Genomic DNA, 144179 nt, shown 5'->3' on the forward strand with positions numbered 1-144179 from the left:
ATCGACAGCTCTTTCTCTGTCAGGCTGCAGCGTTGATAGGATTTGAAGGACAACACTAAGAAGATAAGAGTTTTTACCTCATTAAGACTGTAAGTAAATTAGCACCATTGCAATGACCTGCTGCTGCTGCAACAAGCCAAACATCAAAAGTCAACTATGTTTTAAATTTAATTTCTGAGCAATCCAGATTGTAATTTATTACAAATTACCTGTTTTCCCAGAAAAAGCCTAGTCTGAAAGTTTATTATAAATACACATCATTAAAGAGTGTGGGCTGCATAAAAATACAGATTTTGAGTGTATGCTTTCCAAGAAATATTATCTAGCCCATAGAAAATATGATATTCTTAAACTAAGTGTAAACATGACAAAACTTGTGGTGCCCTGTAGCTCACCTGTTAGAGCAGGTGCCTCATGTACAAAGGCTATGTCCTTGCTGCAGTGGTTCGATTCCACCCCTGGTTCTTTGCTGCATGTCATCCTCTCTCTCTCCTCCCTTTCTCTCTTGTGCTGTCCTATCAAATAAAGGCGAAAAAGCCAAAAATCCCTCAAGTTTTGCTAGTGAGTTAAAACATCTGCACTTCAACTTACAATCATCACCATATTAGGAAAAAGAAGTAGAGAAAAACCTCCGCTGATTTTTAACACTTTTCAATTAGATCTTGAGGTGTAGGTGTGCTTTAAAATAAAGATTTGTTGGTTTTTCTAACACTGACCATTTTTAGATCTTCTGTATACCACAGTCACTTCATGGAGCGATTGCCCAGGTGTGCAGTAGAAAGTAAGGGAAGGTTTGAACCTCACTCTCAGGGATGCAGGATCATGGAGAAGCAGTCCAAATGTGTGTAATATTAACCCCATTTGTACGATTTATCACATTGAAACTACAAAAGAACATCAAACTCTAGAGACTGTGTTTTCAACAAAAATAACTTTCTGTTTCAGTTTGTTGTATTTGGTGGATCTACAGGATCTGGATTGGAGGAACAAAGATAAATATCTATTGAGAATATTACTGGTGGCTTGTAAGAAATCAATAACGAAGAAATGGCTGAAGAGGGAGGCACCTAGTGTAGATGAATGGATTGATACAGTGTACAGCATCTTTGTAATGGAAAGAATCACTTTTAATTTAAGAACACAAAAAGAGGCATTTATTGATAATTGGCAAAAATGGTGTGCATTTGTCTCTACCATAAGACCAGATTTCAAGTAATTTCAATCTGTACTATCAGAATACTTATAAGTACTCTTTACTTTATTTTTATTTCTTTTTTCTTGATTTCTCAACTGGAGGTATTTACCAGTCCCCCTATGTACGCTTATACTTTTTCCCTGATACTTCTATACTCATTTATAGGTCTTCATGTTGATTGTTTGACTGTTTGTCTGTTTACATGTAAAATTAAAAACCAATAAAAAGTAAATGACAAAAAAAGAAACTACAAAAGAAAGACTTCCTGTCAAACATCATGGATACAGCTAAGATGAGGCGATGACAGCAAACTTTTCGCAAATCTCTGGAATTTTAATAATCCACTGTAGCACATCTCTTTAAATACATTAACCCTTAAAACTCTGGAGCCACATCACTTTTCTTGTGCTGCATTAAAGTGTCTTCACAGATATTTAACCCTTTGAACTCTGAGCTAATTGGTACGAATTCTTTCAGAAACATGAGAAAAATGCAATGAGCAAACTGCAACAAATTTACAGAGTTGAAAATTATTTTTTTAAAGCAATGTAAAAATGTCCAAAATCTGTATTTAGAATTATCATAATTATATATGTTTAAATTTATTTTACAGAATTATTATTCTTTTGTAAGCAATTCTTTCAGGCTATTTCTTTGTTTTTCAATTTTTAATTTATTTTTGCAAATGTTTGGGTCTTTCCTTCTTAAGTTTTTTAATGCCCTCCTCTCATGTTTTTGAAAGAAATCAAGCTAACTTCCTCAGGTGTCAAAGAGTTCATGAAAAAAAGCAACAACTATGAAACCACAAGGAACATTTTTTTCCAGGCAGGTACTGAGTCATGCTGCATTCTTTAAATTTGGTTCGATTAAATCTGCTTTTAATTTCTCAAATTGTTGTGGATCCAGTGATGAAAAATGCAAACTTACTCAAAGCAAAATGTGGGGTTAGTCACTCAAATACAGGAAAAATAGAATTGTTGTGTAAAGGGAACAACTGCACTTCTTGTGCAGTTGTTCCCTTTACACAACAATTCTATTTTTGCCTTCTTGGCAGAAAGAGAACGCTCTACAACATTCAGTGTTTGTATGTATTTACACTCTGTGTCCGTGAACTTGAAACAATGTAAAACTGCTCAATTGTTCCTCCCATAACTGAAAAACTCAATTTTATCCCCCACTCTTAAGTGAGAACAGTCTGAGCGTGTCCCATGTGGGTGTGATCTTGGGCTCCACCTCATTTCTTGACGGCGACGTCTGTCTTCTGTCCTCTCCTCGGGCCCTGCCTATTTGACCACAGTCACAACATGCTTCTCCTTCTCAGACACCACAGGAACAGTTCCTGGCTTGCTGTGTTTGCGGACATTCCTCTCCCTGGAAAACAAAAAGAAAGAGGAAGAGCCGTGAAAAACTCAATCTGCTGGTTAGAATATTCAGGAAAGGATGGAGAGAGAGATGAGCAAACAGAGGACAGGAGGGGGACTGTTGACCTAACACCTACGTCACTGACTACACTAATGCACCCTGAAAATAATGCATAAAGCATGGATAGTAAATCATTCACAGTCCAAACACATGTCTGACGTGTCACAATACCGCAAGTAATTAGGAAAAAAAAGAGACTCAGACTGAGCAATGAATCACGGGGCGGTAGGGCAAACTGGGACAATCAATCCACCATACGAGCTGTAAATGAGTATGTAAGGTCTATGGGACCATGTCATAGGGGGGGCAGTCCTATCAGTGAGATTTTCCATCAGGGTTGGTGTGACTGCATAGGTCAGAACTACTCTGGCAGCAGCCCAAGTCACCATCACCTCTACACTGACGCAGGGGATGTCATGCCATTCCTATAGATAAATTAGCAAGCTTAATTTCTATCCCAAAAGGAAAAATAAAGAACACATACTTCCTTCTGCGAGCCTCTTTCATAATCCTCAGCTCCTTGGTCTGGTGGTAGATGCTCTTGGGTAGATGTCGGTGATGAGCGATGCGTCTGATCTGCGGATGGTGCTGGAACTTCTCCTTCAGCTTCTGATTGTAGTTGGCGGCCTGCCTCTGTCTTGGGGCCAGCTGCATGACACAAGGGATGAGGAGTTGGTCAGATAAAAGCGAAGAAATACAGAGAGAAGTCCGAAGGGGAAAGACCAGAGTGGAATTCACAGTACAAGTGCCAATCTTCCTGTACAATCCCATTTGAGTTTCATTCTTTATTATTGAAAATATTCGCATCATAATCACATTTTTAGTGCTCAAAATTAGCCTATTTTAATATTGACTATGTACCTATACGATGTATACACAGACTTACCGCTATTCAATGCAAATCCCATTATCAGCATGTGGTCGTTTTACATTCTGTCTACTAGGAGGCTATCCAACACTACCAATAAACACTTAGAATTACCAACAGGCGATAGCTTTTTTGCCAAATAATAACTAATCTTATGCAAACAATGAATAACGTTGACTTGTTAACTTTCATATAAATGTCCAATTTTTCAGTCAATTCATTTTTCAATCTCACATCGCTTCTAACATGGCGAGGACTGGTAATCTCCCAAGGTGCATTACTTTCTGCCATTCCTGATATTGTAACGTCAGATGTTAATGTGAGCACATTAAACCTGAGATTGCTTGAAAACTTGAAGTGACTAAAACATTCTACATCACATACAGTTCGGCCAAGGCGAGAAGGAGGGATTAGCAAACTTTTACCAACACATTTATTAAAAACTCAAAAACAAGAAAATCATATAGTAATTTTAGCATTCAAATAGGATTCATTTAATGACATCTAGATATATATTTGACTCCCAAAATTTGTTCAAACAGCCCCAGTTCTCTGTGAAAATTTAAATCCTGTAAACTAATAAACAAAATTGAGTCACTGACCCTGGAAACAGCAGGCAACAAAATCATTTCAACCACGGATCTAAGTTATTTGGTAGCTGTTCTGTAGCTTTTGATCATATGACATGACCTTCATCAACATGATGGAATTGTAGAAATGTAATTTTTTCCTGAGCACTTTAATTACTTTTCATCAATGTTGGCTTAAAAGCTAAAATTGAAAGTTCATTTTGACCTCTTCCTTGACAACTGGGCAACTCCATCTGCTGATGAAACTCACAAGGTGTGATCGGAAATTGGAAAACAGCCACCACAAAGACCTTGAGATGACATTATTTTGTCATCTACTTGGTTGAGTTTAGGAAACTTCAATCACTAAAAGACAACATGGCTGCTGGTACTTAATGTCATGCCAAATGATACTCCTCCAAATCAGTCACATGCTTTGATAAAAAGACAGAAAAGCAGTGTTACTTTGTGCAATTCTATTTTAAAAGGACAGTAAGAAGAAAAATATTTATATAGAGAGCCGCAGATGGCTGGAAGATGCAGACAGTCTGGTCTATCTGTCTGTTCTGCAGTTAAGTTCAGTTTTACAGCAGAGCAGTCTCAGCCAAGACTATTTTACCCGACATGTCAAAATCCAACCCCAATAATATCAAAACAATCTAAAAACAGCTTACAATCGATTTTTGCAGCAGTCATGAGGGAAGCTGAACAATAAAACTGCTCAAACTCCACATGAAATAAAAACTAATCCGGAGAAGTTCCGCTGAATTGTAAAAAATGCCTGAAAATACCAAATTCAGGTTAAAAATTAAGTTTAATCTGCCCGTCTTAAACACTGCAGGTAGGGAGATTTTCATTTTGGATGATGATTTAAGTTAACATAAGTCCTGTTTTTTTGGTGAGATCAGTCTCTTTCTGCTGGAGATCAGAGCTGGATACAGAGGACGACCCTTGCTAACTCTGCATTTCTTAAACTCCCCCTGGAGATGAGTCACAGGCCTTGTTACAGGCATTTCACTTGTGATGTTGTATTTAGACCTATAGCGAGAACGTGAATTATGTCATCTATCACATCTTGGGTTCCCTTGGCGAGAGAAGATTTATCTGAGGTGACGATGAGCATTTCCAGTAGATGATCAGGAGTTTTGTGTTTGATGCTGACCGCAGGCTGTCATTTGCATTCAGCTCAGGTGTTTTGTTAATTACTGACACTTAGGATATGCTGTCTTACATCATAAAATGTTGGCCAGTACAGTAAGCAGTAACTTCAGCTTGACAACGTGCTCATTCAAAACGGAATCAATGTCTGTTAAAAAGTGAAGACACCAGCTCAACAACATCCCTCCCTCTCCGTCTGTCTCGTAAAAACCGCCGGCTACTCGGACTCCTCTTGGCTCAGGCTGCCCTCCTCCAAGGCTTTTATTCTAATTAAAAGCAATGATTTGTCTCAGATTCAATTTGTTGGAGAAGAGCTGTTAGATGCTGATCCTGTTGGACTAAACTTGTTCCCCCTGGATACACACATGGTCAGCTTGCTGAACACCATTTGTATGATCTCAAGTTCATGGACATGAGACAGCAGAGGATGATGCTTCACATGGATTTTGCTAAGATAGAGAGGCTAATGTGATCTTTACTTCTTTAGCAGACCATCACAGAAACATGGGACTCAATGGGTTTGAAAATACAGCAAAGGCATTACTTCTGGAGGTGCTCTTGTAACTCGTACAATGCACCATGGTGACAAAAAGCTGCTGAAGAATGAGTGTAACAAAGAGACAGCTATCAGACAGCGGCTGAAAGGAGAGACTGTGTGAAAACTGCTGAAATGGTATTGCTGAGACGGAACAGCTGAAATACTTTGTCATCTTTTCAATACAAAGGTTGACTCGGCTATAGCAAGGTGTAATAAGTAACTGTAATCCAACTGATACTCTGCTAGACAGAGAAAACCTAAGATGTGCACAGCCCACTGCAGCGGTGTCAAAAACTCCTACTCCTGTTAAAAAATACCAAAAACAACAACCAACATGTTCTAAAAGCAGTTCAGATGTGGATGAAAAATAAAAAATGAATAAACTGCATCCAAAAACAGCAGAAATGACCAGGCCACTTAACTGCTGATAAAGCAGATTTGACAGGCTGCAGGCAGTGATGTGGGATTTAACTTTTTCACCTTATGTGCATGTGTACCTTTTTTTAAACCATTCTGTGTTCCCCTCTAAAAACTGAGGAATAAGAAATTTTTGTGGGTCCATGAACACAACACGGGTGAAACTGGAGTCTCCCGTCTTCAGTAATAGCGATTTCAGGCAGTTTCTAGCTTAACAAAAAGGTTCTTATGGGGCACCCAGAGAGCCAACGCCCGATGTACAGAGCCTTCTTTCTCGCTGCAGCGGCCGCAGGTTCAATTCCAAACTCGGCCTTTTGCTGCATGTCATCATGTCATCATCTCTCTCTCTCTCTCTCTCTCTCTCTCTCTCTCTCTCTCTTTCTATCTAATAAAGGCAAAAAGCCCAAATGATCTTTATGTTTAACAAAAGGTCTACCTCTGTAGGATCCTTTCCAAAATGTTGCCAAACATTTAAAACAACAATCTGAGCCTGTGAGTGGCAAAACAAGTACTTGTAGTGGATGTAAATTGACGGTGGATAATTGCCCCGAGTGGTTGCACTGCAGCCTGTTTTGTGGCTGCCGGTCGGCTGCAGCCCTCTCACTCAATACTGAACCAATTTTAAAAACTGTTGATCCCATTAGTCACTTGGACACAAAAACCTGGGAAAAAGGGGAAAGGGGGCCCAGGTTGAAAAATATTAAAGCTACCATTTAAGATGCCCTGACTTTTCTTTTCTTGGACCCCATCCACACAGGAGACGTTCCGTTCCGGCTGCATTCCATTTGCCTGGCTTACACACGACCGGGAAAAAGATACACTCCTATCTTGAATCAATACAGCTGTCTACATCGGCTGTGTAATGGCTCGAGTTTCACTCACACGAAAGTGTCTTTTTAGGCTTCAGGTCTGTTTCCTATGTTTTACACATGTAACTACACTGACGGGATATTGGGTTCTGACACGTGGCTGAACACACCGCAGTACTGCGGCTGAGCACTGACGGAGGATTGAAACAACTGCACTGCTTTGACTACGTGGCTTGTGTAGACAGATTATTACCCTCTCTGATCCAGAACTATCCTTTAATTATGCTAAATGATCTCTTTTATCAGACCGTTAATACCTCAATAAAGTTCAAGAGTGGCACCTCTTTAAGTCATCAATGGAGCAGACAGGTCAAACGGTAACACATCACATCAATGTCAATCAATCCTGACTTTTTAAATCGATTCAGTTGGCTTTCGAACCTTAGATAAATAGATAGTGATGAATTTAGATTTCTTCAGCTGAGCAAATACATTTTACCTGATTGAAAACAAATAGAAACTAATTGATTCAACTTGTTTTAGGTGTAATTCACACTGGAGTCAAAGGTTACCGAGTGCAAAGTTATGAGGAGAAAAGAAAAAAAATCAGTGATGTGCAGCAGCTGATAGAGAAGTCCTGATCCTGACAGACAAATCCTCGATTCAGCATTTCGTGATAATTAAAGACCCCTTCAGTACAACTTGATTGTTAATGCTTCATTATGTTCAGAGTGGCCCGCTTTAAGTGATTGGCCGATTTAAACTGCTGATAGGAGCAGCCCTTGTCTGATCTCTTTAAGTGCAAAGCTTGCGAATAAATCTTCTCTTACACAGTGACAGTAAAACAAGTGCCAAAAGCGGGCCAATTTTCCACTTGGAAGCTGCATTAAGAGAATAAGCAAAAGTGAATCCGATTAGGAATGAAAGATGGCTGTTGGAGATGGCACATGAGATGGCACTGATCTTTATTATTCAGCCATAACTGGGATTTGGGGCACTGGAACACTTCCCAGCATTTTACAGGAGCTTTATTTGACAGTTGAACATTAACATTAAGGCCACAATTTCTGCTAACACAGCCTATATTATCTGAAAACGATACATGTGATATTCACTAAACAAGAGATTAAAAGTCAATAGAGATCAGTCTGGAAAAAGTCTTTTAGCTGAATCTTTTGTTGGTAATTTGTCCCAGAACTGCACAAGCTTTTGAGTTTTTTTGGACTTCCCCCTGCCACACAAGCGACTGTGCCAATTGGTACATTGTACTTATTGAGAGTGATTCTACCCTAAGTCAGCATCCATCAGGGCTTTTGGCAACAGCAGTGCCTTTGCTCCTGGCATAGTCACCCACTCTTAGCCTGCTGAGGTGGGCCCGGGGCCACGGCTGTGTCGAAGAATGCAGCTAACTCATAAAACAAGATCAGGCAATACACCAGAGGCAGATACAGTATGCAGTGTGTCTGACAGCTGAGGAAAATACAGCTGTTGATTGGTACACGGACCTCAGCTTACTGCTCACAAAGAAGTAGCCAATAAGCAGCAAATTGCTTTAAATATAAAATGAATTGATGTTGAGAATATAAGCGAGAGCAGTAAAGGTAGAGAGAGTAAGCAAAGGCAGGACTCACCACTCCTAGTTTCTCAGCTGCGTTGGCTTTCCACAGTCGGATGTTCATTTCATCAGAACCACTTAGGATGTATTTGCTGTCTGCCGACCATTTTATGCAGATGACATGCTGCATACGCTTAGTGTGATAGACTTCCCTGAATTATAAAAAAGAAAAAGAAAGATCAAATAAATAGGGAAGAGAAACAACCAAAACATGTACTCATACAGAATCAAGCGTTGCGGCCAACACATGGAGACGTCTTCTCCATGTTTGGTTTCTGCGAGCATCACTGTGCAGATTGAGTTTTGAGTGATAATACAATTGGTTACGGAAGATTTGTAAGCATATAGGCTTTATCAACTGTTACTGGATTTATGAACTGTATTGTTTTAATGACAGGATGCATTGATTTAATCAATTTATTGTAATGTAGAATGTACAGGCACACACAAGGTTGTTCCACTGCTTTGCATTTCCTCTTGTACAATGAGGTTTTCATTTTTGGAAATTCTAAACAGATTGTGCTTTTTTCTCTCACAGTTCTATGTAGTTTTTACCTGATGGAGGATCGTGGAGCTGCACACAGTGAAGAAAAAACTATACCAGACGTATAAAATGAATGTTGCCTAAACAGGTAAGCGCGGCCTCCGTGAGCAGTGCAGCAGCTTCAGCTGGTTGTAATGGATGCACTGAGCACAACGCGACAGACGAGGCATGCGGCGCTTCAACAATGTATCATTCTAAAATTGACCCATATATGTGTTTTCAGGTCAGACACCCCATCAACAGGACTGCATCAGTATTAAGTTGTTTTTTTAAACAGCACAAATCACTGTTGCAAAATTTTAATAACGTGACAACAGTCGAAATCCCTGCTTTTTCAGGGTTATTAGGGTCAAGGTTAAAAATAAACAGGTAGCTAAGGTTGGGAAATGCTGACAGTCATAGTTAAAAGAAACCAATGTTGACTGTCAGTAGGAAACAGAAAAGTTTCCATCCATCTGTTTTGTAGTTCTATATCACACTACTTCCTCTTTTGCTCTCATAGGAAAAGAGTCATTAAAGACGTTGAAAAGATGTTTTGACTCGTCATAGCATGAAAAGCACAGGTGCAACTAACAAAAAATAACGATGGCTCAGCTTCATTAAGTGTCCTAGTGAACCTTTTCAGTGAGCCAGATGCAAAAGAGCAGGGACTTGGGACTGGCAAATATGAATGGGATACATGATTGATTGAGACCATCACTTAAGTTATTAGTAGAACCTTTGCTTTGCTCTTCAAACAAACTTAAACAAACTCATCTGTTTATGTAGCATTACAACTTGCTCATGTGGTGATCCTGTTGGGCCACGTGCTCCTCTAAATGGAACACAACTGTGGATATTTACAGCTGTATAACACACACACACACACACACACACACACGGAATACTTAGTCTGTTTACTCTGGTGTAGCTTATTCAGAGGAACAGAAGTGTTACCTAGTTATAGACAATTAAAACATTTCCGTAAACATACAATAAAATGACAATGGTGTCTTTTTAAACTGGTGTTAAGGGTCACACTAACCTGCTATGGCCACCATCTTTGGGGAAGATGCGGATGGTTTTGTCAAAACTGGCAGAGACAAACTCCTTCCCAGTTGGTGAATAGTCAACATCCAGCACTGCAGAGACATGGTCCATGTGTACTGTGACTGGCCGGTCCAGGTACCTCATGTCATATGTGTAGAGGCTGATGAGCCAAGGACACAAAATTAGCCCTACTCATAAGTTTTAGTGGAACACAAAACTGTAAAACAAATACAGTACCATGCAATAATCTGCTTTAAAAATCCATCAGTGGCACAGAGCTTCACATTTGCTGAGGATATTAAGAATTACAGGGGTTTTTTTTGTTTTACTGTCCTGTCTATGAGGACATGAGAAAGTTGATGACATTTTTTTTTTAGTAAAATGACATCCATTTATACTGATTTCTTTTGGCTGAGTGACTATGAAAAATTTGAGCTGTGCTTCAGGAAAGGAACCTATTTTGTAGCAGAATATATTTGCTCAGCTCAGGAGATAAGCCAGAATATTTTGTTGAAGACCAAACTGTAAAATAACCTGCAATTTCTTTAATGAAACCAAATGTTTTACCACTGGAAACTTTTGGGATCATGGAAACCCACAAGGATTTGCATTTTATGTGCATGACAAAAAAATAAAGAAAATCAATCAATCAATAAACCATGTTCATGTAAGATCCCTTAAGTACTTACTCTTGAGAATGTAAACAAAAGATCTCATTTAGTGCCATCATTGACAGAATAATCACGTGAATCACTTTGTAACAACCTTTAACATCCTCTACTTACTTGTAGTCTTCATTTGAACATGTGAAGTAATAGGCCTCCATAGGGTTCCAGCATAATGTGTTGCTCCTCATTGTCATAATAACCTGGAAATGACAATGAAAATGTATAGATATAAATAATGTGTCACTGTGGAGAAAGAAATGGGGAGAGGGAAAGATAAATTCCCATACAAACAAGTGTTGTCACAACACTGGAATTTCTTACTTTAATACAATACCTTGAAGAAAAGCAATATTCCACACCCACAATTGACATGAAATTACATTTTTTATTATTAAAAGAAAAATAACACATGGCTATAATGCAACAACAACATTTTTCTTTTCTTGGTTAGTAGCAGAGAACTGCTGACTAGAAAGCATTACTAGTATGAGAAAAAAGGAAAGCGCAGCTGGAACTGCTGAAATAATACTACAAAAATGAGTACTGAAACAGTTTTGAATATTCAGAACCTTTATGTAGCAATATATCAATACTTTTGATAACACTAGCACCAAATGAATGGTAGACGCTACCTTTTTAAGTGGTGCTGATTCTCTCATGTCATACAGTACTATACTTCTGTCAGAGGCACAGCTTGCAAGAAGTTCAGTCTGTGGAAAGAAAATAAACAATTCACTTTAATGAGGGGCAGACTGAAATGAGTCTGACAATAACTAGTTTGAGGGGAGTTTGGACATGGACAAACTGGTAAATGCTCCTCACTCTGACAGAATGAGGTCCACCTGAGAACTGTGGCTACATTGTGTCTTACCTCCACAGGGTTGAAGCGAACAGCACTGAAGCTGTCTACACCCCAAGTGAAGGAGCGGATTGGGCTGCTTCTCTGCTCGTCCCAGATGTCCACCTGCTGGCCACATGTTGCAAACACAGCCTCCTTCTGGTGATGATCTAATCCAGTGAAGACTGTCTGTTAAAAAATAAAAATCAAAACATGATATTTCACTGACTCTTTGATGTCACGATCACCTCAACAGCAGATTTTTTTCCCTATGATAATAATCCTACAGCTAATCCACACTGATCATACCTTTCCCAAAATAGTGTTGAGTGGCTCCTCTTCCTCCCCGTAACCTGGCGCCTCCATTTTCCATTGCTTGATTGTTTTGTCGTCACCAACCTGTTACAGTCAGCATGTCAAGATATAATACAGAGGCTGTATTAGAGATCAACTCGTAAAAAATATAAATAATTCTGAAAATTTTTCACAGATGTTGAAGGGCAGCAGTCACCGTAAAGAAGGATGTTCCACAATGGCGGACAACCATTCCACGGACAAAACCTTCATGTGCTTGAAGCGTGCGGACACATTCGTGTTTGGTCAGATTCCACACTTTCACCTAATGATAAAATAAACCAATGTTGAGAATGAATGCATTACACTTATAGCATTGTTGTACAGTGTCACTAGCTGAGGTGATGTATTTGGACTTGCCTCTCCATCGCAGGAGCCAGAGAGCAGGGTGGAGAGGCTCTTGGTGTGCTTGGCCAAGCAGTTCACCCCATCTCTGTGTCCATCAAGGGAGCTCAGGAAAGGTTTGGCAAACACCCTCTCAAGCTTGGTGGCATTCAGAGCCCGGGTGTATTCTCTACATACCTCGAATGGATGGAGTGCAGGATCATAGTTTCTAGGGACTGACAGAGGAGAGGGGTCACTACTTAAAGAGTCACTTAACTCCCAAACCACTTTTTTCAATTGACAAACAATATATATAAGTATTTAGGAGTGTTGTTGTTTGATTCAGGTCCACCTCTTGACATTTGAGTGAAAGTATTACATTTTTACATATTTTGTATAATTATGCATAGTGTCTCCCTCCAAAGGTTGAGACCGGGTTATTGCAGATGGTAACCTGGTGACTGGTTATTGGCTGATCCTGGTAGCAGGAGCCTGCCGAGCCCACTGTCACTGCCCTCTCGCCAACCCACTACTTTTTGTGTGGGGGGTGGCAGAAGGGTGCTGTAGATCCAGAGGCATCACAATTGGATGAATGGGCTTGTCTTAGCACCCTCCCAGCCCTGCCCATTTTTGTGACTTTTTTCCACATACCAGGGAGGAGGCACTCAAACCAAAAGTGGGGAGTTAAGTTACTCTCTATTGAGCTACAACGACATTTTGCTCTCATATGATGATATTCATTTTTAAAACATGTAAACAATTCACAGCAGTGGCAGCACCAAATTACAATAGAGCCACGTGGAGTAAAAACACAGTTCACTGCATCAGCACAGCATTATGTGTATCCCATTTTACAGAAGTAACTTCAGTTAAAAAAATCCAGATGAATAATTATCACTGGATAAAACTTAAATGTTATCATGGCCATGTTGCTCTGTGGCAATTCATTCACACATTCCATTTACTTTTTATTTGTTTTATGTCTCATACGATGGACCTACACACAGGCTTTAGGCTAATTCACAATTTCCATCCACTGACATTAAATACATCTTAATGTTGTGGCTGTTAGCTGTTACGGGCACGTATTTGAAATGCCACCCATTAGTTTTTTTATATCGTCGTTTTTAAAAAGGATAATTTCTCCAAATGTAATGAAAATGTCTTATTTAGCACCAATGTTCTGCCTTGTAACTAACATAGTTTGGCTGGCCTTATATAAATAACGTGTGGCTGATGTTTACTGAAAAAAAAACTAGCAACGCTGCTAGCAAATCCACTTTAGCCTATCCGGGTTTCAACGTTTTTCACTTACCCCGCTGAATATCTAGTTTGGTCTCCCGGACATAATTATCCGGGTTCCTCGAGAGAACTTTAACTTTCATTTGGTATAAGACTGAAAATGGAACCGCACTTAAAATTGGCGTTAGGTTTAAGTTAAACAAGAAAAATATTAGCAAGCACCGGCCATGTGTTGATGAAGAAGTAAATCGTATGATTGCGTTGCATTGTGGGATGCCCAGTCCTCCTGGTTGCGTCACTGACGGATTTAAAGAAACAGCTATCAAGATGAAAAATTTAGCAGAGAAAGACCGGAAATACAATGATTTGTTCTTCAACTGTACTGTCAGTGTTTGCTTTTTCCCAGTATATTGATTTTGAATTTTCCCTTTCTCATGAAAATATATTGTTTGGCTTTATAAGTTACCCTTCTATCAAAACAAATGAATCAAACACCAAACAATTCTAATTATTAAAAAAACTGAACCTTGAGCAACTTCTCATGAGCTGTTTTAAGATTTCTGCTTTTGTTCAAATCTCCTGGCATCATCTCTTAGCTGTGCTCCAAATAAATAAATATTTATTCTTTTTTAAAACCATCCAGCTTCAGTTATCTTGAAGGGACATTGAATTCCAGTCCATAATATCAGCATAATAACTAAATAATATACATAAATGTCACTCAAAAACCCCCGTTGTGAAATGGACTAAAATAAAATGTCTCTACTTGACAGAGGAATAGAAATGTAATAATAATAATAATAACAACAACAACAACAACAACAACAAAAAAGCCCATTGATAGGCCTAAGTTCTTTTTTTAAATTCTTCTTTTAATGGCTTATGCGATTTTGTTATCTCAACATCTCATTTATTTATTTATCTTGGCTATATTTAATACTGTTAAACAATAACTGGGTAGTTATGGGTTATTATTCCATGTGAGTATTTAATGTTAATTTCAGTATGGAGTAACAGAAAATATTCTTCATTGGAAGTGTGCTTTTTAACTCTATATAAAAGAATGTGTGTGTGTGTGTGTGTGTGCCATGGATCTGATGTGCGCGCGTGGAAATTTGATGACGCCACGATTCAATGTCATATGGCATATTCTAACTTATGCTCCATAGGAATGTCAACACGTTCTCGACTCACACACCACAGAAAGTTTTTAGCCAGTTTAACTACTCTTCTTCACTGCATGAACATCCTTTTTTTGCAAAGAAAACTTCAGATATCCACCCTGCACAAAGACAAATATTGTTAGCTAACGGAAACGACCGAGGAGTAAGGTAGGTAGCTAGCCTTACTCGAATAGCTAGCTCTGTCACCATGTGCAAAGGTGACAAGTTAAACCACATGTTGTCAAGATTGAGATGCATTTAGCTCTCCAAAAAGGAAGCTAACATTATTAAAATATTATTCATTTCTTCCGGTCTGTTAGCTGTCTATAACAGTATTCCTCAACTCAAAGAATTGTTGAAAAAAGTGAAGAAGCTCATTTTATTGGGATGTTGGTTGATGCTTTATTGCAGCAAGCAACACCAATGCTTTAAAAATGCATCATTTCCAAACATATGTGTTGAATCAGCTGCGTAAAATTGCAAAGTCAGTAGAAATTCTAGCTGTCAGACATACGTAGTTAAGTTAAATGTGTAGTATTTTTCTCTGACATGTGGTGAAGTAGAAGTAGCAAAAATGTAGAAAAAAAAAATTGTATGTGTACTTTTATAACAGGAGCTTTCCCTTGAGCTGCAATGTGATTTGATGCTTCTCTTAGTAATATATTAGTAGTATACAAAAATAATATGCAAATATAATATACAAAAATGCTGCTTCTTCTTGTCTTAACTTAACATTTTAACTTTTAACTAAGAATCTACTTTGCCCCTTGTGCTTTTGTCACTGATTTTACTCCCTGTAAAAGTGTCTAAAAGCTAAAGCGTTGTATCATTGTGTATTACAGGAAGCGTCGGACAAGTGCTGCTCTTCTGAGCAAGTTCAGAGGACAGCGCACAAAACCTGTGTGCCAACAACATGGATCTGAATGAAGACGTATTTCATGTTGTGGAGAGGATGGAGTACAGAGACATACTTTTCACTCTCCAGGAAGTTGTTGTTGATTTGCTGAACCAACACAACCCTGCATCTCCATCTCCTCCTCCTTCTCCTGTCATCACCTACCCTCAGCCAGATGATAATCTGAGCGGACGATACAATGGGTGCATCCTCCTGGGAGCTGCTCCACACAGCTGTGAGCTGCAAAGTCCTTCAGTGGCTGATCCAGGACGGAGCCTGCTTGATTTGATAAATGAATACAATCTCACAGCTCCATCTCCATCTCCACCTTCATCTCTACTTCCATATCCATCCCCACCTACTTCTCCTGTTGTCACCCACTGTCAACCGGTTGAAAATCTGAGCGGAGAATATGATGGGCACATCCCCCTGGGAGCTGCTCCACACAGCTCTGAGCAGCCAAGTGTGTTCATGGCTGCTCCAGGACCGAGCGTCGGACAGGCTCCTCCTATGGTCATCTACCCAGGAACACAAAATGTTGTGGAGCCAGGTCACCTGCACAGCCAGGCATGTGCTTATAGCCAGGGACAGGTAAGATACTAGGTAAAGGCTAGGAATGGGTAAATACCTGCATCAAAAAGATACTTATCAGTTAGTGCTAAACTGATTATCCCATCAATCAATTTGTTGATTGATAGAAAGTTAATCAGTAAGTATTTTGATTATTGCTAAATTGCATTATTGCAGCCAATACTCCCACAATTCAGTGGTTCCAGCTTTCTTTTCAAATACAGTTAATTAATACCATAAATTGAGAAAATACTCAACAGATACATCAATAATGAAATGATCATTAGTTGCAGCCCCACTGTTAATGGTTGATGCTGTAGAGCAACAGAAGGACAGAAAAGGTTTCATTTAAATCTAAGTCTACTGTGTTATCCCATGTGTTGCTGATGTAACGAGTTATACAACAGCTATGCGTAAGGCTCTGCATATAAGTGAGCTTGATAATTGCCAATTAGTCATAATTCAGAAGTAATAATTCAATAGTGTTCAGCGTAGTGAAGCTGTTAAGTGCATTTATGTTGAGTGACATGACATGCTATCAGCCACCAGTTTCCCTGCTGCTCCTCTACAGACAGTAAGAGCCTCGTTTGTCACACACACTCTGAGCCATTTTTTTAATATTTTGTTGTAGACACACAGTTTAGTAGCATGGCTGTGGGAGAAACATATCAATTACTAAACAAACGCATATATTGTCCTGCAGTGCGAGTTCAGAAGTCCAAATGAAAAAATACTCATTTCAGAATTATTTAGAAGAACAAGCTGTTTAGCTCAGATGCATTTATTTGTTATGATAAATAATCAATATATTTACTGTCAGAGTTGCAGTTGCCAGACTGAAACTAAAGTTACCCTTATAATTCAACTGAACTGTGGGTTAATCAGATCAGTAAACCAGCAAGATTGAACAGATTTTCATTAAGCAATGTGACTGAATGGGAAACACGTTTCAATGCCCAAAACAAAACGGAATAATCTGAAATCTAAAAGCTTTTTTCTTAAAAATAATCAACAATTTTTAGCAGTTCAGAGTTAGACATAAAATTGAATTTTAACCAGCCTGAGATAGTTTTTTATATACACATCATTTGCCTATTTACAGCCTTACAGAGCTGCTAGCATGACTACCTCTTTGAGTGTCACTGCAGCTCATTCAGTTACCTGCTCTCTGTGTTTGTCTCTCCAGTTAAACAATCTGTCAGCGGTGAGGGTCCCTAATGGCATGAGCCAGAACCAAACTCCTATTGGACAATTGTAAGTAACACACACATAAATGCAAACAAACACACACAAGTGTATACAGCCATTGAGCTCCTGTTTGTATCCTAAAACAAACTCTATTGTTTAAAGTATTTTTGGCTCTCTCTATGTAGGAATGGTCAGGCGCTGTACAATCTTCCAGAGGATGTTCTCCCTCCTACTCACTCAGCTGCTCCTCAGCCCGCATTCTCCAACTCAAAGTAAGTAAACTGACTAGCCTTGATCAAAATACACTTTTCTTTTTGTGACTTGAGTTATCATGGACACTATAGCAAAGTGAGGTGTATAATGGTCCATTTCTTATGGTCCTTATTTGGTCAGGCACAAAGAGACCTTGAGGTCAGAGGTCTAGGGATGGTCAAGCCTGGGAGTGTGTAGAATACTGGAGCCAGGTTAAAAATAACTTGGAATGAGGCTCCCTCCAAAAAAGGATATATTTGTGGGGTCTTGTGATTGATTACAGCAGGTGAAGAGTTGTTATACTGAAGAATGTATTGATGCCTGAACCTAAATAAGAGACTTGCATGAGCTATAAGGGAGAGAGATTTGTATTGGTCCTGAATCCTCTCACAGGCAGACCATGGTGCCTGGTGGATGCTGAACTTCGTTGTAATAAACTTATTCTTATGCAACCAAGTTGGTATCAGCGGAGGTTTCTTCATCATCTACACATCATTGCTATTTAATAAACAACGAAAGTTTTGGCGTCACGAACAGGATATGTTGTGTCCTGCAGCATCGCCTACAGCTTCACCGCACTTGCTCCCGTGTCAAGTCGACAGATTAGGTGAGTATTTCCTCAAAAATTAACACGCTGGTTTGTTCGTTGAGGCTGTGGTACTTTTGCTGATGGGGCACACTGAAAAGAATCCTTTGTGCTGGAGTGCTATGATGTGTTGATGTTGGAGTGACTTTCCGTGTCTAAATTTAGTTTTTGCATCATAAGTGCGGGCGAACAGGTACAAATAGAAGAAATAAAAGACAAAAGAAATACAGTAAAGTAATATTAAAGAGAAATGTGGAAAAGGAAAAAGAGAATAGAAATAAAAATCAAGTAATAGAGAAGAAAAACAAACGAGAGAAAAAGCAAATTAAAATTAAAGTAAAAAGTGTAGAATAAGTTGAACTATTACGTTTGTGAGCTAAATAACCATGCAAGATTAATGAAGTCAGGGCCCACGACTCTTAACGATAAGACGTGTAAATTAGAGACATAATAATATTTAAAGATATTTGAGTTAGTTTTAACTAAAACTAAAAACCAAAATTTAAACTTAAACTTAAAATTAGGAGATGGCGGGAGAGTAATATGATTAACTATAATAGATTTGTGCCTGTTAGTAATTGTAGTTTAGGAAAAACCTTTGGGAAAAGATGTATGTTAGTTGCTGTGGATAGATTTTCATGATGGCCTGAGGCTTGTCCAACCAAGCGAATGGATGCTCAGTCGGTTGCCAAGTTTTTGTGTCGTGAGGTCATAAGCAGGTGGGGACTTCCTGATCGGATATCCTCAGATAATGGTAAAGAGTTCATGGATAAAACGGTGAGGTTGATTCTGCAAAAATTAGGAATTAAACAGCGTTTAGGAGCCGTTTACCATCCACAAAGTCAAGGGATTTGCAAAAAAATGAATGGTATTTTGAAAAGCCGTATTGTTAAAATTTGTCAACACACGGGTTTGAATTGGGTGGCAGCACTTCCGTTAGCATTAATGGTGTGTCGCTCGAGTGAGCTCCGTGACTTGCGTATGACCCCTCATGAGTTGGCCACAGGGAGACGGATGCCAACCCCTTGTTTGCGTACAAGTGGAAAAGGGCCAAGTTTGGCTCTTTTGGAAGATGAAATGCGAGCATATGTAACATATATGGCAACTCTTCATAAAAGGATATCCACATATGTTTCCGACAGGCAGAGATGAGAAGAGGTGTAGGAGAACTTTGGTGAGCAAAACAGGAACACAGTGCACCAGACAAGGTGTTTGTAAAGGTATTTAGAAGAAAGCGGTATAACGAACGCCGTGAAGGACCATTTGAAGTTGTTCGCAGTACTGGAACTGCGGTCCAGATTAAACGGTCACCGACTTGGTATCACTTGTCACGCTGTGTAAAAGTACCGAGGAGAGACAGAGGAGGCTGCCCATAGTGTGGATAATATTGATGAGGTTACACATGCTTTTGACAATGCCGCAGGAAACAAGTCAGATGATGGACAGGGAGAGCAATTTAATAGCATCGACTTTCAACATGTTCCAGCAACAGCAGGATCCACCTCAGTTGACTGTGAATCGGAGATCACAGAGGGCCGCTGTGATGTCACTCCAGGACAATCTGAAACCACAGGTAGACAAAGGAGCCCAAGACCAGTCCGGAAAAGAGTTAAGCCTAAACGTTACCAAGAGTAAAGTTGAAGTAGTTTTAGGAGAATCAATTCAGCTCCCGTCTAAGTGTGGAAAAAGGAATTTTGATGGTAAAAACCCACCTCAGTGGAAAAATAGTCGCAGTGAAGATGTTGCGTTAACAGGACCTGAAGTTGATATTGTACCCATTAATAGAAGGAAGTATGTGTTGTATAATGATTTGTGGTGGTTAAGAGTTTGGGGAGACTGTTCACTTTTCTTGCGTAATGTTACATTAGAGGATCTGGGAGAATATACGTGTACTTATTTAGAACCAGAGTTTAAAATTGTTCCATCTGAAAAAGAAAAATATATAACGCGTAGGGTGGTCCTTACAATAAAAAACTTAAGGGCTACTGAAGTTTTTACGGATGCTGAAAATGTACAAGAATCATTTCTTACAAGTGTTACGTTAGAAGAGGATAATGTACAGACTACTATAGATCTGGTAATAACTGATGGTGCTAATATGTTGACTGTAGTTACAGCTTTGGAGGAGATGACTGCTAATGCTGTGACATGGACAACATCTACTTTTGATATTTTGGCTATTACTGACGGGGAAGAGATGTCAAGGACCACTACTATCAGTGGAGTAATAGATGAAATATTGGTGTTTGAAAACTTTACAGGAATACAATCGGCAGTATTGGAATCTGCAGAATTTAAACAGGAAGCAATAATAGAGGCTGATGTGGTTAGTACTGAGGATATTGACGGTAGGAAACTAACTGTGGAAATGGATGATGACGATTTATTTGTAATGGCTCAGCGGATCATTTTGGAGGTTAATGATGTTTTAAATCTTGACGAGGAAGAACCATATCATGCGCTAAAAAAAAAGAGAAGCACAGTGGAAGGCGTGTGGATTCGATTCCTCGGCATTACAAATCACAGACCCATGGGCGAGTAGGAATTTGTGGTTCCAGCAGCTGACACACTCTGTAAGATCGGTAAGGAAGTTGAAATGTCCATGTGTGGTGAAAATTCCACCGCCTGGCACGTGGTCGTCAATTTTGGAAGCCAGGCAATGATGCACGTGACTCATGACTTGTATTATTCTGTTTACTTTACTTTGTATTTCTAAAACTCTCCTGTTTATTTCTTCTCTGTTACCACAGCAAGAGAAAGCGTGACAACCAGGAGGATGATCGGTCGTATGTAAAGAAGCCGCCAAACGCCTTCATGGTGTTTAGAAAGGAGCAGAGGCCAAATGTTGTGGCCGAATTGGGCATCACAGGAAGTGCAGTGGTGAATAGTATCCTGGGAAAGAGGGTGTGTTTGTTTGCTCCGTGAGACATTCAGTGTTCCACAACCATCATGACAGTTTAATTGAGCTCACATAAGTGTACAACAAAACAATTAAACTCTAAATCTTCAAATCTTGACAGTCATTATTTGATGATTTTCATTACATGTCACATGAACACATCTAAATTTAAACTGAGGATTTCCAGCACGTTATGTCCCAAATGCACTGGCTGTGAGAGCCTGCTCTCATTAAAGTGGATCTGTGTACATAGTTATTCATTTGAGATGTTTTGTTGTTTGTCTACAGTGGAACACACTGTCAAGTGAGCAGAAGGCCATATATTATGAAGAGGCAGAGAGAGAGAGGAAGCTCCATGCACAGCTATATCCTGACTGGACACCCACCGACAATTACGTATGTACACTCTGCCAACACGCAAGTCATATTAGTTAAAATCACTACACTAGAGTTTATGAAACACTGCCACTGAAAAGAGTTTTTATCAACTGATGTCAGATAGAAAGTCGAAAGTGTCTGTTTTTCTGTAGGGCAGAAAGAGAAAGAGAGACAGGAGCAAGGCCGTCATAAGCAAGCCCGCCAGACAGTTTGAAAGTAAGACAATGTTTCTATGGTTCAAAGGTTGTTTTCATATGAAATGGGATAAAAACTTACAGATGTGTGACCACAAGGGATCATGTTGGACTCTTTTAGATCACAGATTCTCAAAATACATAAAATTAGAAGCAGCATCTTTTACCATGTTTTTAAAAGTCCCAGTGCACTGATCACAGTTTTTGTTAATTCATGTTGCAGCATTTGCATCTGCCGAAGAGTTCACCCAGCAAGGCAAGAGGCTGCGTGTGGCCCCAGTGTACACAGGTGTGACAGAGCCTGTTCACACACAGACAGCTGTCCTGCAGCCTTCTACTTGGCAAACAGATGTCATGGAGGCTCCTCACATACAGACTGACTGGACATGACATCCTACCATGCCTCTTCATCCACAGGTGTATGACCACCACTGGCAAGGCTCTGCAATAGCAGCACCTGCAGCAATGGTCACTGCACCCACTGACACAAACCACTTATCTGGGGCTGGAAGACTCAATTTACTGATGGTGGGGCTTCATGAACCCCTTTCCAACACAGCAGTGCCTGAGCCCTTGCCTCAGTTTCACCCACTGTATCAGTCTGAGTCACTGTACAGTCCAGACACAGACACAAGTACTATGAATTTGTCTGATCTTTCTGATCCGTCACAGCCAAAGCCTGAGCCACAGCCTCAAGCTCAGCATCAGATTCAGGCTCAGCCTCAGTCCCCGTCCAGTCCAGACGCATACATATGTACTGTAGATTTCTCTGATCTACTTGATCAGCCACAGCCTCAGGCTCAGCCCCACGTTCAGGCTCAGCCTCACACACTGTTTCAGCATCAGCCTCAGTCCCCCTACAATCTAGACAGATTCTTGTGTGATGTAGATTTGCCTGATGTACTTGATTTGCCATAGCTCCCGCCTCTGCATCTGCATCCCCAGGCTCAGTCCCTGCCACAGCTTCACATGCTGCTTCATCCTCGGTCTCTGTCCAATCCAGACACATACACTTGCAATGTAGATTTCTTTGATAACCTTGATATATTCTGTTCAAAACGTTTGCAGACAACAAAGGGGGAGTAGGGGAACCCTCTGTTGCTCTCCTTGAGCTTTCTTCCTCTTATTCCCTGTGAAAGGGGGTGGAAGTGTTTATTATCTTTGTATTGTATTGTGTTGTATTGCGCTGTATTGTATTGCATTGTATTGTGCTGTATTGTATTGCATTATAAATAAAATATTGAAATAAATTCAATTGAAAAGAAAATTCCTAAAATTATTAAAATTATTATTTAAAATGTAAATTTAAATGTAAAGTAAGCAAAAGAAGAGCTGTACATAAAAACCTGATAAAAATTAATTCCGTCTCTAGTACAACAAAATAGGAGAATTAAATGTGGATTCTTAAACACCAGAATGCTAACATCTAAAACCTTGTTAGTAAATGATTTAATTTTTGGTAATCATATTAATTTATTTTGTCTGAAACCTAGCTGTGTCATAATTATTATGCTAAGACTAAATGAATCCACTCCCCCCAGTTTTACTAATGTCACATTCTTTGAGGCAGCAACCAAGGAGGGTGAATTTTTGCCATTTTTGACTTGAGATTAATAATCAACCCTAACCCTAAACAAACTTAGAATTTATTTGAAAACCTTTTTTCTTAAGCCTTTCACACCCAAGCTGGAAGACTTTACAGCCACCTTTATTCTTTACACACATTCATGTTCCTTTATTTTTTGTCACTAACGTTTCTTCTTCCCTGGAGCTTCTGTGCTTTCTCGTCTTAGAGGTTCCCATGGGCTTGCACCTGGATCATGGTATGTGGTTGTATCTGCTGCTGTCGTCCTACCTGAAGCATACTACTGCAATTATTATGAGTCATACTACTATTTACATTCTACTATTTTTACGCACACATTATTATTTTTAATACATAAACTATCATATATTACAATATTCATTCAATATAGTCTACTGTATACTGCTATTATCATGAGTCATATTTCTACTATTGGTATACACATTATTTGTAATGCATATATTAACATATGCATTTAATATACTCGACCATATAGTTCTATGAATTATTAATCATATTCCTATGATTATTGTTATTGTTGTTGTTGCTGTGCATCTCTCTCTCTCTCCCTCTCTCTGTATTTTGTCATATGGATTGTCTATACTGTAATCTTGTTATGTTGGTCTGTTCTGTACACATGGCATCTACTGACCATCTGTCCGTCCTGGAAGAGGGATTCCTCCCCAGTTGCCCTTCCATTAAAGGATTTCCTGGGGGGAGTTTTTCCTTATCTGCAGTGAGAATCATAGGAGGGTGTGGTATGTTGTAAAGCGCCTCTGAGGTAAATTGTGATTTATGATATTGAGCTATAAAAATAAAAAATAATTGAACTGAATTGACTTGAGTTTAACTGTTTGTTTTATGATGGTCCATCCACCTTTTGTTCACCTTTCACCTGTAGATGCCAACAGCCAAGACCACAGCTTGAGAATTTCTGCCTTAACACAGCTGACATAATAAAATACACTTATTTAATATTATTTTTGAATGTGTTGTGTAGATCAAGTGCAAAAAAATGTCTTTTGGCACACTTTAGGTTTAGTTAGTTGCCTTTTTTTAACAGCAGAAAGATTTTTTCTCTAATTTATATTAAACAGACTTAATAATGTATTATCAGTTCAGTGAAGCTTGGTAACAAATACGAGTCCTCAGCTCTAGCCTTTAAAAATAGAATAAAAGTTCTCAGTTGAGATTTTCACCCACATGGAGTAACATTTAGCTAAAGTGTAAAGATTTAATCTCTAATTTGCTTGTTATATGTTAACATGGCACAGCATAAAAGAGGACCCACTCGGTATGTAGATATAAACAACTCCTATTTTCAGGTCATTATAAAGACATGAAAATATAGTTATGGATATTATATACCACTTCTGCCAATAAATTAAGTGCCTCTACATCCTGCACAGTGGACCTTTTAAAGCATGTGGAAAAAAATGTTTTTACCAGGACAATCTTTAAGTGCCTTTATTACCTAAAAATGAATAAATATTTAATAAATCCATAATACGAGTGAAAAAAGTTTTGGCAGGTGATTTTTTTCAATAAAATTTTACCAACCACTAGTAAAATTAAAAGTAAAAGTATTCAGATTTTATTTCAGGTGTTTTTACTTTCTTTATTTACTCTAAATACTAGGTACATGTTGTTTGTTGGCCAGGTATGCACCTGTACTGTCAATTTTGTGTGTGTGTGTGTGTGTGGGACATTTGTACACCAGTACAACTTTTGTGTTGTACTGGGTAAAAATAAAATAAAATAAACTTAAAACAAACAAACAATGAGCCCAGTATACTGCAGAGGCACCTGGCTGCAGCATGGCGTACTTCATAGATACAATGCTTTTATTTTGAAAGTTCGGGCCGGAAGCGGTGCTCTTCATCATGGCGGTTTGACGTTTACTTAGAGTACTAGCCAGCAAGGTCGAGCAGTAGCACTGCCACTTGACATTTTGGATAACGTTACCTCAGCCATGGCATGCCACCGCATGTCAAAAGCGTGGTTCAGCTGCTAACGTGCGGTGAATATGCGGAAGGTTCATGGAGTCAGCACCGTCCGCACAGCAGCGTCAGCGGGGCTAATGAGCCGTCTACAGAGTGCTACAGAGTAACGTTTTAGCCTTACCTTACGGAGAGCTTAGCTAGCAGACAGGAGCCGACCAGTTTATTCACGGTGTAAACATGAGTTCCGCTCCAAACCACGGTCCCGTTAGCGTGACAGACACGGTGTCCAGCAAACCCGCTTCTGCTGTCTCTTTAGTTGGACATGTCCAGCAAGTATTCAGCCATGTGAAGATAGAAAACCTTGTCGCTGGTCTTAGTGGGGGGGTGGTGTCAACACTGGCGCTTCACCCTCTGGATCTGGTCAAAATCAGGTTTGCAGGTACAGTATGCTGACTTCTGTTTTTGTAAAAGGAATTGAAATGACAACGGTGCTATGCTGCCACAGCTTGATTTCCTTTTAGATATTGTTTATGTTTCATTTTAAATTTGAATGACATGGCTTAACAAAAGTTTTTTTTTTTGTCGTTTCAATGTAGTAAGTGATGGATTGGAGTTAAGACCTAAGTACAGGGGCATATTTCACTGTATGAAGAGCGTCTGGCAGCAGGAGGGACTCAGAGGACTCTACCAAGGAGTGACACCCAACCTCTGGGGTGCGGGAGCATCTTGGGGTCTCTACTTCTTTTTGTACGTTGGCTATAAACTGGTTCATCATGTCCGCATTATGTCATTTCTCATGAATCGCTCTGATCTTTAAAATGATCTGTAACACATCTTCTCCCCTTACAGCTACAATGCAATCAAAGGGTACACAAAGGAGGGCCGTCAAACTGAACTGAGTGCCACAGAGCACCTGGTGTCTGCAGCCAAAGCAGGTTAGTCCTATGTGTGTGTGTTAACACTGTCGTCCTGAAGACACACTCTCACAATCAGCACACAGTCAACAACTCCAGCCAGATGATACTGCTCTGAGCTGACCATAGCTGACAGGAGGCAGGAACAAATTAGTACACAGCCCTGCTGTTCAGTTTCTCATGGGGTCACATGGATCTGCTTCCTGTTGGCCAAATTGAGTTAGGGGCTGCAAATTAAACTTCTCAATAGAAGATCTAACAGACCTGCCTTAAACTGCATGAAAATAATTTAATTTTCTCAGACACTCAGTCATATTTTTATCAGGAATACCTGACGAGGGCAGGATAGGAGCCACTTTTGCCTCAAAAACAGCCTGAACTATTTGATGCATTATTCAGCAGTATGCAAGAATAGTTTAATGAGGTGCTCTGTTAGGAAATGTCTCTGCAGTGGATGACACTGGAGTAAGCTATATCACTGTTTGTGCATGTCCTAAAATGTCTTAAATTGGGGGGTTTTTTTTGTTTGTTTTTTTTAAATAAATGTTAATCTAAACTTGCATTTATGAGGTTTTAACTGCCACATTTTACCAAATATAATTTAACTTTTAATTTCTCTTTACCAGAATTAGTCATATTATGTGAAATTCCACATTTCCGATGTTACAAATCTTTACTTAACCTAATACTGTCGTTTTACTTTGTACTTGCACTTGGCAAAATGTATGTAAACCTAAATCAGTTTAATAACCATATTCTTACAAAAACCCTACCTCTGCACAAGAATACATACAAGCTCCATTTCTCAGTTTTTTTTAGTGGGATCATCACCAAAACTTCTGATAAATCATTATTTTGTTCATATTAAACAATATGCATACTTGTGGCCTTCCTATTGGCTTGAATTGCTTTTGTCTTCTGTTTCATGGATTGGATGTTTGGCACCCTTAACCACAGCTGAACGTATTGTTTATCATCCCATACTCTGTGAACTTTAGTCACTGTGTTCTGCAAAAACAGCAGGGTAATTTTGTCTGGCAGAAACCACCACATCATAATCAGCTTTACTTAAAATCATGCCTCTCTCGCTTTTGTTGAGAACCACTCGTTCCCATCTTGCAGGGCTCCGGTTTTCAGTTGCAGGCACATACAGTAAAACAATGCACTGTTTAAAGAGCTGGCTGTGTGTTTAAACAATTGTGTATTTAACCACTAATTGTTCTTCAGCCTGTTCTTCAAATGTTGTCAGCCTCATTCTAACAGCACCCACTTGTCCTCACCTAGGCATCCTGACGCTCACCCTAACCAACCCAATCTGGGTGACCAAGACCCGGCTGGTGCTCCAGTACAATGCTGACCCAACCAGTAAACAGTACAAGGGGATGGTAGATGCTCTGGTCAAGATCTATCGCCATGAGGGCGTGCCAGGACTATACAAGGTGAAACATCAGTGAATTTTTGTATTTTTATGTAAAACAGCAAAACACAAGACAATTATTTAACCTACCGACAGGTCTGCTGTTTGTAGAGGAATTATCAGACACAGAAAAAGTTGTTCTTTATCCTACTAGGCTGAAATCAAGTGTGGTATTGGTTCATTAATCACCACTAGAGGGCATCAATAGCCTATATTAGCTGGAGTGGATAACTTGTAAGCCATTAATAATGGTAACAGCCAGAAATTGTGCTCAATGTAAGTTCTGTGAGCTTGGCAGGATAATTGCTACCACATAACAAAGTGAAAATATGACAGAAAGCTCTTTTAGATAGGCAGGGAGCTACAGACATAATGCAGAAGGTTTTAAAGCATACTGTGGGTATGTTTGTGTCATGAAAGACATGTACTTGTCACAGGGTTATGTTCCTGGTCTTTTTGGCACATCCCACGGAGCGCTGCAGTTCATGGCCTATGAAGAGCTCAAGAGAGACTACAACAAATACAAGAAAGTGCCTTCAGATTCGAAGCTGGTGAGTCATTAACCCCACGAGCCACAAACTGTCTGGAAACATGCTCAGTGTTTAATAAAAGGCAGCAATGAAGCCTGTAGCTTTGAAGTTTAATAAGAGTTAGCCCACAGTGGGTAACTAGCAGTTGAAGAAGTGACTCATCAGTTTTCCAACTCTGCCCTGCTAACTTCTCTCTCCATGTGTTTATCTGTGTAAACAGAGTGCGTTGGAATACATCACAATGGCAGCTTTATCCAAAATATTTGCTGTGGCCACAACATACCCATATCAGGTGGTTCGAGCTCGCCTGCAAGACCAGCATAATAGATACAATGGAGTAATTGATGTCATCAGACGGACGTGGAGGTATGATACTGATCCACTCACAAAGGGGCCGCACATGCATTCCTACTCTCTAAATTTGGCTGATAAGTAATGCTTTTTTTTCTCTCTCTGCAGGAACGAAGGCGCCATCGGTTTCTACAAAGGCATCGTCCCCAATTTGATTCGTGTGACTCCTGCCTGCTGCATCACCTTTGTAGTTTATGAGAATGTGTCTCGCTACCTTATGGGAAAAAATGAATGAGGTTTGGTGTCGACAGCTGCAAAGACTCTGAGCTCACACTGACACTACCACACAGAGAGAAATGCATCAGACTGAAGCCAGCTCTCGGCCTAGCATACATGTGAATGTGCTGTGAAAAGCATTCATTTGCACTGAAAATGAATGAAAAAGTTGCCAAACTGAGCAATAGTTGAAAGACTTTGACTTTTGGGGGAAAGTACGTCTTACGAGCCAAAGGACATGCTGCTGTGATGTTAGTCTTTTTTTTACAATGCATAAGTTGACATTTTTATCAATGGAGTTTGATAAATATTTCATCATAGTTCTGTTTACATTTATTGTTTTCTGGCACCGGAAAGGGATACTGGATGAAACATGAAAAGCTGATTATTAACAGCATATTTGAGATCTTCTCAGGGTCCCGGTTGCACATGTGTGTAATATTAGTTTGTCTATTTTAAATTATTCTTTTCTGTAAACAGACAATAGCAGTGGAAATGATTTTTTTGTTTCAAACACACCAGTACATTTATCCCACATTTCATTAGTTTGCTGGCAGCAAATTGTATCTGCATTGCATACTATTTTATTATAAAATTCATCTGTGCTTTTTCTGCATTGTCATGTTTGATACTTTAATTACATTAAATGTATGAATTTGTGGCTACATTAAATTAAGCACAGGGTATTTTCAGCTCCCAAACATGAGCAGTAAAAAAGGTTGAGTTCACTTCTTTAAAAAAAGATGACTTTATTAACAGCAACAATGAACAGAAACATGTCACATGAGTACAGTTTAAATATTGTCAATGTCTGTTAAATGGTTACTGTGTATACTAACAGCACCCATAAGCAGAAAAGCTACAGTACAAAGTTGATTTCTGGTATACAAAATCACACAGTACAGTTGTTTATAGGCCTGTCAACTGCTATAGCATTTAAACAAAATAAAAATAAGAAAAACACACATTCAAGTTACCATCAGTGATGCAGTGATGCCTCCGCAAACTGTACCTGATTATTTTGGAGGGCCAGATAACATACTGTCATACTACCATGACTGGTCCCTCCATTTCATGTAACTTTTCTAATTTTTATTTGGGCAGTTCCTCAATGATAATCCTGGATACTGAATTCCACCCTGTAGATGCGTCACCTCTGGGATAGTCAGCACAGGTCCCCACCCACACAGCCACATCCACCAACCCTGCTTTGATACCCTCACACAGCCCTTCAACTGGGGAGGAAAAAAGAAGAGAAAGCAAATGAATTTCAGGGAACACCCAAACTGTCTCCGGATTTTTAATTGTTTGGTTTTCCAGTACAGTGATAAATTCTCCAAATTGGAGGAGTGTAACTTTATTGTTCGGATTGTTTTCAAGGCTTTCCAGCATCCACAGCAACTAAATAACCACTTAATGGAGCAGTGTGAAGGATATATTGGCATTCAGTGGCAAGGTTGCAGATTGCAACAAATCGTACGATTGCCTTTGGGTGATGTAAAAACGTAAAAGGCCCTCTCAATTTTTTGCATTGTTCACTCTGGCTTAACAGATGTATAATAACTAGAATCACAGGGGATTTTTTCACTGGAATACTGCAAATGGCCATATAAATTGGAAGCAAGGCTGAGCTGCTTTCCTAAGGGAGAATTAGTGTTTCTTAGGATAGTGACGGAATGGCCTACCTTACTCTGCTCGTGATTGACTTACGTCATATGACATTTTTACCCCAACACTAACCAATCCTTTAAATGTCTAAACCCTGAACAATCCAACCAATGAAGGCAAAAAGTAGTAGCCAATCACAGGTTGAGTAGGGCGGGTCATTCCTTCACTGTCCTTGTATGCACAAATTTGCTTCCTGGGGACCTTAGTGCAGTACGGGGAACTCTGTGGAAGAGGGCCTGCTCTCTCTGTAGATATGAAGGGTTCACAGTTCTTAGTTTCAAAGGATTGTACACCAAGGAAAGCATAGCTGTAAATAGCTCACCTGTTTTGGAAATAAACATATATGGTGTTTTGCAGAGAGTTCGTCAAGAACATCAATACCACTCTCGTATCTGTCGTATATAACTCTCAGCAAACAAATAAATATGCGTATTTCCCAAAATGTTGCTCTGTTGCTTGTGTTTTATTGGTTAAGGTTAATTGCGCAACAAAGCCTATGTCTTAGTCATACCTGAGGATGTTCTGTGGATGTTGATGGTCGAGTTGAGCTCAGGACTTCCTTGGTCTAAGTAGATGATGGACTCGATGGGCAGGGGTCCTGTGCACTCTGCTCCATTAAAGGTGAAGTACCACCTCTGGCAGCACGCGTTTTTACACTTGAGTCTGAGGGAACCACTGAAGAGGACTCTGAGGGCGCTGTCTGAACGCATCTTGGTGAATGTACAGTCCTGCAACACAGTGCATAGAGAAAATTTGACACATTTATGCATTGCAGTGTACCATTTGTGAATTTGTGAAAAGATTCAAACGCACAGCCACAATATTTAGGAATACTCACAGCTACTTTACCCAGATCAATCCCATAATTCAGAGAGTTCCAGGCACACTGCTTGTAGTTGGGCCTCCACGGCTCCTCGAAGATCTCATTGACGCACTCTCCTTTCTCACCTTTGAGTCCATCACGGCCAGGGATACCCGGCGTTCCCGGGATGCCGTTGGTTCCAGGGTTACCCTCTCTGCCAGGGGTGCCTGCTGGCCCCTGCATGCAACTGCCATACTGGAAAAACAAGGAAAAGAGGAAGTTGACTATGAAAAGAAGCCCTGCAACAACATCAGCAGAGCCTATTGTTATCTAACTTCCTGTTTCGGATTTTCTTTTTTCTCCCTGGAGGATAAGTCCCTGTTTGGACTGCATGCACTGCAGACACCTAAATGCAGCCATTCATCCAACCATCACACTCAAGGAGCCAGATTATACCTCATTTACCAGTCATATAAACAAATACACCGCCATAGGGCTGCAATAAGTGTAAAAACAGATGGGATCCAAACCAAGGCAAAGCAATAGAACCTGCAACCACGAGGCCATGAAGCAAGTGAGTGACAGATTGTGTGTTAATGAGGAACTGAAGGCTTGGAGACAGCTGAAATTAGAAGGTGTTTGGCGGCACATCTATCAGCATGATTCATTGTCCAGCTGAATCTCCTGCTATGTTTAAACAGATGCCGCATCTTACTCAAGCTGACTCAAACACACACAGAGACACACAGAGACAGGGGAGCTTGCCAAAACTACCCTACCACATACAGAGATAGACACAATGAAGATCCAAATAGCTCTGCATAAAATGTTCTTCAAAGCGACCTTATGACCAGCAGATTATAGTGTGTAGGTTAGCTGTTAAGGCTTTTTTTAGTTAGAGTTGGGTTTTAATTTTGGTTATGTGATTTGTAAGTGTCATAGTCATTTCTTCAGTCAGGACAGACATAAATGGACACGTAGAAGTGTGTCCTTGCCCTTGAGCAAACACCAAAGGGATTTTGGTCTGGGCTTTTGTTGGGTCATTGCTGCCCTTTTGCTCAGCGTGCAGCTGTGGAGCAGTTTTAGGGGCAGATGGCCAAAAGGCATAACAGCGAAAAAAAAAAAAAAGTCCCAAGCAGGAGAGGAGAACAAAGAGCTTTGCTTTTACTCCACTTTCAACATCTTGTCTCAACTCAAGTCCCTGGGGTGAAGTAGAAATTTCAGATGACCTGAATCTGGAAAATTCTTAAATATGGGGAGAAATACAGTATGTCAGCTGCTGTGAAGCAGATGAGTCTGTTATAGCCATTAAGTGGCTAGCAGAAGTAACCTGGAGATGTGAGGTCTGACATCATCTTTATGGCAAACTGGGAAGTCTGTGATGAAACCAGTAGATTGTGGTTTGGTATGCACGTGCTGTCATAGATCTGGAATTTGTCCTCAAGGAGAAGGGGGCTCCTTGGTTAATGGGGTGGCAAAATGTAGAAATACAGAGTCTGTTTGGTTGATATTCAGCGAGGAAATGTCTAGGTATTTTATTGAGGGTTGGAGTTTTGGAGACATTTCAAAGCAGACTAATGAATGGAACCTCTGTCCACTTTGCTACACAGCTGACTTTAATATTAGCCTCCAGTCTGCTGTAGTGGTGCTGCCTGCCTGCAGGAATTACACTCCAGCTCTTCTGAATATTAGTAGCACAGAGCCCATTACTGGAACTGAAGCATAAAGGCTGCATTTGCCCCCAAAGTGCTGAGGAATCAGAAGTATTTCATGCATTAGTCAACACGGAAACAAGGACTGAAGCTCTCCTGGAGCATGCACAACGAAAAATGCTTGGCTTTAAGACTTTTTAAATTCACAGGATCTTGGGAGGATGCAATAAGGAATTTTATTATTACCAAATAAGCAGATCTTCCTTCTCCAGAGTGTCTAGTGCAGTTGGGCTTTTCTGCATCATTTCCAGAGCACTAAATACAGATGGTAACATAAAATGCTATTCAGTATCCCTCCACTGTGGTCTCATTTGTGGTCTATGACTTTGGAGGATAATGAAGAGTAGTTCTGCAGTTCTTAAAGTGGGGTATGCAGACTTGTGGGAGTCCCTGAGGGTCGTCCACAGAGTCCCAGCATAAATAAACACCAGTTTCACTTTCATTTGACTCCCCAGAGATTGAGGATAGAAATGTGTGTCCTCTCTGTTCCTTCCCACTCTACCTACAGCATGGAGAGTTATGTAATTCTAGACAAAGACAGCCTAAGATTGGTGTTGATGTGCACTGGGTGCTTTGGACTGGACTCAGATATATCAAAATACACATATCAGCCTAAAAATATCAGTCAAAATTTTACCCAAAAGCAAACTTTATCACTTCATATAAATTGCTAAGTAAGACAGATAGATAACAAAGAGAAACAGACAGTATGAGCCAAACCCCTACTTCCTGTTAGAGTTTTTTTTTTTTTTTTGTCCATTCAGTCTGCTGGACAGCAGCCAGGTCTGGAATAATAGAGAACCAGCTGACCACACAAAAAGCTATAAAAAAGCAGCTAAAACATGCTAGGAACAGGTAATTTTGGAGACCATAATGCCAAAGTGGTGACCACAATAATTGCACTGTAAGCATACATGTGGATCATATGGATTAATCAGCATTTAATTTTTTATTATTATTATTCTTTTTTTTAATCTTTTGGGGATACCAGTTGTTTAAACAGACTTCTGGCATGCCAAAAGAAAAAGCAGTCCCAGGATGAGTTTTGGACAGGATGAACAGAACATGCAAAGAGCCCCATCAATGTTAATAGATGCATTAAAAATACAACAAAATGCGCGGAATACAACAAAGTCATTTGAGTATAATCAGTATCATTTCATGAACCCATTTTTAAATGATTTTCACCATGGGGAACGACAAAATCTGTCCAAAATGCATAAATCTCGCCACTTAATCTACTTGTGATCGTGGCGGCCGCGTGGTTATTTGAACTAATCTCTCTTACCTTGTCAGCGTCAGGATCCTTTCGGTATCCTCTATTTCTCACCTTTTCCACGCCATACAGCGGCAAAGCCAAGCAGACAAGCAGCAGCAAGCGGGAGATGAGAGGAGACATCATGCAAGAGACAGCGGACCAACTGTGCGCGCTCTCTGAGAGACTTGAAGCGACAGTTTGACTCCAACTCCAGACAGTTTTTAGGAGGGCAGGACAAGGAGGAAGGAGCCAGTCAACTTGCAGAAACATTTTCTAAGGAAAAGAAAACCTCAAGAGAATCCCTTTTATATTCACGTGGGGCTGTTTAAGTGTGCCAGTGTACAAAATAATGGCTTTATGTTGTCACATTTTGTTCTTTTTGTTCTTTTTGGCAGCGCAGGACCTAGCATATTCGGCGTCCTGGGCAAGCTTCCCCCGAGCCCCCCCCCCCATTTTAATTTTTAATTTTTACTGATTGTTACTGGCTCTGGATGGCTTTTGCCTTTTCATTTTTTGCTGTAATGCTCTCCATACACACTCCTCCCCACCATTTCCTCGATGTTTGATCTTAAAACTTGCAACTCTTATTTTAATATATGTGTTTTTATATTTTTGGGTTTTATCTGTTGTTTTTCTACTTGCTGTTTTTAATCACCTTTTACATGCTTCTTTTATAATGTTTTAAATGTGTTTCTTTTCCCTCTGTTGTTGTATTTCAATGTTCTGTGTGAAGCACCTTGAATTGCCTTGTTGCTGAAATGTGCTATACAAATAAACTTGCCTTGCCTTGCCTTGCCTAAAAAAAAAAAAGATTTTTCTCATTGTTTTGGTTGGGGAGGCAATTTTTTACTTTCTTCACTTCCATTTCTCTTCTCGTCGCCTGAGCTGAACCACCAATCAGAGTGATTTCATTCACCAAGGGGCTCCGCACTGTCAATTCAACATAATGAATCGGTGGGAAAAAAGCACAAGCACCGAGGACCTATGGTGGCCTGACACCAACATTGACCATCGGCTGACTGTCGGCTTGGTCCGTCAAGGCCATTAAAGTATAAATAAATGGCAGTTAATGACTCACACAAATACTTTTTTTCAATTTTATTTTATTAAAATGAAATTGGATTGATACAAAATTCAGCTGACAGGATAGGCTACATTATAAAAAACAAAATACCAATAATAATTAAATGGCTCACAAAAACTGTGTAGAGCATTTCTTAGACTATACTAAGTCTAGGTACATGGTAAGCAAGACCCCCATCCACATGCCACAATGAGAATATACAGAAATGGACTGACAAGATTTCCCTTTTCATTAGTGTTGTTGAATTGTCTTGTGACGCACAAATATTAAAAGGCAAAAACCTCAAGGGAAAAATCAATCCCTTACACAGCAAAAGAGGCATTTCAGCATCACAGATTTTCAAATAAATCACGCAAGTGGTTCTGGAAGTACTTGAAGGAGAAATATATGGTCTGTGACCATAGGTTATAAATAATCCCCTAACTAAGCCCAAATTCTTTTTTTAGTCGTGACTTTTCATACTTAATTATTAGTGGTTTGTGCTTCTAATGACAAATAGTGCAAAACCTGTTTAATTGTTTTCCTCAATTTGATTCAAATCATATGAATTCCCACCCAGGCCAAGAACACAGGTACACCACACATGCAAAACATCTGGATTTTCTTTGATGTCCTTTGAAGATCAGGAACTACTCAAAGAAAGGCACATTATTGTAAAAAAACTATAAAGCTATACTTTATCCAAATTCACAGGGCACCTCTTTGAAGACACATCTGCACAATAAGTGTTTGTACAATGGAAACATAAGAACACAAAACGAGTGAAAGTAAAGTTTTTGAAATAAAAACTTGAAAATCACAAATTCTTTGTCTAAAAATAAACTATATCAAGTTTATGCATGTGCCTTTTTTCAAAGGCGCAATAAAAAAAGCACACTGTGTATTGTAAGATAAGGCTTGAGACAAATCATCTTTCTGGGAGGAAAAATACCACATTCAAAAAACTTTTAACCGCAGGAAGACTTTGTTTAAGTTAAATGTTTGGCAATATCATGACCTCTCTTGACATATCTCTCAGTGTAGTGACTAGTCCAGTGAAAGACTTCATAAAATATTTACATAAATATTGCATTTGTTTGCTAGTATGCATTCTATACCACTGAGCTACCAATCTACGAAACAGTAGACCTAAAGTTTCTAAGGCATGCTATAACATTAAATGACCATTGGCTGCTGTATTGGTGGATCAAAGCTGTGCTGCTGCAACATTCAGGTACATAGCATATGGCCAAAAGTTCAGTAAAGCTGAAAGACACAGTCTTCACCCACACTAAACGATCCACCGCCTTTAAACTGTCTGATTAAACCCACAGATTCTGGTCCAAACATACCACATTTGATTTGGTAAGTTACATTTTTGTTTGCAATGAACAATCACTGACTACAATGTAAAAAAAAAATACAATCATAATCTGATGTCCACGCTTATATGATGTGTGATACAAATGGGTAAGATACTTCAAACAGTATCAAGTGCGACTGCTGTCCATCCTTGAATCTGCTCAGAAACATTTGGAGGGAGGTCAGATGTCTCAGCAGGTGCTGTCCTTTGTGTCCTTGCTCTCCTCAGGCACCTGGTGCACCAGCTTGTGGGTGGAGTCCTGGATGTTGCTGCTGTGTGATAGGTTTAAAGCTGGATGCTGCGGCCCACTGGGGACATGCCTGGTGTCTGACAGCTCGCTCCTCGGCGTCATCCTAATAGCATCCAGGACATAAGGGAGATTATCAGTGGTCATTACTAGTACAGATATAGCTGCATATGATGAGAAAACATAAGAGGAATAAGCTGTCTAAACAGTTCAAATGTAACAGAAATGTCTATTATATCAACACTTGGAATACTGAAATGAGTTGAAATGCTACGTCAGTGCTTTTCAGAAACAAAGACACAACATTTAACACTTTTGGCAACGGTGTTTCACATCTGTCTCACTTACCTGCCATCTGGGACTCTGTGCATGCTCTCTGATCGGCTGCTGATCTTACAGGAGCTCCCCCCTTTGCTACGTCTTTCCCCCACTTCTCTCTCCCTCTCTCTCTCCCCCCTCCTGGAGCTTCGGCTGGAGGTGCCTCTGTCCAGGTGCTCCCTGGCTGACGCCTCAGACAGAGAGCCGTGCACATGGGGCTCATGATTTCCCAGCGCAGAGGTTCCTTGATGGGTTGTGGTGGCAGCGCTGGAGGCATTAGTGGGTACCACACCAGTGCTCGTGCCCATGGACTTAGAGATGACCTTGAGCTTGTGGGAACTTGGCTTGTAGTGCTTCTTCTTGTGCTGGACGCGGCTGTTGTGCTTGAGGAAGAACTCGCAGGACTCCTGGAGCACCCGGCGGCTCTCACTGATGGGACTGTGGGTCAGAGAGCATGAATGTTTAGTGAAACTACATATTTATTTCTCACGGAGACTGAATTTGAACATGTTTGATGAGAAACATGGTCTTACTCTCTCTTGCGGGTCCTGTTGAAGAAGTACGCCCACTCGGAGCAGGTTTTCTTACTGCTCACCCAGAACACTGCAGATATTCCAACCACCAACGTCATTAAGTATTTTACCAGAAAAAGGGAGAGGTCTGGGCGGTCGTGCTCTGTTGTCTGGAACAAAGAGACATACATAAAACCATAATAGAATCCTTGTGATTTGTGGGCGTAAAATAAAAAAAACAATTTCTGACTCAAGACAAAATCGAGCTTTTGAACTTTTAGGCCTGAGAACTGAGCTTGTATGTTTTCCTTAAAAGTATGCTTTGTACATGTTTTCTGAAAAAAGAAAATCCTCTCTCCTGCTCATTGTCAAACTGTGCGATATAACACAAAAGCTGAGAGAAGGCAGAAATCTCTACCTAATCTCTAAACAAACATCCAGCAACTAACACCAAAACAATCGAGACTGATATATAGCATTAAAAGTAAGAGGAAGAACATGTATTTTTGATTTGGGGATGAACTGTCCCTTTAAATGTTTTTTAACCACTGACTGCGATCTCACTTTTTAATTTAAATATTTGGCTTTTCTAGTAATTTGCGCACACACCACACACTAACATTATCCTTGTGCTCCCTTTTAGTTAACCATAATAAACCCCAGACCTTCGGTCAACAGCATCAAACAAAAAGTGGAAAAAAACTGACATGACAGTCAGCTGGAATGCCTTTTCAGGTGTGTCCTTGTGCCTGAACTTGTTCAGAGCAATCACACATTGTAACATTTAAATAAGCCATAGCTACCTTGTAGGAGCAGGGGATGCTGTACTCTTGACAGCGGTCGTTGATCCAGGTATTCTCCCAGGTGTTGCGGTGGCTCAGCTCGTAGGTGTAGCAGGCTAACAGGGTGACCAGCGGGACCAGGTAGAGGCAGCTGAACACGCCGATGCGGATCATGAACTTCTTCAGCTTCTCTTGGTTGCGCTCGTCGTGCTGGATGACCTGCCGGACGTGGTTGAGAGAAACGATGCCCGCCAGGATGAGGAAGAGGCCGATTATGACGCCCACACACAGAGGAGCCAGGACAAAGTAGCGCAGAGCGTCCAGGTCGTACAGCCCCACAAAGCAAACTCCGCTGATGTTGTCCCCTTCGACCTTGTTTAGGGCCAGCAGCATGACAGTTAGGGCCCCCGGGATCCCCCAGGCAGCAGAGTGGAACCACACCTAAACACAAAGGACAGGTGGATCAAAATTTTCAACAATTTGTGTTATGACATTTACATTTCTTTGCTGTGCTCTCTTGCTATTTGCTACTAACACATGACCGTAAATTCTTTAAAAAAAAAAAACAAAAACAAAAAAAAAACATACTGCTTTTTTTTCTATGGCCTCACAGCTCCACTTGGGTCCAGCTGCCAGGAACCAGGTGATGGTGAGTATGACCCACCAGACGATACCAGCGATGGAGAAGAAATAGAGCAGCATAAAAAGCAGAGTGCAGCCTTTACTCTGAGAGCCCAGCACCACGGTATCCACACCAGAGGGATGAGCTGCTTTGGTACAGGCTGCGTTGTTCCCCAGCAGGAAACCGATGAAGTATATGAGCGAAACAAAGCTGTAACACACTGCATAGAAAATTATGGGACGCTCTGGGTAGCGAAAACGTTTGACGTCGATGAGGAAAGTGAGGAAGGTAAAGAGTGTTGCGCCCAAGCAGATGATGGAGCACACGCCGATGAAGTTCTTTGCAAAGTCAATGTCGTGGGGTTTGAAGTACATGTTGGAGCAAGGCGGAGCACAGTCCTGGGCGCCCAGGAACGATGATCCATGGCCCGGTTTGGTTTTAAGCTGCAGCGGGCACCAGAAGCCAAGGTCCCTCTTAGCTGGTGAGGAGCTCATTGGGGTGGTTGCAGGAAGTTCCGACCTATCAACAAGGCTACATGGGTCCAATCTAGTTGAAAAAAAAAAACCCCAAATCATTTACTGGTCTGAACTAGAACCACTGGTGTTGCTGTTTGACTGTTGAGTTTGTTTTCTTACTTGTCACACTGTAGCTCAGGAGGCCAGGTGATACCAAAGATTCGGATATTCTCCTCGCAGCCCGACAGAACAGCCTCGCACTCCTCTCTGCACGGACGGATCACCGTGTTCTCCTCGGTGCATGGTGGGATAAATGCTTGGCACAAGAAGTGATGGACGATTGGAGAACAGTTGAGTTTTGTCAGGGGCATGAACGGCTGAAGATGGAAAAGACAAGTTGAAAAAAACTGAAAAAACTGAAGTTTTTATGTGAAAATAAATTTGCCAAGTGTGTTCTCAGCAAGTACAAATACACACTGTGAGTTTGAGCACCTCCATCACACACAAAAAAGCTTACACACTTTAAAAATCTTTTGAGAGAAATGTGATCATTTAAGGTGGACAGTGGTCATCTGTAATATAACAAAAATGTCTCTGAAGATGAAAGCCACAGCTGGAAAACAGGCAAAAAAAGCATTTTGACCTTTCCCCACTGATGACTATTTTCATTATAAAAATATGTGTATCTTCTGTACTACACTGAACCAAAAGGCACAACAGGCCACAAAATTTAAAAGCTCTCCTGTGCTATTAAACTTTATAGAAAATATATAGAATATTAGAAAATAAAACTTGCATGTCCGTTTATTAGGAGTGTTTCAATTAGTTCCACCACGGCTTCATTTAAACATTCAAAGCACTCTCGACCTTGCCTCATTTTAAAGGGTCTTAAACTGAAATATTTAGGAACCACTGCTCTACATACAAGTATTAACTTCATTTTGTTGATCTGTAGTGATCTACAGCATCACACAAAGGGGCCCATTCACTGGCTGGGACCCATATTCTTCCGTTTCAACATGCTGGTCAAGAGCTTGAGGACGGAGAGTTGGGGGGGTGTGGTATAGGTGGCAGGAAATGACTGCCCAGACGTTTGGAAATACACAACGACGGGCCAGGAGGGCTGGAATGCAAAGAGCTGTTGATAGGTTAGGCTGCTGCTGAGCCACAGTATTAGTGCGTCTGCAGCACAAAATGTGTGGATTTCTGAGTGTCGTGCACGGCTTACACTGAAGACTTCACTCCCCTTACACAAGTCCAGATCATGTCCATGCTGATGTTTCTAAATCCCTGGATTTTGAGTAAGTGTGTACTGTTTTATTGCATCTAACACCCAGAATACTTTGTTCACTCACCTCGTGGACGTCTTAAGAGTAGTCTGGACTCTTTGTTTGAGCCTCATCAACCATTATCAGACCGAAATGCACAGACAGACTTCCGTCAGTCTATAATGCTAATATTTGTACACAAAACACACACATACACTCCAACACAGCCCACTATTCAATGTTTCCTCTGCTCTTTTTTCCCTGAAATCCAGCCTGGCAGTAGGCCCATGTCTCTGGGGTCTAGGTTCACCCTCTCTGACAGTAGGCGTCCTTGTTTCTCTCCTGTGGAGATCCTGGACTCCTTCTCAATGAGCTCCCCATTGCAAAACAATCTGACCTTTATTTTCTGTATGGCAGAGTTACTGTTAAAACTGCCCTCGTTTCAGAAACCTTCAACCAGGATCAGCAGTACAAGTCGAGCTGATTTGCTCTTAAAGGCAAAATCCTCTGAAGAGAATTTCGTAGCAAAGTACTTCAAGGATTAAATGATTCTGAAAAAAAGAAAAAGGCCCAGAAAATCACTTTTCAAACTTTCCCTCGAACTTTTAAGACCCTCAGTGTTCACTGTCCGTTACAGTACGTCAATTAGTCTTTCCATTCTCTTTGTATTCTCAGACTTGAAACTTTTCTATTTCAAAAGCTGGCAAACGCTGGTGGAATCTGGGACCAAGGGCGGAAAAAGGTTAACCCTCCTCCGGAAAATCCTACTGATAGGCTGGACTGAGCCCATACCGAGCAGAAGTCTGCTTGATTACAGCGTCAGGGCTTTGTGATAAATCACCGCGTGCTTTCAAAGAGAGCTATGTTTAGTATGTAATGTTGAATGTAGGCCAAAGAGTGTAAGCCTGTCACCTGGGAGACAGTAGCGCAGAGGTAAGACTGTGTGCGGGGGGGAAGTGAGTGAGTGATTAACAGAGAGAGAATACTCATTGTGGTATGCAGGATAGGCTTTGTGTGAGACTGGGTGTGTCCATCCCCCTTCCTCCAGAAATCAAAGGCCCCTCACAACAAAGTCGATGAAGTTGCCCGTGGCCAAGGTTGCTGTGAAATAAGAAGCCCATACCTTTGCCAGATGCAACACAAAGGAGTCCTTCAACAGATCAGTGTTCACACTCAACACTCTGACACCAAATGTGTGTAACCAAACCCTGTCCTTCAGGAATGCCAGGACACTGGATGACACTATACAAAAACTGAGTCCACTGCTGAGGAGACACACAAGACGACTCAGGGTCTAAAGTCATGTTAGAAAAACACGGCCAGTGACTGAAGTTGATATTTAGACTGCCCCCACATTTTGTCTTAGAAAATACTAATTATAATGGCACTGCTGTTAGTATGTTTATCTATGAATTCAAAAGAGGTTAAAATCCACGTCTCTGGAAACCTTGTCTGAAGTTCAAGTCTCTGGGCGGGTGTTCCCTGAGGCGAACTGTGACTGACATTTGAGTGCCGGTTTTGCTGGGAAATGGCTGTCAACTTTCATGCTGCACTACTGACTGAAGCAAGGCATAGCCCTTCAAAGGCTACATATGATTATTCCACTCGCAATGTGGAAACTTGAAAGCTGGGCTGACTAGCTTTATGACTAGCAAGCTTGGCTAAATAGTGTTTCTTTTTCATATATGTTATTTCCACACCTGTGTCACTGGCAGCTCCTCCTAGTGGTTTCCCACAAAACTAAATATTACTATGACAAACCTACACCATATTGCAACTTTCTTGATTTGTAAAACTATATTTTGAATGGACAACTTGATATATGTATTTCATGACTCAATTCAAACAGCACCAAAACATTATTTGTCTGTCTGCGTAGACTACTGAACATTTTTTCCCCCAAAATAAGGTCCCATGAAGGACAACGGGACTTTGCTGCTCTATACAGAGCAGGTTGTTGAGTTAGTTTGTTGTATCTATTTCAGTGATCCACTTGAATAGACTAAAAATGAACACACTCATACCCATGTGGTAAAAATATTTTACAAAAAGTAAAATACCTGGTAATGTGCAATTCTGCATTGCACAAATTCAACTGAAACTTTTGCTGTAAACAGTGTCTCTTCAGACAAATGATGTCTTCACTTCAGGGATAATCCTTCTCGTTATATTGTGAGACGACTTCAACTGCAGGGAAAAGTGTTCTTAATGACTCTCTGACCTAAATGTATGTAAGCCCTTCACTGTAACTACTCCCATGTACAGCAGGCTGTTACCATAAATACTGCTTTTCTTCTTTCTTAACCTACTTGTCTTAATATCCAGTTCCAGTGAGAAAACACATTTTCCACAGAAATCCCCAACTACACTTCAATGTTTCTATGATGTATAGTTTTTTTAAACCCATTATTTATGACAACTGACAGTTCAGCGTGCCGACTCATAGTTATCATGTTCACAACAATGCAATTTTAACAGTTTATTTACTCGATATTGCTCTATAATAACCAGGCATGATTTGTAGATAAACTGTGGCTGGTAAATTGTGTGCGCCTGTTGATGACCATTACAAAGTGGTAATTATGGTTCAATCAATATGCGCCTCTGAAGGCTGACGGACACTGACATTTATAGACTGGAGACACTAACAGCACCAATAATTGCACTAATCATAGCAATTATTTTCAGATGATATTCATTGCCATTAAATGTGACCTGAATAACAATGTTATTTACAAGCAGAGGAAGCTTCTTTTGCACCACAGGTCAATATAATTACAACTTTCTCTAGAAACCAAGGCTGATGAGATTGTTTAAGGTGGGTCTGCAGCTGTGAAAGCCCTTAACACAAACTTTCCCCCTTGAACCACTTAAATGTTGGAAAAAGAAACTTCTTCCAAGCTGTGCGACAGAATACATATCATATAACTATATGTATCTATATATATATATACATACACATGACACGACATACTGGGTTTTTAAGAAAAATCAAAACCAAACAATACATAAAATATGTGTAAATTATAAATGTAACTGCATATTTGGGGAAGAATAAAAACATAAATTGTATTGGCAAAGAGTATGACTGACTGACTAATACCCAACAAGGCCAATATAGCGCATCAACAAACCAGACTCACCTCCATATTACTGGCTGCGATATCTTGGTCGTAGTGCTCCATCATGTTGGGAAAGAAGGTCATGTTGTAGGGCACCTCCGAGCACCGATGCACTTTGATGGGCTCGCAGGTAAACAGGCTGTGGGCACTGCAGCTTCCCACCCATACCAGAGCCAGGCACGCCCACAGTGGTCCTGGCATCGGCATTGCGACAGCTGACTGGGATGGAGTGTGAGTGTGTTTTTTGTGTGTAAACTAGAACAGGTTTCGTCTTGGCACAGTGGGAGAATATCTTGGCCCAACAGTTGAATTCCAATGGCTCACACTGTCATCCACATTTCGCTTTTCCTGGGGTCATCTCAGTGGAGCTGATGGGCGTAGCAGCAGGTAAAACTCTCCCATCATTGGTCAGCATGTGCCTTTGGGTCACAGATAGGAATCCCACATCCCTGAAAATCAGAAAATCAAGTTGTTTTTTTTTTTTTATTGAAATAGGTTCAAACTTCCAGCTACACAGCAACTAAAACTTATATCTCTAGAGCCTCTCTAGAAGATCTGTCTTCAGGAACCTCAGCTGAAAAGATTCTTTGGAAGTGGTTGTTACTGTATTATTGAGTTGCAGAGCAGAGACGGACTGAAGCCCTTTAATCAAAGCAGTCTGTCATACAACCTCTTATTGTGCGAACATCCAAAGAGTTAAATTAAGCATGAAATTTAAATAAGCATTTTTCTGGGCACCACTACAGCTCCCTTGATGTCCTCTGGCTCCAGTTTGGGGCAGTTTTATCAGTCGGATGGAATTAAGTGAACAAAAATCCAGTCAATCCCCATGTTCACTTTAAGTGCATACATTTACACTGGGTGGGGAATGCTGTGGATCTAGGCTAATTCAGTAGAATGAGTCTCAGCTTGTTGAAGCACATTAAACTTCACATTAAAGTGTCACTGTTTCACAGATACACACGTGAATGATAAAATAGGAATCTTGAAAGCCTGACAAAAAAAGAATGCTGTTCAAGTGAATACAAGAGCAAAGTATCAGCAGGTTTAGGATCTCATGGGGATCCATGTTAGACTAATTTAGGATATTCGTTTAGGCTATATCCTGTGTACTTACAGGTGTGCACGTGTGTTATAACAAGTAGGTGGTATTTGAAATTTGGTTTAATATGAAGACGTGGTCTTTCAATAATAAAGAGATATGTTGTTTATGTGTGTGCTTAAATTCCTGATTGTTATCATATGCTGATATTATCACTGGCGGTTGGAGTTTATCTAATAAAACCACACCACTGTTTATATGTTATATTACTAATCTTCAACAATGTTCATAGTGCAGATTACAAGTTAGGCCTGCAGGTTAACATTCCCAAATAATATTGGGATCAGGCGAAATCGTTGTGGTTGGTTATTAGCATAAACTTTTCGGTTAGCATATTAGCAATGATTAAAGAGACAATAAAAGTTAGCAAAGCAAACATTTGTCACGTTCCACTATCAACGACACTACAGTGTACCAACCACACACGTGCGGGTTAGTAAACAGCATAAATAAGTTAATATCACCTCTTTGGGACTTAGCATGTGCCAGACGCTAAGTCATTTAAATCAGTCTATCGCGTGTAGGAAAGCCGTTTTCCCGTAAATTAGACGCCAGAGGCGGCGAGAGAGTACAGTAAACATCCCTGCCGCTGTCGCTGCCACGGGACGGGGGCCGAAACCAACTTCGGAACAAGAAAGTTCAAAAAGAATGAGGGTAAAACACGAAAAACAAGCACTTACCCCCAACTGCCCAGGAGTTGGTGTAACAGCTGACTACACAGATGCTAGTTGGAGCATTTCTGTGGGGGATTTTAGTAACGTGTTCCCAGCGACAGGCTCCAGCAGAGTCCCTCCGTCTTTTCTTGTCCGGCTGCTGTGAAGTGAAGCTGCCTTCAAGTGCGGTAGGAAAACACTAATTCTGAAACAAAATAAACATTAAACGAGATATATTGGGTTAAAAACGCGTATATTACCTACGGGTACCTGTCTGGAAGTAATTTGCATTTTGGAAAGTTAATTAAAGGTTAAGATTAAACGCTCATGTTAAAATTGAGATGAAATAACGACAGCATTTGAACGCCGCATGTGTGCAGATGGCTTCAGATAAATGATGGGACTTTGCAAGATCAAACATAAGGGAAAGTACAAAGAAACTTAAATTTGTTCAAATAAAACAAGTCACAGTCGTTTAATATCAGATTTTCGACAGAAAGGTCAACGTTTTTTTATTATCAAACTTGCATTAACTTTTTAATTTAGCTTTGTGCAATCCATATCAACAGGAGGTGCTGCAGCTTTATTACTAAGTAATGAAACAGTAATTTGGTAAAGATGTTGTAGTTTTCACAAATACCGCTAGATGGAAGTCACAGATTTATCAACTAGGACTACAGCCCAGTGATATATCAAAACAGTATTCAGCTAAGGGACTGTTCGTTATTTACAAGGAGGGAAGGGATGGTGCAAAATGGGGATGGCACTTTCACTATTTGTTAAGCACTGGGGAGGAAATTTGACACAGGTTTTGACATTTTTGATTTGACACAGGGGAGGGACATTCAACTTAAAAAGGTTTATAATAAATATCCTCAGACCACCAAAAACCCCAAGTGGATATGAAAATTATGTTGTCTTTAAAAAACCTTCAAAATCACACAGTTTGGGGTATCATAGCTGGAAATGATAAAATATGGTTGAGGAGAGGGTCGTGCATTTTTCCCCAGAGAAACATTTGTAATATTTGTATTTGTATATCTCTCTCTCTCTCTAGAGAGAGAGAGAGAGAGATTTGTGTGTGTGCGTATTTATTTATTAGTTGACTTTTTTTGGTGGGCGGGGCTTAGCTGGAGGCAAAAAAAAAAGAAAAGAAAAAAATCTCAACTGAGGTGAACTAGCACTAGCTAGTAAGTTTTGCTTTCTAAGGCGGAAATCCAATTTAACCTTAAGAGGAGCGTTTTATTTGAAACTTTGACAGGAAACTCGGAAATTCCACCTTCCCATTTAAATTAAAATGCACTATACGGTTTTGGTTTAGGTTTTGGAGGAAACCACCATTAGTCAATAACATGCTAAGCTAGCATTAGCTAATAAGTGTTGCTGGTTTGTTTTCAACAACGGAGGAAGATGTTATGAGCCTCTCTGATATGTTCTGTTCTGGCCAGCCTCATATCAGGTAAGGTAAAAAGTATTTACTATGTACCAAAATAATTATGTTCCCTTAACCAGAAATTGGGGCGGTGTTAAGGGGAATATTGTATTTTTCCGAAATGATAACTTTCTGCACATTAGCTTACGTTAGCTTCATTAGCAAAACAAAATGGAGGAAACGGTTAAAGTAAGCCACCTGCTCCATTCTGACACTCCTGTGTAGTCAAAACACACACACACACACACACACACACACACACACACACACGCACACACCCCAGCCACCCCCTCTACTTTGACAAGTCCTTACTGATATACCCATGGGATTTTTCAAGATACACGTTATATGCAATACAGATTACCATTCAAATGTCTCTATTTAAGTAAACAGAGAACATAAAACCCCCAAAATGCATAATAATATTTCAACTGAGTAACCGATAACACTAACGCTGTAAGTCATTATATGCTTTGTTTTCTTACATTATACAGTCATTAGTGGAGCAGCATGATGTGAAATTACAGAGACATTAATAAGACTATCCCTCATTTGCTCTCCACCCCCTGGAAATCCTGTGAGGACCCCTGGTGTCCCTACAAGTGCCTTTCATGCTGTCTGTATGTCAACATGAAGGCATTCACACTATATGTCTTGTCCCAATTATCCACGTGGGGGCGCTGTATCCTCTCTGTGTCCACATTCATGTGACCGCCGTGAAGAGGCGGGGTTATAATGTAACAATTTAGGTGCTACAGTGTAACCAATAAAGTGTCCGCGATATCTGAGCGCATCTGCTCGCCGCTGTGCCCTTCTTTCCCCTCGCCACCGACGTGCAAGAGACCCACCTCGGACATTAAATGACATTTGTAACGGAGGCGCCGCCAGAGGAGACCGGACTGAAGCACAACACATTCATATGAGGTGCGTAAGCTTGTTTGGCATATTAAGACAAGAGGGATCCGAATACAGTAAATTACAGCCAACCGCAAGGAGCTCTGTATAGAAATTGTGTGAGTGCGCCATGTGATGGATGCAACAGGATTATTGTGCTCGTACGGAGGAGGGTTTGCTCTCCTTCCCCATTAGTTTGTGGACCGAGGCGCTGGCCTGTTGCTAGGAGACCTTTTGACAGCTGGGAGCTTTTTGGAAAGTGACAGTTAATGCATTAATGGTGTCTGCTTCTCTGGCAACCCAAACCTTTCCTCTTTCTTCTCCTCTCAGCCCAGCTCCTTGCGCGCTAATTGCCTCTTGTGCCTAAAAAGACAACATTTACCATTGTGGTAGTTTCCAGTCAGGAGATTACAGTGTTTCGCAGGGAACAATGGCCTACTTGTTGTGATTATCACATCCTAAATATATCCTCCCTCCGGATATGTTTAATCTTCTCTGAGGCCAAAATTATGTCATTTAGTTATTATGTATCATGAAGAAATGTCCAAGATATGCTGCTGAATATATTTCCATGTGCAATCAATACTTTATCAGCTGCCTATATTGAGGACATTCATGGAGACAAAGATAGAGATAGAATATTAGTCTTAATTTTCTGTTATGGTGTGGCTTTCAATTTGAATTTCAAGTACATTGGCTTAAATTTTTTATTCTCCACTAAAAAACACACCTTCAAAAACTTACTTTAAGCTGTGAAATGTGTGCAGCATGTTTTTTGGGGCTGTACTCAGGACGGTAAGCTCCTTCTCTCCCTCATCAGTCAGTAGCTGCTGCCTGTGGCCATGCATCTGAAGGTCACTCATGAACGGATCGATAACTAGATCTTGCTGGGGGACTACACTCAAAAGCAGCCAGTTATGTGCTCAGCCCTGCACACTTAAGGCAAACCACATACATTAACAGGCTTCCTCATTTTTTTATATGAGGCCATATCAAGGGATCCGGGGCGACTTATTGTACAGTGAGTGAGTAGTATTCCAATCAGAGTATCCAAAGCAGCTTGGATTTCCGTGCTGACCTCTGTTTCCCTCTTGTGCTGCCGGCTATAATCTCGCAGGAGACTGTGGGATATCAGATTCAGGTGTGTAGCACATTATGTCAAGGTTGTAGCTACACCAGAGGGACTTGGTGTAATTTGGACTCCCAGCTTGTTTTGAGAAGTGCTGAGCTTGTTTATTCCCTTCTCTGAAGTCAAGCTGCCTGTGGCTGTCACAGCCACCGCGTTGCACATGAAAAGGCCTTAAATGAACAGCCATAAGAATTGTCAAAGTCAAGGCCGGTGCAGCTGAGGGAAGGGACAAGTCAGCATTAGGCTTGACGCACTGGTTGCGTCCCTTCACACATCGCACAGTAGCTTGTCACAGTGCGGCAGGGATGAGTGGATGGATTGAGTAAAGCTGACGTGCTGTTCTGTCCTATCAGGCTGATGTATGTTCCCAGTGAGGAGACTTCAGTCCTCAGGAGCCACATAGCACCTCCCCTCCACCTCCGCCATCATCTCCTCTTCCTTTGTCAAGGGGCATGCCTTCTGAACCCAGCCTCAGGTAAGTGGCCTGCTCCGTCCATACATACTGTATGCATGTTGGAGGCTTATGGCACAAACAGAAACATTACTTAAGCAGCAGTTAGTGTATGTTCTGAAATGTACTATTTCAGCAAATGTGCTTATCAGCAGTATTCTTTATTCTAACCTGAGGAGGATCTATGTGAGGTCAATACACTGTTCAGAAAAGGTGTTCCCAGTGTGCACACCCCACTGGCTTTCTGTTTGGATGTAATGGAGGCTAGACAAGGGTAAGCCCACATTTAAGAGAAGATTGTATGTGCTATATTTTTGTCAAAAAAATCCCATGAGAAGACCAAAAACAACAATGTGTTAATCCTTTTGTCAGTATTGTCAATGCAGCCTGTCTGAAGCTGACATCCTCAAGCCCGTTATTTCCCACTGTTTGTACTTCCTACTGGTGTAAATCTTTAAAAATGGGTCACAAATATACACTTTCAGTTTTTAGAAAAGTGCTACAGAACTACTGAAAAGAGCTGGGCATTGTAGTTTGAAGCAAACTTTACTTGAACAAAACCATATTTTATGTTTGTTGTATATAATCTTTCGCTGTGTGGATAAGGTGGTGCACGCATGCATGAATATTTACAGCAGCAGTGTGGTGTATGTGGCAATGACTCAAAATAAACGAAAGTGCCCATGCTCATCTTGTTGAAGAAACATATTACCTAGTACCACAGTGTGGCTAACTGATGTGTGACTGGCTGCCAGAAGTGTCGTCAAGGTGGGACATTTGTTTGGCCCCCTAGCAAAAATAATTGGAGGCCAACATTATTATTTCAGAGATTGTTGCACCCTCAGGTTTTAAGATAATTTGAGATAATTAGGAATATCTTGTGAAACTAGCCAATGTAAGGCATCCATTGGTGCCAAACATGTCGACATAGCTTATTGGGAAGGGGGCTAAATAACGTGTCCACATTAGGGTAAATATTTGCAAGGAAAAAACTGGCAAAGCTTTTTCCCCATAACTGTTTGGTCCTTACAATAAATGCACTTCTTGGGGTTAAAGCTGTAATATATATTTATGGATGAGGACAACCAGCCTATTCCCAGCTTTAAATTCTTCCTGACTTTTGCCTTGTTCAATAGAATCTTCCTTTCATTTTTCTTAAGCCCCCATGTGCATGATTTTAGACATCTCTGACTTTGGTGTCAATATTTAACTAAAAGCCTGCGATACCAACTGGGTGCATGGAGTTTGAAAGAGGCGGACAGGAGAGCCTATTAAGAAGATGCTATTAGTTGCATTAAGATGCTCATTCTTATAAAAGAGATCTGCCCCTTGTGAACCAACCAATTTAATCAAAGTGCATCTAAATCACTGGAGTGTCCTTTAAAATGTGCATGATATATCGTAGTCTACAGTTTTAAACTAATGAAAGTTATATGATATTTCCATATTTTTTATTATTATCAAGGGCATCAAAGGCTTTCATCCCTCTTCAAATCCCCCATACAGCTTCTCTCTTGGAGTTGCTAAATCCTGTAATTTCCCTTCCCTCTCATCCAGCACAGCAATTTTGTCCTTTTCTCCCTTGGCTCTTCCCTCCGGCAGAGTCCACCGACCAAACAAACAGCCTGACTCATCATTCATCCTACCTCTGGCCCACAGCACGCACACGCACATGCACCCGCCCACCCATTATTTCCCCTGTCTTACACCCCATCACCATGAAGGTGACAGAGCCAGCCTCCTGGCAGACAGCAGCATTTAGAGTGATGGCTGCAACTGTAAGTGGACAGAGATGGATTTGGATGGACAGGGTGGCGTGCTGCTGACGGATGGTAAAAGCTGAGAGGGACTGAGGATGGGTTGGAAAACGGGGTATATTTGCTGCTACATGAATCCACAGTCAGTCAGTCAGTCAGTGTATTTCTTCTCATCTACCATTAAGAATCTGACTTAACTGTGAGACACATAAAACTGGGCAGATATTGTCTTTGTAAATAGGGTCATAACCGAAATGCCACTCATCCTAAAGAATGTTGTGTGATTAGTAAAGTGTCACTTGGCTAAATGGAATTAAATTTCATTTAGGCCTCAATTCATTCTTGATGCAATTCCAAACATGAAAAAAGATATTCAAATTATTGACATTTATTTTAGTCATACATCTTGTGAAAAGATTAACCTTCTCCCAACTCCTGTTTTCCCCATGGGATGCTAGCACACTGTACAACTTTCACAGACTGCCAGTGCTCGAAAAAACATCAATGTGAACATGTATCCACAGATTAGACTCACTTTTTTGCTCATGGCTGTCATTTTCAGACTGTTCTGTCATAAAAGATATTAGAGTTACAATGAACTGAGGACTATAGAAATGAAATGTTAACAGACTCTGATAGGCTGTAGAGGCCCTACGGAGCTTTGAGCTAAATGGAAACGCTAACATGACAACTAATGACAATGCTAATAATGCCATTTAGCAGATGTTTACAATGTTCACCATCTTATGTTATTCTGTGAGCTTGCTAACATGTGCTATTTAGCAAATATTTGCCAAATTTCATGGCAGTTCATCAGATAATTGTTGAGATAACCAAATTTAGAGAGCCAAAGTGATTGAAAGATTGACCAACATTGTCATCTCTAAAATGTTGCGTTCTCCTGCTTTACTGTCAAAGCAGTTCAGCTGTTGAAAAGGAATCCTTGAAAAGGGGTTAATGTCCAAATTCATTGCAAGTGTGTAATTAGCAAAAATGTTTTTTTAACTCTCAGAAAGGGATGTGTGTTAAAGGGTTAAATTATAGTAGTTGAAGTAGCAGTTGTCACAGTACCAGCAGGAGTGATACAAGAATAGAAGAAGTAGATTTTTGTGGTATTGTAATATTATCACTGTCATTAAAAAAACAAGAGATCTGTCTCATCTACAAGTCAAACTGCAGTTTAACATATCTTATGTAAATGTGTGTGTGTAGCAGTAGGGAGATGCTGACAGGACAGAGGCTCTGTCAGTCAAAGTCCCACCAGGACTCGGTCCTCTCTGCCCTCAACCAGCAGAGGAAGGATGGCTTGCTGTGTGACGTCACCCTGGTCGCCGGTGAGCAGAAGTTCCACGCACACAAAGCCGTCCTGGCAGCGTGCAGCGATTACTTCAGGGTGAGTCCAAGACATTACCTTAAAAAATGTATCTGTGTTTTACAAATGAATGTTTGTAGGAAAACAGGAAGGTAATGTGGGTTCACGATTCAACACACAGGGGCACATTGTCATGAGAGGCAAACTAGGCAAATGTTTTTTCCCAAAAAATGGGAAAAGGGGCCCTGGATGGCAAGATATTGGCAGATTTTGCAAAGACAGCTGTTGACTTGGCTTGCAGCGGTAGTCAGTGTTGCTGGTGTAACATGGTGTTCTGGTATTCTACCATTACAGTTCCTACCTACCATCCCAAAAGTCAATTTGCTCTTTGTTATCAATACTTAGTTGAGCATGACAGCCTCTGCTAAACCACATGTTTCACTATAAGGATTTGATCTTATAACATTTCAAATGTCTAGAAGAGCCACATGAATAAACAATTTTATCCCCATTAAAACAAGAAGTGAAGCTGTTCAGCTGGTGGAAGTTAGCTGCTTGGCTCCACTCGGCCACCATAAGTACGTAGTCTGCTTTCTCGACGGGCCGCACAGTGTGGAAATAGTGCTGATTATCCCTGGATCATTCAGGTAATTTTATACTCCGCAGTTGAACAACTCTGGCTTCATCAGCACTGAGCAATTCTCATAGGAAAGAATTGGGCCTCACGTTTAACGCAGTATTTAGTTTTTTTAATAGAATTGACTGATACAATGATGGCGGAGAATTAGGTGTCAAAACAAAAAGCAGGGGGCTTTGATGGGCTTCTTTGCCCCGGTCCCCCAATTGCCTCTGAACTCACATCTCCTTTGTTTTGTATGTACAATGGTTGGCTGATTAAAAGGATTTCACACTTATCAAGCTGATATTTGCCACTCTATAAAAAGCAGGTATCAGTCAGGCAGTGTTGCCCACTACTGATGCGATAGAGGTGACAGTAATGTGTTGCGTAACAAACTTCAGCGCTGGTAGATTGTTAAAACTGCCACAAGACCTGTCTTACCCTGCTAACTTCATTAGCACAGATTATTAGAGAGGGGTTATTGGGTCCCGTAATAGTGTAAATGCTGCTTCAGGGGCTGTACAGTACTTCTGAGAAAAAAAGTCGTGGAGGAAATCAATTTTAAAAAACTCCATTTTAGACGATAAGCAGCCAGGTTTGCCTGTACAGATGGTTCAAAATGTGAAGCAGTGACAGCTTCAGTCTACAGCAGATCATCCTTCACCATCCCACCTGGACGGAGGCTGAGAGTTTGCTGTTCTCTTGCCGAGGCTTTGGTCGGATTCATGTAATGCCACAGAGGTAGCTGTAGGTAGACTCACGCTGTCAGACAGCCAGGCAGGAGATTTGCTGAGATGGGCCACACGGGGAAAAGTGCACAGATGAGATTTGATTTAGGGACACTGAGTAGATTAGGAAGTAGAAATTAATCCCTCTTGAAAATGAGAGGCAGATTAAATATGTCCAAGTTGCCCAGGGATTACTCCTCCTGTGTGTGAGTTTTTGTGTGTGTTATTTTTACTTCTCTCTGCGGAGAGTTGAGGGTGGGCGAGTCACACTCCTCTCCCTCTTTTGTTCGTCCTCTTCACTTTTGTTTTCTGGCTCCTTTTTTTTAAACGCTGCTCTTTCAAGTCCCAGCTGAGCCGGGCAACACTGTTGTTCCATCTCTCGGATTATTAGATCAGCCTGCTACAGTAAGCAAGAAATCTCACTCCGCACCCCTGTTCCTCTGTATGGGCTTAACAACATTATCATCAGTTTGTCATCTGACTCTACCGCTGGGTTTCATTTAGCTCGTTTACTGAGGAGATGAAGGTGCCTTGTGTCGTGAATAGAAACTGTGTTTTCTCTCTCTCGCTCGCTGCCTCTTTCTTTCACACTCAGACACACACGTAGCAGTGATTATAACACATTATCCAGCCCAGCGGACTTGAGTGATTGTAATGAAATACCTGACCAAGCGTGAGTTGTTTACCTGAGACTTGTCCTGAATGTGTCACCTGCCTCTTCCAATGCCGTCACATTACTAAGACGTCTGGACCGCTCGGGGAGATTCAGCCAAATCAGTCACACCAGCATCACACACCACCCTCAGCGAGAGCGCCCACACACTCACACACACACACACTAAATCTCTCCTTGCTTTCTTTGTCACACACAGAAATATTTTCTGCAAGCCCTGCAGTCAAGACAGAACCTAAATCAAAAGCTATTATTGTCTCAAAGAAACATCTCGCGCTGTATGTACAACTCTGCTCTTTATGAAGACATTTTTATTTTTAAGATGGACTGCACAGTATTTCCACCTTATGACTTGTAGCTGTTCAGTCTTCTGCTTGTTCCTTCTAGCATAGCTTGATTTGATGAAGAGATACTGTAAATCAATCCACGAGGGGGAAATTTGGTGTACAGCTTTCAGTATTAGACTCACCTCATGCTACTCTGCCTATGAATGAAAAGACATTCAGTAGGCGTTACATTCAGTGTCCCATCCCAAATTGACATTTTGTGGATTTTCCTCCTATTTGCAAAAACCCTGTCTAACAATTTTCATGTCAACCTGTTCTCTTGGCAGTATTTAAAAAAATAGTTTGCTAGAAAAACACAACATTGCAAATTAAATCTTTGTGTGCGGTTATATAGAAAGACTTGTAATATACTTGTTGCCTATGGAAAAGGCCATTAGGCTTTTCACACTGCTCGTAGCCCCTGGCTAAGGGAGGGGTTTTACAAAAGTATTAGAATTTTTTCATAGTTTTTTGCTTTAAAACCATCTCAGTGGGCAATAGCATAAATGACCTGTCAAGCAGTAATACACAACAGTCAGGTAAAATGTGCCTGGATGATAATCCATAACCTGATCCCTCTCTCAAATATCATCTTCTCTCTTTGCCTTCAACATTTCTTTTTTTTAAATGTTCATTCCTGTCTCCGTCCTGTACTCTTTGTTTTCTCTAACCTGTATTCTCTGCCTGTCCTTTTTTCTGTCACTCCCCACTGTCTCTCCTGCCAAAGTGTATTAAAAAATAATTTATATACACCTTCTTTATTTCATCTACGTGTTTGAGTTTGCATCAGTTTTTATTTGAACCGTTGAAATGCATCTGTAGTAGTACATAAGCTGAATATATGTTAGGCAATAACATAGTTGCAGTGTACAATTATCACACTAAAATTATGCCAGGTGTTTGTGTTGTTGTTAAAGTGAGCTTATAGGTTCCACGGTAATTACCAGAGAACATATGGTACACGGCTGTGGAAATGACATTGTTTGAATTGGAATGAACAGGCATAATAATAATAATAATAATGATAATAATAATAATAATAATAATAATAATCCTATCCTCGGTACAGTGGGCAGTACCTGCTCTTCCTTTTTCATCTTCATCACAGACACCTTCTCTCTGTTTTCCTCTCAGTCTCATCATCTTGTCCCGTATCTCTTTTCCTCCCAAAGATGAGCTTTGATTGACGGAGGCTTTTCATTTTCACCTGTCTCAGTAAACACAATTATTATTCAAATGAAAATGTTACCGGCGTCCGCTAGGATAATCTTGAAAATAAAACTGTATAGCAACATGAATTCCAATCCTTGAACAAACTGAATTGAAAGGAACACATTTCAACTTTCATTAAATGTTTATCAGTCTACCAGTTGGATGGGTGGAATTAATTTGACTTAGCTAGCTTGATGGGAAAAATGTCCACAGAACTATACCCATGATCATCAAAATTAAATATTTAAAATTATTTGACAGAAGTCTTATAATTTTTTCATTTCTGTGTTTGTTTGTTTTTTTACTTTCTCATTTTTTCAATTAGGTTTTTTGGGGGTTTTTGTTTCTTGTTTTTCATACTTTTTACTTATTTCTTGCTAATGTCTGAGTCATTTCCTCTTAAGTTTCTCATTGCATTTTTCCCAAGTTTTTGAAAAATAAATAAATAAATAAATAAAATCAAACCAATTTGCCCAGGTTTCAAAGGGTTAAACCAAATTAGACCAACTTAAAGATTAACTTTGTGTTTACAGTGTGGAGTGTGGAAGTTATTGGTGTGTGTGCGTGTGATGCATAAGTGGAAAGTGTGTGCAGATGGTGTAAAGGTGCTTGAGCAAAACAGAATTAAAGCAACATAACCAAACCAAAGAGTGGCAGAGAGATGCAGCACCAAAGCAGAGGTTCAGCCAGAGAGTGAGTTATCAGCTGCTCACAGGCTTAAATAACCTGGAACTCTCTCAGGTGTTCCCACTTGCCCTAACGAGCACCTGCCAGCAAAGACAGCACACAGACGGGTGAATCAACAGCACATGGTCATCACACCTGTATCACACTTCGCATGGATTCAGCTTTCCTCAAGTTGTTGACCTAATCAAAGACCACCTTGTTGAGAAAAGTTTTCTGCAGCGCTTTCTTTAAAATAACAACATGTCAGTCCCAATCATTTACCTTCTCTGTTATATGGAAGCTGATGTGGTCTTCCGTTTGGAGGGTAAGGAACTTCCGAATCTCATTTTTATTCCAATTTCCAGACATTTATGACCGCTGTTTTTCTTTTTTTTGGTTGTGAGTTAGCCGCTAAGTTGCAAACAGCTGCTTTTTACATCTTCCATGGTGTGGTCGCCAACATAATATGTTATCAATATGTCACACCTCCCCACCCATGGTCACTTCTCCCCGGCTTTACGTTTTACACAGATCTCATTGTGATGCTGTTGCTACCTCTGTTCCTGGCTCAGAGGCAAAACCACTCTATATACAGAACAGCAAGGCTGCATAATGGCATCATATTCCCCCTTTAAACAGGGAATGTGAAAGTGGTTACAGACACACACAAGCAATGACAATGATGAATGTGACTGTCAGTAATCTAAATCTAAACTTTTATTCTATACACCTTGCAAAAAATAATGAGATCTAGACCTTGGGTAGATAATGCAACGAGTATCAGTAGAGGTATAAAGGATTTGGGTTTAACTGTCCAGATGTGGTTTACAAGTTATTGTGCTTTTCCAAAAAGAACATTTTGTAACACACCACTCGACCTGAACTTTTGTAAACTTTGCTTTTTGTTGTTATGATAGGGGTCAAGTCTTAAGATAGAGAATATTGGAAAAAAATACCAGCAGCTTCAGTCAGAAACCTTTAATATCTGCACCGGTCTTCAAAAAAAGCAGCTGAGGTTTCCATGTAAGATATCACGATCTCTGTGACGTACCTGCCTGTAACTATAGCCACAGGCCCATATTTCACTCAGACATGAAAACAACCCCACTCAGTGTGGAAATATTTCAAAGGGTGCATGAGGGAGTCACAAGTCCTCTCTGGTATGATCACAACAAACAGCAACATAAATTCTGCTGGCAGGTCAGGCTAACTGCAGCGCTGCACCCCCACTGCAGCATCATGGGAAAGGACTGCAGTGAGCGTGGAGCTGTGGCTCGATGTGTCTCTGTGCTGGATCTATATTCCAAGTCAGCGGAGCCATCCGTCATCACCAGCTCCTTCAGCTCCTCCACCAAGGTCAGGAGGATTCATGCTGGAAGCGACCATCTCTGTGAACCCTCTCAGCACGCCCGCTCTCAATCTCTCTGCTCGAACACAGAAGCAAACATACAGAAGCAGTTTCTCTGTTAACCCATTGAAACCTGTGCAAATTGGCTTGATTTCTCCCAAATACATGGGAATAAGGCAATGAGCAACGGAAGAAGAAATTACCTGAAAATTATCAAGATTAATTAAAAATACAAGAAAAATACCCGATAAATGATCAAAAAAGAAAGAAGTAAAAACAACAAATGACAGGAAATGACCTTGAAATGTGCTAATATTTAATATACGGTATATATAAAGAGGAGGGGCTATATAAATACATAAAATAAATATATATAAAAATGTTAAATATGTAATTAGAAATGTGGTTTTTCCCTAGCTTTTTTATTTTTCCCCCAGGAATTTTCCCTAGCTCTTCAAAAAAAAAATTCTCAGCATCTACAAATGTCTTGCAATTTGTTGAACACTTCTTGCCAAGTTGCTTCTTGCCTTTCCCCACTAGTAACAACAGTTTGCTCAGGGTTTGAAGTTTGAAATACTTGTGAAAGGCACCTGAAAGCAGCACAAGAAAAGAGTCCGGGTTTCAAATGGTTAAATGAAGTCTCTGAAGCCTTTTTTAAGTTCTGCCTGTTTGACACTCGTGTGCACATTGACCACAGCTTAGCCGCCATCACACCCCAGGTTTAGCCACAGGCCTTCCTGTGCTCGCTGGACCGGTGGATTTTTAATTAGTGCAGTGATGAATCAACGAGGCCGAGCTCTGAGGAGAGATGTGCATTCCTTGGTAAAAACTCAGTGTGGCCTCAAGTCGACCCTGTCTCACACAGCACCCTCACAATACAGAGGGGCCTTTTGCCAGAGGAGGGGCTCGATGCCTGGTTAAAGTTCATGGGTGCTATGAATCAGGCAGAATTGGATGAGTTTTTGGGAGGAATGAATGTCGTTTTCGTGACAGAAAGAGATGCTACGCTAACTGGCCAGCCTGAGGGTTCTTTGAAGCGTCTAATGCTGTTATGCACCAGTCTGTGAGTAGAGATAGTGCGGAGTGACTGCGCTACAAACTGCTGCTGTGATTAAAAAGATATGTAGAATTGCAAGTTAGCTAGATCACTATCCCGAGGCAAGGAAACTGTGGGGACAGAAATTCTCTACAGCAGCTGGATTTACTTTTTAAAAGCAATTTATAGTCTCTTTTTGCCCTATTACAATCAATAAGAAAATATGAACTACAGCTTAAAAGCTTTGTAACCTCGCTGTCCCTCCCCGTAACAGGTAGAGTTGATCTTCATCATGACCACATTTGACCCTCCTCTCACTCTTCCCCTCCTCGCTGCTGCGTGCTGCTGATCAATCCCCTGTCATTCCCTCATGCTGTGACACCAGTCAATAGCTTTGATTAGTGAACAGCAAGCTGGACTCACGCACAGCAGGGCCAGACTGCAGATGCTGTGTCCGCCTCTTTTTCACACATAGTGTGGCGTGCACGTGTGTGTGTGCGTGACGGAGGCAGAGAAAGACAGACAGGCCATGTAACAGAAAGTACTGATTGTGTGATTTCTTTTTGCTGACCTCTGGGGCAAAGGAGGTAAATCAATACAGGGGGGCTCTAGGATGTTGCGTCTGGCAGGTTTTGATTAACTGATGCTGCTATTTCAGCACGCGCACAAACAAAACCGATTTCTCAGTCTGTTAGTGCTATAACTACCTACAGATATAATATCATCAGCCTACAGAGTCTACATTGAATGAGTGGTGGCTGGATTGAATTTCGATATCTGTCATCATTGGTCATTATTTATTGCAGTGTCCCATGGCACAGACGGGAAATGTTAGATGAAATATCTCTGTGGTGGTGTTTCCTCAGCTAACCTCCATGATTTGCCTCTGTGTCATCAGGCTATGTTCAGCTTGTGCATGGTGGAGAGTGAGGCAGATGAAGTGACTCTGCAAGGAGTGACTAGTGTTGGACTGAAGCATGCTTTGGACTTCGCCTACACTGGACAGGTGAGTCTGAGCAATGGCTGGGTTTTAGGACGCATTACTGGGGTTCTCTGTAACAACGCTGTATTTTGCGCTCACAAACACTGTAGCAACATGTCCACAGATAGCAGTTGGACCGGAGAGTGTGTGTGAATGTTTTATTGAGACATAAATCAGACAGAAGTATTAAAAAACGGTAGATTATTACAACTTTCACCACTGTCGATGCACAGAGCAGCCACACTGGATTTTGACGTTAAGGTTGGTGAGGTTCCTACAGCTTTCCATGTCAGAAATCTGACTTTTTCTTGTTGAAGTTTCTGACTGGGAACTAGAAAATTCCATTTCCCATTTCAAATAGAATGAATCATAAAGTTTTGGTTAAGGGTTTAGGAAGAAACCACCATCAGCTAACAACCAGCTAATAACATGGTAAGCTAGTTGTTATGTCCCCCAAATGAGAAATTTGGGCAGTGTTAAGTGGAATATTGGATTTCTCGGAAAGAATAACTTTCAGCACATTAGCTAAGGTTGGCTTCATTAGCAAAACAAAACAAGAGGAAATGGTTTAAGTGATATGTATCTGTCTTTTCGGATCATACTCCGTATATAAAGATGGACAACATGACAGCTCCCTAAAGTGAAACCAAAACAAAAACCTTTATATGCAGTCTGTGGTTTTAGTGATTAACTGACGATTAATGTATTTTGTTCGTTTCCTTTGGTTTTTATTTAATTTACTACTTCTTCTATTCTGGCTCCCAAAATGCAACAAGATGACATTTTAGGACTCCTGTGTAGCCTACAACGCTGTGTTGTTTCCCATGGGTGTCTTAAAAAGCTGGTGTTTCTCTCCTTGTTTTTCCTTCAGCTAATACTGGGACGTCATTTTGATGCAGCCCCAAAAGGGTTTATATAGTCTACCCCAATGCATATTATATTTTAAACGGATCACATGTTTTGCGTGTAAAACTCTATTTTCAAGTAACAAGAGATTTTTCTATAAAAATGGAAATACTCAAATGATAGGCCTACGATTACTTTACAGCAATAGCTACGCATTCCAGTTACAAGTACACTTGTTACTTTTCACCATTGCCAAACATGTCACCAAAATGAATCAAAACGGGGCATTTGCAGATTACCACTTTAATCTCAGCCTCAGAAGCTTCTGCTGCAGCATGCTTTTGGATCCAGTGCTATCCTGGAGTGTGTAGGAGCTGTTCAGATTTGACCATAAACCAATCACTCCTTTGTCCTCTGTGGTCACACTGCTGAATATTATTCTGGGATCTAAATAAGAAGCACAATTAAATTCAAGAAGGCAGACGTAAAGAGCACCGTATTAGATTTCCATACTAAAGCAGCAGTTAGACAGTCATGTAGCTGAGGTCACTGCCCTTGCCCTCTTCTCACCCCATCAACAAAGAATAAGTGTGTGATCATTCCTAATAACCATCCTTGACCTTTTCAGCGCCAGCGATGCTCGGTCCAATAAGCAGCCTATAGCGGCTTATGCAGTCCACCGAGAGGCCAGGAACTTTATAATTACTCCTAATTTTATTTCCACAGTGGAAATGAGCAAAGAGTGAGTCGGTTAGGCAGTGTAAGTAGGTCAACAGCAGGCTTGCAAGCCGCCCTGCTTTGGCTGGCTCAGCCCCTGTCTGCCCAGAGGAGATGATAGCAGATGAGATGAGGGCAATATGCTTATCCCCACACCGTAAATAATGACCTACTAAAAATCCTTCAGCCACATGTCATAGGCCAGCAGGGTGAGTGAGGAGACATGCTGCCACAGGATGCTCTCAGACTGGAAGGCAGTTCAGTGAAAGCATGCCAAGAACACAGTGAATGTAATCAATGAAACAACTGGAACATCCTGCAGCAGTTTTATTACCTACATTTTCAGACCGTAAATCTTGTATTTTTCTGAGCTGAATCAAAGCCTACATGGGTCAGATGATGTGTAGAAGACATCTCTATTCTGCCGTGCAAGCACCTCCTTTCATTTTGCCTTGTCCTCCAGGTGAAAGCAAGTAACAAGCGCAATAAATGACGGTTTACACAAGAGCTCACTGTACTCCCACACTGAACCAGCCGCGGTGTTATAAAACTGACTTCTGCTGTGTGAGGTTGAAGTGCTCTAACTGTAGTGGGCCTCTGGAGTGGAGAGGAGAGCAGAATATGAAGGGTGTTCACTTATGGTTATTACAGTTATTATTCTGGGTTGCCTTCATTGCTGCTGCTGCCTGCCAGAATGCTGATTGAGTCAAATAATAAAAGGAAAAATAGATCGTTTGTTTAGTGTATCTCATCAAATCAAAGTAATGGTGATGTTTAAAACAGGTGCCGTTTTTATCTGATTGTTGATCAAAGATTGAAGTCTTTCTATCAGCACTGAGGCTCAGTGCTTACAGAGCCTAATAATGGAAGCAGCTAACCACTTATTGCTGCTTTCTATCTTAATATGCGAAGCTTATGGATGCCTGTAGATTGCACTGGCGGTTGCTTGGACCGCTGCCCATGCCTTGCAGGAAACCATACTGTGATAAATGTGCAAATGCGGCTAACTGCGTGGAGTAAAAGAAAACTTGCTGGGATTTTTCCTAAGTAGGTTGCCCATGTAAACAAATTGCTTGATGATTTCCAAAGAACTGCTTACATGAATTCTAAAGTGGCCAAATAATGTGCGTATTTACTTCCGTTGGTGCTTAATGTGAAAGGATTTTCATTAAGCACCAACGGTGACTAAAATGCGTCTCACGTCAGTTACAGTAAGTGGACGAACATGCACCGGAAGAAAGATTTCTATTCAGATTTGTTCTATTTCCTGTTTTCAGAGATCGTAAATAAGGAGTAGGCTTTCGCGAAGATGATCCCCTTGAAAGCTGCATAACAATATTCAGCCCACTGCTGTAGCAACGGTAGTGAGAGGCAAGGGAGACAAATGATGAAGTCATTTTTCACACTTTCACTACTGATGCAGTCACGGCTCTGTGGCTATGTAGGGCAGAGCTGCTGAATGGATTATCAAAGGTTTTTTTCCTCCCCTTTAAAACCAAAATACAGTTTATTTGGAGTAGGTGAGGTGTCTGGGTGAGATGAGAGGTAACATGGGGCATGTGTAGTGATTGGGCTGTTATTCCAATTATTTCTAACTCCATGTGGTCGTGATTATATGCTGAGAATCGACACAGAAAGGCAGTTTACCCTCCATGAAGTACGCAATATTTGGCTTTGTTCCTGAGAGTCCAGTGCTATGATTTGGCTGTATCACAGAGCTTTATGTTGCGTATGTGTGGGTAATATGGAGGAAACAGAAGGAAGCTTTCAGCAGATAATTTGAGCTGCTGTTCATTCGGCCCAACCGGAAGCATTTTGGCACAATCAGAGCCACAATAATTGCCTGAATATGTTGCTTTGCTGGGAGGATGATAATGGAGAATCAAGCACATTGGTAAAGCAATTCTTGATATGCTATGCAATCTGTCACGCTCACTTTCTCCGATCTCTATTGCACCATATAAACATTTTCAGTAACCTGGCGTACAGACAGTTCTTAGTGATTCAAAGAAAGAAATAGAAATAATGAAGTAAGATATATGGTATACTGCCTGGCAGGGTCTGAAATTAGCACCTGCTAATGGTGGGTAAATTGTTAGCAGTGGCGGGTAAAATTAACTGTCCATCTTGGCGGACAAAGTAAATGCACGGCTGAAAAACAGGGTTTGAAAGTTGTTCATAACTGCTATCCCTTTCATGCATGAATCGTCACCATTTTGTGAGTTCTTTCCTACATGTTTTTATTTATCTTTGGGCAAGAATAAAAACATTTTTTAAAATGTAATTTAATTTTTAAAAGACCAAAGTAAAATTCCTGTGTCTTGGTTACCCACTGCTGAGTAAATTAAAGGGGATTAGCCCCGAAGTGAGCATCAACATCCCAGCATAAGAAAGCAATTTAAAAAATGTTACGATGCTGAATTATTTTTCAGTTTCTTTTTTGTTCCATGCTAAATACTCTCTGTATGAACTGAGTTGTATAATATATTTTACCCATAGGTTGAAACATTGATGTATGTGTTTGAATGTGCGCAGTGAACCCTCACTTCTGTAAAAGAAGGCCTCCCCAAAAGCCAACAAACACTAGAATTTACCATATATGTAATTTTTTTTGGTGCGAATATGTTGAATATTGAATGACAGAATCTTTAAATCAAATGATCTAAATGCTATTCCTTCATTTATCACTTTAGAATTCATAAGTTGCAGATAACATATCTGAGTAGCAGACAAAAAAAAATGAGTAAGGTAGAAAAAAAATGTAATTTTAGATCCTGCTGCCTGGTTTTAAACTTGATGTAAGTAATTTAAGCTCAGGTCACACAGTTATGCATGGGTGTTTTTGCAAACATTCCACATATCTTTTATTAAAACGTACAGTTGATAATTATTATGCAAAAAAGGTGTTTCCAAAACAACTTGATATCTTTCAACATGACCCAGTATACTTTACTTTACACATATTGTGTTGTGTTAGCCATAAGTTGAAACTACTCAAAGATTGGCCCTTTCCAAACACAGATGAGTCACATTGTCATTAAAAAGTAAGAATTTAGAGACTAATGTGTATTATTTTCAGGAGCTCAAATACCTAAACAATGCCTAATGATTCTTAATTTACTAAAGAAAAGCAATAAACCCTCGCATTTGAGAAGCTGAAACCACAAAATGTTTGGCGTTTTTGCTTGCAAAATGATGGAAGTGATTAATTCACTGTCAAAACAGTTTCCGATTAATCATTCCAGCTCAAACCAGAAATCTCACTGACTTAAATCAGTGCCAGCATGAGGCTAAACAGGAAAAATGACATGCTCTTATCTAATACTGCATACAGTGAATAAAAAAGACTGAGAGCCTACAACCATGCTAGCTTAGCTGCTCTTTGAGGCTGTTCTTAGGCATGTGGGCGCTCTGAGCAGGTACAATGTTTACCCTGATCCCCATATTGATGAAAAAAAATCAAATGTTAATCTTACCACCTTACAATAGTTGCTGGGACATCTCTCTAAATCCCCTGAATGACAACCTTGTGTCACAAGGGATCACCAACGTCAGAAGACTTGATCCTCTGGTGATTATGGATTTTTGTGCCAAATGTCATGGTAATCCATTGAATAGACGTTGAGATATTGCAGTCAACATCAAAATGGTGAACCATCTGACTGACATCGCTATGCCGTCTCAACCAACTCTATGTTCAGGGAAAAAACATTACAAAAATAATGATTCTCAATAATCTCAATATTTTTTTATGATAGAAAGTAGTGAAAAACAAGTGAGCAATAATGGCAAGTTGGGGGGTTTAACTGAATAAAATAAATGACCAGGCGTAACACGGTTCTCTTCTTTTAGCAATGAAGGGTGCTTTTATATCTGATTCAAAACATTGGTACCTGCTCATTGTGCTATGAATGGCTCTGGCCCATCCTACATTTAGGACATGGTCAAACTTTACACCCCAGCCTGTCAGCGATGCTCTGCTACTGCCAATCGGTTTGCTACTTCCTACAAAGGGGGCCCGGCTACTGCTCAACAAAGTCTCATCTGTTTGCCGTTTTCTTTACAATGGTGGAACAAGCTACCCATTACCATCAGGACAGCAGAAACTCTACACATCCTCTGTCGCAGACTGAAAACCCATCTGTTCAGACTGCACCATGCTGCACCAAACAGTAAAATCAAAAAGAAAACTATCTGTTATTGTACATGGTTGAATGCACTTATTGTAAGATGCCTTGAATAAAAGTGCCTGCTAAATATATGTAAGGGATAATATGAACTGTAGTACATACCTATAAACATAAAGGAAACGTGCTCAGTTATGTACACTTTTCCATACAATTTAATTTCCTCTAAATGGTGATAAAAATGCCAAATGATGAAAAAAACACTTTAGAGTCATGAGTCTGATAATGAACTGCAACCAAAGTGCGGTGAAAATGAAATTGAAGTAGAAAACAAAGTGACCTAATGACCTTTTTTGTCTCTTCTGGTCAGATTCTGCTGGAGCCGACAGTGATCCAGGATGTCCTGTCTGCAGGCAGTCACCTTCAGCTGCTGGAGCTCCTCAGCCTCTGCTCCCACTACCTCATCCAGGTACACACACACGCACGCACGCACGCACGCACGCACGCACGCACGCACCACCGTCTTCTTGTGTGTGAGCTTGAGACATAATAGGGGGAATCAGAGGAAGAATTGCTTTACACCACAGAGTTCCCATTAGGTTAATGGAAATCCTGTGATTTCATGGGATTTTTAGAGGCTGGTTCCACTCAGGAACACTCAGCTGATTTGATCCCGTCTGCGGGGAATATCAAGAAAATGTACTAATGTGCCACTTAGCTTGAAGTGTAATAGCTCTTACATTATGACTTATTCACACATGTATTAGTATCACAATCCAATTACCAACCGCAAAAGAAACCAATTAGGATTCACCCTTGGACAAACAACAGAGCTGCATGGACCAGAGGTGGAGCTCGGGCTGGTTTGTGGGCCTCCAGCCCCAAATGTTTTTACAAAAGGCCCAAATCTTTTAGGGTTTAAAAAAAACCCTGCAAGTTTGTCATTCTGATATGCTACTCCCTAAACAGATCTAATATATCGGGGTAAATTATAGTATTAAAGGCCACATTAACTTGACATTGTTGGGGGATCCTTGATTTGCAATTAAAGCAGCCCAGATTATTATGGGATTAAAGTAGATTTGTTGGCAAAATTCATACTGTGAACTCTTCTCGCCTCTACTCTACTCTACTCTAAAAAAGGGAGTAGGAATAAATAAGTGTGTACTTCTTTCTCCTTTTCAATCATGAAATATTTAAGTTTTAAGTAGCTTGAGCATTTGTGTATTGAGACTGATGTACTGTTTTATATATATTCATACTGGTTGCTTCAGTTTTGTTATGAAAAATACTGACATGGCGTGGTCACAGACCATCAACTGTAAAACTCCATAACTCAGGTCATGACCGAGGTAGTAATGTAAGCTAAAACACAACTAATGCTTGTGCTGATAGTACAGTAACATCAACAAAAGAATACTTTGACATTTAGGGAAATACATTTATTGACATAAAGCTAGTACCAGGAAACAGTTAGCTTAGTTTAGCACAAAAACTTGAAACAGACTGTTAGCTTGGCACTGTGCAAAGGTAACAAAATCCACCTACCAGCACCTCTAATGCTCACTAATTAACATGTTAGAAGTCATGTTTTGCCTATATAAAACACATTTTTAAAATGAGTTGTATTAAGGAGTGTTTTCAAATAGATTAAACAAAAAAAAATTGTTATAATGGATTCAGTGTTGAGCTTCAGTGATGCTAGTAGGTGGACTTTTGACGTTTACATAGAGCCAGACAGAATGTTTCTTCTTCCAGATTTTATGCAAAGCTAACTGTCTCCTGGCTCTAGCTTCCTATTTAGCATACAGATATGAGAGTGGTATCAATTTCTCATCTAAATCTCGGCAAGAAAGCAAATAAGTATCCTTAAATGTCAAACTATTTTTTACAGCAAACATTGCTGCAAAATTTGAGGTCAAAAGTAATTAATGTCCAAATAAAAGCACTTTAATTTCACATTGAACTTTAAATGTAATCTGTAATTAATGGTCTACTGCAGTGGTTCCCAAGTGGTCCAGCCACGGGGTCCATGTTACTATATATGTATTTATTTTTTTCACAAAATATAAAGAACATGTTGGCTTAGAACAAAAATAAATAAAACATGTTGCAAGAACAAACAGAAACGGCACTTAAAAATAAAAGCTCTCTGCCGCATGTTCATTGTACTTAAAAATAAAGTGTATTTTTGAGAAATTTAACACGTTCACAATTCACTTGCAGTCCATTCAGAATGGACCCAGACCCACCAGTTAGGAACCACTGGTCTAGTGTGAACTGGAGGTTTTAGTGCAGAGTCAGATGGACATAGTGTACCGCTCAAAGACACTTCATTTGGGTGGATGCTTGTCATCTAAGGTCCCTGAGTCCAGATCTCTTCTAGAACTAGGCCACCCTGCAGCTTGTTTTATGTTTTTCATCCCAGAGACCAAGATGGATCTGTTGGAACAGGGGCAAAGTCAGCCTACTGTCCTCTGGGTACTCAGCCAAACGCTGCTGCAGATAAAGACAAATCAGGTTGATGTAGAGCTGAACCACTCTGAGGTATTTGATACAACACGTTTCCCTGGAATTCAATGCATTTTGCAGCAGTTTTAGAATCACTTAATTACACACATAGACACCACAGCAATAATCAAATCTACTATTTCATCTTGTGCATCTTGAATTCCTGCCACCAGACTGTTATCTTTTCATTTGACCATCCAAGTCCGTTACATCACAACAGTCAACTCAGCTCAACTGTGCCATCTGGTGGCTGCAAAAGCTCTGCTGGTTTGTAGTTTCCAGCTCACACCTCACTAAAACAAAAAATCCACAATCATGTTATTGATTTATCTGTTTGTTCATCTCCTAACTAACATCTTTGTTTGCAGAATACATGTCAGCTCACAGTTTTATTCGCTGTGTGGTTAAAGTGGAGGGTGAAACAACACCAATAGCATTGATTCCCCAACACACACTGCACCAAATTGATTGAAAATCTGATATATCAGCCAGTCAGGATCACCCGCCTCTGAAATGATGGATACTGATTTTCAGGATTTAGTTAACTGAATATTGAATAAGTTATCGATCCTACACTTGCTGTGTATGGTGCACTGAAACAAACAAACAAAAGAACAAACAAACAAACATAAAAACCGAACACATTGGGTTTATTTGATTTAATAGTGGAAAGTGGTTGCACACAGATTGTTTGCTTTGGCACCAACTTACATAATTGTTTTAAATTAACACAAACTATTAATGCTCAACCAAGACAAATGCTATGTGTTCATATAAAGTCACAGAAATTTGATTCACTGAAGTAGAATAAACACTTTTACAATTTTACTCCAACACAATCTGATCACATAATCCGTACACAAATCTATCCCTTTTTACTCTTATGCTTTATCTGAAATGATTCTAACGACAAATTTAACTGGTGTGTATGTGTGTGTAGTAGTGACTTTATTATTTGTGTTATCATTTAAATGTTAAATGAAGGCTTTTAACCCTTTGATGCCTGAGCAAACTGATTTGATTTCTTTCTAAAACAGGGGAAGAGGGCTACAAGCTACTGTATATTCTCTTCATTTTCTGTATATAAATAAGAGAATTATAAACTGGATCCTGCTTTTTAAAAAAAAAATCTAATAATCCCACCTAGCTAATATTCAGATCATTTCCTTGTCACCTTTTCGTTTTGTCAGTTTGTGGGACATTTCATGCCAAGTTGCTCATAATGTTTTTTCTGTGCTTTTGAAAGAAATCCAACCGATTTCTTCAGTTTTCAGGTGTTTCAATGCTATTGAAAGGCTTCAGAATGCAGCATGGGAAAACTGATGTCGATCCAGGTGTTAAAGGGTTAATCTAATTTGTATTAAATCCTGATTAAGAAATTTATCAAAACACACACTATACACGCAAATGTACTAAATGTCAATGCAAAATGTCTACTTTGAAGGCCCTGATTTGTCAGTCCATTAAAGTATGTCATTAGAGGTTGAGCTAATGCATGTTTGCACTGTGTGTGCTGAGGGACAGCCAGAAGATGGCAGTCTTATTCCACTAGTCAGGCCTCATTTTCTTTTACTTACCTCCTTTCCCCCTCTGTATGTTATTTGCATCTGTAATGTTATCATTTAATTGTGAAATGGGAATCAACCCATAGTTGGAGTATACATTGTGAATTTGTGGTTGACATATGTATGTACAGTATGTATCAGGGATGAGTGTGTATGTCCAACTATTCTATGTGAGCATGAAAAAGAAAAACTAGTAATACCTGGTAAAAATATTCTTAAAACATTATGGCTAACATAAGGGACAACCCAAATAGATTCTTATATAAGTACATTTTTGACTAAATCTGCCTCCCAACTAAATTAAAATATCAATGACATCTTTTGCTGTTTCTAAGTATGGAGAAAACATTTTTGTCAAATACCTGCATTCATTTGTATGTTTATGTATTCACCCTGCAGGAACTGAGCAGCGTGAACTACCTGGAGCTGTACCGTGTGGCCGACCTGTTCCACCTCCCCGCCTTAGAGGAGGCCGTGGTGGGCTTCCTGGTGGAGCATCTGTCTGAGCTGAGCCAGAGCAGACAGGAGGAGGCCCTGCAGCTGCCCTACCGCCTCCTCAGGGAGGTGCTGAAGAGCGACCGCCTCACCTCTTTGAGTGAGGAGGAGATATGGAAGGTACTGGAAGTGTGTGCCTGCTGCCTGCACGTTTGTGTGTGTGTGGTCATGTGTTTCATGACATTAGAGCCCTGGGATGCAGTATTAAAGTGTAGTGTTATGGTCTTATTTGGATAAAAAAAAAAATAAGACGAGAAACAATCATCTCAAGTGGTAAATGTGAACAAATTGCATCTTGGGACTAATATGTTTAGAATATAACACACACACACACACACACACACGCACACGCACACACAATACACAGCACACACACTAGTAAAGAACAAATAAACAGCTGCATCTAATACTGTTTGTTTACAATAATGACGATATGCAATACAAAGGGCCGTTTTAAACCACATGTGATGGACAAGTGTGATGTGCGTCAGTCCATACATCCATGCGTGTGTGTGCGCACGTGCGTGTGTGCGTGTTTCATGAACGACAGGGACTATGGAGTGAAGCAGCATTGCTGGGGTGGAGACTTACTGTTTTGACTGTTCATTTGCACCAATCAGCCTCCCCCCTTCCGCCCTCCCTCCCCCCTCCGATCTCTCTCCCCTCTCTGTCTTTCTCCCCTTCTCGTCTCTGATTAGGCCCACCGCGGCTCCATCAGGGCCCCAATCCCCCAGCTGTCACTCGGCCGCCCGTCTGATTGAAAACAATCAGGCCTCTGATGGCACAATTACCCTGACCCTTTAGCCAGCCGCCGCCGCCATAATCAGCCTCTGATTAGGCTGCTTTGGGCCTCCTTCACTTCGCCCAGAAGGTTAATTTGGGCATCAGACGGAAGCGAACGGCAAGCGGGGACCGTCGTCCGAAAGGGTGGAGGGGATGAGGGGGGGTGTGCACGCCAGTGCTGGACCGATATAGCTTGGCAGTCAATCATCGTCACTCAGAGTTTTCTTAGAGTCTCTCACGCTCTGGAAATCACATTTTCTCTGGCTTTGTTTTTTTTTCCTCTCGTCTTTCTTGCCATCCTTTGCTCTGCCTTTTTGTAGCCCCCCCCCACCTCTCACTATCTCTTACCCTCACTCTCTCTCCCCCTGTCTTTTGTGGTCTAACTCTCCCTATCACACACATGCACACACTTACACACACCCTCTCGCACTTTCTCTTTCAGTGCATAGGGGAAGGAGGGAGAAGGAGTTGATTTATTCTGTGCCCTGAGGAAGTTGCGTGATGCAGCGTGACCTTCACAGTCAGATGCCGTAGTGCACACGCTCACACACTCTTGGAAACACGCACACATACTGTCACTTCTGAGCAATGAGGAGGAGAGGGGCGGGGTGAGCGATAGAGAAAGGGAGGTAGAGACAGGAGAGTGGCACAGATACCACAAAAAGACAATCCTGACTTGCATGTTTGTTGCATATTCACACCTTTTTTTGAAGGAGAAATTAAGGAAAAGCCATTTGCAATTGAGTAACCGTCTTGACGTCGTAGACACCAAATGCTGTGTTTGATTTGTAGTGTGATTCTGTGAATTTTGTCGGGTTTGTCTGTGGTCATCGCCATCCTCCACTGCCCTTCCAAAACTCCAAAAGTTCTCCGTCTCTGCACAGATGACGTTAAAAACCACTTTGTTTTCTCCATAATGGTATCAGTGATCTCCAGTCATCGCGCCCACTTTCACACCCCCTCGCAACTAAATAACCTTCCACTGCTCTCAAGTTCAATTAAATTCTCTGCAACCCAGTTCGCCTGCATTAAACAAAGAAAGGTGCCTGTGGATATTTACAGTCTGTATATTGAATGCTGCTGATTAATAAATACTTCTGAGTATGGATGCAGTGCCGGCTTGCCTCAGTCTTGACATAATAGCCTATAGGTTTCTAGAACAATAAATCCGATTAGCCGTTAATTTTTAACATTTATCCTCAAATCTTTAATTAATTTCATACTGACTTCATGCCATCTCTTATGTGCATTCTTTTTTCTCTTGCACCCTTTATTCATTTCTCTTTCTGTTTGTTCTTCTTAACCTTTTTTCTAGCCTAATCCTATCTCCTTCCTTCTTCCCATCCTTCCTTTTAAGGGACCGTATGAAAAGTTTATGGGTAGAGAAGAGGCTAAATCTTATGTTTCAAGTTGTAAAAAGAGAGTTATTAGTACTTTCTCCCACTCCTTTGACTTAAAAAAAAGCATTATTGATTCAGTTCAACTTATTTGATCAACAAAAAGCAAAAGAGGCGAAGCACAAAGAATTCAACACAGCACACTAAATCAAGCCATTAAGCCCAATGTGAAACAATGATTTTGATACATTCATTAAATTGTACATAAAAAAGTTTAAAGCAATTTCCAAATTACTTGCAAACAACAAAATGGTAAATTTCACTCAATGTCACTCATTTAAAAAAACAATAAAAACCTGTTAATCAAACATGTATCATTACTGCTTCATGAGTGGAGCAAACCCAAAGTATAGTACTGAATTTGAATTACATTTTAAGCCAGTGATATTTAACTTACAGCCCGTGAACCAAATCTGGCCCGTGATAGGACGAGGAGTGGCCCACCAAAATTTTTATTTTGTACTTTAAGTGTAAAAAAGGTGCCAGATTGCATAAAAAAAACATAAAAATAGATCTTGTTTATTAGGGAAAAAAGTGCCAGAGAAGGATCCTCCAGTCCCCTTGACAGAGGTCTGGGCTAATTATTTATTAATTATAAAATGAGAATTTATAAATTCTATTGTATATGTGTAATTAAGGGGAAGTCCATTTGTATGAGTCTTTGGCTTCTTGACCTGACATCTTTCTCTCTCTTTTTTTTTTCTTTTTTTAATATCAGTAAGTCAGCAGTTTTATGTGTGTGCAAATAAAATAAAGTATTAAATATTATTGGTTATTCATTAACTGGCTCCTGGCCTCCTGTCATTTTGAAAAACTGGCTGCAGGCAAAGCAAGCTTAATGTCCCTGTTTTAAGCTAACTTTATTGAACACATTTAACTTTATTTTTGTGAAGGTGGGAAGGTCTGTTGAAACAGTCCATCACTCACACCGTTCTTCTCTCTTCAATCTGGCTCTAGTTGGTCGTTCTGTGGCTGGAACATGACTGTCGCTACCAGTACACTGAGGATCTACTTCAACATGTCCGCTACGGCCTGATGGACGTCCCCACACTGCACCACCTTGCCCGTAGCCACTCTCTGGTCCAGTCCAGCCCCACTGCTGCCGCCCTTGTGGAGGAGGCCCTGGACTACCACCACGCCACCTTTGCCCAGCCCCTTCGTCAGTCAGCCCGCACCAGGCCTCGCTTCCAGTCTCTCACCCTCTACATAGCTGGGGGGCGAAAGCGGGAGGTGAGCAGGGTCAGGGAGTTGCGGTACTTCAACCCAGCCGCTCAGGAGCATGTGCGGGTCGCAGGTGGGTCAAACTGGAGCGAGCTGGCACCCATGCCCACTGGACGCAGTCACCACTGTGTGGCAGTAATGGGGAACTTCCTGTTTGTTGTGGGTGGGGAGGTGGAGCATGCCACTGGGAGGACGTGTGCTGTAAGGACTGCTTGTCGGTACGACCCCAGAGGAAACTGTTGGACTGAGATTGCCCCCATGAAGGCCTGCAGAGAACACTTTGTCCTGGGTGTGCTGGGTCAGTACCTGTACGCAGTGGGGGGCAGGAACGAGCTGAGGCAGGTGCTGCCCTCTGTGGAGCGCTACTGTCCCAAGAGGAACAAATGGATGTTTGTCCAACCCTTCGACCGCTCACTGTCCTGCCACGCCGGCTGTGTGGCTGACAACCTGCTCTGGGTCTCAGGTATACAGAGATAAGCGAGACAGACTCAAGACACTCACACTCTCTCACGTATGCATTACATTTACCTTGATTCTACACTTTAAAGTGGAAATAGGTCATTTTTTTGGCTTTAACTTATAATGATGTAAATGTTAATTGTTAATATAACAGCTACAGAATAACGACATCCTCAGCATTTAAATTGGTTCCCTATAAGCTTTACTTTCACTATGCGATACTGTCTGCCACTGGGTACAATCTCCAGGGAAAAATGGAGGCTCGATTGTTGATTTTACGGCATGAAGGAAGTGCATCAACCAAAAACAGGAAGAGGAAAGCACTTTTGTTTTCCCTGGTAGCAGTCTGTATCTATCCCTACAAGGTTTTCTTCCATTAGCTACCAGCCCTACGGCCACAGATACAGGTTCCAAAAAAGGCATGATAAAATTATGCAAATGACCGGTACATTTGTATCACTCAAAGGTAAACAAAGGTAATCTCGTGAGTGTCTGGTACAATTTGAACATTCACCAGCCATTTGATCGAACTACCTTAATTTTTAAGTTAGTTTTTCCTGGCATTGTAAACTTTAAAGCTTGACTGGATTGATCTTGACTGGATTGATCTCTTGATCTGAGAAAATATGTCATCGCTGTCTCCATTTCCCAGCTTCTTTCAACTAAAAACCATAAAATAACATGTTTCTAAACCAGTTTGCTTTTCTTACACACACGAAAGAATTTCTGTTTGCTCTATGTCTCCATTGTAGACTAAACGAATGAATAACCTTATGCTTTCTCCTGTTTTCCTTTACTCCCTCTCCATCCCGATGCCGACCTTTACTGTTGTTGTTGTTGTTACTTGTTTGCACAAAGCATTACTCATTTTGGTATTAATCAGTATAAAATAAATGACACTTTCACTTTACCTTTTCAGTGGACATGCCACTTTCTTCTGACATATTTCCAAAATGTTAATTGTTCATGGAAATTCAGAAAGAAATGTAGTGTGTTAGTTTTGTTAGTCGTTGTTTTTGTGCGGCGCCAATACTTTGTCTATGTCCACCTAATTAATCGAGTACAGAAACACTCTTGACATGTAGTCCAAATAAACACTGCTTTGTGCACATTTGTACAAAAATCTTTTGCTCAGTGATAAAAACCAAAGATGTTGTTCCTTTGTGTTACAGGCGGGGTGACGAATACAGCTCAGTACCAGAATCGTCTGATGGTATACGACCCAGAACAGGTAACTGAGATCTGACACTTTGAGTGTATTCAAAAAAACAATTCTGTAAGTGTTTACGAGAGGTGCAAAAGGTGTCCCTCATTGTGACAAACCCACAGAGATCCAGATGTTTCCCTCACTACTTGGTAGAGACCAAACAGAGCTAATAGACAGTTGATATTGGACTTACATTTGCCAGTTGGCCAGAAACTTGAAGGTAAATCAATGTCAATGGTTTAACACGTTTGCTAGATGTGAATAGCTAACTTTCTGCTCACATATTTGCCATATCAGCTGGTAGTGCAAAAATTTGTGTCTTGGGTTAATAGCTTGTTGCGCTGCCACCAAGTGGCATACGTGTTGTTGAAACACATTAATGTAAGTTTTTATTACCTGTCACGGAGCCTTTTGGTGTCATTCAGTTTTCAGTCAACTTCACTGTTGGACCAACATGTTTCAGCTTGTGGCCATCTTCAGGGTATGAAAGGACCGCACTCATATGAAATAGTGTCTTCATGCATTCCACAGACGTTTCTAGCAGTCTGCAAACAGGGAACAGCCTCACCAGTCATCAGGGTCTATCATAAACGCGTTGGTCTGATGATCATTACCACAAGTGTTGCTATAGTTTTGACCCTTTAAAACTGCTTCTCCATGCACCTTGCAAGTTGGTGAAATTGTGCCAGAAACTCCCACTTTAATTCAGTTCTGTACAGTCAGTTGTCAGACTTGCTTACTCCTGAGCTGTGTAACCCATCATGATACAAATTAGAAGTAATGTACTTTATTTACATAATTTTGCGACTTAGGTGTCTCCGTTTTGTAATTCCTCATTTTTTTCGGTCGATTGTGTACTCAAAGCTACTTGCTGTACATATTAATGTATGTGTGTCTGTCCTAGAATTGTCTTTCCTCTGATGATCTTCCTTTTCTCTTCAAAGATAAATGTCTTATTGTTATTATTTAGTCTTTTCCTTTTCTAAATAATGTTACGTTCACATGAAATCAGGGAGAGAGTGGACGGCAAACTGGATATGATTGTAGTGGACAAGAGCAGGACGGTAAAATTAACTGAGGCATACGGACAACAGCAATGGTGGGATGCATTGCCGCTAAAAGTTCAAATATTTAAACTTTGCTGTTCTCTGTGAAGGAATTTACCTGATGTTATGTAGCTCCTTCACACAAGGAAAAATACAGGTGATAGGGACAAAGAATGGACATAACTGGAAACATGACATAAAATAATAAACATAGAATTATTCAGTTTAATATATTTTATTTTATTCTTTGTAAACATTATGATATCAGCATTGCAACATATTGTCATGCATATCTTGTTTTACTGTCCTGCCATTCAGTCAGACTGCTTGTTTTTCGTGTGCCGTCCAGAAGGGTTTTTCCTGTCTGCCTGATTCCATGTGAAAGCAACAGAAGGGTGTAAGTATAGAGAGTGTCCCTATAGTGTTCACACTGTAAAGTCTGTAAAACAAATTTGTGATTTGTGGCTTTTAGCCAAAAATAGGCTTGACTTCACAGTAATTAATAGGCACCCAGCCAAATATGAATGATTAAAAAAGTCACCAAGCATATGAAATTATGTTTTAAAGTCAGGTAAAAATAGGCAGTATTAGTGCGCCCACTCATGGAAAAGCCTTCAAAACAACAACAAAACTCGGCTCACAAAAAACTCAACGGCTCTGGTACTTTTACAGTCTAGGGGAAGTGCATATGCAAAGGATTGCTCCATTTCGTCATTGAGGCCTTTAGCCCTGGCCAAAAAATACTTGACACAAAAATGGTGAAAAAACACTCTGACTCCAGAATTCAGTACTAAATGTTTCCCAGTCTCATCTGAAGTGTTTTCTATTCTGTATAATGTATTTAGATGTACATACGTAAATCTCAGATTTGACTTGATTTGATTTGATTTGACTTTACCCCAGCTTTACAGGTTCATGCAAGTGTGTTGGAAGATAGTGGATTATTGATTCCCAGGTCGTCACCTTCTGACACTTTGAGTTAGTGGTTCGGTCCAACGACCAATCCAAAACGTCTGTATTTGGCAATGTAGAATTGAGATTCAACAATCAACTATCTTTCTCCAGAGTTACCTACAGTAATGTTAATATTAGGTCCGCATTCATTTTTGTCAGAGTAATATTGTTGTGAGGTGATGCAGTGCATACACTTTAAAAAACTGTACTTAAACAGCATCAGTGTAGCAATAATGGCTTTTTCAGGAAATTAATGCAGACATTATGTTCGCTGTGATGGATTGCACAATAGGCAGGTGTCAAGAGTCGGCTAATTGATTTTCACACCATATGGAAATTAATGTAAACCTATGGCATCGTGGAAAAAAGGAAAACTACAAAGTGTGAAACTCTACACCTTACTTTAGAATATATTTCACAGTTAAGTTTTGTATTTGTGATTTGTAGCAAATTATTTATGCTACAAAAACATTTGCACTGGTCCTTTAACCCTTTAGAACCTGGGTCCACATCAGTTTTGTTCTGTTGCATTCAGACGCCTTTCACAAACACTTAAACCTATGTAAGCTAAGAAAATTAGACTGATTTCTTTTGAAAACATGGGGAAAGGCAATGAGCAACTCAGCAAAAACATTTCCGGAAAACTGCCAAAAAACTAAACAAACAAAAAACAAAACAATAAGTAAAAGGTGACAAGAAAACAAATTTAAAAATAACTGTGAGGATATTATTAGATATTATCCAAGAAAGGAAAAGAGTCCCAAAAAATATATTTATAATTCTTATGATTATATATTTAGAATTATGTTACAGAAAAAAAAATTGTACTCACTCAGTAATTTTCTTGTAAGTTTTTACAATTTGTTTTTTTGCCAATTTTGGAGCCATTTCTTGATAAGCTACTTTTTGCCTTTTTGCCAATTTGATCAGCTTTTAAAGGGTTAATGTAAATCCTCCTAATATTTCCTCTACAAGGTTACAACCTTTTATCCTAAGTACAAAGTGAACAGCAATAGATAAACATATATCTATGATCTCTCAGTGTATCACGGATGAGATTTTGATTAAATATGATTTCTGTATTTGCAGTACTCTCAGCTAACTGTAGCGGAATGTCAGAAGCTGCAGTTTGTGTTTGTGTAAGTCTGTGAGCCAGTTGTTTACGATGGCTGGATCTCGGTGAGGCTGTATATAGTATGAAGGTATGCGGTGTGTATATGTTTAAGGTGCACATCCATATGGGTCTGTGTTTGTACACGTTGGCGTGGAAGCGAGGGAATGAAGAAACGAGCGAAAGAGAGAGGGAGAGGGTCTCATTTGTATTCACCATGAATCTACGTTCACCTGCCAGAGCAACAGCAACCCCCCACCCACTCTACCCTCAACAGATGGCCACCCGTCAGCTCCCAGCAGACACACACACACACATACTCACTCCTCATTCTCTGCCTCAATCAAACGCACACACATACACACACTGACACAAAATAAGCTTCGACACACTTAGTGAAATGAGCAGGGATCCTCGGTGTAAAATGGAGTGGCTGAAACATATGATTAGAAATAGGGAGGGAAGTCATTAGTACAAACCAGAGCTCCAGTGTCACGTTATTTATCTTAGCACTGAGCATACATCAATTACCCATGCATGGATATGCTTAAATATTAATCTTCTTATTCATCCTCCTTCTCTTCCCACCCTCTCTGTTTCTCTCTCCCTCCCTCTCCGTACTATATCTCACCTCCTTCTCATCTGCATCGAATCATTTTCTGCCTTGTTTCTTCCTATCCATCTGCTTTTCCCCTAATCCATTCTTTAACCACCTCCACCTCCTTCCTCAGGACCAGTGGTTGGCCCGCAGTCCCATGTTGCAGAGGCGAGTTTACCACGTCATGGCGGCGGTGAGGAGGCAGCTCTATGTGCTCGGCGGGAACGACCTGGACTACAACAACGACCGCATTCTGGTCCGTCACATCGACTCCTACAACATGGACCTGGACCAGTGGACACGCTGCTCCTTCAGCCTCCTCACGGGTGGGCTAAGTGAACACACCACACGTGACCATACATACATATTTCAGATTTATTCTGGGGATGATTTATCATTAGATAGCAACTGATTGGTCAACCTTCTGGTCTGCAAGACTGTGTTCTTTTCTTTTAGTGTTGCTTCACATTGACTGGGTAGGAATTTTCCTCTCGTTTAAACAAATAGTTTTATCTACACTAATTCACTTTCTTACTCAGAATAAGATGAGAAGATTAATACCACTCATGTATGTACTCAAAATATGAAGCTATAGTCAGAGGACAGTTATCTATACTTAACACAAAGTTTCTCCTTGTTTTTGTCATCCAAGTGAATAAGTGTATTTCCCAAAATGTCCATCTATGGCTTTAATTGGGGAAGCAGCAGAGAGGAATCCCATCCTATACAGGGCACACACTGCCAGGAAACCCACTTACACATAAGAATGGATAAAATAAAAGTGCCATTCCTAAAAAAGTTCTCTCACCGAGAGGGAAACCATTGAATATGGCTGATTCTTGTCACCACATTCAATATTATGTAAACTTCCTTCATCTAAGTTATGAGTCTTTAAGTTCTATGTCATATGTCACTGCCATTTAGAGAGAAGTTCTCAATTTTAATATCTTAAGCTCTGAAACCAACTTCTAAAGTTTTAGTGGAGATATTTTGAAGCATTTTAAAGTAATATTTTTAAATGAACATGGATCGAATGGCTGTATGTGAGAGCTGTTATTTGTGGTGATGAACCCACAGAGAATCATCACCTGACTCTGCAGTTCTCCTCAGCTTTAAGTTGTATTTGGTAACTTATAAAAATGACTTTTGTCATATTTGCTAAAACTGTCATTATTTACAAATAATCTGTCAAAAAAAAGATGTTCCTTTTTCATAGCTCTGTAATGGCATTTGCTCGAATGTACCGTGCCTGAAGGAAAACAACCAATCAGGGTTACCGAGTCTCTAACGCAGCTGTCAATCATGTCGTAAATGGTGAACTGCAGCCAGACTGTCCAATTAGGCAGTGCTGATCAAACAATTCTGTTACTGCATTGCCTATTTGATAAAGAAGTTGACCACTTGAGGAATGTCAATCCAGTATTTACTCTGTTTTACTTTCCACCAGCTCCTAAGGGAAATATCTGACTCTTGAGCTTCTAAATGTTCCACAATGTTTACATGTGGCTAACATAGTAAAGTTAGAACTGTCAGAGTTAGAGCTGTGAGACATTCCTTAAAGCTGTGGCTTGCAACTTTAATAAAAATGTCTTTTTTCACTATTGCGGAAACTGTTGCTACATCCACACAGAATTACACGACACAGATATTCTGTGAGAAAAATAATGTTTCTCCTCCTCTTAGTGCCTCTAATGTCATTTTTCCAGAATCTACTGCAAAAACAACCAAACAGAGCTGAGGAGTCTCTTATGCAGTCAATTATGTTAAGCACTGCTCATGAACTGCAGTTAACCTTTTAAACTAGGCGTCGCTGATTAAGTATGAATCAAGTTTTTGTAATTGCATTGCCTATTTCTCACCTCAAATTTTGTCAGAAACATATTTGAGTGTACTGTTTAGCTGTAACTTGAGAAAGTTTGTGTTCTGGCCACCTTATCAAAAACAGTCAAGCCAAAACCACGCACTCCCCACCAGCTGCAGCAACTTTCTCATTTCCCAGGTAAACAGTACACTAAAATATATTTATGAGAACATTTGCATTGAGAAATAGGTAATCCATCAAGTCTGACTGAAGTTCACGAGCAGTGATTGACATGATTAACAGCTGTGTTAGAGACTCCTCGGCTCTGATTGCTTGCTTTCCCTCAGCTGCGGCAGATTCTCACAAATCTACAAATCTACCTTTGGCACCATGAGGAGGAGGAGGAATATGATTTTCTCACAGATTATCTGTCTCATGTAATACTATATGGGTGTAGTGACAGTTTGAGCAAATATGAAAAAAGTTCTCTTCTAAAAGTTGCCAACTACAGCTTTATGGAGCGTCTTACAGCTCATTGTTTAGAATTTACAGCTCACTACTTTACTGTTTTGTTTTTGGTGTCAGTAGCCAAAAGAAGAAGCTTTAATTCTGTCAATTCTGACTTCACTATGTTAGCAACATGTTAACATTTGAGAGCATTTTGTGCCTCAAGAGCCAGATTTTTGAGCCAGGAGTTGGTGGGAAGCAATTCAGAGTGAGTATCGGACTGAGATTCCTCACTTTTCTATCAAAGGTCCTGAAAACTTAAGATTAGAATGATGGGGTCCTACATGAGAGGACAATTTTCTGCCAAAGTTAAAACTATTTTGCTTATTTCACATTCAAAAAAAAAAAGATTATCACATTCTTCGCGCAGCAATCAGGATTTAGAAACATGTGAATCAAAATGTCAAAGTATATATGTCTATACACACACACACACACACACACACACACACATATATATATATATTTAATGTGACAGAGAAATAAGTCTTCAGGGTCTTTCATGCTAATTTACACAGTGTATTTTTTATAATTCCAGTGATGTGCTGTATGTGCTACATTGGCTGAGTGAAGCTCTCTGCTTTATCCTCCTCTTATTAGATAAAAACCCAACACATAATGCCTCCCTGCTGGTTGTGAGTGGGCGGTAGGATGATATACATGAAAACATATATCACTACTTTGGACCCATGAGCATGATGCATCTATAGCCTCCAGGATGGAGGTAGGATGGAGTACCACCTTCACCAGCATGAATCCAGAGGCACTAGAGGCACAATCTATTGTGCATATACTGTAGAATGTGGTCATATTCTCTCATTTCACGCTTTTCAGAGAAGGCTTACAGGGTTTAGAGTTCAGGTGACTTTTACTATTCCCCCCTCCCTCTCTCCTCCTGTATGACTTTCCTCTTTTGTTCTTTCCTCCTGTGATATCTGTAAAAGTTTACGACAAAGTCACAGGAAAGAGAACAGGAGCTCAATCTCAATCTCCCCATACACTCCCGCCCTTGCCCCATCTTTCTCCATTTATCTCTCTCTCTCTCTGCCTCCCGTGGGACCTGGAAGTCATATTGTCAGAATGCCCTCTGCGTGGCACAGTGAAGCATTGTGTCGGCTGTCTCGTCTCCAGGTCAAAATGAGTCCGGAGTAGCAGTCCATGATGACAGGATCTATGTGGTTGGAGGATACTCCATTTGGACCAATGAACCTCTGGCATGCATTCAGGTGAGAGACAAGGTTTTTGGATTTAGTCTAATAACAGCTGTGACACTTATTATTAGCTTATCAGATCAAGTGCGATGAATTCAGCAGTTCAATTGATAATATGCTGCTCTTACAGTGAAGTTAAACAGCGGTGCATTAACTACAAAATAGCCAATGAATTGAATGAGACCATACATCTGGCCAAGGAGGATATGTTTTCAGTTTGGCTTATTTGACATCATGATTGCTTAAAAACTACCAGCCCGATTTTCATGAAACTTGTTATAAGGATGTTTCATGGACCAAGACAGAACTTAGTACATTTTGGAATGGATCCGAATCACAGGGAGGACACACAAATTATTTTTTACTTTCGTTAACATTGTGAGATTTGGCATTTGGCATTTGGCATTTGGCGGATTAAAGGACATACATCTTAATATCTAGTAGATAGTAAAGTTCAATATTGACAAAACATAGCCTGTTGAAGAAATACAATGACTTCACATCATAGTCCACATTCACAGGTACACTATATGGACAAAAGTATTGGGCCATCTACACATTACACCTGCAGGAGCTTTTATAACATCCCATTCTAAATCCATAGATATTAATATGGAGTTGGTCCTCCCTTTGCAGCTATAACAGCTTCCACTCTTCCGGGAAGGCTTTCTACAAGATTTTGGAGTGTGTCTGTGGGAATGTTTGCCCATTCATCCAGAAGGGCATTTGTGAGGTCAGACACTGATGTTGGACGAGAGGGCCTGGTTTGCAATCTCCGTTCTAGTTTATCCCAAAGGTGTTGGATAGGGTTGAGGTCAGGGCTCTGTACGGGCCAGTCAAGTTCTTCCACACCAAACTCATCCAGCCATGCCTTTATGGACATTGCTTTGTGCGCTGGGGCACAGTCATGCTGGAACAGAAAAGGGCCTTCCCCAAACTGTTTCCACAAAGTTGGAAGCATACAATTGTCCAAAATGTCCTGGTAAGCTGAAGCATTAAGATTTCCCTTCAGTGGAACTAAGGGGCCGAGGCCAACCCCAGAAAAACAACTCCATAGCATTATCCCTCCTCCGCCAAACTTTACAGTTGGCACAATGCAGTCGGGCAGATAACGTTCTCCTGACATTCACCAAACCCAGACTCATCCATCAGACTGCTAGATAGAGAAGCGTGATCCGTCACTCCACAGAACACGTTTCCACTGCTCCAGTCCAGTGACGGCGTGCTTTACACCACTCCATCTGACGTTTGGCATTGTGCTTGGCGATGTAAGGCTTGCATGCAGCTGCTCGGCCATGGAAAACCATGCCATGAAGCTCCCAGTTTTTGTACTGATGTTAATGCCACAGGGCGCTGGGACTCTGCCGTTATTGATTCAGCAGAGCGTTGGCGACTTTTACGCAATATGCGCCTCAGCACTTGGCAACCGCGCTCTGTAACTATACATGGCCTGCAACTTTGTGGCTGAATTGCTGTGGTTCCTAAATGCTTACACTCTGCAATAATACCACTGACAGTTGATCTTGGAATATCGAGGAGGGAAGAAATTTCACGAACTGAGTTTGACTGTTGCAACGGTGGCATCCTATTACAGTACTATGCCTAGTACTACTACTAATTCAGTGAGCTCTTTAGAACGACCCATTCATTCACAAATGTTTGTAAAGGCAGACTGCATACACCTGTGGCAATGGGACTGAATGAAACACCTGAATGCAATGATCAAGAGGTGTGGCCCAATACTTTTGTCCATATTGTGTAGCAGTAATCCCCTAGGGTAGCCTAACATGTAGTCAGACTTTAAACTTCATACAGAAAGCAGTTGTCATGAAGCACTTTGGGACAGTTGTTTAAAGCAATACTTGGCCACCCAAATGACCATTTCTATATCAGTAATCCACCAAGTAGCAAGTTGAATTTGAAATGAAAACTAGAATCCAAGACAGAGAAAAGTCTTGATGAATTGAAGTTCTAGCGGTCCGCGTTAAATGGCAAAACTACATCAAAACATATAGTTTACAAATTGTAACACAACTTCAGCAGTATGATCCACTTCTCATTTATCCTGTCGTATGCTAAGTACTTCCTAAACAGACTGGCCTTTCTGACTGGGAACTGAACTAAAAGTGAAACTTGTCTATGCTCTTTTCATAGCCAGACTCCATTGACAAAAAGCACAATTTTACCTTAATGAAGACTTGAGCTGCTGGTCTACCGCTGCCTTGATTGGTTGGTTTGTTTGTGTTATTGTGTGACTCTGATGAATCTAAACTGACCCGTCAAAACACCAAAGTCACAACTTCTGATTGAGGTGGCAGTAGATCAGCCCCTTCAGGGTTCAGTGAGGTAAAATTACTGTTTGCCATAATTGTGGGTTTTTGTGTCATAGTATGGTCTTTGTTTTGGGGTTTTCTGTTTGTGTTTCATGTTTCTTGTTTTCCTTGTATCTAGTTACTCATGTTCAGTTTCCTGTTTTATTTTGTAGTTTCACCCCCATGTGTCATGTTTGCTTTTACTCCCTGTCTGTGTGTGTTTTCTTGCCATAATGTTTCCCTGATTAGTTTCACCTGTCTTGAATAAGTCTGGTCTGTCTTTCCTTGCTAGTCTTCACCGCACACCTGTTTCTGTTTTAGTCTCGTTCACTCCACCCTAGTGTTCCCAGCCACACCTTCATTGGTCATCCAAACCCTGTGTTTCCTGTGTCCACCTTCCTCAGCTGTGTGTCGTTGTCTTGATTAGTTCCCTGTGTGTACATATACCTGTTTCCCTTTGTCCCTTCTCAGTTAGTCTGTGAACCCTGCTGTTTGCCCTGCTGTTACCCTAGCTTTAAGTCTAACCTGTGATTTTCCTGCCATCATCCTGCCCTGCAATCCTCCTCTCACTCTTTGTTTGCACTCCTGGCTGCTTCTTTTTTTGTTCTGCATTTGGGTCCACATCCAACTTCACCCCCTGACAGTAACAATAAAACAGGAAACAGAAAACGAGTAACTAGAAACAAGGAAAACAAGAAACAAGGAACACAAACAGGAAACCCCCAAAAACAAAGTCCATACTATAATACAAACACCTAAAGTCATGACACTGTTTTTATCAATGGAGTCTGGCTTTGAAGAGAGCATACATAAGTTTCACTTTTTGTTCAGTTTCCAGGGGCCATGTTCACTAAGTTTTTTTCCTAAATTTGTTCTGAAGAAAAGTCAGATTCATGACGTGTCCTTTAATAACAGAATTGTTCGCACCTGTACTTTTAAATAATCAATCCCAAACATTTGAGCAAAAAATGTAAGAGTGCTCTTTTGTGTGTGTAGATTCTGTTCTTATCTAAGAACAAATCCCAAATAAGAACATGGGTGAATGTCAGAATCTATGTAAAAACTGTCTAAGTGGTTTTTAGGAAGACATTTCTCAAGAACAGTTAGTGAATGAGGCCCCAAGAGGGACTGTCTTTGAAAAGCACTGAGCATACCACTATATATTTCTAAAGAAGTTTCCTCTCTCAGGTGCTGGATCTGAGCACAGAGGGGAAGGAGGAGGTTTTCTACGGCCCAACACTGCCTTTTGCCTCCAATGGAATCGCAACTTGTTTCCTCCCTGCTCCTTACTTCACCTGCCCAAACCTACAGACTCTACAAGTACCCCATCACAGGATAGGTGCTGTTTAAACCTCTGATGAACAAAACGCCTGAAAACATGAACACATAACCAGAGAATGGACGAGCCTCAACTCAGCTCTGGAGCGTCAGTATTTACAAACGTGGCTGAAAAAAAAGGACCTGATGATAGTAATCCTTCTGGAAGCTACCATCTCTGGAGTGTACAGGGATTTCTCTGAGACCCAACTGTAATAACAAGACTTTGCTGAGCTACAAGAGCCATGCTACTCTGCAAGCTTCTAGTAAAAACAAGCAGCTGTCACAGTAATACAGCATATCTGTTGTATTTCCCCAAAGACTGAGACACTATTCATGATGTCCAGCGAAGCAAGTAAAAATAAAAAAAACTCCTGCGGGATTATAATTCCCAAAGAAGACAGGAACAAAATGCCAATTCCATTACCAATTAAGTGACTTGTGGAAAGCGGACATTGCTGGATTGCTCAATTGTCCACAGGAGTTCAAAGAAACTGTCCTCTTTGTAACCCATTATAGGGCTGTAGGAGCTAAAAATCACAATATAACATTTCCATTAAATCTGTATTATCACTTCGGTCGCCTGAAAAACGTGTGCAGGATGCTTTTCAAGATATGAAGAACAAAGTTGCATGCGCTTTGAAAGTAAAGATTGGTTTAACAAGTGTCAAGAGCCTGAGGCTCATCCGTGCATAAATAACCATGCCATTTTTTAATTCAAATAAAAGTAAAAAAATTACTTAATTTTTCTGCATCAGCAGCGACACACTCCTGTATGTGTGTATGTCATGGACTAAGTGAGTTTTTATTATGCTCAGGACCTAAGACTGTTTAAGTTCATATGAATGTGGTCATTGTCATCATTCAGAGAAGTGTGTGTATAAGATATTATAATAATGCTGCATTGTGCTGATTTTAAAAACAAAATTGACCAAAAGAAAGACAAAGTCTCTGCATTTCCCTATTCTGTCCAAAACATGTTTCTGAAAGAATATATGGCACATTTTCAGAATAAAGAAGCTCCATAAATTCATCTGGCATATATTTTATAAAGACTGTTAATCGGGGTGAATTATCTTACACCAACAGAAAACTGAGCACTAATTTACAGCATCACTTCTGCTGCCTTTCTTTTGCTCCTCCAACCACCTCTGATACTGATGCAGACGAGGAATGCAGTACAGCAGAACGCCGCTCAGATGAAGCGATGCATTGCGGTTTGATGAGGCTGGAAAATGACTAGCAATGACAGAAAATGGGACTTGGTGATTGTGGGAGACAGGAGTGAGACTTCATGTGATTAGGTGCAAACTAAAGCTGGATTGCAAGAGATTGCTGTAACTTGGAAAGGCGAGGGAGAATTGGAACAAACAGCACTCCTCTCCTTTACTTTTTTTTTTTTTTTGCTGAACTCTTTGGGCTCGCCCACGACTGTCATCAAATCTGTAATTCAGAGTGCCAACTGAGGAGAGACAGATCCAGCACCTGATGGTATAGGCACAGATAGTTTGGCTCACTTCAGTGCTCACATTCCTCGCTATACAACTGAAATGAAAAGGTAGAGACGTAAATGAAAATTTTTCTATTTACACATTTTATTTAATTAATCATGCACCTGCCAAAATGCAAAGCTTTATAATATGTACATTAAATACAACTTTCTTATAGACTGGCACGAATCAGGTTAATGCATAAAGGACATTCAGAGTTCTTTCTTTGAGTATAGCTGATAAAGCGTTTTTTAACGTTCAGTTTATCCCTGCTGTGTTTTAAAGGGACAGTTCACCCCCAAATCAAAAATGCATATATTTTCTCTTACCTGCAGAGCTATTTTTCAATTTAGATTGTTTTGTTGTGAGTTGCCGAGTGTTGGAGATATTGCCCTTAGTGATGTCTGCCTTCTTTCCAATATAGTCAAACTAGATGGCACTCAACTTCTGGTGCTCAAAGTGGCAAAAAAATACATTTGCAAAATTCAACAGCAAGGTCTCTTTCCAGAAATCATGACCCGGTTACTTAAGATTATCCTTGGTGTGAGCAGTTACATGTAGGAACTATTTTCTTCCTACCGAGCTACACCTGCCAACCGCATCACCATATCATCCACTCATGTAGGAGAGGCCGGTTCGAGATGTAAACATTAATGGCGTCCTCCTCAGCTGAGCTGTAACGTTAGCTAGCTCAGTGGTGCTAGGTGAGTTAGCAGTAGATGCACGCTTCCTTCTGCGTGGTGATACGGTTTGTGGGTGTCGTGTGGAAGGAAGAAATAGTTCCTACATGAAACTGCTCACAACAAGCTCAGTGAATTATAGCGACTAAGTCATGATTTCCAGAAAGAAACATTGCTGCAGTTCTTCAAATTTATTTATTTTGTTGCATTTTGAGCACCACAAGTCAAGTGCCATCTAGTTCCATTATATTGGTGAGAAGGCAGATATCTCCAACACTCAAACTAAAATAATCAAGACTGATAAATAGCACTCGAGGAAATTTCCATATTTTTGATTGTGTGGTGAGGTGGCCCTTTAACATTAACTCAGCTAATAAGGTGCATTAAACCCTTACATTTTGTAGGGAGCACTGTCATGCACTTTTCTAAAGACCAAATTAAGACATTTGTCACAAAAAAAGAAGGTCGGTATGACTAATTGTGGTTCTTGGATCTGGCGACATGTCCTGGACCTGGTCCTTGTTTTTCAAAAACCTCTCAGTCCGCTTCCAGACTGGTTATTTCTGCCTGCCCACTCTCTCCAAGGAGACACAGCAGCTTCCTATAGGCGCTCCTGTTACACAGAGAGAAGACACAGTTGCATTAGTGGACACATTCAATAAAGCATACAGCTGGAGAATATCTCCAGCTCAATACCTGCATACTGTCTAGACAACTTAAAAATAGTTTGAGGGCGATGAATGCTGTCTGCGTGGCTTTCACAGAGTGATTCATGTGCCTGCTCACCTCAAGGTGATGTTCTTGCCCAGGCCTCTCTTGTGTTCAGTGTTTCTCAGACTGAGAGACAGGTTGGGAATGAGAGCTTGAACCACAGAGGGATCTAAAACAGCCACCGTCTCCAGGACACCATACACCTGCCTGTCGTAGACTCCCTCATTCTCCTCCACAAACGACCTGGGAGCATTGGGATTACACAAACAATGAAAACCACGAGGGATAAAATAGGCTTTAATGTGATTATAGATAGTGTTACTCTGCGCCTACAGTGACTGCATCAAAGTTTGTGCATCCGACGCCACACGCCTCTAATACAGGTGCAGATTTTTATTTAAGCGAGACATTATTGTCAATTACCGTAAGACAGTGATCATCTGGTCGCACGGTCCCTCTGTGGATGCAGCGGCACACCGCTCCACTACAAGCTGTAAGGCATCTGTGCTCATCTTCCTCACTGCACAGAAAACACACACACACACACACACACACACTGATATCATTAGACAGCCCTTCAGTGATTACTATAAACACAAACTTGTTTTTTGTTGCCTGTATAATTTGCCCCAAAGTGAGGATTGATGAAAATTGTAAGCATTAAAGACATGTTTTCAGTCGTCTCGCTGATAGTAAGTACTGTGATTACAGCATTTATTGAGTTGGTATTGAGGTAAAGTTTTTGCAAACACGGGCCAGATTTATTTTGGTGAACTGTGAGGGGAAGAAAAAAAAAGAAAAAAGACTTAAACATTTGCTGTGATGAATCAAAACTGCAGTCACACAAACAAACATGCACGTGATCCTAGAAAGACAAGTCATCACTGTGTTAAAGGTAACTTTATTGACTGAACTGTGGTCCTTAGTTCTTCGGCACATTAGGGATGTTGCCTGTATGACATTGTTAGAAGCATCAGGAAAATATCATGCCAGTCAGGATTGGCTGGAGCCAAGTTTTAAAGAATATAAGCCTTGTTTCCACTAAGCACTCTAACTTCAGTTTGGTACACGTTAGGACAGCTATTTTTGGGTTTCCATTGTCAAAAGTTGTGGATGGTACCAACAGATTCTGTCCTGTTTTTTTTCATCAGCCCTCTATTGAAAGGTGAAGGTGAAGCTAGAAACACTCTGCATCGTCAGTGAGGTGGAGATACAGCGAGACCTGGATGAAGCAGTGTCGCGGCTATTATCATCTAGTAATAACCCCGCCTACATAATAAGAGTACTGTCTGCAGCGGAAATGCAAAACAGATCTAATGTTTGGGAACATGTCGTTACATTTTGAGGGTACTGTACCAGAAGTGTTTTGTGAAACTAAGCTGTAACCATGGCGCATCTTCCTTCCTACACATGAGCAGGGATAGCGGTCCGGTGAGACACTCATTGATAATTCTCAGTGAACTGTGGTTATGTAGATCACTGAAGTTCCACATTCATAGCATTACATTTTTTCCCTCTACTGACTGTCAGATTTCCGGACAAGGATATTTTGAGGACAAATCCCAGCCACACTAGGCACCAAGAGATGCCCTCTGTGTCAAAAATCAGAATGCACTCAAACTCAGTGTAGAAAAACTGCACTTTGGAAGCTTCAGATTGTTTTGTGTGTGTATACACACGCGTGATCTTACCCTGCGGTTCGTTGACCAGCATCACACAGCGCAGCAGAGACGGAAGAGGCAGAGTGAGGAGGGCAGGGTCTGAGTCACTGTTTCGTCTCAGAAGCTCCGAGAGGAACATCAAGACCGCCGCAAGCCGAGGCGGAGGTGTGTGACCTTTAAACTGCAGGAAGTGCTCACTGTAGAAAATGGAAGGGAACATTTCCAATAAGTTCCTTTTTCTTTTGTGTGATCATCATGGAAGACAAGAAATCATATTAATAAAAACGCTACGTTCTTGATGATGAGTTTAAAAATGGAACTGAAATCTGAGGTGCCATTCATCAGTTTGATATATTTTCTAACACTATAAAAAGTGTCGCATTTGCTGAACAGGAGTCATATTCCAACACATATATATGATATGAAATTAATGCTGAAGTCAGATGGTTGAGGGGCCACGACAGGCAAACAATATCCCACTTCTAGTCTTACCAGAGCACCTCCAAGATGGTTCTCCTCAGCGCTGCTCCTCGGGTTGTTGGGTTGGCCTCACAGGCACTCAGTAGCACTGGGTGGTTGGCGATGATGCCCATGGATGGCGAAGCAGGGAGGAAATGGTCCAGATATCTGCGAGTAACAGAGCGGAGCTGCTGCTTCAGGTGGGCGCCCTGCGACTGAGACACGCTGGAAGCCACTGACAAACCCTGCAGGAGGATAAAATAATGAAAACATCTCAACAAATTAGACATGAGCGACAAAAAAAAGTTTCTTTTATAACACTGACACACCTTCAGGCCTGCTGTGTGTCCTGATTATCCAAGACGTGATGCAGTGTGTAATATATGTTTGTCCTAACCTGTAAGTATAGAGGCAGGCTGTCCCTGAGTGCTTTGTCCTGCTGTGTGAAGTTGTGTGGAAGCAGCAGTGTGTCCACAATACGGAACAGCAACTGCTGGGCTTTAGAGGTGGCCAGCAGGGGGCTCCAGTGCTTCACTATGCAACCTGAACACATCGGCACAAAACACAGACACAACTGCAATGATTCCTTAGTTAAGTCTGTGGCTGGGAACAAAAATAAAGTAAAAAAGTGCTCCTGAAGCTTTGTTCTTTTGTGTTCAAAGTATATGGGCTCTGCACCTACCGACAGCCCAGTAAACCAGCTGCAGCCCCTCTTGGTTCTTGCTGACCAAAGAGGGTTTAATGTGTTTAAGGATGTCGCCAATATAGTCCAGGGCTCTGGTCACCATGGTCGAGCGCTCAGACAAAACCTGCAGTCCACTGTACACACTGCCGACAGCCTGGCACCACGAGAAAGCAGATAAGAAAATACATTCATGGAAATATGTGCATGTAAATACAGGCTGCTATGACAGTGATATGCTAAGCATACATCACACAGAGCGCAGACTTGAGTGAAGGTGCAGAGATGAATTTCAAATAAGACTGAAGATATGCTGAGTACTGTAGTGTGGGTCTTATGTGCATTAAGTAAGGAAAAGGGTACATCTCAGGCACATTAAAGTGTAAATTACAGACATTCAGCAGAAACTGTTTGTTTTTGACATTTGTGAGCATGTGTTACCTTGACAAACATCTCCAGGGCTGAAGTGGGCTCCAGCTTGGCGGCTGTGGGCTGGAGGCCTGCTCTCTGCAAAAGACGGTCCACCTCAGGAAGTCTCAGCACGAGCCGGGTCAGTTCACACAACTGCTCCTCCACAGCACGGCCTGGAAACAGTGCAGACACAAACACAGGGTATTTCTGTATTTTAAATTAAGTTATTAAGTTATTAATTAATTTATATTTATTTGAATGTAGACAGACAATACAAATGCAGAAATAAACATTTAACAGTTATAGCTGGATCATCAGTGTCCAAGCAAAAAGTTAAGAATGTCCCTTCAAGTTACTAGTTATTAGAACAAAATCAGGTGCCAGAGGTTGGCACAAAAATGTCCATCAGAGGGTAACTTTTTTTCATCATGTAAATCTACATCGTTAACTATTTCTAATCCATTCAGACCTTGTTTGAGACTCTTAACCATTTCCTGGTTGTTGTGCTTTTGCTACCTGCTAATAGTATCTATAATAAATAATTGTCCTGCTTTAATGATGATTTCTAACTCTCCTCTATCCTCTTTTTTCCAACCTGTAGTATATGACTCTCACTTATGATGTCACTGTTCACACTTCAGGTCGAGAAAAACCTGATTTTCTTTTGGTTCCATGTGAGAACCTACTTTTCAGATTTCGAATCAATGTATTTTTGGTCAAACTGCTCTGAACAGGAGCGGAACCGGTTCCACGTTGGTGGAAAATCTGTGTCAGTAGCATTACCTGTTCTGCTGTTGGATCCATCCTGGTTCTTGTGAAGGTGCTGCTGTAGAACACAGCGGAACCAGGCTCTCACTGACAGGCTCTGCGCTGAACCGGTCACAACAGCGGCCGAATTGCTGCTTAGTGACAACACCAGCTCACTGAAAAATAAATAATTTCACACAAATGTGATGATATAAACGGCTATTGGATTCACTGATCTTCTCTGTTGATAAAGTTATTAAGAAGCATTTAATGTGTAAGTGGCAAGTTCCTGACAAACAAAAACAAAATGTAGACAGAAAGATGTATGTGACTTAAAAGAAGGGCATAATGCAAGCCATTTACGCTGACCCATTTAACATTAAAAGCCAGTGTTAAAATTCACATTCTCTGCCTCACAGTGCTGAAGTGGCCATATATTTGTTTTCTGACAGGGACTTAATGCCAAATCATAAATCTGTATTTAAAAATGCAAGTATTGACACCCACTTGTGTCTAAAACACATAAAAACATCTTCCCATCAGATTTCTTCTGAGCTGACAAACAGCTTTTAACGATGAGTCAAGAAGGATAGAAGGAGGCGAACATTTCTATCTAAGGTGTGATCATTTAATTAATTTTTTTTTGCAAGACTGAAACCATTACTTCATGTCATAAATTACATATTGCTAACAGCTCCAACAGCAGTGAATGGGGAGCTTGGCAGGCTGGTACTTCCAACAATAAAAACAAGGAGTGTCCTTGTTCTGGCTTTATATTCAGGTGTAGCACCTTAATATCACTTGGCACTGTCTGAAGAGGACCTCTGAGGTTGAAACAGTCACGCTGTTTTGTCCCCTCGAGTGCAATTTTGAAGATGCACTACATTTTGTATTCTGTTTAGAGGCATGGGAGTGAATTCTTCATTAAAACCGATTTTGATAATACCAAGGACACTCACTGTCTAATTTATTAATTAGATACCACCCAATACACCTACAGGACCTGTCGAAAACAATTTTGTCAAGTGGTATCTATCACGATGAAGCTGACAGGTTCAGAGGAGTACATCATCCCCGTCTGACTGACCTGATGTTTTCCCATCAGCAGTGATGTGAGTGAAATACTTTGTGATTGAGGTAAAAGGCACAAAGGGGAGATCTCCAAGGCTAACTGTACCTGTTTTGGAGCAGATGGGGAAGGTAGCGAGTTATGAGGAGTGGGTGAACCATGTCGTCCCAGCCAAAGCATTGCATGATGGACTGGACCGGGTTGGGCTGAAGGTCTTGGGGGGCAGAGCTCGGCAGATCGAAGGCCAACAGGGTGAAGCCTGAAAACATGAAATCATTTCATTTTCGTTGGAATAACGAGAGACTTGATACACGCATGATTAACCCTTTGAAACCTGTGCAAAGTGGCTTGATGTCTTTCAAAAACATGGGAAGAGGGCAATGAGCAATAAAAGAAGAAATGACCCACAAATTTGCAAGAAAAAAGTGCAGGAAAATAAAAATAAATTAATGAATTAAAAAGGAAATTACCGAGAAAAGGCGCCAAAATTATTATTAACTGTAAATAACATAATTCAAAATATGTAATTATGATTATTAGCTATATATAGTTTTTCCTTGCTTGTTTAAATTTTGTCCCTTGACATTTCCCACTAGCTTTTAAGAAGTCATTTTCTAAATTTACTAACTTCTTGCAATTTGTGGAACATTTTTCCACAATTGCTCATTGCCTTTTTTTTTTTAGGAAATCACACCAATTCGCTCAAAGGTTCAAATACTTGTGAAAGGCGTCTGAAGAAAAGTCATGTCATTTAAGTGTCAAAGGGTTAAAGTGCAGTGTAAGATGTTCAGGCATGTGTCCTCACTTATTTTTCTGGATGCTTTTTTTTACCATGCTCTCTGAATCTTTACATCCCTACATCCTCTCATTCTCCATCCTAACTATTCTCTGCCCTTCAAACACTCCGCTCTCATATAAAATGCTGGCATTATCTCAAAATTATCAGTATCGGCCGTTGCGAATCCATTTTGGGTGAACTCTTGTCCAAAACTCTCCCAGCCCTCCCCCACGCTGTCCTCCTGCAGCCCTTTCTTCGCTGCACTCAGTGTCTCTTTCCTCCCAGTGGGCGTCACTGACCTGCAGCAGCATCTGCCAGCTGTGCAGGCGGGGTCTGGGAGAGGCGTAGGCTGCGCAGAAAGGGAAAGAAGTGCGCCCAGAGTGCTGCTGCTACCGCTAGGTGGCGCTCTTTCACCACACTGGTGTTACCGGGAGCCCAAGCTGAGGTGGATGCTGACTGGACAGTGCGCTGATGGACCCGTCTGGAAGGACACAGACACACACAAAGAAAGCAGATAAACAAATCTATCCGATGCTAAATCCAAACACAGAGCTCCCTCTTGTGTATGACACCCACACCCTCCAACTCCGCCTTCTACTTTCTCAAATCCTTTTGCTCCCCTGTTTCTCTCTTTCACTCCTTCTTCATGTGTTTTCCCTCTCTTCTCTCCTGGGGGATTACTGGGCGCGGCGGTGCGCTGCAGTGTGGAGGTAGAGGTGGGGAAGGAGAGGAGGATATTATAGGCATAGAGTGGAGCCTAATGCTGATCCCCTGTACACAGACTATACTTTGGCTTCTTCTGGCTCATCCCTGGCCCTGGCCCCAGCCGCTATAGCAGCCCCACAGTGGCTGGCATTAGCCCAGATAAGCAGCTGAAGGAGCTGTAATCTCATTTAGACTGGAGATGATCCTCCTGTCCCCCTCATTCGCCCGGATGGGGGTGCGGGGAAGCAGGGTGGAGGTGTGCTGTGGAAGGAGGAAAGGACAGAGGAACTACTAACCCCCCCTCCTTCTATCCCATCCTCAACCACGCACTCTTGTCTGCTACTATGGTACACACACATCCACACACACACCTCAGCAGTGCCTTCCCTTCCAGCAAGGTTGCATCTAATCCAGAGAGAGCTGAGACAATCGATTAGAGTCTGAATTCATTAGCCTCGTTACTACTGCGGAATGGGCCTTTCACACCCATCAACCCTCATTGTACAAGACATCATCAGAGACCCCACTTAATCCTCCTCACTGCGGCTTCTTACAATGTGTACACACAAACATACACACGCACACACACAACGCCAACACACCATTAGAGACCCTGTTTAACCCTTTCCCCCAGCTGCAACCAACATACAGACACATAAAGTCAAATATAGCATCCTGAAAATGACACACACCCAAACTGAATTCAACCCATGTTTACTTTCTGTTTATTCTCCATGTATTTATCAAAAAGTAGAGGTGTACTTGTTACAAAATTTCTCGCCAGGAACTGTTGTCCTTGACTTTGAAAAGAAAAGCTCAATATCCGGTAAAAGGTCTTAATGCTCACAAAGGAAAACTCTTCACAGGGAGGCTTGTATTTTATCAAGCCGGGGAGATGGGGATTAATTGTTTGTACCGAAAACAGATCCAACACGGTGCACCGATGCCAGCTCACCTCATCAACCGGCGACACCCCCACTCTCTCACAGCACAGGGTCATGGGAAGGAATAAAACGACGGAATTATGCCTGGGACTGGCTCCTTGCCTCAGCACCATGGAAATGGCTATCAAGAGTGACTGTTCGGACCCTCCGCTGCCTCAGCCATTGGCAGAGTAATTCTCTTAATGTGTGCAGATTCCACACGGCTCTCAGTAGACATAATGATGCACAGGCTAAATTTGCCAGGCTACATAATTGCCCATTAATTGTGTCAAAGAAAAGGCATTAATCACAAAGAGATACCGAGAATTGCCAGGCTGAAGAATTATGTTTAATTTGGTGGGACGGATTGGAAAGAGAGAACATGGTATTTCTTTTTTTTTTTATTTGGTTAAATGGGTCAGCGTGGTCCGGGCCATAACACAGAGGGCCTCTGGGAGTTCTCCTCTTCTCTCTCTTCTTGGCCATTAATGTGCAAATGTGTGCCCTCCAACCCCGAGATCTGAGATGGGAAGTTTGGGAATTAGCAAAGCTAACGAGATACAATGTTATGGGAGCCCGGCGTCGGAATAAGAGAGGAGTACAGGTTAGTGTTTCACTTTTGGTGTGTGGGTAGGTGTGTAGGTTTATATGTGTGTGTGCAGGGTGGAGAGGGTGAAATGTATACACTGGGGAATTAAAGCAATCATACACCTACCCACATTATACAGGGAGAGGGCTCCAACACTTAACTTGACAGTGTCCTTATTCTAGTGTTTCAGCTCATTTATTAACCTTTCATAAGCAGAAAGTGACAGTAATATTATTTTTGCTTAGTAAAGCCCCCAGTTTCATATGTAAAGGTGTGAAAACTATTTAAGAAATCGCATGCATATTGAGAAATGTAGCAAAATCTGGAATTTGTACTTATTTGGGTCAGGTATGACACTTTTTAGGTATACTTTCCTGAAAAATGTGTAGTCTCACATTGATGTAATTTCTCTCTGTCAACTTAGAAGTGTGTGCTGGTGTATCTGTCTGCCCTCTGCTATGTTCAGGACTCTCCTGAGTATGTAGCCAGTTGCTGTCAACAGAGTGCATGTGATGTGGGGACTTTCTTCAAAGATAGTGACTAGGTTGTAGCAGCAGACAAGAGGAAGCTACAAAAATTGCGGACACAGTGCTGACAAAATACAAAAAGCTTCTTCAAAAATCTGAGTGAATCTAAGGTGGGCTTTCACTTTCATTTTCGCTGGTGAAGATGGGATGAAGAGTTATATGGAGTGGAGTCCTGGTAGTTAATTTGCTAAAGTATCGGCTTCTCCATTACAACGACAGTCCTGTTCCTACAGTGGTGCAGTAGCTTGTAGTGTTTGCACAAACAGCTGTGGGGAGGAGTTGTGTCTGCAAACAGATATTGATATTTCCTTCATAATATCTTTAATACTTTTTTAAAAACTGATTGAAATTTGTCAGTAAAACTGCGTATCTAAGGTCATTTGACATGCTATATTTAGCATTTAATGCTGACTCAGATTTGTTCTGTTCTTCATCTTCAATCACATAGTATCTGATTTAAAGCCGCTCTCGTCAATGTTTTCATATTAATGAAGGAAATGATGTATCATGCTGAAGCTGTGTATAAAGCCAACTCAGCAGTGTCGCTCAGCTCCGCTTTAGTGTCTTTCTGCCTATTGTTATGACAAACAACGATAGCGACAAGATAATGAACTGAGCATTTAGCATCTAAAGAGTCAAATTGGTGGAGACCAAAACAGAGGTTAGAAGAGAGTAAATTTTGAGTTTACATTGATCTGGTAGACAGACACCTGACTCTAAAAGCCATTGTTCAAGATTTCAGTTACATTTTGAGCATACCTGTGCATCAGTTCAAAGAGATAAAAGTACTTACTATAGGGACTTTAAAGTGTGAGTAGTACTTTGTTTGCTTTTATGTTTACTTAGTGCAGAGATGTTTCTAACTTAAAGGCTGGAAAGCACCATGACACTCAACTCTTTAACACCATATTTAACTGAGAATCTACAGTGAAAGATCACACATCATTCCTCACTCTATAGCCTCCCAGTCTCACCTGATGAGTATCTGCTCTCCCTCCTGTTCCCGCCTCCACATCCCCACATAAACAGACACTGTTTCTGCTGTGGCTCTCTGACCTTCAGCAGGGGTCGATCGTGTAACGAACACCCGTGTCCTACAGCTGAACCCGCCCTGACGCCCTACTGACCACGGTCTCTCAATGAGCTCACTGCACTGCCGCAGTCCCCATGACGACAAGAGGGTCCACAGAGGGTCCCTTGGGCCTGTAACCCTACTCATAGCTTCACCAGCACCTGGTGAGGGTGACATGGGGGCCACTAGGTCTGCTGAGACTAACAGTGGCCTCAACGCAACACAGGGTCTTCACACACGCTCATTCCTGCTGACAGCACAATCCACCTATTGTCAGTATGAGCAGTGAGTGGACTCTGGGCCGGATGGGAAGAGCAGAGGAGATCATTCTGCTCTGCTGTAGCCACTTATCAGATTTTAATAGAAGCCTAGCTTGGCCTTGGCCAGAAAACATATGTCTGTGTCCGCTATCTGTGAGGGAGCGGCTATCAGCGAAAAAAAAGAATGAGAGAAGCTGAAAAAAAAGTAATAGATACTTGGGAGTATTTACACCTGCTGTCTCACCTGAGCTGGGCGAGGACGATCTGCAGAAAGCCCAGGGCAGAATTCAGCTCTGAGATGCGGCAAGCAGGCAACAACCAATCGAACCCTTCGTTGAGCAGCTTCTCCTCGGACAGGCTGAGGCTGGGGCTCGTCTCGAACACCTCGGACACACCTTCCAGGTATGAACCGAGAGGCCCCCAGAGAGCGAGTCTGCGGGAGACCTCTGTGGTCTTATTGTAGAACTCTTTGGCCGTCTCGTTAAAGGAGGAGGCCAGCCAGCTCGCCTGCGCACCAACATCCAGACCACGCTCCTGAAAAAAAATATCAGATGATGTCTAGTAGACTCTAGTGCACACACCACTTGCAACAATACACTTCCAGATACAATTTCTGATTGACAAACAATACCTGGAACAACAACAGCAGTGATAGCTGTCCCCTCCAGACCAGGGTGCGGTGTCCAGGAGGGCAGTTTGAGGGAAGGAAACCCAGCAGCTCGCAGGCTCTGCTGGCCACATCCTCCAGCTCTACCTGCCTGGCCAGCACCAGAAACAGCAGCAGGAAGTTCATGAGGCCGGCCTCTGGCAGCTCCTGCATCTTCTTCGAGGAGAACTTGAAATAAATCCTGAAAACATGAGAAAACTAGAATTAATGCCTCAGGGTTTTATGCCTCTGCACACCGGTCAAGTTGCAGCTACAGCTTACATCCATGACTGGCAGCACAGATGATTTATACCATCAATACAGTTTCAAGGTGGACACCCAAGATCAGTAATATAATGAAGCTGACACGTTGACCTTTGGGATATATAATGTCATCACTTCATCAATTTATAATAGATTTTTCTGTGATTTCTTTTTTTTAATATTTAGTGAATTCATTCTTGAGTTTTGGCTATAAACATGTTTTGTAAGGTCACAGTGATCTTGACTTTTGACTGCTAATTTGTAATCAGTTCATCATTGAGTCCAAGTGGACAGTTTTGCGTAACTGAGGAAATTCCCTCAAGGTGTTCTTGAGATATTGCATACACAAGAATGAGATGGACAAAAAAGGTCAAAGGGTCCTTGATTTTTGACCTCCAAATTCTAATCAGTTTATAGCTGAGTCCAAGTGGACGTTTGTGCCAAATATGAGAAAATTTCATCAAGGTGTTCTTGAGATATCACCTTCTCAAGAACAAAAGGCAAGTTGTCACAGTGACCTTGACATTTGACTGCCAAAATCTAGTCAGTTCAATCTCGAGTCCAAATGGACCGTGGTGAATTTGAAAAAAAAAAAAAAAAAATCCCTCTAGGCGTTTGTATGTACGGACAAACAACACAGAATCATAATGCCTCCGGCCAGGGCTATCACCAGTGCAGAGACATAATGATCGAGGGAGGAAGAGACAAAAGCTCAGAAATGTAGCACAAGCTGGTCTGCTAAAGGAAACATGGTCAGAGACATGTATGCATGTGTCTGCTCTTCACAGTATCACTTAATCCAGGGCAACTAAATGGTTAAATTGTTGTTTTAAAAATCCAATTTCAATTGTTCTTTATTTCCACTGACCAACTTTTCAGAGGTGATTTGTTCTTCTGAAACCTCTGACTTTAAATGCTGACTAACTGAACTTTCCACCCCCACCGAGCATCCCACCACCTGCCTCCATCGCCCTCTCAGCTCCAGGGGAGAGGCTGGGCTGCCCAGCCTGTGTGAGTGTGTGTGTGTGTGTGTGTGTGTGTGTGTGTGTGGGTGAGAGAGAAAGAAAAAGTGAGAGAGGGAGTAAGCAGGATCTAACAGCGTGCTGGGTGGTTCTCTCACCCAGCACGCTGTTAGATCCTGCGGGCACTGTGGAGAAATGCCTTTAAAGATCATGTTAAATGTCAGAGACACTCAGACACACAGCAGTAGGCGCTCGGTCCCTCTCTCTACATCCAAACCAATTTATTGCAACACCAGAGAGAGATCAATAAAACCACACACACACACATACACACATGCGTTGCCACACATCCAGCTTGCTGTTTGCTCGCCTGGCAGGAAAACACAGAAGGCTGGAGTCCCCCTCCCCCCCTCTCTCCTCCTCCCTTTTACACCCCACCTCCCAAACACAGATGCAGCCCACACAGGTGAGTCGAGCTGCTGTTTGGGTCAAAACACAAACAGCCAGCATCCCAAGACAAACTCAGTGTAAGAAGTATGACTGATATAAAGGAGTGGAGAAAAACGAGAGAGGAACTGAGAAAGACCAGGTTAACACTGAAATCAGCTTAGTTACACCCACAGAGGACGATGAAAGGAGAAGGTGGCCAAGCATGCAGTCGGAGTGTGAGAGGAGGGAGATTTAAATAGATGAATGGGTAATATGTAACAGGGATATAAGCAGCGCGCTGGGAGGCGGCAGTGGGGATTTTCTGTGTTCTCCCAACCTGTCTGTCTGTTTGTTTATTCCGGACAGCTTTTTTTTCTGGAGGCGAGCAGATGCTCCTAACTCCCGGCGTTGGAGATCAACATGCTCGCAGTCGATCCCATTAATGCGGTCGGCGCGGGTGTCCCGCAGAGCCCGGCCAGGAGTAGGAACGCTGCCGAAATGTTGTAGCGATACAGTCGGCACGCCTCACACCTCCTGAGGAGGGGGGAGGTAGTGGTGAGGGAGGTGGAAGGGGGGGGGATCTGGACCTGTCCCAGCCCAGCCTGGCTGTTGCCAGACTGCCTACCACCCACATCTCCCCGCTCCGCACCACCCAAGCTCCCCTCTATCCGTGTTGGAAACCAACACAGCTTCGTTAAGGCGAATTAACCGCCACGCTCGTTAGCTAATTAGCCCCCATGTCTGCAGCGCTACTGAGCACATTCCAGACAGAGGGAAGTCATTAGGCGGATTTATCTACGGCTGCCTCTCTCTGGCGCCCAGCCGGCCTGGGATATAGGATGGTCCAGCGCTCGGTTCTGATGTGCACATTAGCTTGTGATCTCTCCTCTCTTCTTTCTTACTTTTCCTCCACAAAAGACACACACTCTTTCTCTCCATCCAATGGCCTCACACACTTATCACCATGTCACTGCTCTAGGGAGCAGGTGCAGTGAGTGTGTGTGAGTGTGTGTGTGTGTGTGTGTGTGTGTGTGTTTGTGTGTGCATCAGTAGGAGGCTCCTTGGCTCTGGTCTGTGCTGAAGAGCAGGTGGTTGACTCCTGAGACACCTGCTCCACTGGGGGGCCTGGGTAAATATCAAAGACGCACTGGGAGACTGCGGTGCACCTGGCATGCACACAAACAAGACTGAAATGCATGATCGTGAGCAAACACACATGTTGTTTGTGTATTCATGCAAGTATGCACCTATACACACACACAAATCCAAGCAGCACACTAAACACATCACACATTAGAAGATCAAGGGGAAAAAGGGGAATGCTATAAAGCCGTATCCCAGTGAGTAATTATTTCTCACAGCTTCCATTCCATGTTTCCCCTTTTTTATCTCCTCTTCCTCCAAAATACTCTATAAGCTTGCGGTGTATGGTGTTGAGTCGACCGCCTGGCCATGAGACCTACTTTTCGTGGTGGAAGTGAATATGAAGGAGCGAGAACTACAAAGCCTCCCAGCCTTCTATCCATACTTTACCTTCCTTTGATCTGTCTCTGTGGGACTCCACCAGCCCTGTCCTGGGCGAGGCACAGGGCCAGCACTCGCAGGAAGATGTGGAAGGAGTTGGCTGAGCGGTAGAGCTGGGTGTGTCCTAGAGAGTGGAGTGGAGAGGGGGAGCAGCAGCTGTGGGCCTGCTCCAACAGAGCCAGGGGCGTCTTGCACACAGTGCCCACGCCAGACATCCCGAGCCAGGGTACAGTGAATGAAGCACTCTGTGGAGGACGGACAGAATATAATGTGTAATGTACAGGCATAGGTCATAATCTAAAGAATACGCTGCTGCAAATATGAAGAAACTCATAATAACAACTACTTACTTTCTTACAACTACTAAAACCATTAGAATGTCAGCTATTGGAGCAACCAAGACAAAGACATGAAAGAATATAACACGTCATATCAAAATATGGTGATGAGGTCAATTTAGGTCATCTGGTTGAGGTAGATATTCTTAAAATGAGGTCAGATATTAAGTTTCTGAATGTCAGTGCTCACCAGATTCCTGCTGTAGTAGTCCCAGAGGGTGGAGACAGCGCTGGTGCTCGGGTCCCACAGCAGACAGAGACTGAGACAGCAGTGGACGTGCATCCTGACCTGCTCCTCTGCAAGGCCTCCCTGTTATTGCATACGTTCATTTACAATTAAAACTATATTTCTTTGATGAGGTTAAAAATTCATGTATTCATGTGGAGGCAGTGCTGACCTTGGGGTTGCAGGTCAGCTTTAGCAACTCTTCCACAAAAGTCCAATTGTCCCCCAGATGTTTCTGTGAGTGCAGATAAAATAGGAAGATACATTTAAACACAAAAATGAAAAACAAAATAAAACCTAATGATGCTAATTTTAGTCATACTGTATATTTGGGAATAGTTGGTGGAAAGTAAATGTGTTGCCTGCATTCATATTTAGAAATAAAGCAGACATGGCCTGCTTTCAGAGTGCCTGCTGTTGATAGTGCAGAGGCGCTGTCGTCATCAGTCTCGCTTATTTCTATGAAAAGTCCTATGTAATTTGTCTCTTTTCACCAATGTGTCTCGTTTTAGCACCTGTCTTTATGAAAGTGTCGAGACAAATTAATTCTCAAGACTTATTTTAGAATTGCAGAAGCCTCTTGGATGAGAGGCAAATGTCTTCAAAACTACAACTTTCATGGAGAACGAAATGAAACAAGACACACTCACAAGCGGTAAAAGACTAATATTTGCAGTTTAAAATGTTATAGGGATACTTTGCTGATTTTCAACCAGCTTTGTATGACAACAATGTGGGCAGTCTGGGTAAATACACAATGGAAAACTCAATGACGTGAAATTTCACTGGCCCTAGGAATGTTGTTACAGATTGTACTTCTTTATTTTCTATTCCTGCTACCTTGGACTCAAAGACTATTGGAGAGGATCGAGAGAGAGAGCCGCCCCTCTCTGTCTTTAAACTCAGATCAAACAGTAAAAACTAGGCAGTTCTTACAAACCAAGATTCTGTTCCTGCATTGTCTATTTTTCACCCCAAATATTTTCAGAGACATATTTTAGTGCACTGTTTGGCCACCTTATTGTTTTCCGTGCCAAGCGGGTGCCATACTGTTTTCTGAATTCTGAATGGAGCCTGAAAAACACTGAGATCAAACGGCAGCACTGATCAAATATAAAGAGAGGTTCTGTTTCTGTGCTGCCCAATTACCACCCAAAATGTCTTCAGAAACATATTTTTGTGCAATTTAACTGTAATATGAGACTGCTTTTTACCAGTTGAACACCCTATTGTTTTCTGTGTCAAAACAGCAACTTGTTACGTCGCCAACCAGCGGAAGCATTTATTAGTCCGGTGTGGGGCAGTGCACTCTGGTAGTTGAAGGTTTTCTACTTCTTGAACAAAGAAAAATTCCAGCTCTTTATCTTTGTTTTCTCCAGCCATATAGCACCAATTTCAATAAATTATTTGCATCTTGCTATGGCATAGACATTCTAGATTTGTGAAAAGACGATCTTTCAACAGTGAAATACTTATTTAAGATGTCAATGTTGTCATTCTGTGTCTTACCTCTGACTGGAGAGTCCCGTTACGACTGTACTGCCCCAACATTGCTACATGAGTGAGCAGCCACCATGTGAAGCCCAGAGGGTCCTTACAGTGCGCAGGGAGGCCACTGAACTGCTCTGCTGCTGGCTTCCCTGAAACCAGAGGCCTCAACAACGAGTTCATGTAGCTCCAGAAGGACTACACGGAAACACATGTTGGTTAATTTGGGATTATGGGCAGAGTCATATTTGACTGTAAGACTGTGAAAATGTGTGTATTTGAGTTACCTGTGTGTGCAACACCTTATTCCTGTGTTCCAGAAGATGCATGAGCAGCACCCACAGCTCTTTGGTGCAGGAGCAAAGGCAGTGGTGGCTGCTCAGCGCCTCTGTGGGCCTCACCTAGAAATCACCAGCATACATTAAACTTAGTAAGCTCCACCTGCAGCTCTGTTCTACATGAATGCATGGTAAAAAAGCATGATATTCAGGAAAAAATGACAGAAACTGAACTCATATTCAATTTGTGCTATCAGCAGCGTCCATCCGTTTTCTACTAACTGAACACTAAACGTGGTAGTGAACATATTCAATACTAGATTTTTTTCAGCTAAAAAACAAGCTAGAAATACCGCTGGTACATCTCAACAGTGAGATGTAATGAGCTGTGGCCAGCCGCCCACCTTGCTGTATTTGCCCATAGCCAGACCAGTGAGGTCACACAGCAGACTGCACAGGTGCTCTTCAAACAGGCTGGTATCGGTTAGGTTCTCCCCCGTCAGGTTCACAAACTGGTGGGCGTACACCACCTGGCCTGGAGAGAAGAACAGGTGAAATTACTAAAAGCCTGTTTCCACGATAATGACTCAGAGTGAGCTGCAAGTCAGGAGATTAGCCCGCTGTGCAAGTTGTTAGATGTCAGTCAGGGTACAGTCATTCAAACTTTTTGGGAGAGAGAATATGGTGTCTCTGAAGCAGTAACTATGCAACAATTTTGTACTTTAATTTTATTACAGTTCTTCTCCCATAATACACTTAAGCGGAAATATTTGGATTCCAAAACTGCAGGTACATTCAGTCTCTACACTACAACATAGTACAAGCAGCATGGCATATTTTTATATCTTAATTGTGCTTTGCCTGTTTATGCATTCTGTTGCAAGGACCGGACACATAATTCACATAATTTACTCTTGGAATCTTTTTTTCTTGGAAAATATGGGGGTTGCAGGACATTGATTGAGTGTTCAATTGTAGATAGCAATTTTTTTTTAACTCGATAATGAATGAACTTAGAACCAGGTACAATATGGATATTTATACACACATTTGCATGTTTTTTGTGTGTAATTATGTTTTTATTTATTGGCATGTATTTATTGACATGTATTTATAAGCATCTTGTTCACGTGATTGGCCACATGACTGTTCACATATGTATTTAAGATGGTGTCTTGCAATGTAAATCTAGTCTGAGAGCTGGAAACTTTACTTTGGTGCATTAAATAAGTGATAACAGGAGCCCTGCAGTGTGCAAGCTGTTTTTTTTGCCTTTTTCTTTTCACTCGTGTTTGTTTTACTCCTGCTCCATGTTTGGATTGGATGTGCGTGCATACTTTTGCTTCCGTACAAGGACCGGAAACATACCTTGCATCTTGTGGCCAAGTAGGTGAAGGATCTCTAAGACTGACCAGTGGATGTCAAGATGAAGGTGCAACAAATGCCAAGAGGGAGGAAAAATCTGTGGGAGGAATACAGAGCACCGAGTTTAAATAGAAGGGAAATCCACTGGAAATATTTTCTTGAGTTATAGCAAGGTTCTGGATGTTAAGAAACTCAGAGTTACGGGCTCATATGACTCATTCCTAACAGCTTATATTTTTCTTTTGCTTCTTGAAAGCTTGCATTTGTGCCTCATCCACACTTTTGTTACATGTGTTTCAAAGCCCTTTATCCTTCACAACAGTCCCTGATGCCTTTGCTATACACACACACCTTTCCTGGGTTAGATATAGTGAAGGCACTCTGAACGTTGGCAGGCAGGTCTTTGAGCCGTCCAATGAGGAGAGTGACGCCAAACAGCTCCTCCAGCAGAGCAGAGGGGAGCTGATTCTCCAGCTCTTCATACGGGTGAGAATGACCTCCATCCATAGAGCTGGGCGGTTCCAGGTATCTGAACCAATAGAAAAGCGCATGCATATCCAAATAAACTAAGAAAAGCAGTAACAAATAAAAATAAAAACATTTAAATTTGTGGTACTGGTGTTGATATGAAAACACGTAGAATCACCTGTGCAAGAAGACTTTGACATACTGCAGAAATGAAACGCACTGCTGTCTGAGGTCCTCTGCTTCATAGTGGAGGCTGCCGGCTTGACCTACAACACATGAGGGATGCTGTGGCCAGTGCTCCTAAATCTGCCCTTGATTAAAAGATCTTGAGTTCAACCCACCCTTCAGCCAATGTGATTTAAAGCTCTTACTTTACAACATCTGAGGGAGCATACTCAACTACATATACAATTCCTGTTTACACTACAGACCATATCCCAACGTTTGCAAATATACAACAAAGTATCTCTCTAACACATTAGATACATGTTACAGGGTTCCTACGGCTCGAAGAAAGTTAGATTTAAGACTTTTTAAGACTTTCTTAATACCCCATGGAATGTAATTTAAGATCAAGTTTACAATAGCCAAGAAGACAAATAAATCAATAACTGACATCAATTACTTGGGTTGGAGACAATTTTGTCCAAATGTTTACTTGAATATAAACTATGACTTTTTGGCTCAAGTTAAAAAAGTTAGATAATCTATGTTTAATGCTGATTTTTTGAAAACTTTTTCGAGTGGAAAGCAATGAAAATATGTTATTATATAATTCCCCCTTCCTTGAAAAAAAAAGCCTGTTAATTTTCATTTGATTGGATATTGCAAATGCTTTTTTGTTTTTAAAAAAGGTTTTTACCAATTATTTTGAGATTTTACGATGCAACATCTAAAAAAAGTGATTCTTAATAGCCTGCTTCCACTGTCCTAGCATTTTTGAATACCTTTGAAAGATTGATTTAAGACATTTAAATAGCAATTAAGGCCTTATTTATAGATCAATGAATCTGATGCCTTTTAAGACTTTTTTAGGATCAGCAGGAACCCTAATGTTAACGTGAGCAAAAAATAGCTTATTGTATGGACAAAAAACTGACCTGAAAACTAAAAATCTGATTAACAGCTCAATTGCGGATTTTGTATTGTACAAACTTACCGAAGTCATGCGAACTGGACTGCACCAAAGACTCCAACCGGTAAACCTTTTGTCTGAAATATACAAATATAAGAGCAACTAAGACGAGTGATGTGTACGCGAATGACCTTCAGAGTAGGGCAAATGTGTTTAAGCAAATTCAGCTGCAATCTGTTTTACATCTCGGTTTACCTGAAAAGACCAAATAGTAGCTTTGTAGATTCCACCAGTGCCGTCTCTGTCACCAAGGGGAAGCCAAAGATCTCCACTGTGTCTGTCTCATACTCTGCAGGGGCCGGGTCAAGACGCAGCAGCAGCCTACAGAGCGGATGCATACACATCAGTTGGGACTTCATTTACTAAGGTTTTTCTGCTGCCACCCTCTCACAATGGAGGTGACTGGAATTTCATTCTCTGTGCTCAAAGTATCAAAAACTGACCTTTGAAAAAAAAATCAACAGTAGTTTCCTGTTGCCAGAAAAATGACCCACTTTCTCAGGTTAATTCACAGATGTTGCTGTCAGCAGTTTTCACCAGGACCATTTCTCTGGCACAAAGTGGCACAGTGAAAACTGCTGACCTCCAAAGGGGAAAAATGTGTTTCTTTTTTTGTGATTCTGGTGAGCTGACGGACAGTGATTGTACCGTTTGAGGGAGCCTCTTGCAGTGTATCCCTCTGAGGAGAGCGTTCTGGTGGGGTCCTCCTTTGTTTCTGAGCAGCAGAAGCATGATGGTCGGGCTGGGGTCGGCTCACATAGGCTATCTGCGGCGAATGGAGAAACTGGTGGGGTGAGGGATGGACTGAAGTCATCTGCCATGCCGCCAGTACAGAATCTGTATCCCCTTTAATGACAAAAATATTATAGTGAGACATCGCAAGATTTTTTTCAGAAAAACAGATTAACATATTTTGCAGAAAAAAAGTACCCTTAAAAATCTGGAGATGGATGCTACCTTGCTTTAAAAGTAGTCAGTAAAGGACTGTGTTTTATTTATCACAGTAGGTGGGGGTTGGCTGTTTTTTTTTTTTTTTTTTTTTAAATATCATGACCCTCCCCAGAGCAACAAATATTTTTCCTCCAGACTCCCTGAGTAACTGGGGAAAATGCATGACTCTTCCTTTACCATAAATAACCATATTTCATTATTTCTGGCGATGATAAAATGTTTGCTTAAGTAGATGTTTAAAGAAAACATGCCTAACTTGTGGGTTTTGGGAGTATTTAAAATAAATAAAAAAAATGCAGCTATTTAAAGTTAAACATTCCTCCATTAAGCCAAATCCAAAAACGCAATTCCCTCCCCAGTGATTAAAAGTTATTTGAAGTTCCTTCCTCTTTTTGCACAGCCCCCTCCTCTCTCATAAATAACGAACAGTCCCTAATGGTCACATATGCTACATAGATAAGCTCTTTCACAATGCACCTCACTGAACATGAACGTGCGTAATATTCCCCACAGCAGTTATAAAAGGCTAGATTTCTCTACGGTGTGTACTTATATTACAGTAAACAAGACGACATATTCACTATGTTAGTGTTCACCAAGTTTCTATTACTTTCAATATCTTAATGAAGGCAGAAGCTCAGTGTTTAGGGACTTGGCTTGGGGACCGAAGGGTCGCCGGTTTAAGTATGCAACGTGGATTGATAGCTGGAGAGATGCCTGTTCACCTCAGGCAAGGCTCCAAAACCCCGTCTACTCGGGGTTCCTGATCATGAGCACCTCCTCGCTCTGACATTTCTCCACGTGATGCATGCATATATCCTGATTTTGCATGTGTGTGTATTACGGGCCTGTGTCTATAACTTGTTAATGACAACAGAGTGAATGAAATTGGATTTCCCCTCGGGAAAAATTAATAACTTATGTCTTCTCCCTTTTCTTCTTAATGTAATGAATTCACAGTTCGAGATAGCGAACTGAAATAGCGGCGTGTCTAACAGGGATCTAAACACAGCATCACTTTCAGAAACACATCAGTCGAAACATTTACAAACCTTAAAGACCGGATTCTTGTGCAATGTAATGATCCGTAATATCAAAGCAAAGTATAAAGATTACACTGCCGTCATGACTCCGTTGTTTGGGTTTTGTCGGGCTCTCCCGCGCGCCCACACCACGCATGCGCAAACTCGCCCCGCGCCCGATGATTGGTGGGAAGTTTCACAGTGGGCGTGAACCTATCGACATATCAAGATGTGTCACTGCTGCGTGCTTCCTGTGTTGCATTTTTCCAGGTAAAGTGCCACTGTCTTGTGAGTGTTTGTCCAGCAGTCTTTTTCTGTTTTATCGACAGTTTTGTAACAGATCAAAGTATTTGTTTTCTGTTTTCCACCGAAAGCATTCAGCTCTGTTTTCACCCTCGTGCGACGTTTCAGTAATCACATGTGGTCGAGTTAAATGGCTCACTGGTTGTTGTTAACACGAAGAGAGTCACAGAGTTCAAGTCGAGGTTTAATTTGCTACAAACACATCACACAGGGGCCTTTAAAAAAAGACAGATGAAACGCACGCGACGAACAACGCATGTGTGTAAAATGTTAAATGATCATTAATAAAACACCCTGAAGCATACACTTTTGCTGCTAATAAAAGGCGTTTTATTAACTGAACCAGGGCATCTGCTCTATAGCATGACCACACACTACAGTTATGTTAAAGTCACTTCTTGTCCCTTTCAGTGTCTCTGCAGGGGTCCCGCCCAAATTAATACAAAACAATGCAGCGGTTAAAGTGGAATTTTATCCACGCTAACCCTAATTTCCATATGCAGATCTGTCTCTCCCAACAGTCCCTCTCGCCATCACACCATTTCTTGCATTCTAATGCATTCTCACATCTTTACAAAATCCCCCCTTCCGCCACACGCCGTGGATGTGCTCGTTTTGTCGACTTACACTTCGTTATTTCTGCACGTTTGACTTGTCAAGTGAGGGAGATGTACGGTGCACGCGGTGTTTTGCATGCTCTAATTTGCACGTTTTGTTACCAGGAGTCGGCGGAGACAATAAAAATGGACGAGTCGGGAGATTTTTTTTCTTCAGGATGCATGGACCTCCCGCTCTGCTTTCAACAGGAGGCAGTCCGTCTGCGTGAAGGCTCTGTCGTCTGGAAGGGAAAGGTAAATGCTTTTTTTTCCCTGTCACTACGCTACAAACCCATTCAATCCTTTCTGTGCACCGTAGTACATGGAGAGGGAGTGAGGTTTGAACCTGTTTCATCCCCCCCCTCCCCTCGCCTTCAGATGTAGCCTCGTTTCCAGGCTTTGATGCACTGGACCAGTCTGTGAAAACCACAATTCAAGACTGGAGACTGAAAATTTGATGATTTGAAACTTGACTCAGACCACTGACTGTATGCACTTGCTGGTAATCCACCCATCCCTAAAAATGAAAGATTAGATGTCTAAAATGGATGCAGTTAAGGTAATAACCTGACACTGGGATTACTTGCAGCCTATTGGGGCTTTCTGATAAACTTGATGAACTGTATGTAAAGGAATACTCTGGCCAACATGTGGATTACTGCTGACAGACTACTACAGAAGCATTTTGAAAATGACTCCTTGTAAAATGAAATAGTAATAAGCTAATCAAAAACATACAGCCACACAGGTGTCTCCCATTTCTGTCCCATGCAGGGTGTAGTTGGGTGGACCTAGGGGAGACCAGGGACAGTTGGAACACTTTTTTCAAATTTCTCAATGAATCAAACAAAATTTAGACTGGAATTGATAGTTTGCTATATGATAAACTTCAACACGTCAAATACCGAGGCAATGTATTTAAGCGGTTTTATGAGCTTTACAATGTTGCAAAATTGATTTGAATAAGTCAATCCACTGTTACAACCGTCCCAAAAAGCACAGGATGTAAATCATAACATTAATACTGTTCTTTGTTACATTTAGATATTCCTATAAGCCGTGGTAAACAGCAAACATACACAAAAAAAAGGGCCTGGCACAACTAAATGGAATGCCACCTTTGTTAATATTGTTAGTTACACCTGTACTTTCTATGAAACCCTGAAACTCACAAAAGGAAGCAAAAGGTTATCAGACAAGTCAAAAATATATATGAATACTGAAATAAACACATTCTTTTGAAAGAAAATAATTAAACATAGTTTGAAATAAAATATAAAGCTTTATATAATTAAAGTAACTTGACATTTTCATCCTGGTTAAGGAAGAGCAGAAATTGCTGTATTTCGTAAGTGTAAGTTGGTGTAAGTTTATAAGAACACCAAATTCAAAATTTGCAAAGTTATTGCCAACTTCTACAGAGAAAATAAAAGGCAACCTGACTGGAAACATTACAAATGGTCACTGTTGGTGCACGGCCAGTAAAACCACCCAGCGTCATTGGTAGCCGTCCACAGTCAGTGATATCATATCAGTGAGATGAGGTGCTTGTGCAGAACCCAGAGGACACTTAAAAGACAATACCCAACCAAGCCACAGCCTGTTCGCCCTGCTGCTGTCTGGCAAGTGATACAGAATCTGCTGCCATACCACCAGACGACAGAGCAGCTTCGTTCCTCATGTTTTAAGAGTCCTTAACTCATTCTTTGTATTCCAGAAAAAAATTGTTCGTCTTTTAGCTGCGACCAGCAGGTCTCTGGGTTGCACCCTTTGGGGCCACAGTTTTTGCCCTAGGAGGCTAATATTTGGTATGTAGGTCAACTGTGTGTGTTTGTATTCATGCCAATTGGAAATTGGGATGGCCTGTAACAGAAAGACACATAACTTGAAAATGAAATGGATTCAGGCAATGAGACCAAACTTTGTAGAAACACACACACACCCATACTATTTTGCCACGCCGCTTTTCATAACTCGTAAACTGGTTGTAGGGAGGCATCATTCTGATAGTGACCAGTGTTTGTGAGGTTGTGTGTGTAAGTATATGAATGGGAGGATACATGTGTGTGCGTGGTTGCAGCTGTTGTGAATTTGTGATTGATTTGATTGGGTGTGTCCATGTATGTGTGCATGCGTCTAACATCAGTGGAGAACTCAGAGGACTGAGTGATAGCTTACATGCAAATACTGGTACCTAACACCGACCTCTGTAGCTTACTTGTTTCACAAAATTACACTAGCCAGTGTATTTGTAGTTTCCTTTATCTGCTGAGTGGCCTGTGAAAAAAGCCCATATGCCGAGGCCACCAAATTCCAAATGTTTAGCATGAAAAAGGTGTTAATTTCTTAAGATGCTGTAACAAAGCTAACATAGAGTCACGGAAATGTCAGTCAAGCACAGTCTGTACATACCCACACTGCCATGGTTAGAGGACTAGTAATCTGTTTGATGAACTAATAATACCTTGTCTTAAACCCCTCATCCCTGACTCACTTGAGGGTCTTGGGTTACGGTCAACATACATGCTACCTACAGAGCAGCTGCTGGAGGGGATTTTTGCTACATTTCTCCCCTCGTCAATCTGACTTAGGGGAGTTCATGATGGCAGCAGAGGGGCTAACTTTGTAGTCACTTTAATAAAAAGCTAAAATTAGCTACTTTTGCTGTGTTCACATATTTTCAGGAGCTCATTAACAAGTGAAACCAGGTGAAAACAATGTATGCCTCCTTTCAAACCAGATGAATTGATTCGGTTAGTGTTGATATTAGTTTTGAGTCAGTTTGTAAGTATGACGGTGGCTCCATTGTGCAACTGATCACTTCCTCTTTAGCATATTTCATCAGGTGGGAAATAGTAGTGCTTTGAGAATTTACCAAATATCTCCAACTTTTAATTACAACTAAGAAGCTGACATGAACTGTTCTTTAGACTTGGCTAGTAAATATCCAAACAAGATGGCCTGAATGCAATATTAGTTCTTTGCTCAGGGATGCTCAGAGACACTGCATATATTCCAGTCTGTTATATTAACCTGAATGAAAGAAAAATGAGTTGGCTAGTGTTGTTAGAGTTGTAGGACACACATAAAAATCACAAGATGCACTATAGAATGTTGCTGTGTACAGGAAAACTTTGTATAATGTTAATAATTTGAGTTAATGCCTTCTGGATTACACTTACATTTTGGTAAACAAAAGGTATATAATGGATTATTTGTGTTATGTGCAGTTACTATGAACAATACTATACTGTGCATGAAATATATCAGCATCTGGAGATTTCTGTTACTTTTGTCAAATTTTCATAAATACTGCTGTATTACTGATGACTTATGCTGCACGCTGTGATCATTTTTATGCCTGCGACGGCAACGGCTATGGCCAGATGCATTATGGTTTTCGGGATTTTCCGTCCATCCGTCTGTCCATATCTCAAGAACACCTTGAGGAAAGTTGCTCAAATTTTGCTCAAAACGTCCCCTTGGACTCAATGATGAACTGATTTTAATTTTTGGTGGTCAAAGGTCACTATGACCTTGTATCCGTCTCATTCTCGTGAACACAGTATGTCAGGAACGCTTTGAGAAAATGTCTTCAAATTTGGCACAAATGTCTTCTTTGACTCAACGGTGCACTGATTAGATTTTGGAAGTCAAAGGCCAAGGTCACTTTTACTTGGTCTCAACTTAAATAGAAGGGGAAACATTTGGTCGGATGCTGGATTGATGGCACTAATCTTGGGTGTCCCTCTTTGAACTGTGCTGATTGTATAGATCATCTGTGCTGCCAGAATTTGTAACGTCTTTGCGACAACATCCATATTTGAAGCATATACTGTCCTGAGTCTGGACAGAGATGGAGAACTGCAACTTTACTGGCTGGTGGAGATATATAATCAGGAGGCAGTTATTCTAGTCATTACTGAGAATAAACACTATAAAGATACAATGTTTACCTTGGTTATTACCAGGACTGCTGGACAAAGGCTCAGGTGGGGCAGTAAAGTTCTGTTCTCATATATTGGGAATGCTCACTGACATTGAGACTTGCCCCCATGTCCTTGCAAGTTGCCTTGTAAGCAGTAATAAAATTATATTTTACTGTTGTCAGACCCTTAAAATAGTCTGACTTCAAAACAGCCATCTGTAAGTTTGGTTGAAGTAATAATCTAGACATTGTAAAATAATGTTATCCTATGACCGGTAGTTTGACCTCTGGAAATCCTGTACGCTACAATTCCAGCATTAACTCCCTCTCTTTAAGGAGTATAGTCAGAGGCCTGTAATGACTTTGCATAATGAGTTACATTCTCTTTTTTCATCGGGTCTGCTTTCTAAAAGATCTCTGCATTGTACAGGGGAGAGTGCTAGTCCCTTTTATCTCTAGAAAAAAACCCCTTGTGGCTACAGTTTGATCAATTAAACTCCTGAAAGGGCCCCCCCTCCTTTCATTCCTCTGCCTGAGAGGAATATAAAGTTATCAGTCTTCCCAAGCGATATGAGGACGGAAATAAGTAGTTTGTCTATAAAAATGTCCAGGTACTTTATCAGCGTCCCAGTAGGCCCCGAGGCCCTGACACTGTTCAATGTGGCTCTCCTGTACTCCAGTCTCATGTGCTCTCCCTCCCTCTCTCCCTCCCCTGTCTACTCCATCTCTGCCCGAGGCCCGCTCCTCGCTGGGTGGGGTGTATGCTGCCGGCCCTGCACCTCCAGTGGGATTGACTGGGGCCCGAGCCCCAAGTGAGGTTATCGATTTCAATCAGTGGCTGGGGAGATTGGAGCTGAATGATGCTGTAGACTTTAAACGGTGGTCAGCTGCACTGTTGGTTGTTTGGGGGGAAAATGCTGCAGGAGGAGGCACTTTGCTTTTGAAGAGAAGTCAGATAAACATACAAACAGAATTATATAGAGAGCGAGAGATCTTAATCTTCTAGTTTGGAGTTTTACTGTATGTTTGGGGGTGTTTTTTTTGGCAGAAAAAGCGCCCAAATAGACCCCAGAAGTACAAATATTGCAGATAATAGATTTCATAACCATGACTTGATGTAAGGCTGCAACAACTACTTTCATTATCAATTTATCTGTTGATTATTTTCTCAATTAATCGATTAATTGTTTGGTTCGTCAGAAGTAAAAGAATGTCCAAAAGTCCAAGATTTCATTTTCAAATAGCTTGTTTTGTCCAATTTAACAGTCTAAAACTTTGAAAATGTAGTTCAAGTCTAGCACAAAAACAGGCTGTAACCACAAATTTTGTGCTCTTTTGCCTGAAATATCACTTTAAATAACTTTCAGATGAATTTTCTGCCAACTGACTAACTGATTAATCGACTAATAGTTGCAGCTCTAATTAGTTGCAGCTTCGAAGTGTTGAGGTGAAGCGTGTAGATGTGGAAAACAAATGAATACAGGTGGTTACATAATTGCTTTGCTGATAGCTTTCAATATAAACTAATGTATATACTGTATATAAAGAAACTGACAGTAAATGTTAGTTGCATAATCTGGGTGAAGGAGTGGGAGTCTAAGCAATTAATGTTCCTCAATAGTGCATCGGGTGTTTTTTCTCTTGAGCAGATACTGAGAAGAGTGAAGTGACAACTTTTTGTTCCATCATCGTTCACAGGAAAGCGCAGGCATAAAGAAAAGACTGATAAAGTTCCTGTTCTGCTTAAAGAGGGAAGTTAGTTCACACAATGAGAGCGCCGCTGTTTTTCTGCTCTCAGAAGCATTTGCATCAAGGCCAGGAGATTAAACGTGTGGGTTGGGAACTGGAGAGAGTGTGTTGTCTCGCTTGGGGCCCCCGATGCCAGAGTTCTAGCTTTCATCGCACTGGGTGAAAGATTTTCTCCTGGACGTTTCACTCTCTGTGGCTACAGGTGGGTGGTTTGCTTGCTGTAGGTGGCAGCCACTGTGGATTTCATGCAAAAGTACAGAGGAGGTGGCTGTGGGCAAATTGTTTCACAATTGCCAATGTTCAATACTGTTGCGCTGAGATGCTGAATCCCACACTCTGTAAACTCATTTGTGGAGTTAGATGGTATTTGGAGTGTTATGGTAATATTTAAAATCGTGGGTGTTTGTGTTTTTGTAATGTCGATATTTATAATGTCAGTTTTTTAGACTTTATTATGGAGAACCAATGGAGAGAGAGCATATCAAGTGGGGTACTGAATGCTGCTGCATATCAGTTTGTAAAAGGAAAATGATGTCTGACAATTAGAGCTAAAAAAAAAAGAACAAGTAACTATTTTGATTATTGTAATTATTCAGCCTTTTTAAACAAAATTGCCAAACTGCTGCTGGTTCAAGCTTCTCAAATGTGAGACTGTAATGCTTTTATTTGTCGCATATGATGATACATTGAACATTTGTAAGTTTTGGACGGTTGGTCAGGCACAACTAGCTATTTAAGTAAACCTGTTGGCCATTTTTCATGACTTTCTGGCTTTTTATAGACAATTAAAGAAGTGCATTAATCAAAAAATATTCAGCAGATGAATCATAAGTGAAATAATTATTAGTTGCAGCACTACTTGCATGCTTTTCTTGCTTGATTGCATGTTTTTATTTGGGTTTCACACTGGTTTTACTACTAGAGACACACTTGCATCATTATGTAATGCCAGAATGTGACTGACATAGTGTCCCCTAAAACATAGATTATTGATATGAAATTGTTAAAAAAAAAAACATGATTAAATACACAAATTCTTAGAATTTGAAAATCAATCATACTTTTTTTTCTACATCTTCTTTGTAAGGCTCCATGTTCAGTGCGATTGTGCTGGTGCTTGGATGCCTGCTGCTGCAGAGGAACCCAGTGACCACAGAGGGGCATCGTGGGACCAACCGCCATGTCTTCTATGCAGTGGAAATGGACGGAGGCACCGAAGCCGTCGGAGCTCTGGCCGAGCAGCACGGACTGGAGTTCATTCAACGGGTCAGTGCATGTTTAAAACCCCTGTTGTTGCCTCTTCGTGTGGGCCTGGAGTTTACATTTTCTAAATCTGGTTCCTGAGCTGCCAAAGTGCTGACTTCACTTTCCTGTTTGAGGGATATCTGACTTTCATCAAATTACAGCAGCGTTTCTGAATATTTCATATCTGATCAAAGACACATACAGTCTACGGAGAGTGACACACACATTTGAAGAGACACATACACACACCCAGAAAGACACACATTTGCACATACAGTTTACACGTGCGAAATTCCTATATATATTGCATAGGCTCCATCTGAATGTCTTTAGAGATGATTGGGTCTTTACCTATTTGCCTGAGTTTTAATCTGTCATGCTGAAATCTTTCCATTTGTCGGAAGACTAGATGTGATTTATCCACATCAATACTTTAAAGGTTACTTTGGTTGTTGAGCCTGAAAGTGTGTCAGCTCCCTCAAAGAATGTTCTCTGCTGCAATAAAAAATAAGGGCTCAGCGCAGGTCTTGGATAGGTGGAATACAGTCCATTTTTTTTTGGTTAGAGGGAGTTCAAAGAGGCTGTTCAAGGGCATAACATATTTTGAAATGAACTTCTTCTGATTCCCTTTTATGAAAGATTCACAGTCAGAAAGATTTAAAAGGTAAGAGCCCCCATGAATTGACATCCGTTCCTGCTGTGCTCTGTTACATTCAGGATTTTAAGAAGGGATTCTTTTATTTAAGTTCGTCTTTTCAAAGAATCAACACAGATTCTTGCGATAAAATGTACTATTTGATTAAAAAACATTGTGTAAGCAATCCATCATGGACATTTCACATGCTAAAACACCCAGATAGTGCAAGTGCCTGACCTTAAGTACAGTAATCCATCTTGATTTTTTTTTTTAGATATAATGTTTTTCATTTTCATAGTTCTGTTTTTAATTGGTTATAGAAAAAGCCCTACAGGTGAGAAAAGCCCACTCTAAATCTCCCAAGAGTCCCCATAAAAGGTTTTGGTAGCACTTCATTCATTTAAAGCGTATTGCACTTTGTTCTTTGGCGGCAGATGCACATTCCTGCATCGATTTTACTTGCGGCACACAATAAAAAAACAGTCATTTGAAGTTATTGATAAGTGATACTGGTGTGTGTGTGTGTGTGTTTTGACATTATTGATAAGAGTTTGAGGGAGTGTCCGCTGGCCTGGTGTGAGGCTGTGTGCAGCGTTGGTTGGCCCGGGGGAACAGGGACGCAAGCTCATTTCAACCTTGGCCTCGCTGCCTGTGCTGTCTCTGCTGCCTCTGCTGCTGCCTGGATCATGAATAAAACATCTCTTTGACCTTTATCAGGAGTGTATTGGACAGTCCACCCCCGTCTCTGTCTTCCTCTCTGCCTGTCTCTCTCTCGTTGTCCCTCATGTATGCACACAAACACCTCTGCCTCTTCCTGCATTGTTTTCTGCTCTTTTATACACAGCTGATAGCCCCCCGATGTACTTGTAATGACCCAAACAAAAGCAAAAAAACCAATTTTTTATTTACATGTGCATGCACGTGGTGCTATAAAAGACATATTTGCAATAACTGTAGTTTTGTTAGTTTCTATTCCGGTTTGAGAAATGGTGCAAGAATCCTGCGGCATTGTCAAAACCAGTGAATGGATGCAGCATTCTGTTGTAGTTCATTGTCAGGGATGTGTAGTCAGTGTATTTGTGTTAATGAGGTGTCCAACTCAGCTCCACTATATCCTGAGAGGAGCCTCAGACAACCCCCACTTTCACGACCCCCCCCCCCCCCAGGTCCAATCTGCTGACTGGCTTCCTCTACCTGTCGGTCGCCAGAGGCTGATGCTAAATGTCACTGACACTAAATCGCCTTTGTTAATTCTATTGTAAATATCGTACTATCAAGAAGAAGCCGCAGCTTCACAATTTGCTGTGATGATATATATATATATATATATATATATTTAAAAAAAAAACATTGAAGTGAAATGAAAAGTCTGACAAGCCCCATGCCAGCTTTGGAGGATTGTGATGTCTGCTGGCATTCCAGTGGTAATGCTGCATGAGTGGAATGGGAATCAAATGTCTCCATGCTGGCACTCAACATATTGTTGGTCTCTTTGATTTAGTGTACGGCATCCAGGAAAATGTCATCTCGTCTCTCCTTTGTGCACACTTGACATATCCATTTTGCAACTGTAAAATACAAAGAAAAACAAAGCAAAATACCCGCGCTGATGTCTTTATGCCGCACGGGCAGATTTACTCTGATGCACTGCAGTTCCCTTTTTTTTTTTTTTGCAGGTGGTAGCAGACGCGCCGAAGCCTTTCCCTGTCAGTCTTTATGATTTTTAAATGTGTCAGAGAGATGGAGTTCATCTGTCCACATTTGTCTTACACCTTACTCATTTAGAAATATTTGAGGATGGCTTGTAGTTTGTCAGCATTCCTTTTTAAATCGCCTCGTTCCCAATGATGCAGTGAAATGTGGAAAAATTTAAATAAGGAAACAAACGCGCCCAGGAAGCTCTTGCTTGTAATTATTACAGCCGTGTGGCAGCACTGACGTGGATTCACAGATTACTCTGTCATACAATGGCGAGTCTCATCCCCAACCAAGGATGTGCTGCCTTAATGCAATCATTATGAGCCACAGAGAAAGAGATGCTCTGACTAGGCAGGTAATGGCAGCCATTACAGGTGCAGGGTTTCACGCACAATGACAAAGAGAGAGGAAAAAAAAAGACCCTGATCGCGATCTAAAATAGATGATTTTCTGTTTCACTTTCTGCCTGCACAGAACAAACAGCACAGTGACTTGATATTACACGCTGATTAAAAAGAAGCCTCAGCTCGCAGGCTTGCTTTACAATACAGCCGACCTAGTTTTAAGTTACATCACACGATACTGCATTGTTTACAGGTATTATTTTTTGCTTACTTAAGAGTTTGCAAATCCGATTAGAGCCAGATTAGGTCTGTGTTGCATTGTTTTTATTTTAGCTGAGATCACTGCTTTGAGAATTAAGTGTGTATGTGAGTGTGTGTGTGTGTGTGTGTGTGTGTGTGTGTGTGTGTGTGTGTGCTGGGTTTTTGTCTTGAACTCTGACACCAGGAAGTCCCTGGTCTCCAACCAATGGTGAAAGGCCTCCCAGATTCCCCTTCTCTCCAGTGAGGTGGAATACTGCTGGCAGATTACCATATCATTACCATATCATTAGCATAACATTACCGCAGCACAGCTTGGCTCGCTGTCTGCGGACGTGCTATCAGCTCATCGAGAGATTCAATCCCCAATCCGCTCCGTGCCCCTCTCCCCTCCACTCCCCTCTCTTCCCTCTGTACTTGTGAGGTGTGTTTTCCATCTGAGTAAAGCAGATGTAATTGAGGTAGAGCACTGGATTTACCGGCTAAATGAAATCACACAAACGCTCTGCGATCAGCCGGGGCCGCTGTCGTACACATTCAGAGAGCTTCTTCTCTGAAACCTCACAGCGCTGCTCCCCAATTCAGAATTTCTAATATCCTCTCAGAAATAGCCTCAGTCAGATGCTAAGCTATGTCAAGCCTTACTCTGGCTGGATTTCTCCAGGCTGTTATGTTATGGCCAGGTATGTGTGTGTGTCTGGCAAAAGGAAAAAGGCCAGCGTGCCACCATCTCCTCCCTCGCCCCTTCCTCTTCCTTTCCTGTACCGTAGGGCACCCAGGGGCGCGAAAAGGGACACCAATCCTCTAATGGTTGGAAGAGAGGGCCCATTCCATTAGTCAGGGGGCCCAGAGTTCACCTCCGCTTCTCGGTGCGAGGAGGGCGGAGAGAGCGAAATGGAGGCAGGTGTTGGCCGGGGGCAACGCAGAGGGCAACACTGCACCAGCTGCATGCTGGGAAATGCAGCACCTTTTTTTTTTTCTCCCCCATCTCCTTCTATTTCTATTTCCTCACGCAGATGCACACACCTTGCGCATATAGCACAACACACACACACACACACACACACACAGACACACGCACGCACGCAGCCTGACTTCCTCTCACCCGCTTTTGTCCCCAATTTTAATTCATTCCAGTAAGCTTTTCTCCATTTTCCTTATCTCTTTCTTTCTCCCTCACACACTCATTCACTCACTCATTCACTCACGGCTATCTCCATCTCTTTCATTTTCGCTCTCTCTCTCACTTTGCTGCCCCCCCCCCCTCCCCTCCCCTCACCCCATCCTCGCTCATGCCTCACTCTCATTTGTAAATGGAGAGAGGACTTGACTGAGGAATATGTGGAGGAGATGTGGTTTCCCTCCCAGGTGGGAAACTCAGGCGGGAGATGAAGGTAGAGAAGAAGAAGAAGAAGAAGAAGAAGAAGAAGGAGTAGAAGGGGGTGGGGAGGAGGAGGGGGAGGAGGAGGAGGAGGAGGAGGAGGAGAGCAGAAATTATGCTACCACTCCCTCTCTCTCCCTTCCTCTCTCTCCCCGGGCTGAGATGATGTATGGCTGCAAAGGCCACATGTTGGCCGTGTGATGGATTAAAGCACTTTGTAGGAAAATTACTGAGAGCGCCTCAGCACACCCGAGTCTAGCCCTTAATAAAACTCTCTTCAATATTGAAATGGAGAGAGAGATAGGGAAAGAGAGAGAGAGATAAAGAAGATAAAGGAAGATGGTGGACGAGAGCAGCGAGTGGTGGGAGAAGCACAAACATACTCTTGTAGGTGAAATGGAATATTGAGGAATATTGTAAAATTTCACGTTGTGTAGCTTTTACTGTTAGATTTTACTGCAAGTCTTTGCCTTGAATGTGTTTATAAAAAGAGCTTATAGAGAAATAAGTGAAAGTATACCAGGTTTTATGGAGCTGTTGTTTATTCTAAGCTTTGTGGATGAGCTTTTACAACATGTTTGTCAGTTACCGCTGCTGTCGAGTAGTTTTTAGCTATGAACATTTCCTCTCCAATGTGAGATGCTTGAGAAAGTTTTGCAGAAAGCACAGACTTCATGCTAAACCTGTGTAATGTGATGGTAGACTCCAGCACAGTGTCAGTTTTTATTTCCAAATAGCAGATCACTGTAGATTGTTTTCATCTAAGGAGAATTATTTTTCCACAGTTGACTTCATTGTAAAACTTTTATGGTTTGTGCCACACAGAGCAGATTTTATTTTGGTTGTTTAACTCTTAACTGAGTGGGACTCATGAAGGACAGAAATAAATGAAGCCTGTTGCAACTTGGAATGTAATAACTCGGTGCGTAGCTGTAGAGTGCAGAAAGCCTGTTTTTGTAATCCTCAACTAATTCCCACATTTGCAGTGACATCACATTGACACAGTCACAGTGCCTGAATATATCCTTAACGAATTATACAATAGAAAGTGAAATGGCGACTATTCCATAAATCAGTTGATCAGTTCTGTCATTTCAAGCACACTTGCGGCTGCTTTTCTCCGCCCTATGTGGCAGCAAATTGAGCGTATTTGGTTTTGGACTGTCACCTTTGGAATTTAAAAAAAAAAAAAAAAAAAGTGTTGATGATATTGTTATGTTTCACCCTTTGATAACCGCGACTTCATGCAGCGCATCATTTACTCATCATGAAAGCCAGCTTGATTTCACTCAGGTTCCCCTCAGTGTCCAAACTGGAGTTAACTCTTAATGTGCATAGTTTTCATGTCCTATAACCTAAATTGTGTTTAGCAATAAGAGTTACACTGAAGGGGTCAGCAAGTACAAGGATTTTGTAATGAATTTATTGGCTAAACCCTGGTGTATTTCAACGAGGGTCTTATTTTCATAATAATTTCCCCCATTTTCAATATGACTTATGTGTTCAGATGTTTTTTTTTCTTTACAACATTCTTGCAACTTGTTGTCTCCTTTTTGGTCTTGTCTTGTTGAATTAGTTTACTTTTCTAAAGCAAGATTTTATCCGCTTTGTTTTTGAGGCTTTGTATGTGTGCAGGTGCTGGAAAACTAGTCACTTAATTATATTTTCTATTCTTCCAATGATTAGATTATAGAAATAAAAGTTGTTTTTATTTGTTTTGTTGCCATGATGCTCTCATTTTGTCTCATGTTATATATCCGACACACCCCTTTACTGTACAGCAGAATGTTTTTGCCCCTCCATAAAAGCTGACTTTGGCATGTTTAGTTGACTTTGATAAAATCAACTGTTAAAAACAAATGTTGTTTTTTTAAAATTCAATACATGCATTATGTTTCCAAATTCAAATGAGTAATCATATAAAAAATCAGATCTCAGTATTGACAAAAATAATGTTGATTATGATTTTTGTCATAAGCAAGCAGCCTTAGTTCACCTCCTTAGAACTGCAGACACGTCTCTTTCTGCTTTTTGGGGAAATTATTATTTTTTTTTGGCAGAGTGAAATGTAGGCGTTTAGTTAAAACCTTGTACAATCATTTGATTGATCATAATTCTTGCCCTGTTGGGCCTCTGTTTTTTTGCGATTTTGCTATTAAATTATAGCAAATAACTTGATGAGAACATAATAAGATCCTTCTTATTTAACATTTACACTAAACAACAACCAATCTCAAAATTCTTGCATTTGTCTTTAAAAAAAACCCTGTTGGTCTCTGTGTTTGTCACTTTAAAATGGGCTGTAGAAGCCTTGAAGCCCCCTCCCATCTCCTGCATTTCCTGCCAATACTGTAACCAACAAGGCTTAACTGCTCACCCCATTTAGCCCCAAGCATCCCCCTCTATCACCCAGCCCTCCTCCTATCTCCCCTTTCTGCTTCTCCATATTTGGGGCTGTGGAGGCCACGGCCCCTGTAGGGCTGTTAGTATACACACCAGCTGCTATTTGCTCCATAGGGTGGGCTGCCTCACGTGGCTCTCACACACTGCTTCAATGACTCTTGATGTCTGTGTTTGTTTTTGTTTATCCTTCCTGCTTTTCCCTTCCATCCCTCCCTCCATCTCTGCTGCTCTCTCCTCTTTCTGTCTGGCTGTTGGAGGCCGTCAGCAGCAGCGGGACACACGTCCTGCAGATGCTTCAGCACTGAGACGACTCAAAGTCCATCTCTGCTGAACGGCCATCAGATGCTGGAGTCCAAATCAGGCCTTGAGTGCTATTTCCTTTTTGAACTGTGCTGTTTATATTTTTCAGACAGAGGATGGTGAAAGCCCAGAGTTTGTGTTAACACCAACATGTTGTCTGTTAAGTTGCAGAATAAATTTTGATATCGGTATAATGGCAGTAAACAGATGAGACCACTTGTTGGTGGCTGCTCTGTGGTTTTAGTCCTGCACAAAGAAGCTGTAGTTTTAAGACACAAAGAAAATCTGTCCCACACCTAACAAAAGTAGCTCAAACATGAAGATGTACAATTAAGGAAAATTACACAAAAAACTAATTGTATTTATTAATCATGTGTTTATCTGACCACATGGGGGAAGCTAAACAATTTTTCTTTAAAAAAAAAGGCAGAAATGATTAACAATTTGCTGGTTCCCAATTCTTAAGTGTAGGAATTTGCTGTTTTTCTTTGTCATTTATGATAGCAAATGAACAGTCTTTGAGGTTTGAGACTTTTGGTTCTGGGAAAATTGTGATGAGCATTTCTCACAATTTTTTTTACATTTTATAGACTGAACAATGCATGGTGGAATTGTGAAAATAATTGGCGGATTAAATAATAATTTAAAAAAATGATTTCATGTGAAAAATAAATGTTCTGTAGTGTTGTATTTGTATAACAGACAAATGTTAGCCCAGTTTTCCTTTTTAGCTTTTTTTTTTAAATCTCCACTATCTGTGGAGGGAAGTTTTTGTCTCTTTAGTGTACAGGCTACACTATGTTCACTCGGTCTGTCTGGTATTTATTTTTCTTTGATATTATAAACTGAGCTTAAGTAAGAAGTTTAGACTCAGTGAAAAAAAGCAGCTTAATCAGTTTTAACTCTGCTAGCTCATGATGGACATTTGTCATGAATTCTGGTATCTTATATAGTAAACAGATCATGAAAAAAAACCATTAGTGTCACTTCTACGGACATGATTGCTAGACACACAGGCAACATTTAATGCTTAGGTTTGCAAGTTTGCCTTCAGCAATGATGATTTCAAAAGTTAAAGGAGCTACTAGCAATTCTCATGGATCATCACAATGTTTCACATGAAGTCTCGGTTTTAAGCTCTTTTAGCAGACAAATAAAAGAACCTGTCAGAAAATGAAAGGACACAAACACATAAAAAATACACAAAACACCAAAAAACAGACATTAAGGAACAAAAGATAAAACAAGTAGATCACAGTACCTGCAGTTTTTGTTTCACAGTGCCTTAAATCTGCTTTTTTTTCCTTCAAGTGATTTGTTTTAAATCGTGTTGCTTGGGTCTTTCAGTCATATGCTCCGTCTTATGATAATCTGATTTGACACTTGAAGATGGAGCAAAGGCTTTTCTTTTCCATAGGATTCAATAACAAAGTGCCAGACTTTAAAAAAAAAATACAGATATGACGAAAAATATGGAGTAACAACACCAAATCTGGAAAAGGTTACACTGACTACATATAACAAAAATAATATAAAGTCATTTGGCATCTGTTTACACGGACATCAAAAACTTGTTTCAGTCATTAATAAATCAAATTGTGACTATTTTTTTTTTTTTCCAAATTAAGACTTATGATTGTTGAAGTTTTCATTGTTTCACTGGCAAATAAAAATTGGGCAATTTTAAAAGAGTTTAATTAGAGCTTTCAGAGCCCTCAGTTTGTCAAGTGTCTCAGCTGGAGGAGAAAACAGCTGAATTGTTCTCAACTTGTAAGTGGAGTGAAGCTCGAGGATTTCAGCTGTAGGTAGATTTTGTATTTCTGTATTTCCTATCTTGATTTATAATGCGGCGTCTTTTGGTGATATTGTTAAGGTGTCTTTAAAGAGCACGTAGCGTTCTGCTGACCTTGACTTGGGTATCACAGTACCCAGCAAAGCTTACAATGGTGCTACAGTGAATTTCACAGTGGAGCTGTACTTGCTCCTGAGGCTGCACATTAGGTAGATGTGAAAACAAAATAAAAAGCCACTATGGGATAATTAAAATTCCGTTCTTTAATTGATTAATCTATTATTCCTCTCTGTCTTCGCTCTGACTGCCATCTCACATAATTGCTGCCGATTTTTGGTTGGCATCCAAAATGGTTGAGTCCAATATTTACTCCATAAGGGAGCTTTTTAACAGTTGTTCTTTTCAGGAGTAGTAGCCAGGTCTGCAGCTGATCCAAGTCATAGATTTTTTTGTTTTGTTTTTTGTTTCCATATCATAATGTACTGTGTACAGCATTTTGAATGAGACTACTTTTCAGTTGTGTCAAGGAAAGTTAAGTTTCTTTTTTCTTTGCTTATTTTAATTAATATGCTGGAAATTCTGGTGCATAAAGTACCTTATCTGAAGTTTGAGCATGTCATGGTTATCATTATATCAATACAGTTAATAGTTTAATTAGCGGTTAGCAGTGTTGCCTTACAGCAGTGTGTGTGTGCGTGTGTGTGAGTGTGAATACACTGGCTGCTGGAGTCTTTCTGTTTAGAGTTTGTATGTTCCCCTTTGTGGCTTTCCACCTTCTGTCCTAATACATGCAGGTCAGGTTATTTGGAGACGATAATTGCACATAAATGCGACTAGTACATTATGTTAATGCAATTAGTTCTTTCTTTATCTGCAGTATTTTTTTTCTGGATGACACATACAGAGGACAGAGGGGGTTATTTCCACTCACATGCATGCTAAGAAAAGGAATGCATGGTGGTGATTAGCTGGTAGTCGTTACAGTCTTTTTAAACAAGGCGAGGGGGTGATATGAGAGGAGAGTTGCTGTTCTGTGTGGCTACGTTTATAGTTGCACATGAACTTAAAAAGGGAAAAAAGCCCTCTGCAGATGTGCTTGTTGTGAATTGATTTAAAATGCAATTCCTCCCACGAGGTAGTGAAGCACGTAAGTCTTAGTCCTCTTTCCATTCAGTTACACAGGAATCCTAAAAAGCTTAATGTTTCAGTAGATATTGTAATTTTGTTTTAACTGTTTTAACTGGAAGCCAAATCATCCACAGAGGTCTCTTTTTCTCCGAAACAAACAGACCCAGTGATTTAAACCGATAAATGCCCTCATTAAAGCAGTTTGAAATTAAAAATGAGTGTTTTTTTTGTGACACTGTTTGGCTTTCGCTAACTACAGTGACTGATGCTAAAATATGAATGGCCCTATCTAGAGCCAGTGTTTGGTTTGTCCATTCTGGGCTGCTGTAGAAACATCCCGGTGCAACAAGGCGGACTCCGTGGATGAGAACCTGCTTCCTGTGTGGAAAAACAGCTCATTGTAATGTAATGATTTTACTGGTGATTACAAACAAAAAACCAAAAACAAACGTATTTTATTCCATTTCTGCCAACATGTCATCCCAAATAATCCTACACACTGGACTTTCAAGAAACCATTCCTTTTGTGAGAACTTTTGATGATTTAGATGATTTATTTAAACTTTTTTTTTTTATTACTAAAAACTATGTTTTTGCCAAATAAATACACAACTAAGATGAGTTGTTAATGGTGATATATTAATATCTGCAAATGGGACTTAAATGTGACCATCTTCAAGTGAATTTACATTTCAGATGGCAGTAAACTGATATTCATGTATCATTAACATCTGTCAGTATTCAGGATTTTTGATGTCCTGCAGCAACACAGTTGAGCCTACATATTATCCTTTGAAAGCTCTGCAGCACTCTCCTTAAAGCGGTGGTACTGTTATGCTAATCCCCTCTTCATCAGTGCCTTGGACTAAGGTCATTCGTTGGAGAGATTCAGTTAAGCAATCAAGACTGAGGATTTTCAAAAGTCCTGTCTGTCAGCTTATTCCTCTGTCTGGAGTCTGAAGGTCTTGTTGAATTGCATTGCTGTCCTCAGTCCGAGAAGAGGACGACAGGTCAGGGTGCCGTGTCTCCCCGTGTACCATATCAGTGTCCCAGACATCTTGTTTTAGAAAAAGTTCAAAAGGACTTTCAAGTAGTTTCAAGGTTTCTTTGAACCTGTATTCCTGCATTATAACCAATAAGTAGCATGTGGGTGTTTCGTCTGAGACGCTATTTATCAGGTTTGAATGAATTTTAATACAAAGTTCTGTGATAGGACAAACACAAAAGGATTACTCTTATCTTTGGAAAGTACTAGGTGGCACTTCATGAAGCTCTTTTCACTTATTTTAACTCTATATCTCATCACGAATTGATTTAAATCTGCAAAAGTTTCATGTCAGTCAGAGCTCTAATATTCTCCGGATTTAGCTCTTCTGAATTCAACATTATTGTCCATAACAATTTAATTAAAATCCCCCAAACTTTAATTTTTTAAAAATTATTTTTGTTTCACTGACATCTTTCAATGCTTGGACACATCATCAGTGATGTTACCTTGGGTCATTGGGTGTTTTGGGTCTTTCAGCAATGACCTAGCTGGTGCTTATTAGGCCCCAGCTCGTTTCCAAGTCGCTTTTGGGGTCCATGGATCACTCTGCTTGATCTACAGCCATCTTGACGCCTTCACTGCCAAATCTTGAGGATCTTCTTGTTGGCTCTCTAGCTGCACAGTCCTGTTATCCCAAGAAACTTGGACTACTCTGCAAAATGACTGGCCTGTGAAGCCTCTGCATCCGACCTCAATGGACTCACAGTGGATCCTCCATTCCTATCCTCTACCTTGCATTACCTTGGTTTTCAGTGTCCCTCTACCTCGTAAATATGTAAATATCTTGTTTACATGTGGATGTCTCTTCTGTGTTAATCTGTTTTTACCCACAGTTGCTGGCTGAATTCGAGTTGTTAGAGCTGTTTAAGGGAAACTTTGCAGATTTTCAACCAGCTCCAGTGTGGAGCTGGCATCACTGCGGTGGCCTGGGGAGAAGCCAAACACCCTCCATCAGCATGTACTCTCCACACTATAATGACAAAGTTTTTTTTAAAGTTTCCCTTTAACTACCTGCATTGCTATTTTCCAAGCTTTTGTAGATGTCATTTTTACAGAAACAGACCTTCATGGCTGGAGCAAGTCAATTCAAGCAGCGCAAACTCCAGGGCTGGGGGTCTGATCCTAGGTATCCTGATATCTAGGAGCAGTCTGTTTTGGGGTGTTTCCATCAGCAGGTCACTTCGGTTCTGTTCAGTTCGGTACACTTTTTTTTCCATTCTGAGAATATATGGATGGTACCTGTACTAGCTTTGGAACTGTTCCCAGTTTTGGTCACTTGGAGTACCTAGCACACTGATCCGGTACTAAAAGGTGGAGCTAGAAACACTGCAGTCCATTGACTGGTCAGTAGAGGATCAACACTCTGCTCAGGGCTGAGTTGTAGCTGGTTTAACCACTGTTCATACATTTTTCATACATTAGTAAACTATAACCATAATATAAAATTATGTTTTGCTCCCTCTGTAGATTGAGAAAAAAATAATTAAATTAAATTAAATTTTTAGTTTTTATAATTTGATTGCCAACTTCTGGCAATTAAATTGCATCAATGCATGAGATGACAGTGAGAATCCATCAACACACATTAAATTCATGTGACAGCTTTGACCACTCCATCTGTTTGTATTGTCACTCTTGGATGAAAAACATGTTCAGTCATGAGTGGATCAGGAGTGGATTAAGTATTTACAAAATATATATAAATTGCAACTGGATTGTGTGAACGGCATATTCTAATAACTCTAATAACTTGAAGAAAAAAATGTGTCAGAGTTTTGTCGCTCCGGTGCTCTAAACCCCAGCTCTTGCCTGACAAGATGTTAATGAACAAATCTCTTGTTATTTTTTTTTTGAAAAGATCACTTTTTATTGCAAGGAAACATCAACTGAACATCACATGATCAAATCAAGGGCCCAACATAGACTGAAATGAACAGACTAGACTACAAACCTGTTATTTCTAAATATCCCATTGAAAGAAACTCTCACTGCAACCTGCTCTAAATATAAAGAAGTAGCCGTGCAGCCCTGTTCTGTGGATGATAAACGGGGTGCAGACTTCACTGTGTATCATCTGTCAGCAAGGAACGAGTGCATCAGTGTGTGTGAACAACCCCACCCACATGTTGTTGTTTTTTTCTAAAGTTGGTTGGAAAAACAATAGATAACACTGGATCCATGTCTGGCCTAATGTGGTCATTGAGATGATGTCTTGGAATCGCAGCTGTCTTTCAAGTGTAAGCTTCAGCGGCCAGGCCCGTGCTGCAGCGAGGAGCCCCCCTGGCTGACTTGGTTGCGGCCGTAGCCTCTACTCTGCCTTCACAAAGGTGATTGGACTGCCTCTCTGGTCGTTGCTGCCTGCTATGAGTGATCCCTGTGCTGATGACATCCACTATGACCCTCAGCAACCGGTCACGGTGCCATTGATAGTGTCCCTGCTCCCTGGGCAACAGCCTAGAATAAGCTCCAGGCATCCTCTTTTCTGGCACAGCGGGCATGCTGGAGTTTCTGCCAAGCCCCAGCATAAAAAGGTTGGATTGGCTGGGGAGGACATCATTGACCGATTGAATCAGGAAATTGATCCGGTGTGGCTCAGACTTCCAGTGCTCTGACCACGAGATAATTCAGTCCACTGCTCGCTCTCACCAGGTCCTCGCCTCCTGCTGCTACATCCTGACTGTATTTTTCTGAACAAATGAACGAAAGACTAAAAATCTTGTTAACATTCATCATTAAAATGGCCAGTTTAGAGGATTTTATCAGCCTTGTTGGATTCAGTTTAAAGACATAATGTGGAAATCTCTAGGCTTGTAAACACACACACACACAGACAAAAAACCCCACTTGACAGTACCACATGCAGTAGCAGTCAGTAGGATCCACTATCTGTACTCTGCATGGATTGACTACATAAAGATCTAACTCTGACTGCAGGACATCCCAATTCCCGTCAAGCTTACTTAGTTCATCCTGCAATGATTCAAGCATACAGTATCTATCTGTGTGTCTGAGCGTGTGTGTGTTTGAAAACTCTCATGATTAGTGTTCTCAGTGACTGGCTGGCTGATGGGGTTGATTTGTCCGACAGTGCTGTGTGTCAGGCAGGCTCAGCGTCCACACTGGAGAACATGAGTGAAGGAGCGGATAATTGATAGTGACAAGGCGCTCCCAGCCTTAATTGCTGCTGGTGAATTAGATTACCTTTTCAAAGTGCCTTCATTAGCAGAGGGAGAGCCATACCAATGGTCCCCTGATTGGCCTCATATTGTTTTGCTGTGAACCTGCTCTGGCAGGGCATGAGGATGTGTGCGTATGTTTGTGACGGTGTGGGTGTGTGTTTGTTTTGGATTGAAATTGCTCGCTAATTTTCATGTACAGCTGTACTGTGACTGTGTGTACGTTATACACAGCCAGTGTCAATGACTGTCAACTTGTCAAAGTGACACATTAAGTAGGAAGCCTTTTTGTTAATTATTTAGCTGCAGTGGTATCCAAATTGTTTTGGTTTTATTAGCCCACTTTTTGAGATATTTGACTCTAGATTTCTACTGCAACCAGAGTATAGTGGGAGTGAATAGAAAATTACAAATGAAGGATACACCAACTATGTGTCTCACAAAAAAGGACTTGATTGTCCACAATTTTCTACAGAGGAAAGAGTCACTGTAGAAAATACTGACGGTGAGATCTGAGGACTAAAGTGTAGTCAAAGACAGGACACAGAAGATGTGGCTGTAGTTCAGCAGGAAAGCGGGCTGTCTGCTAATTGTTGGGTTTGCATCTCATGTCACTGAGAAGGACACTAAACTCAGGGTTTCCTTTTTCCTCCAGGTTTTCTATTTTTGGAACTGGACATTAGGTGCACTGTTGAAATATTTATAGCCCACTGTTTGGTTGTTGAAACAGTGGGCTATAAACTGCACTCTGGGCACAGATGGAGCAGTAGACCCTAACCCCTAACACTGAAACATAAAAAAAAACATAGTGACAGTTCTTCAGCAATTAAAAAATAATACCCATAACAGAACCTGACAGGTGGGGTTTGAAAATTTACTGTACTATAACTGCATATAATCTATGTAACAACAAACATTAGGCAAGAGGTGAAGTCACTTCCTATAGGTGGCAACCCTCCTCCAGGTGTGGACAGGAAAGAGAGACCTCAGCATAGCTCCCTACCTACACACAGCCACGGGATCAGCACCATAGACAGCGCCGCAGAGTGCAGTGACATGGAGAGACATAATGCTGTTAAGTTCAGATGTCTTTTTCTATGTTGTAGCCTCTGTAAGTTACCTTCCCTTCACTGCTATTGTATTGTTGTGGAAGCTGAGATCTCAGAGACGGATATCCTGGACAAATAGCAACAAAACTTTCTGAATAGCGAAATAACAATTAAGATCCGTGAAGAAAAAAACCCCATAAATTTGGACAAAGCAACCCTTTAATCTTGCTCCCCCTTTTTTTTTTTTTTACATATGTTCGTTTCATCTTGTTTCTAGCCTTCAAATCTACAGTTCCATCTTCTCACCTCTTGAGAATGTTGGTAAGTGATAGAAAAAGAAATATCAAAGACTTCCTTAATTGATTCCCAAAGAAATTTGTTTTTTCTCTTGTGTTTTTTCTACAACGATCAAAGGTCAAGGTTATTTGCAGCAACCGGGGGCAAGATATGTATAGCTGGAAAAACTTCATTTGAAGCCTACACAGATTTCCCCCCGACAAACCACACCAACCACCAGACTACAACACAACTTTTAGAGTCTAAATATGAGGCCAAATGTAGCAATAATCCTCATTATCCATTTACTTTATTTATAGAAAAGTGATTTACCTTATAAATAACAAGATATAAGCCTGACCCTAATCCTGACCTTAACTGCCTCTCTTTTTATCCCAAACGTAACAAATTCAACACCAACGTAGCATTTTATTAAGGGTTTTTGCTACTGGACCTTAAAGCAAAGTGGCCGATCATGAACTGATAGTTGGCAAGTTACGTAGCGGGGTGGGCGGGTCACCTAGCTGCTCGATCTCCTGCTATACATAGTCAAATGGGGCGTGTAGGGGCTTTAGCAAGGGGGTCTTGGCTGTATAAATGCATTAAAACTCAGTTCACCAGTCAATAAGAAGTTTGTATGACCCTGCTGCCACTACAAAAAAAAAAACACCCCAAAAGCTAAGGGAAGAGAGAGAAGGGATTTTGCAGAGAGCATGCAATGAAAGTGGAGAGGAGTTATCATTCCATGCAGAGACGGTGACATGAGTATTTTCAAAAAAGAAAAAAAAAAGAACATTTTCTGCCCAAACCCAAAAGTCCAAAACCTCTCTCTTCCCCTCTCTTCATCCCCTGCAGCACCAGTTTCAGCTCCAGTCATCCCATTTCCATATCTGTCTCCAGTCACTGCTCCATCACCAGACCCCCCCCCCCCGTGCCCCCCATCCCCAAAACCCAATGGCATCCCCATCCCTGTCTCGGGCTTCATCCCTGCTCCAGCCAGCCTGCAGCTCCCCCGCTGAGTTAAATGGAGTGTGCCGGCGTCGGGGGAGTCGCGTGTGCTCAGTTGAGCTCAGCTCAGCTGGGCTGCCAGCGTTATAAACTTACTGTGTGATTATTGTCAGAGCGAGACTCCTCCACCCAGGAGGTCTGCGCTGATGGGTACGATGTCACCGGGTACAGCCAGCCATGGAGGGTGGGATGAGAGAGCAAAGGAGGGATAGAAGCCGGGGTGAGGAAAGGACACGGGGACGGAAGAGAAAAACTGTTGGCGGGGGGTGACGGAGAAAAGTAACAGGGATCGAGGGAGAAAGAAGAAAAAAGATGAGAGAAGGGGAACGAGCAGGAGGGCAGAGAATCATCAAAGAAAGGAAAAAAGCCAAGCTGAGCAAGGAAAGACTGATGTGTACCTATCTCAGCAGACAAAGACAAGGGAAAGACACACAGAGAGTGATATAAAGAAGGAGAAGCAGAAGCATAATGTGCAGGGAGAAGAAAGAGAGGCAGCAGGGAAATCAGCAGAGGAGAGAGAAAAGAGGGAGAGACAGGGAGGGTGGGTAGAAAAGAAAGGCAAAGAGAGAAATTAGAGAGAAAATTTTCAAGCGAGTGATGTGTGCTGTGATTGTTTTCTCTCTCTCTCTCTTTCTCTCTCTAAACGGTCGGGATGTGGCCTGTATCTGCCGGCAAGAAGGAACTCAATTTGGGACAATTTACTCTGCAGTCTCAGCCCTGATGCACCTCAGGGACAGAGAATAGAGAGAATGAATGTGAGGGGAGATAGAATCAGCAAGCCACACACACACACACGCATACAACACACACACACACACACACACACACACACACACACACACACACACACACAACGTGCGCCTTGCACACAATTGCCGGCGAGTAGATTTCACTTAGTTAGTTCTAACTCTCCCAGGCGGTCAATACGATTTGAGTTTATAAGGCTTGGAAATGAAAAGCCCAGGATAAGGTTAGATAAACTGTGTGCTATTTGATTTCGGCCCACCTCTCGCAGAAAAACCCACACAAGACAGATGGCCGGAGGGGATACGCTGATATCATGTTGTGCAAAGGGTCATATGGGTGATTAAGGCTGAATGCGTTCTGTGCTTTGACCCTCACACTGAACGCAAACTGGTCTCTCTGTAATGATGAAAACACTTGTATGATTTTTGCATTCTTATCATATCCTTAGTAGTTTTGGAGGGCACAATATTTAAACAAATTCTCAAATAAAAAGGCACTCAACCAAGAAAAAGTTAACTCTTTATGTCCTGTAAGTGAGTTTTTTTTTGTTACTGCTCTTACAGGTTGGCAGCCTGGAGGATGTCTACACCCTCAGGGACAGCAGGGGGCGCCCTGACAGAGCCACCTTTGAGAACAGACTCTCAAACACAGTAGGGGTAAGTCTTTCACTTGTTCCTTTAAATAAACACAGGTAAATAAAATACCCATCACACGTTAGGATCTAGAGAGGGGATCAAGCTGCAGGTTCCCAAAAGAAGCTGCTCTCAGGTTTTTCTTTTTTTGGCCTGACTTGCACTGTCTGTGTAACACAGCGGGAAATGGATTTGTAACTACAGCAAATCAGAGCGTTCAGCTACTTAGACGTGACTGTTTGATACATTTAACACGGCCACGTCAAGGTGAATTCACACTCTGGCATCGGCTCTGATTTTACACAGCATGTATATGCAAATGGAAGTTCATTTGGCTGGCGTTGCTGTTTTAATCAGGGTCTAGTGTTGATTAGCGAGAAGGATGGGAGGGGAAAAAAAAGAAACAGAGCCATGTGGTGAGTAATGGCTGAAAGTTGTTTACCCTGCTTGTGTAGCTTGTGTGCCTGTTCCATCCGATATCACTTTACGCCCCCCCTCACCCTCCTCTTCCCTTGCCACCTTCAACAAGCCGTTCTGCATCACCCTCAGAGCGCACAATGCAGCCTCCTCACAGGGCTTCGGTTGCCAGGGAAACCGTCACCCACGGAGACATCCCGTGACAGCGCAGGGTGAGGGAGGAGGGACGGGAAGGAGGGTCGGGGATGCAGCTTCGGCCCTGTCCGTTCTCCAGGGTGCCCCAGACCTCTGGCCCTTCCCCAACACACTGCCCCTTCAGCAACACATACAAACACAGCAACAGTACATTTAAACAAACACACACACACACACACACACATGCAAGCAGGAGCAAGAAATGGACAGAGTTAAAGAGAGAGAAGATTCCCAACTTCGTGATTCAGAGTTATCATCTGAATCAGTGTGCGTGTGATTAATTGAAGTAATTTATGCACAATCTCCAGTGACTCCATGTATGGTTCATGATTTCATTAAACTGTAACTTTAATTACTTTTCTACCAGCGTAACTTTTGGTGAAAATGAATTTGCACCCCCAAAATGTCCCACATTTTGTAATGAGTCTTAAAATTAATGGATTGCACAAATAATGTTTTGGGATAATGAACAATTGCATTCTTAGACATTGCGTCTCCTTACCAGGTGCTGTTGATTCCTTAAATGAATTAAAATCCGTTGGTTGGTTATTTTCTTGTATGTGAACTAGCATCAAGGCAAGAAAAAAAATCTTTCTCACTAACTAGAAAACGCATTAAATAATGCCTTAGTCCTTAAAAACAATCAGACTAATAGAATCTGCTTTAATAGCATATTTTAGGCTGAACACAGTCAATATTGTAAAGGGGATATGGAGGATGTATTTATGGAGGGTTATGTGTTGCCAAACACAATTACTGTGTGTTGGCTACAGCAGCTGGCCTGCTGCCAGAGCCTGAGCTATACCCCATCCACCCACCTCTGACCAGGCCTCTGTCTATACAGAAGCTGTGTGCTGCTTTTCACTCTGCATCGCACGCTGTACTTCGCATTGTGAGGCAGGTGGGTTACAGTACACAGCTCCCTAATTACTACACTGTGCGATGTTTAGTAAGCCATAACATTGAGACAGAGTTAATGTTAGTTTAATGCTTCTTAAACTGCCCTCTGAGGTGAAAACAGTATTAGAGTAACAAGGTAAAAAAACAATTCTGGCATCACGCATGAGGCATGGATGGATTACTACTGGCCGAAGTGTTAGGGGCCCACCTAGCTCCCACCAAGAAAATGTCACTTGAAGAGATACTTTCAGGAGAATACTCAAAATGACCACAAAAGATGTGAAGGATCTGCAAAGAGGGCCATAACAACCACATACAGGCTCAAATAACAATAAAGAGACACAGCATGGCCAAAAAAGAGACATAAATGACCAAAAATGACACAAAATGACTAGGAACTCACTCAAAATGACAACATAGAGACACAGAATGACCACAAATAGATGCAAAATGACAACAAAAAGACACAAAACGAGCAAAAAAGACACAAGAAGAACACAAAGAGACACAAAATGACAACAAAGACACATAATGATAACAAAGAGACACAAAATGACTGAAAAAGAAATAAAACAACCACAAAAAGACACAAAACGACTACAAAGAGACACAGTACCATAAAAAGACGCATAACTTCAAAGAGACACAAAACAAAAAAACAGGCAAAACCACCAGAAAATGTGTGTGTCATACTCCTGTGGTGGGGTCTTTTGCATATCTGTGCCCAGGGGCTCATTGTGCCATTATCCGCCCATGGTAATAAGGTGTTGAGTGTGCTTTTCTTTAAAGGTATTTCATTCATTTAAGATGAAAGTCTGTGTTACTGATGCATCATCGTGTAGCAAAAGCATTATATGATGGTGGTGTCATGCGTTACATATCTAGTGGAACTAAATTGAGTTGTTGTTTGTTGTCATAGTTCACAGTGAAGTTTTGAATTTTAAAATAAGTGTTTGTTTAAACTTCCTCATTTGGCAAAATCATGTTGGAATCATGTGTTTGGAACATCAGTCCAGGTTGCATCCTCTGAAGAATGATGAAAGGTCAGAAACTTTTCCTGGCTGTGATTTTGACGTTCTCTTCTCAGCATCACAAATAAACCAACATCCTGTTTTTTTAATCTGCCTTCAAAATCACTTTTTTAAAATCTCACCACAAAAGGATGGATGTCCAAGTTACATGCTCTGAAGAGAAGGTCACACAAAGTCTTCTTTCTTTCCCGAAGCTGATGAGTGGTTGAGATGTTGAAATTGTTTTGAGTGTAACTTAAAATACAGTTCAGTGAACAGCAAAAAAAACCCCCCAAAAAACGGTACAGTATTTCTGATCGTCCACTTATTTTCCAACAATACAGTAATATCCCTCATTAACTTAACTTTATTGTTAACTAACTGCTTAACAAGTATGTTAAGTTTCAAAGAAAGGCTCAAATGATAATGTCTGATAATAATATGATAATAATAATGATAATAATGTCTGATTATAATGTCTTGACAAAGTGGATTACCTCCATCATGGTCTCACTGTAGATTATTGTAGCATCACATAGTGTGATGTGAACAGCATGGCACACTGACTTTACGGGTCTTGTTTTAAATTTTAACATACCTTATAGAAATATTATGTTTACACTCTCCAAACTGAAAAGAACAAAAATACTATTTTGGGACATTATCGGCCATATTTTGAATTTCAACTCAAGGTCCACTTATTTGCTTGTTCTGGAGCTTTCAATTGCATCACACCGTCAACATCAGCAGATGACGTTTGCTCGGCTGCCATGTTTTAGGTTTTAACATGTAAACACAGTTCTGAAACAGAAACACTGCAGAGTACTTAAAAAGTTTTAGTATCTGCACTTCCATGACAAATGTGCAAACTTCAGACCATGTGATACTGTCAAAAGCCCCGGAGCAAGAGAGTAAGTCAACCTTAAATGTAGACATTTCTGTCGACCGCTGTTCCCCAGGTCCTTACAAAGTCTAAATTCATTTAAAAAAAAAATAAATAATAGGTCTAAAGAGTAATTAAATACTCTCCAATTTACATTTGTGAGGTCTTAATTGCCACAAACATTTTATCTAATATAATTTATTTTTGTCAAAATGAGTCTAGCCTCTGCACTTACATACCCCAATATAAATACTACTTACATTTATTAACCTTTACCTGCAGTGCTTGAGTATACAAAAGATCATTTGTCCAAAAAAAAAGCAGCTAAATTTGGTTAAAAAGTGGTTATGAAAAGGTCTTAAAAACATACATTTTTAGTGTCTGATTCCTGTAGACACCCTGGTTTCAAAGTATGTATGTATGAGGAACATCACACACCTGCTGGATTATGTTAATACCACAGGACATTCAATAACCACGTGTGACTGGATTCATCCTAATATGTTAGAACGAATCCTGTCATTCATGAAGTAATATAAAATCTACCAAAAATATATATGAGATTTATTCATTTCTTTTGCACATCCCATGTGTTTTGGTATTTGTAATATAGTAATATATATAGTAACATGTAATATATTACCTCTGCTGAATATAATTTCAGAGTATGACCTCTAAGAAGAAAAGATGAAACCTAATATTTTACCACTCACCCCTGCCTTCTTCAGCTAAGTGTAAATAATAATGTGGAACCATGGTCAACAGATGATAATGCATTAAAGAATATCAGAAACACCTCTACATCACAGCCGATGGAAACTATTGTTCAATTCTGCAAAAACAAAGTAAATTGTGAATGTGTTCCATAACAGAGGAATAATAACACACTTCATAAATCAGTGCAATCTGCTGCAGCTGCTGTAGCTGGTATCAAACACTGGATGAGTCACAGCAGTCTGTAGGAATGGAGCTCTGAGGCTACCATGTGGAGAGCTACACTGGAACACTAGACTCTCTCACACACACACACACACACACACACACACACACACACACACACACACAAATGAAGATCCGTGGTGGTTTCTCAGAGGAGGAGGAGGTTTTGCCACCATGTAATCCCGGTCGATGCGGCCCTCTGTTAGCAAAGCAAGAATCAGCTGTTGTATTAATCGCCCTGCTAATGACACAATTAGCAAGGCTGTAGAGAAACGGCTCCACACAAACATGTGAGGGCTCACAGACGACACACAGATAGGGCCACAATATGCCACCTACACATTTACACAGCTAACAGCTCACATGCGTTCTGACTTAAATAGTCACGGAGCGAGACGCATGCTCGAACATGCAAACAGGAATATATGTACACAGGAAACCACCAGACATATAATGCACATACACAGAGATGGCTGCAGCACGACAGAAGACAATAACATCCAAGTTTTTCTCTCTCTTTCTCTGCGCTGCTACCTTGTTTATCTCTCCCTATTTAATCGTATTTAATTGTTTAATCTCCCTATTTTGTATTCTCTTCTAAACTTCTGTAAACTACCAAAATACACAATTATCAAATAAACTAGTTACAAATAAAGTAGCTACTGCTGTAAAATGAAGTTACATAAACTACTGTTATAATAAAGTCTAATATAAGACTGTTATAATGATAAGTACAGTATAAAGTTAAATAACTTACTGTTATAGTAAAGTTAAATTAAGTATTAACATAATTAAATAAATCAAAGCGGAACCCATGGTGCTTTTATTATGAAGGAACCGGCTTGTCTTGGGTCAGAAGTGTTGACGTTTTTGCTGTGTACTTGAAGCTTCTGGTCAACAGCTGGATGTTAGTGTCAGCAGACAGTAACTGTAACCACGGTATGATCATTCATCCACTGAAAACTAACAGCTCTCCGGTTCACGGAATGCAAAGATTTCCATGTTGCACTGGTGCTCCATGGTCGCAACACCTGAATAAATAGTCGTGATCAGAGCTCTGCAGATAGAAAAACACAAAGCCTCACCTGCTGACACTACTGCCACTGCCACTCAATAAAGTTAGACTTGCAGCACCGTTAAACTTGATGATTTATTCTCCGTAAGCTGGAAACCCCTACATCAGGCTCCACCACCCCTCACTGGCCCTCTCCCTAACTGTCCTAACTATCGTACCTCTTGCAGTTTCATTCTCAAACACATAGACACGTCTCTCACTGAACTCTACACTGACCTTTTACAAAATGTCTCAGATACTAACCCCCTGCCAGCTCCTGATGTACACTCACTGGTCCCTGCTGGTGCACTACACACTCAATACACACATACAGAAAACCACTGTGCAGACTCCGTCCTGGTCCTCTGACTTTAAATTTGTTTTAATGCAAAGACTTAGACTTTCTAGTTAGTCTAAGCTGCTGCAGTGTGTGGAAGCTGTGCCTTGTTGTTACTGCCACTAGAGCAGCAGCATGGCTCTCAGCAGAGAAGTCAAAGACAGATGCAGTGCAACAGTTGTCACTATATAAACTGGACAACTGCACAAAGTTTTGTTAGGACAAGACAGTTTATCTCTCAGAAGAAGATGTAAACATCAGAGATCAACCAATCAACCAAAGGAACATGTCTGACCTCTTTTGCCCAGTACTAACAAAACATCAGTCTCACACTGCACTGACTGATGTGTGATCTCCCTGAGTTTTAGCATAGTTGCTATGATAGATACATGTGCATATATGTTGCTCTCTATATGCCCTCATATATCCCCACGATTTAACAAAACAAGTGTGTCCATGGCATATTCATTACTTTCTTGTCCCACAGTGAGATGCATTTTACAGATTTCCATCTAGTGACACTACACTTGTCAGTTATTATGTAATATGATGATAATTCATAACAGTGTCTGAAATCCCACTTTATTGCTAACTTTGGAGTAAGTTTTGAGTGTCTATTACGGAGTGAATAAGTGAACAAGGGAATGAATTTGGACACAACCTTGGTGTCTCACTTTTTCATTTACATACTTAGCCAATCGTGATAACCCAGGTTGCAAGTTTGACGTGAAGATGTCTCTCAGGAGTGTGTTCTGTTTCTCTGGACTGAAGAGAGCAGGGTTTACTTACGGCTGGAGTACACGGGGCATAGACGCACTACGCACGTAGGAGGAGCAGAACAGAGTTATTTACCTGCCACACAGACTCTGGCTTTTCAGCGTGTGGCTGCTGCCAGTTTCGCTGTGAGTGTATTGAGTTTTGCCAAGTGATAATGCAGTCGGTTATGCAGGGTTTGGAAGCGTAGGCTATATTAACTGGTATTGAATTAATTAACTGGATCATTTTTAACAACAGGATGCATTGATTTGTCTGATTTATTTCAATGTGAAAACACACAAGGTTGCTCTGCTTCACATTGCCTCTTATATCATGAAATATGCATTTTTATGATTTTACACCGTTCTATGTAGTTTTTACCTGTTGGAGGGCCACAGAGCTGTGCATAGAAAAAATTAAATAGACCAACCACAAACCATTGACACTGACTATCACAGTGCCCACGTGGTCAAGTGCAGCTTCCTTGGTCAGTGTAGCAGCTTAAGTTGATTATAATGGATGCGCTCTGCTGCAGCCATGCTGCTGCACTTGTCATGCTGCAAGTGCCTTGTGTATTTTGGTTATTACCCAAACTGCAAATGGTTTCACACAATAGGGGCAGGATTTATTTATTTTTTCATGTGCATTTAATTTGCATGTCAGTTTAGTTTTTAGAACTATTTTGTCATGAGTACTTTCACACAGATTGCGGATATTACATGGCAAAAAAAGTACTTTTTTTAAGCGAGACTGATTTTTCTGAGCTTTTGCATCATGAATAAAGACATCAACCAATCACGTTGCGCCTATACTTATGAGCATTATAAAACAACAACACAGTGCTGTAGTCCGAACCAAGGCAGCAAACTTTATTTTAAAGCCCCAGCATACACTGTGTAACAGTTTATCAGAAGGAACTCAAATTCACTCAGAGCATTTCGCTTCAAGTAACTTAATAAAATAGTTTACAGTAGCTGTAGCTATGCAACAACTCACCTGAGACAGACTGTCAGACGCTGCTCTGGGTTGACAGAATCATGGTATTTGTTGCAAATTTGCATCTCTACTGGTGAATCTATTCGCAGCAAAACCTTTTTATATATATTCTATATATTAAACAAGTGGTGCAACTGTTGCAAATTTGCTGCGCTGCCAGTATGTTGAGTGATGACAAATATTAGCAGGCGAGTATTTGCATTTTCATGCTATTTATTCTTCGAGCCCCCAGGTGTGCAAAGGCCTTAAGACCGGAGTTTATATATGCATGTCCTCCTACAAGGCAGGTGCTGATAGTAGTAATTCAGCTGTTGATGTGGGCAATTTAGGGTTTCTTTGTTTGTTCAGTAAAATGTAACTGCAACACTCCAAATTGTTTAACAGAAATGGGGAGCTTTTTTTTTTTTTAACTTGAAGACATTTTGACTTGTCATAGTAGAAAAAGCAGAAGTGTTACTAATTACATCATTGATGATTCAATTATATTCATGTGTCTCAGTAAGCTGTGTCGGTAAACCAACATGCACAATGCCAGAATTCTGAAACTGAAGCAGCTAAATGGAATTTAACCATCATCAGTTTTCTTACTTCTGTGTGCTTTTCCTACTTGACTCCTTTCCTATCATGATCCTATCATGCAAAAATACCCATAGACCTTTTTTATGATGGACATTTTAGCATGTTATAGTAGAAAAAACACAGGTATAATTGTAACATTATATATGACTGCATGCCATTTATGTGAGATTATTAGTATAAGTATACA

At 40.9% G+C, this 144179-nt stretch overlaps 8 protein-coding genes across 11 annotated transcripts in view; 4 read left to right on the forward strand and 4 right to left on the reverse strand.

Annotated features, from left to right (window-relative positions):
- Positions 1–1861: 1861 nt before the first annotated feature.
- On the reverse strand, positions 1862–13847 carry dcaf13 (ddb1 and cul4 associated factor 13). The gene is made up of 11 exons (XM_042490039.1): positions 13664–13847; positions 12385–12584; positions 12182–12289; positions 11980–12069; positions 11704–11859; positions 11465–11542; positions 10950–11032; positions 10160–10324; positions 8608–8743; positions 3102–3265; positions 1862–2566 (listed from the first exon to the last, which is right to left on the reverse strand). The coding sequence occupies exons 1-11, from the start codon at positions 13731–13733 to the stop codon at positions 2479–2481; spliced, it is 1338 nt and encodes a 445-aa protein (XP_042345973.1). The 5' UTR covers positions 13734–13847; the 3' UTR covers positions 1862–2478.
- Positions 13848–15666: 1819 nt separating this feature from the next.
- Positions 15667–22633, forward strand: LOC121945374 (transcription factor 7-like 1). The gene is made up of 9 exons (XM_042489508.1): positions 15667–16239; positions 17405–17472; positions 17592–17678; positions 18215–18265; positions 20995–21148; positions 21432–21539; positions 21674–21737; positions 21939–22018; positions 22133–22633. Exons 1-9 carry the CDS (start codon positions 15667–15669, stop codon positions 22631–22633), a joined length of 1686 nt encoding a protein of 561 aa, XP_042345442.1.
- A 2591-nt stretch (positions 22634–25224) lies between these two features.
- Positions 25225–29281, forward strand: LOC121945651 (mitochondrial folate transporter/carrier-like). Its single transcript, XM_042489946.1, has 7 exons — positions 25225–25682; positions 25840–25990; positions 26093–26178; positions 27442–27596; positions 28012–28125; positions 28325–28470; positions 28564–29281. Exons 1-7 carry the CDS (start codon positions 25481–25483, stop codon positions 28688–28690), a joined length of 981 nt encoding a protein of 326 aa, XP_042345880.1. The 5' UTR covers positions 25225–25480; the 3' UTR covers positions 28691–29281.
- A 125-nt stretch (positions 29282–29406) lies between these two features.
- On the reverse strand, positions 29407–34373 carry LOC121945652 (collagen triple helix repeat-containing protein 1-like). 3 transcript variants are annotated; one of them, XM_042489947.1, is made up of 5 exons: positions 34142–34373; positions 33040–33108; positions 31178–31396; positions 30851–31067; positions 29407–29906 (listed from the first exon to the last, which is right to left on the reverse strand). In XM_042489947.1, exons 1-5 carry the CDS (start codon positions 34253–34255, stop codon positions 29764–29766), a joined length of 762 nt encoding a protein of 253 aa, XP_042345881.1. In that variant the 5' UTR covers positions 34256–34373; the 3' UTR covers positions 29407–29763. The 3 variants fall into 3 exon arrangements, with proteins under 3 accessions (XP_042345881.1, XP_042345884.1, XP_042345882.1); XM_042489950.1 differs by lacking the exon at positions 33040–33108 and having other exon boundaries at positions 34184–34373; XM_042489948.1 differs by lacking the exon at positions 33040–33108.
- Positions 34374–35290: 917 nt separating this feature from the next.
- Positions 35291–45767, reverse strand: LOC121945959 (frizzled-6-like). The gene is made up of 8 exons (XM_042490346.1): positions 45646–45767; positions 43885–44312; positions 39654–39850; positions 38985–39564; positions 38418–38837; positions 37636–37784; positions 37133–37540; positions 35291–36890 (listed from the first exon to the last, which is right to left on the reverse strand). Exons 2-8 carry the CDS (start codon positions 44068–44070, stop codon positions 36728–36730), a joined length of 2103 nt encoding a protein of 700 aa, XP_042346280.1. The 5' UTR covers positions 44071–44312; positions 45646–45767; the 3' UTR covers positions 35291–36727.
- Positions 45768–47824: 2057 nt separating this feature from the next.
- Positions 47825–87382, forward strand: klhl32 (kelch-like family member 32). The gene is made up of 11 exons (XM_042490282.1): positions 47825–47974; positions 49427–49548; positions 52494–52674; positions 60100–60207; positions 66244–66342; positions 70349–70564; positions 73582–74308; positions 75477–75535; positions 79354–79546; positions 82660–82754; positions 86240–87382. The coding sequence occupies exons 2-11, from the start codon at positions 49526–49528 to the stop codon at positions 86399–86401; spliced, it is 1863 nt and encodes a 620-aa protein (XP_042346216.1). The 5' UTR covers positions 47825–47974; positions 49427–49525; the 3' UTR covers positions 86402–87382.
- Positions 87383–88805: 1423 nt separating this feature from the next.
- mms22l (MMS22-like, DNA repair protein) lies at positions 88806–111372 on the reverse strand. 2 transcript variants are annotated; one of them, XM_042490427.1, is made up of 26 exons: positions 111251–111372; positions 108904–109101; positions 108451–108576; positions 108280–108332; positions 107299–107386; positions 107004–107181; positions 106656–106749; positions 105692–105822; positions 105297–105410; positions 105031–105207; positions 103694–103756; positions 103486–103605; positions 102967–103202; positions 99764–99980; positions 99377–99666; positions 95356–95537; positions 94387–94537; positions 93246–93385; positions 92493–92635; positions 92052–92208; positions 91767–91912; positions 91403–91614; positions 90941–91107; positions 89673–89769; positions 89325–89492; positions 88806–89151 (listed from the first exon to the last, which is right to left on the reverse strand). In XM_042490427.1, exons 1-26 carry the CDS (start codon positions 111310–111312, stop codon positions 89076–89078), a joined length of 3786 nt encoding a protein of 1261 aa, XP_042346361.1. In that variant the 5' UTR covers positions 111313–111372; the 3' UTR covers positions 88806–89075. The 2 variants fall into 2 exon arrangements, with proteins under 2 accessions (XP_042346361.1, XP_042346362.1); XM_042490428.1 differs by lacking the exon at positions 111251–111372 and adding an exon at positions 110259–110358.
- A 5554-nt stretch (positions 111373–116926) lies between these two features.
- LOC121946024 (neuroendocrine convertase 1-like) overlaps positions 116927–144179 on the forward strand; it is a 204329-nt gene continuing 177076 nt past the window's right edge. Inside the window, exons 1-3 of the mRNA XM_042490429.1 lie at positions 116927–117006; positions 117892–118070; positions 135858–135950. Of these exons, the coding sequence (XP_042346363.1) occupies positions 117897–118070; positions 135858–135950 (267 nt within the window). The 5' untranslated portion in view covers positions 116927–117006; positions 117892–117896. The remainder of the gene's footprint in view (positions 117007–117891; positions 118071–135857; positions 135951–144179) is intronic.

This window comes from Plectropomus leopardus, chromosome 7 (assembly GCF_008729295.1).
Source record: "Plectropomus leopardus isolate mb chromosome 7, YSFRI_Pleo_2.0, whole genome shotgun sequence".
Lineage (NCBI taxonomy): Eukaryota > Metazoa > Chordata > Actinopteri > Perciformes > Serranidae > Plectropomus > Plectropomus leopardus.

Bases quoted from the DNA above. Each gene is read 5' to 3' on its own strand.
- dcaf13 (XM_042490039.1), bottom strand. From the start codon at position 13,733: ATGAAAGTTAAAGTTCTCTCGAGGAACCCGGATAATTATGTCCGGGAG. The intron at 11,033-11,464 runs GTAGCGTCTACC...TGTCATTTCCAG, and splicing joins AATCAGCACCACTTAAAAAG to GTTATTATGACAATGAGGAG. The intron at 2,567-3,101 runs GTATGTGTTCTT...TTTGTTTTCCAG, and splicing joins AAAGAGGCTCGCAGAAGGAA to GGAGAGGAATGTCCGCAAAC.
- LOC121945374 (XM_042489508.1), top strand. From the start codon at position 15,667: ATGGATCTGAATGAAGACGTATTTCATGTTGTGGAGAGGATGGAGTAC. The intron at 16,240-17,404 runs GTAAGATACTAG...TTGTCTCTCCAG, and splicing joins GTGCTTATAGCCAGGGACAG to TTAAACAATCTGTCAGCGGT. The intron at 18,266-20,994 runs GTGAGTATTTCC...CTGTTACCACAG, and splicing joins GTGTCAAGTCGACAGATTAG to CAAGAGAAAGCGTGACAACC.
- LOC121945651 (XM_042489946.1), top strand. From the start codon at position 25,481: ATGAGTTCCGCTCCAAACCACGGTCCCGTTAGCGTGACAGACACGGTG. The intron at 26,179-27,441 runs GTTAGTCCTATG...GTCCTCACCTAG, and splicing joins GGTGTCTGCAGCCAAAGCAG to GCATCCTGACGCTCACCCTA. The intron at 28,471-28,563 runs GTATGATACTGA...CTCTCTCTGCAG, and splicing joins GTCATCAGACGGACGTGGAG to GAACGAAGGCGCCATCGGTT.
- LOC121945652 (XM_042489947.1), bottom strand. From the start codon at position 34,255: ATGATGTCTCCTCTCATCTCCCGCTTGCTGCTGCTTGTCTGCTTGGCT. The intron at 33,109-34,141 runs GTAAGAGAGATT...ATCTGTATTTAG, and splicing joins AGGATCCTGACGCTGACAAG to TGCTCTGGAAATGATGCAGA. The intron at 31,068-31,177 runs GTGAGTATTCCT...ACTGTGTTGCAG, and splicing joins TTGATCTGGGTAAAGTAGCT to GACTGTACATTCACCAAGAT.
- LOC121945959 (XM_042490346.1), bottom strand. From the start codon at position 44,070: ATGCCGATGCCAGGACCACTGTGGGCGTGCCTGGCTCTGGTATGGGTG. The intron at 39,565-39,653 runs GTAAGAAAACAA...TTTTTCAACTAG, and splicing joins CCTGAGCTACAGTGTGACAA to ATTGGACCCATGTAGCCTTG. The intron at 36,891-37,132 runs GTAAGTGAGACA...GGATGCTATTAG, and splicing joins CACAGAGTCCCAGATGGCAG to GATGACGCCGAGGAGCGAGC.
- klhl32 (XM_042490282.1), top strand. From the start codon at position 49,526: ATGCCTTCTGAACCCAGCCTCAG. The intron at 66,343-70,348 runs GTACACACACAC...TTCACCCTGCAG, and splicing joins GCTCCCACTACCTCATCCAG to GAACTGAGCAGCGTGAACTA. The intron at 70,565-73,581 runs GTACTGGAAGTG...ATCTGGCTCTAG, and splicing joins GTGAGGAGGAGATATGGAAG to TTGGTCGTTCTGTGGCTGGA.
- mms22l (XM_042490427.1), bottom strand. From the start codon at position 111,312: ATGCATCCTGAAGAAAAAAAATCTCCCGACTCGTCCATTTTTATTGTC. The intron at 108,333-108,450 runs GTAAACCGAGAT...TGTATATTTCAG, and splicing joins CTACTATTTGGTCTTTTCAG to ACAAAAGGTTTACCGGTTGG. The intron at 89,152-89,324 runs GTGAGCAGGCAC...TCTGTGTAACAG, and splicing joins GGCAAGAACATCACCTTGAG to GAGCGCCTATAGGAAGCTGC.